Raw genomic sequence first — 110,000 nt, 5'->3', positions numbered from 1 at the left:
TCCCATTCCCTGTTTCACTCAACTTGATCCTCTCCCTCATCTCTCTCTCCCTCATCACTCTCTCTCATCACTCTCTCCTCTCTCTCATCACTCTGTCTCTCTCATCACTCTCTCCCTCTCTCTCATCACTCTGTCTCTCTCATCACTCTCTCCCTCTCTCTCATCACTCTGTCTCTCTCATCACTCTCTCCCTCTCTCTCATCACTCTGTCCCTCTCATCACTCTGTCTCTCTCTCTCATCACTCTGTCTCTCTCATCACTCTCTCCCTCTCTCTCATCACTCTCTCCCTCTCTCTCATCACTCTCTCCCTCTCTCTCATCACTCTCTCCCTCTCTCTCATCACTCTCTCCCTCTCTCTCATCACTCTCTCCCTCTCTCTCATCACTGTCTCTCTCTCTCTCTCATTCTCTCTCATCACTTTGTCTCTTGCTTTCTCATTCTCTCTCTCCCTCCCTCCTCAATCCATTTACTGTCTCCTTCTCTCTCTCTCTCATTTTTAAGAATCAATGAATCCCCACAGTGCAGGAGGAGGCAATTCAGCCCATCGAGTCTGCACTGACCACAATCCCACCCAGGCTTTATCCCCATAACCCTGTATATTTACCCTGCTAACACTAAGGGGCAATTTAGCACGGCCAATCCACCTAACCCACACATCTTTGGACACTAAGGGCAATTTAGCATGGCCAATCCACCCTAACCTGCACAACTTTGGACACTAAGGGACAATTTAGCATGGCCAATCCACCTAACCTGCACAACTTTGGACACTAAGGGACAATTTAGCATGGCCAATCCACCTAACCTGCACAACTTTGGACACTAAGGGACAATTTAGCATGGCCAATCCACCTAACCGGCACATCTTTGGACACTAAGGGACAATTTAGCATGGCCAGTCCACCTAACCCTGCACATCTTTGGACACTAAGGGACAATTTAGCATGGTCAATCCACCTAACCTGCACATCTTTGGACACTAAGGGGCAATTTAGCATGGCCAATCCACCTAACCTGCACATCTTTGGACACTAAGGGGCAATTTAGCATGGCCAATCCACCTAACCTGCACATCTTTGGACACTAAGGGGCAATTTAGCATGGCCAATCCACCTAACCTGCACATCTTTGGACACTAAGGGGCAATTTAGCATGGCCAATCCACTTAATGTTCACATATTGGGACACTTAGGGGGAATTTAGCATGGCCAATCCACCTAACCGGCACTGTGGGAGGAAACCGGAGCACTTGGAGGAAACCCACGCAGACACGGGGAGAATGTGCATAGTCTGCAGAGTGACCTGAGGCCGGGAATCGAACCCCGATCCCTGGCGCTGTGAGGCACCAGTGCTAACCATTGTGCCGCCGTGCTGTCCTCTGTATATGGTGTGGCTCCCTCCCTCTCTCCCTCCCTCCCTCGCTGTCTGCCCCTGAAGTCTTGACCTCTCAGTCTCCACTTTTTCTGCTGTTTTCCCTTCCTTATTCCTCTCTCTCTCATCGCCGACGCCATCCACTTTATGGAGTTAAACAGGCTGCAGAGGCCCCCCTTCCTTGGGGGGGGAGGGTGGGGGGGAACGGAACCCAGGACAGATCCGGGTTGTGAGTCTCGGGAAGGGGAAGGGACAGGTTCGACAGCCCCCAGTAAAATCAGTGAGAATCTCTTCTGCTCTGTAGTTTATAGAGAGAGAGAGACGGGGAAACCCAGTCCCCACTTCCGTCCTCCGTCCAAAGACCAGCCACTGGCTTGTGTCAAACTGAGCTGTGATGCCTCTCCGGGCCAAATAGCCAGCCCATTTTCCACTGTGCAGAGAGCAGACAAAAACCAGCCAAGTGCAGGCCATGAATCCAGAGCTGCAGCTCACACACAACACAAGCTGCAAAAGGCTGATATTACTGACTGTATCTGTACTGATGTTAATCCAGCTCCCTCACACTGTCACTCAGTAACCCCTCTCCCCCCCCAGCACCCTGTGTTACTGACTGTATCTGTACTGATGTTAATCCAGCTCCCTCACACTGTCACTCAGTAACCCCTCTCCCCCCCCAGCACCCTGTGTTACTGTCTGTATCTGTACTGATGTTAATCCAGCTCCCTCACACTGTCACTCAGTAACCCCTCTCCCCCACAGCACCCTGTGTTACTGACTGTATCTGTACTGATGTTAATCCAGCTCCCTCACTCCGTAACCCTTCTCTCCCTCCTGTGCCGTGTTACTGACTGTCAGAGGGTCAGTGCTGTGGGAGTGCCACACTGTCAGAGGGTCAGTGCTGTGGGAGTGCCGCACTGTCAGAGGGTCAGTGCTGTGGGAGTGCCGCACTGTCAGAGGGTCAGTGCTGAGGGAGTGCCGCACTGTCAGAGGGTCAGTGCTGAGGGAGTGCCGCACTGTCAGAGGGTCAGTGCTGAGGGAGCGCCGCACTGTCAGAGGGTCAGTGCTGAGGGAGCGCCGCACTGCCAGAGGGTCAGTGCCGAGGGAGCGCCGCACTGTCAGAGGGTCAGTGCTGAGGGAGCGCCGCACTGTCAGAGGGTCAGTGCCGAGGGAGCGCCGCACTGTCAGAGGGTCAGTGCCGAGGGAGTGCCGCACTGTCAGAGGGTCAGTGCTGAGGGAGCGCCGCGCTTGTGGGAGCTGCGCTTATGGGATCTTTCTGTGCACACGAGGCCCTGCGATTTTGCTGCGTTGCTAAGCCGACCGCAGTGATGGGAAAACTCTGTGGCGACTGCAAAGTATCTCGGGGAGTCCTGCGCTTGAGGCAGGGACCCAGTGGTGTTTCCATTCTGGTTTGGTGTGTGGGGGCGGGGGTGAGGATGAGAGAGAGCTCAGCACTGACCCAAGGCATACACCTCTCTCTCTCTCTCAGCCTGACCACAGCAGAGTGCAGAGGAAACCCCGCTGACTAGTCTCAGCAGCCGCCCCAGTCAGAGTTTCCACTGCGGTCGCACTGACAAACTCTCTGCGTCAGACTGTGACAAGGCTGTCCATTGTCTGTGTGTGTGTGTGTGTGTGTGTGTCTGCCTCAGGCCAAACTCCCTGGTTAACCCCTGGCTGACTCCAACATCACTAAACACAGCCCAGTTCATCACTCACTCAGACCTGCCCTCTCTCTCTCTCTCTGTGTCTCTCTCTCGATCTTTGTCTCTCTAGTTCTCTCTCTCTTTCTGAGTCTCTTCCTCTCTCTCTCCCTGTGTCTCTCTATCTTTTTCTGTGAGTGTCTCTCTCGCTGTTTTTCTCTCTCTCTCTGTGTCTCCCTGTCTCTGTCCCTCTCTCTCTCTGTGTCCCTCTCTCTCACTGTATCTCTCGTTCTCTCTGTGTGTCTCTCTCTGTGTCTCTCTATCTTTTTCTGTGTGTCTGTCTCTCTCGCTGTTTTTCTCTCATTCTGTTTTTTTTCTCTCTCTCTGTCTCTCTACTTCTCTGTCTCTCTCTCTGTCTCTCTCTCTCTACTTCTCTGTCTCTCTCTCTCTCTGTCTCTCTCTCTCTCTGTCCCTCTCTCTCTCTGTCTCTCTCTCTCTCTGTCTCTCTCTCTCTCTCTGTCCCTCTCTCTCTCTCTCTGTCCCTCTCTCTCTCTCTGTCTCTCTCTCCCTCTCTCTCTCTGTCTCTCTCTCCCTCTCTCTGTCTCTCTCTCTCTCTCTCTCTGTCTCTCTCTCTTTCTCTCTGTCCCTCTCTGTGTCCCTCTCTCTGTCTCTCTTCCTGTGTGTGTCTCTCTCTCTCTTTCTCTGTCCCTCTCTCTCTGTGTCCCTCTCTCTCTCTCTCTCTGTCTCTCTCTCTCTGTCCGTGTGTGTCTCTCTCTCTCTTTCTCTGTCCCTCTCTCTCTGTGTCCCTCTCTCTCTCTCTCTCTGTCTCTCTCTCTCTGTCCGTGTGTGTCTCTCTCTCTTAGTCTCCCTCCCTCTCTCTCTCTCTCTCCTGCTCTGTGTGTGTGTGTCTCTCTCTCTGTCTCCCTCCCTATCTCTCTCTCTCTCAGATACTAAGTCCAGAGGTGGATCTACAAAGGCGGTAGTCCCCACCTCCCCTCCACCCCCACCTTACCACATGACGAACGGGCCTACTATTTTAGGCTTGTGTGGCCTAAGCCCATGGAAATCCCCTCTACGCCACAACCTCAATGTCCTCAAAGTTCCGACACCTCACTTCATTTGGATTTTGGTAAAGCACATCAAGCCCCCTTCCCCTCGTACCCCCCTCCCCACCCACAACCACATACTTGGTCTGCAAAGGGTTCTGGGTAAGGTGGCCATGTCTGAGGGAAGCCAGGGGTGGGGGTAGCTTCTTTTCTCGACCGGAACAAAGGCCCGGGAAGGGGAGGGGAAGGGAAGGTGGGGGCGGCTGGAACCTAACGAGAGATGGTAAAAGGTGTCCAAGCGTCTGACGGCGTTCTTCCCCCAACCCCGCCACCCCGTGAACAGCCACTGATGGGATCTTGCTGTGCACAATGGCCTAGCGGTTTTATCACCAGATTATTAATCCAGAAACTCGGCTAACGTTCTGGGGGACCCGGGTTCGAATCCCACCCGCGGCAGATGGTGGAATTTGAGTTCAAATTTTTAAAAAAAATCTATAATTAAGAATCTACTGATAACCCATTCTCGGAAAAACCCATCCGGTTCCCTTTAGGGAAGGAAATCTGTCGTCCTTACCCCGGTCTGGCCTACATGTGACTCCAGAGCCACAGCAATGTGGTTGACTCTCAACTTCCCTCTAAATAGGGAATTTAGCATGGCCAATCCACCCAACCTACACATCTTTGGACACTAAGGGGCAATTTAGCATGGCCAATCCACCCAACCTACACATCTTTGGACACTAAGGGACAATTTAGCATGGCCAATCCACCTAACCTACACATCTTTGGACACTAAGGGGCAATTTAGCATGGCCAATCCACCTAACCTGCACATCTTTGGACACTAAGGGGCAATTTAGCATGGCCAATCCACCTAACCTGCACATCTTTGGACACTAAGGGCCAATTTAGCATGGCCAATCCACCTAACCTACACATCTTTGGACACTAAGGGGCAATTTAGCATGGCCAATCCACCTAACCTACACATCTTTGGACACTAAGGGCCAATTTAGCATGGCCAATCCACCTAACCTACACATCTTTGGACACTAAGGGGCAATTTAGCATGGCCAATCCACCTAACCTACACATCTTTTGACACTAAGGGGCAATTTAGCATGGCCAATCCACCTAACCTGCACATCTTTGGACACTAAGGGACAATTTAGCATGGCAATCCACCTAACCTGCACATCTGCATGGGTTTCCTCCAGTTTCCTCCCACAGTCCAAAGAATGTGCAGGTTAGGGGAATTGGCCATGCTAAATTGTCCCTTAGTGTCCAAAGATGTGCGGGTTAGGGTGGATTGGCCATGCTAAATTGTCCCTTAGTGTCCAAAGATGTGCGGGTTAGGGTGGATTGGCCGTGCTAAATTGCCCCTTAGTGTCCAAAGATGTGCAGGTTAGGTGGATTGGCCATGCTAAATTGCCCCTTAGTGTCCAAAGATGTGCAGGTTAGGTGGATTGGCCGTGCTAAATTGCCCCTTAGTGTCCAAAGATGTGCAGGTTAGGTGGATTGGCCATGCTAAATTGTTCCTGTCCACACTTGGAATACTGTGTACAGTTCTGGTCACCCTATTACAGAAAGGATATTATTAAACTAGAAAGAGTGCAGAAAAGATTTACTAGGATGCTACCGGGACTTTGAGTTATAAGGAGAGGCTGGATAGACTGGGACTTTTTTCTCTGGAGGGGTGATCTTATAGAGGTCTATAAAATAATGAGGGGCACAGATCAGCGAGATAGTCAATATCTTTTCCCCAAAGGGAGGGGAGTCTAAAACTAGAGGGTTTAAGGTGAGAGGGGAGAGATACAGAAGGGTCCAGAGGGGCAATTTTTTTCACACAGAGGGTGGTGAGTGTCTGGAACGAGCTGCCAGAGGCAGTAGTAGAGGCGGGTACAATTTTGTCTTTTAAAAAGCGTTTAGACAGTAACATGGGTACGATGGGTATAGAGGGATATGAGCCAAATGCGGGCAATTGGAACTGGTTTAGTGGTTAAAAAAGGGGTGGCATGGACAAGTTGGGCTGAAGGGCCTGTTTCTATTCTGTAAACCTCGATGACTTTATGACTCAGCCTTGCAAAGGCTGGCTGGGAAGGCGGGAGGGGGTGGGGGTTGCAGAGAGAATTCTTTGGAAAATACCCTGTGTTATTTCCTCATTGTCTCGGGGACGGTTTGTTCATCTATCTGGGCTCCCGGCCAGGTCCAGCAACAGTTTCATATTCTGATGCTGGTTCTCCAATTTCAACACCGCCTCCAGCTCCCCTCCCCCCACTCCCGCTCTCCATATCCTCCTCCAGTCCCCCTCCCCCCGTCTCTGCACTCTCCTCCAGCCTCCTTCCCCCTTTTCCCTATCTCTGTAACCTCCTCCAGCCCCCTACACCCCCTCCCTATCTCTGTAACCTCCTCCAGCCCCTACACCCCCCTCCCTATCTCTGTAACCTCCTCCAGCCCCCTACACCCCCCTCCCTATCTCTGTAACCTCCTCCAGCCCCCTACACCCCCCTCCCTATCTCTGTAACCTCCTCCACCCCCTACACCCCCTCCCTATCTCTGTAACCTCCTCCAGCCCCCCACACCCCCTCCCTATCTCTGTAACCTCCTCCAGCCTCCTACACTCCTTCCCTATCTCTGTAACCCCCTCCAGCCCCTACACCCCCTCCCTATCTCTGTAACCTCCTCCACCCCCTACACCCCTCCCTATCTCTGTAACCTCCTCCAGCCCCCTTCCCCCCTCCCTATCTCTGTAACCTCCTCCAGCCCCCTACACCCCCTCCCTATCTCTGTAACCTCCTCCAGCCCCCTACACCCCCCTCCCTATCTCTGTAACCTCCTCCAGCCCCTACATCCCCTCCCTATCTCTGTAACCTCCTCCAGCCCCCTTCCCCCCTCCCTATCTCTGTAACCTCCTCCAGCCCCCTACACCCCCTCCCTATCTCTGTAACCTCCTCCAGCCCCCTACACCCCCCTCCCTATCTCTGTAACCTCCTCCAGCCCCTACATCCCCTCCCTATCTCTGTAACCTCCTCCAGTCCCTACACCCCCTCCCTATCTCTGTAACCTCCTCCAGTCCCTACACTCCCTCCCTATCTCTGTAACCTCCTCCAGCCCCCTACACCCCCTCCCTATCTCTGTAACCTCCTCCAGTCCCTACACCCCCTCCCTATCTCTGTAACCTCCTCCAGTCCCTACACCCCCTCCCTATCTCTGTAACCTCCTCCAGCCCCTACACCCCCTCCCTATCTCTGTAACCTCCTCCAGTCCCTACACCCCCTCCCTATCTCTGTAACCTCCTCCAGTCCCTACACCCCCTCCCTATCTCTGTAACCTCCTCCAGTCCCTACACCCCCTCCCTATCTCTGTAACCTCCTCCAGCCCCCTTCCCCCCTCCGGGATCTCTGCGTTCCTCCAGTTCCGCCCTCTCGAGCATCCCCCAATGCCCATCACTCCGCCATTGGCAGCTGTGACTTCAGCTACCTGGGGAGGGGTGGGGGGGGGCTTTTGGAGGGGGCAGTGCCGTCTTGGGGTGGGGGGGGGGCGCGGAGGGGGCATGCTATATTGGGGGTAGGGGCAGTGCTGTGTTGGGGGGGGTCAGTGCTGTATTTGGGGGGGGAGATCGGAGGATGCAGTGCCGTGTTGGGGGGGGTCAGTGCTGTATTTGGGGGGGAGATCGGAGGATGCAGTGCTGTGTTGGGGGGGGTCAGTGCTGTATTTGGGGGGGGTCAGTACTGTATTTGGAGGGGAGATCGGAGGATGCAGTGCTGTGTTGGGAGGGGGTCAGTGCTGTATTTGGGGGGGGAGATCGGAGGATGCAGTGCTGTGTTGGGAGGGGGTCAGTGCTGTGTTGGGGGGGGGTCAGTGCTGTATTTGGGGGGGGTCAGTACTGTATTTGGAGGGGAGATCGGAGGATGTAGTGCTGTGTTGGGAGGGGGTCAGTGCTGTATTTGGGGGGGGGTCAGTGCTGTATTTGTGGGGGGGGGTCAGTGCTGTATTTGTGGGGGGGAGATCGGAGGATGCAGTGCTGTATTTGGGGGGGGGGGTCAGTGCTGTATTTGGGGGGGGGGTCAGTACTGTATTTGGGGGGGAGATCGGGGGATGCAGTGCTGTGTTGTGGGGGGGGGGTCAGTGCTGTATTTGGGGGGGAGATCGGGGGATGCAGTGCTGTGTTGTGGAGGGGGGGGGTCAGTGCTGTATTTGTTGGGGGGGGTCAGTGCTGTATTTGGGGGGGGGGTCAGTGCTGTGTTGGGGGGGGGTCAGTGCTGTATTTGTGGGGGGGGGGTCAGTGCTGTATTTGTGGGGGGGAGATCGGGGGATGCAGTGCTGTGTTGTGGGGGAGGTTGAGCGAGAAGCTGTCCTGCAGGGCTGGGAGGTGTTCGGACAGACACATTTCCTGCTCTAAGTTCTGCCCTGCTGCTTGGAATGGTGCCAGGCTCTCGAGAGCTACGTCAGGAGACTCCGCAGTAACAGAAATAGCAACGGAGAGTTCTGGAGCTTCCTGTTTGGCAGCTCTGTTTGCAACTCAGATAACATCAGCACCCAGAGCGCGCACACACTGCACGCTGCATCACATTCATGGCAAAACGCCCAGAGACAGTATCAACAACAGCTTTGTTTCTGAGGCAGGTGACCCAGGCCACAGCACTGCAATTAAAACAGGCTAGCCAGATTACACAGTAATTACTCAGCTACAGACTCTGTACACAAACTGTTCCCCTATCAAACACTCCCAGGACAGGTACAGCACGGGGTTAGATACAGAGTAAAGCTCCCTCTACACCGTCCCCCCATCAAACACTCCCAGGACAGGGACAGCACGGGGTTAGATACAGAGTAAAGCTCCCTCTACACTGTCCCCCCCATCAAACACTCCCAGGACAGGTACAGCACGGGGTTAGATACAGAGTAAAGCTCCCTCTACACTGTCCCCCCATCAAACACTCCCAGGACAGGCACAGCACGGGGTTAGATACAGAGTAAAGCTCCCTCTACACTGTCCCCCATCAAACACTCCCAGGACAGGTACAGCACGGGGTTAGATACAGAGTAAAGCTCCCTCTACACTGTCCCCCATCAAACACTCCCAGGACAGGTACAGCACGGGGTTAGATACAGAGTAAAGCTCCCTCTACACTGTCCCCCCATCAAACACTCCCAGGACAGGGACAGCACGGGGTTAGATACAGAGTAAAGCTCCCTCTACACTGTCCCCCCATCAAACACTCCCAGGACAGGGACAGCACGGGGTTAGATACAGAGTAAAGCTCCCTCTACACTGTCCCCCCCATCAAACACTCCCAGGACAGGTACAGCACGGGGTTAGATACAGAGTAAAGCTCCCTCTACACTGTCCCCCCATCAAACACTCCCAGGACAGGGACAGCACGGGGTTAGATACAGAGTAAAGCTCCCTCTACACTGTCCCCCCATCAAACACTCCCAGGACAGGGACAGCACGGGGTTAGATACAGAGTAAAGCTCCCTCTACACTGTCCCCCCCATCAAACACTCCCAGGACAGGTACAGCACGGGGTTAGATACAGAGTAAAGCTCCCTCTACACTGTCCCCCCATCAAACACTCCCAGGACAGGGACAGCACGGGGGTTAGATACAGAGTAAAGCTTCCTCTACACTGTCCCCCCCATCAAACACTCCCAGGACAGGTACAGCACGGGGTTAGATACAGAGTAAAGCTCCCTCTACACTGTCCCCCCATCAAACACTCCCAGGACAGGTACAGCACGGGGTTAGATACAGAGTAAAGCTCCCTCTACACTGTCCCCCCATCAAACACTCCCAGGACAGGTACAGCACGGGGTTAGATACAGAGTAAAGCTCCCTTTACACTGTCCCCCCATCAAACACTCCCAGGACAGGTACAGCACGGGGTTAGATACAGAGTAAAGCTTCCTCTACACTCCCTCACAGCACCAGGGACCCGGGTTCAACTCCCGGTTTGGGTCACTGTCTGGGCAGAGGCTGTATGTTCTCCCAGTGTCTGCGTGGGTTTCTACCAAAGATGTGCAGGTTAGGTGGATTGGCCATGCTAAATTGCCCCTTAGTGTCCAAAGATGTGTAGGTTAGGTGGATTGGCCATGCTAAATTGTCCCTTAGTGTCCAAAGATGTGTAGGTTAGGGTGGATTGGCCATGCTAAATTGTCCCTTAGTGTCCAAAGATGTGTAGGTTAGGGTGGATTGGCTATGCTAAATTGTCCCTTAGTGTCCAAAGATGTGTAGGTTAGGGTGGATTGGCCATGCTAAATTGCCCCTTAGTGTCCAAAGATGTGCAGGTTAGGTGGATTGGCCATGCTAAATTGTCCCTTAGTGTCCAAAGATGTGTAGGTTAGGGTGGATTGGCCATGCTAAATTGCCCCTTAGTGTCCAAAGATGTGCAGGTTAGGTGGATTGGCCATGCTAAATTGTCCCTTAGTGTCCAAAGATGTGTAGGTTAGGGTGGATTGGCCATGCTAAATTGTCCCTTCGTGTCCAATCATTTCTGTACCCTCTCCAAGAAGTGAAACATTTGCAGCATTAATCGAGGGAGCATCTGTTTTCCCCAAGTGAGCTCCTATTTTAAATGTAAATAAGCACTCAAATAAGGCTTGTAGAATTTGCCAGTTAAATGTTCCTGCCTGTAACCAGGTTTGTTCAGGCCCACACTCGAATGTAACCCATGTTTATTCACCGTAGCTTCCACGTTGGCAACAGGGGAGGCCATTCGGCCCATTGAGACCGTGTCAGCCTTTGAAAGAACTGTCCTGTTGACCCCCCCCACTCTCCCTCCCCTAGATCCCTGTCACTTTCCTTCCACCCGCACCCCCCCCCCCCACCTCACCCTTTGAATATTTCTCTCCCCACGACCTCACCGCCAACACTTTTGGAAGTTCCTGCTTGCCGAGGGAACTTGGGGCAGAATTTTACCGTCCCATCCGCCACGGGTGGGACACGGGCCAACGCTCGTTGCCCTTGAATGGTCTTGGGGGAAGCACGGCAGAAAAATCCCACCCGTTGTGTCCGACTTTTGATCTCCTTATTTGGGGGAAGATTACGGAGGCAGTTCGGAGGGGCTTCACCAGATTAATTCCGGGGACGAAAAGGGTGTCATAGGAGAAGAGATTGAACAGTTTGAGGCTTGTACGCGCTGGAGTTTAGAAGGATGAGGTGGGGGGGTAGAATCTGATCGAGGGATATAAAAGGGATTGAGAGAGTAGACCAAACATCTCCCCTCTTGTTGGGTGATCTCGAACGAGAGGTCACAGGATCTCGGACGTGGTGTTATTGCTCGACTATTAACTCAGCTAATGTTCTGGGAGACCCGGGTTCGAATCCCGCCACGTCAGATGGTGGAATTTGAATTTAATTCAAAAAAGTATCTGGAATTAAGAATCTGCTGATGACCCACTGTTGGAAAAACCCATCTGGTTCACTAAAGGCACGGTGGCGCAGTGGGTTAGCACTCACAGCGCCAGGGAACTCGGGTTCGATTCCCGGCTCGGGTCACCGCCTGTGCGGAAGCTGCACATTCTCCCCGTGTCTGCGTGGGTTTCCTCCGGTGTCCTCCCCACAGCCCGAAAGACGCGCTGGGTTCGGCCGCTAAATTCTCCCTCGGTGTTACCCAAAACAGGAGTGTGGCCACGGAGGAGGGGGGGGGGGGGGGGGGGGAGTATTTTCACAGTAACTTCATTGCAGTGTTAACGTAAGCCTCACTTTTGTGACACTAACAAATAAACCTTAACACGGCGTTGAAGTTACTGTGAAAATCCCCTAAAAGAGGCGATAGGTTGAAAACTGAGATGGAGGAGGAACCACTTCTCGCAGGGGGGGGAGGTAAATTTGGGGAACTCACTGTCCCACAGCGCGGCGGACTCCGAATCGTTCAACGGTTTCGAGAAGGAGGCGGATATATTTCTGATAGGAAAGGGAGGAGGTGGGTTTGAGACCAGGGAGAGATCAGCAATGTTCTGACGGAATGGCAGGGCAGGGCTCGGCTCGACGGGCTGAGTGGCCTACTTCTGCTGCTAATTCCTGCGATCCGAAGCCCTTTCAGCTCACAATAACTCGCTGGGTATATAAAAAAAAAGATCCTCTATTATTTGCGAAAGGATATATTTATTTGCAGAAGGATATATTGGCCTTGGAGGGAGTGCAGAGGAGGTTCACTGGGCTGATACCGGAGATGAGGGGGTTGGACTATGAAGAGAGACTAAATAGACTGGGTCTGTACTCGTTGGAGTTTAGAAGGATGAGGGGGCATCTTATAGAGACGTATAAGATAATGAAGGGGATGGATAGGGTAGAGGTAGAGAGATTCTTCCTGCTTAGAAAGGACAGCAGGACTAGAGGGCACAGCCTCAAGATAAGGGGGGGGGTGCAGTTTAAATCAGAGTTGAGGAGGAACTTCTTCACTCAAAGGGTGGTGAATCTCTGGAATTCTCTGCCCGTTGAAGTGGTGGAGGCTACCTCGCTAAATATATTTAAGTCACGGGTAGATAGGTTTCTGATAGACAGGGGAGAACATAAGAACATAAGAACATAAGAAATAGGAGCAGGAGTCGGCCATCTAGCCCTTCGAGCCTGCCCCGCCATTCAATAAGATCATGGCTGATCTGTCGTGGCTCAGTTCCACTTTCCCGCCCTCTCCCCATAACCCTTAATCCCCTCTCCTATCAAAAACCCATCAACCCGCGTCTTAAAAATATTTAGCGAGGCAGCCTCCACCACTTCAACGGGCAGAGAATTCCAGAGATTCACCACCCTTTGAGTGAAGAAGTTCCTCCTCAACTCCGTTCTAAACCGCACCCCCTTTATCTTGAGACTGTGCCCCCTAGTCCTACTGTCCTTTCTGAGCGGGAAGAGTCTCTCCACCTCTATCCTATCCATCCCATTCATCATCTTATACGTCTCAATGAGATCTCCCCTCATTCTTCTAAACTCTAACGAGTACAAGCCTAGTTTATTCAGCCTCTCCTCATAGCTCAACCCCCTCAACTCCGGTATCAGCCTAGTAAACCTCCTCTGCACTCCCTCCAAGGCCAAAATATCCTTGCGTAAGTACGGCGCCCAAAACTGCACACAAAGCGGGAAAGTGGAACTGATCCACTTCAGATCAGCCATGATCTTATTGAATGGTGGGGCAGGCTCGAGGGGCTAGATGGTCTACTCCTGCTCCTATTTCTTATGTTCTTACCCCCTCCCCAGCTCTGCTACTTTCCTGATTCTCTTTAAAGTTACTCTGGTTATTGCACCCCCCCTCTCCTGTCACTGCGGGGGGAGATACTTTCTCCTCATTTCCTCCATCCACCCCCCCCACAGCTTTGTGATCTTGAACACCTCGATTCAATCTCCCCCTTAACGGGGGGAGGCGACGGCCGAGCGGTATTAGACTATTAACTCAGCTAATGTTCTGGGGGACCCGGGTTCGAATCCCGCCCACGGCAGATGGCGGAATTTGAATTCAACCAAAAAAAAATTCTGGAAATAAGCACTCAAATGAGGCTTGTAGAATTTGCCAGTTAAATGTTCCTAGAACAAAGAACAAATTCAGCCCGGGAAACAGGCCCAAGAGCCCACGCCGCCATCTCAACACCACCAGTCCCCCTCTCCCCCCACGACCCCTGTCTAATGTTTTATGGCCATCCAGATTGAGGGAAAACTGATTTAGGGACAATTTATTCCTGCCGATCAGCCTAACAGCACATCTTTGGGGTGTGGGAGGAAACCGGAGCCCCCGGAGAAAACCCACGCAAGCACGGGGAGAATGCGCAAACTCCCGCACAGACACCGGCCCAAATCCATGTGTCTGCACAGCAATCAGCGATAGTCACCGAGCTGTTGTCTTGCCCAGTATCTTGTCCAGTTTAGGCGCACACTAACCACATGAAGCACTAGGCCAATCTCGAACAACCAAGAGCAGCCCCAGTATGACCCATCGCGTGTATGCCCCTCGTTGGACACGAGGTGGACCGACTTAAAACCTGTGAATGAAAAGAGAAAAAACATTATTGTCATACTATACCCATTTACATTACCAGCGACGCCCCAGTGCTAATGACCCTTATTTAAAAGGATCTCCTATATCTACCCATTTCCAACCCACTCATGTGCCTGTCTAAGTTACTCTTCAACAACTCCAGCATGTTTACCTCCACCACCTTACTTGGCAGAGCATTCCATACCCCCACTACCCTCTGTGTGAAAAACCTCCCTCTAATATCCGTGTTGTACCTCTCCCCCCTCACCTTAAGTCCATGGCCCCTTGTCCTACGTGTCTCTATTACAGGAAATAGCTTACCTCTGTTTACTCTATCTATAGAGTAAAGTTATCCTTAGTTTAAAGTTTTTTGGCGTCACAAGTAAGGCTTACATTAACACTGCAATGAAGTTACTGTGAAATTCCCCTAGCAGCCACACCCAGGTGCCTGTTCAGGTACACCAAGGGAGAATTTAGCACGGCCAATGCAGCTAACCTACACATCTTTCGGACTGTGGGAGGAAACCGGAGCACCCAGAGGAAACCCACGCAGACACGGGGAGAATGTGCAGACTCTGCGCAGATGGTGACCCCGAGCCGGGGATCGAACCCGGGGTCCCTGGCACTGTGAAGCAGCAGCGCCAACCCGCTGTGCCGCCGTGACCCGGGTGGGTTTCTCCCACAATGGGGTCATCAGTAGATTCTTAATCCCAGATATTTTTTTATTGAATTCAAATTCCGCCGTGTGCGGGATTCGAACCCGGGTTCCCCAGGACGTTAGCTGAGTTTCTGGATTAGTAGTCTAGCGAAAACACCACTGGGCCATCGCCTCCCCCCGTCAAGTTGAAGGGGCGATTGGGGACAAATGCCAGGGTGGTGTTGCTGACATCCACCAGTGCCGACCCCTCGGGCTATGGGGTGGGTGGTGGGATGAACATCGTCCTTGGCAAACAGTCAGTGCCAGCTGGCTTTCCCCTCCCTCCCCCCCTGCTCCCCCCCCCCACCACTGCCCAACATCTCCGACTGACCCCCCCCACAACCCCCGCCGACACTCAGATCGGTGAGATTCAATGTAATTTGCTGTCTTTATTTTCTCTCCCCCCCCGCACCCCACCACCCTCCACCCCCACTCCCTCTCCCCGCCCCGCTCCCTGCCACAGACTAAATCGTGGAAGACTTTCTTCACTGTTGTTCACTGGACTTACCGGAGATCCAACTCATGGGTCCAGCTCGCAGGCCACGAAGGTGAGAGCAGCGAGGTCTCATGCGTGTTCTACGTGTGTGGGTGGCGTGTCGGCATGTTGCATATGTGTGTGTTGTACGTGAGTGCCATGTGTGGGTGATGTGTCTGCATGTTATACATATTAGTGTTGCGTGTAAGTGTGATGTATGGGTGATGCATATGCATGTTATACATATGTGTGTTGCGTGTGAGTGTCATGTGTGGTGATGTGTCTGCATTTATACATAGGTGTGTTGTGTGTGTCATGTGCGGGTGAGTGGTCTGCATGTTGTATGTGTGTTGCATGTGAGTGTCATGTGTGGGTAATGCGTATGCATGTTATATATGTGTGTGCTGTGTGTGTCAAGTGTGGGTGATGTGTGTGCATATTGTACATGTGTGTTGCATGTTGGTGTCATGTGTGGGTGACGTGTGTGTGCATCTCATATGCACGTATTGCATGTTTGTGTGTGTGCGTGAAATGTGAATGTGTCTGCATGGTTTTTGCATGTGCGTATCCCAAGCATGGATGTTGTGTGTGCATGTGTTGTATGCGTCAGCATCATGTGTGGGTATTGTTTGCACATGTGTTTTCTGTATGTGCCATATGTGTGGGGGCTGCATGTATATGTTGCATGTGTTTGTTTCATGTGCACATGCGCTATGCACACATTACATGTACAAGTTAATGTGTTACATGCCTTTTGTATGTAAGTGTTTTGTGTTACATGTTATATGTATGTATTGTATGTGTTGTGTATAGGCTGCATGTATTTGTGTGCAGATATATGTGCTTTGTATCTATGTTATGTCATGTGTTTCACATTTGAGGTTGTGTAAACGTTGTATGTTGTGTACATATAGAACATACATGTTGCGTGTTGACTGTGCGTGCGTGTGCCTGTTGCAAGTGCGTGTTATGCACTGCGTACATTCATCATCAGTTAGCACAGAACTGGAGTCCCTTGGGTGAGGTAACTGACGGCAGACCCCACACCCTCCCCTCCACCACCAACACTTGGCCCCCCCCCACCCCCAGGGGGCAGAAGGCATTGTGGAAATGTTAAAGGTTCCCTGAATCGACTGGCAGCATGGTAAGATCCCAAACCAGCTCCGCGGGAAAACACAGTGGGTTAGCACTGCGGCCTCACAGCGCCAGGGACCCGGGTTCCATTCCCGGCTCGGGGTCACTGTCTGTGTGGAGTCTGCACATTCTCCCCGTGTCTGCGTGGGTTTCCTCCGGGTGCTCCGGTTTCCTCCCACACTCCAAAAGATGTGTAGGTTAGGGTGGATTGGCCATGCTAAATTGCCCCTTAGTGTCCAAAGATGTGTAGGTTAGGTGGATTGGCCATGCTAAATTGCCCCTTAGTGTCCAAAGATGTGTAGGTTAGGTGGATTGGCCATGCTAAATTGCCCCTTAGTGTCCAAAGATGTGTAGGTTAGGTGGATTGGCCATGCTAAATTGCCCCTTAGTGTCCAAAGATGTGTAGGTTAGGTGGATTGGCCATGCTAAATTGCCCCTTAGTGTCCAAAGATGTGTAGGTTAGGTGGATTGGTCATGCTAAATTGCCCCTTAGTGTCCAAAGATGTGTAGGTTAGGTGGATTGGCCATGCTAAATTGCCCCTTAGTGTCCAAAGATGTGTAGGTTAGGTGGATTGGCCATGCTAAATTGCCCCTTAGTGTCCAAAGATGTGTAGGTTAGGTGGATTGGCCATGCTAAATTGCCCCTTAGTGTCCAAAGATGTGTAGGTTAGGTGGATTGGCCATGCTAAATTGTCCCTTAGTGTCCAAAGATGCGCAGGTTAGGTGGATTGGCCATGCTAAATTGCCCCTTGGTGTCCAAAGATGCGCAGGTTAGGTGGATTGGCCATGCTAAATTGCCCCTTAGTGTCCAAAGATACGTAGGTTAGGGTGGATTGGCCATGCTAAATTGCCCCTTAGTGTCCAAAGATGTGCAGGTTAGGGTGGATTGGTCATGCTAAATTGCCCCTTAGTGTCCAAAGATGTGCAGGTTAGGTGGATTGGCCATGCTAAATTGCCCCTTAGTGTCCAAAGATGTGCAGGTTAGGGTGGATTGGCTGTGCTAAATTGCCCCTTAGTGTCCAAAGATGTGCAGGTTAGGGTGGATTGGCCATGCTAAATTGTCCCTTAGTGTCCAAAGATGTGCAGGTTAGGGTGGATTGGCCATGCTAAATTGTCCCTTAGTGTCCAAAGATGTGCAGGTTAGGGTGGATTGGCTGTGCTAAATTGCCCCTTAGTGTCCAAAGATGTACAGGTTAGGTGCTGAATTCTCGCTCAGTGTTACCCGAACAGGCACCAGACTGTGACGACTAGGAGATTTTCCCATGAACCTCACTGCGGTCTTAACGTCAGCCAAAATTTGACACTAATACACTTTAACCTTCCCGGGATTTGTCTGTCTTTCCCTCTCCGGCGCACACAGGGAATTTCCGGCAGAGCGAGGCTGGTCACATCCTGAAGAAGTTCAGTGTGAATGAGAGCCGGTGTCTGCAGCGACTGATGGAGGACGTGCTGAGACCCTTTGTGCCGGCTTACTACGGGGTGGTGGAGAAGGACAGCGAGCAGTTCATCCAGATGGAGGACCTGCTAACGGGGCTCCGCTCCCCCTGTATCATGGACTGTAAGATGGGCACACGGTGAGGGCACGAGGAGGGGAGTGGGTGTGGGGGGGGCACGAGGGGGGAGTGGGTGTGGGGGTGCGAGGGGGGGAGTGTGTGAGGGCGCGAGGGGGGAGTGTGTGAGGGTGCGAGGGGGGAGTGTGTGAGGGCGCGAGGGGGGGAGTGTGTGAGGGCGCAAGGGGGGAGTGTGTGAGGGGGGGCGAGGGGGGAGTGGGTGAGGGCGCGAGGGGGGGAGTGTGTGAGGGCGCAAGGGGGGAGTGTGTGGGGGGGCGAGGGGGGAGTGTGTGAGGGTGCGAGGGGGGAGTGTGTGAGGGTGCGAGGGGGGAGTGTGTGAGGGCGCGAGGGGGGGAGTGTGTGAGGGCGTGAGGGGGGAGTGTGTGAGGGTGCGAGGGGGGAGTGTGTGAGGGCGCGAGGGGGGAGTGTGTGAGGGGCGAGGGGGGAGTGGGTGTGGGGGGGGCGAGGGGGGAGTGTGTGTGGGGGGCGAGGGGGAGTGGGTGTGGGGGGGTGAGGGGGGGAGTGGGTGTGGGGGGCGAGGGGGGAGTGGGTGTGGGGGGGGTGAGGGGGGCGGGGGGAGTGGGTGTGGGGGGCGAGGGGGGAGTGGGTGTGGGGGGCGAGGGGGGAGTGTGTGGGGGTGCGAGGGGGGAGTGGGTGTGGGGGGGCGAGGGGGGAGTGGGTGTGGGGGGTAAGGGGGGAGTGTGTGAGGGCATGAGGGGGGAGTGTGTGAGGGTGCGAGGGGGGAGTGTGTGAGGGTGCGAGGGGGGAGTGTGTGAGGGTGCGAGGGGGGAGTGGGTGGGGGTGCGAGGGAGGGAGTGGGTGAGGGTGCGAGGGGGGAGTGGGTGAGGGTGCGAGGGGGGAGTGGGTGAGGGTGCGAGGGGGGAGTGTGTGAGGGCACGAGGGGGGAGTGTGTGAGGGCGCGAGGGGGGAGTGTGTGGGGGTGCGAGGGGGGAGTGTGTGGGGGCGCGAGGGGGGGAGTGTGTGAGGGTGCGAGGGGGGAGTGTGTGGGGGTGCGAGGGGGGAGTGTGTGGGGGTGCGAGGGGGGAGTGTGTGAGGGCGCGAGGGGGGAGTGTGTGGGGGCGCGAGGGGGGGAGTGTGTGAGGGCGCGAGGGGGGAGTGTGTGGGGGCGCGAGGGGGGGAGTGTGTGAGGGTGCGAGGGGGGAGTGTGTGGGGGTGCGAGGGGGGAGTGTGTGGGGGTGCGAGGGGGGAGTGTGTGAGGGCGCGAGGGGGGAGTGTGTGGGGGTGCGAGGGGGGGAGTGTGTGGGGGCGCGAGGGGGGAGTGTGTGGGGGCGCGAGGGGGGGAGTGTGTGAGGGCGCGAGGGGGGGAGTGTGTGAGGGCGCGAGGGGGGGAGTGTGTGAGGGCGCGAGGGGGGAGTGTGTGGGGGTGCGAGGGGGGAGTGTGTGGGGGCGCGAGGGGGGAGTGTGTGGGGGCGCGAGGGGGGGAGTGTGTGAGGGCGCGAGGGGGGGAGTGTGTGAGGGCGCGAGGGGGGGAGTGTGTGAGGGCGCGAGGGGGGAGTGTGTGAGGGCGCGAGGGGGGAGTGTGTGGGGGCGCAAGGGGGGAGTGTGTGGGGGTGCGAGGGGGGAGTGGGTGTGGGGGTGCGAGGGGGGAGTGGGTGTGGGGGTGCGAGGGGGGAGTGGGTGTGGGGGGGCGAGGGGGGAGTGGGTGTGGGGGGGCGAGGGGGGAGTGGGTGAGGGCGCGAGGGGGGAGTGGGTGAGGGCGCGAGGGGGGAGTGTGTGGGGGCGCGAGGGGGAGGTGTGTGAGGGCACGAGGGGGGAGTGTGTGGGGGTGCGAGGGTCTTAGTATAAGGCCTCAAGAGGGGGTGTGAGTGTTCCCTGAGGGTTCGTGTCTTTGGGGACAAGGGGACAGTGGTAGAAGAAGTGAAACCAAGAGGCCATTCAGCCCCTCTCCATTGGGTTACACACAGACAGGAGGCCATTCAGCCCCTCGAGCCAGTTATATAGGGACAGAAGATTCGGGTAGTCCACCTGAGGCCAATTATTCTCCTGCACAGAGTCACAGACTCCTGACTGTGTAGGAGGAGGCCATTCGGCCCATCGGATCTGTGCTGACAACAAGCCCATCCAGGCTGTATTCCCTAAGGGGCAATTTAGCATGGCTAATCCACCATACTAAATTGCCCCTTAGTGTCCAAAGATGTGTAGGTTAGGTGGATTGGCCATGCTAAATTGTCCCTTAGTGTCCAAAGATGTGCAGGTTAGGTGGATTGGCCATGCTAAATTGCCCCTTAGTGTCCAAAGATGTGTAGGTTAGGGGGATTGGCCATGCTAAATTGCCCCTTAGTGTCCAAAGATGTGCAGGTTAGGGGGATTGGCCATGCTAAATTGTCCCTTAGTGTCCAAAGATGTGTAGGTTAGGTGGATTGGCCATGCTAAATTGCCCCTTAGTGTCCAAAGATGTGTAGGTTAGGGGGATTGGCCATGCTAAATTGCCCCTTAGTGTCCAAAGATGTGTAGGTTAGGGGGATTGGCCATGCTAAATTGCCCCTTAGTGTCCAAAGATGTGTAGGTTAGGGGGGATTGGCCATGCTAAATTGCCCCTTAGTGTATCCAAACAGGTGCCGGAGTGTGGCAACCAGGGGATTTTCGCAGTAACTTCATTGCAGTGTTAATGTAAGCCGACTTGTGATACGAATCAAAGCTAAACATGGGTTCTCTGTCTCTCTCTCTCTCTCTCTCTCGCACCGACACTTGTCCAGGACCTATCTGGAGGAAGAGTTGGCCAAATCCAGACTGAAACTCAACACCCGCAAGGACCTGTACCTGAAGATGAACAAGGTGGACCCCAATGCCCCCACGGAGGCCGAGCACCGCCAGGGCGGCGTCACCAAGCTACGCTACATGCAGTGGAGGGAGACCATGAGCTCCACGGCCACCCTGGGCTTCCGCATCGAGGGCATCACGGTTCGTCAATCCGCATTTCACCCCCCCTCCCCACCCTCGCCGTCCCTTACCCTGTCCCCTGGGGGGTGGGGGGGATGGTACCAGGAACACAAGGCAACCCTGCACCCTCTCCCTCTCTGCAGGGGAAGTCCAGACTGGGACACCCCTTAACTCAGGGTAACTCGCGTGGCAGGGGGAGTGTGGGGAGGGGGAGGTGGCGACAAGGGGAGTGAGGGAGGGTTGAGGGTGAGGGCGCGAGGGGGGGTGAGTGTGAGGGCGCGAGGGGGGGGTGAGTGTGAGGGCGCGAGGGGGGGTGAGTGTGAGGGCGCGAGGGGGGAGTGAGTGTGAGGGCGCGAGGGGGGTTGAGTGTGAGGGCGCGAGGGGGGAGTGAGTGTGAGGGCGCGAGGGGGGAGTGAGAGTGAGGGTGAGGGGGAGTGAGTGTGAGGGCGTGAGGGGGAAGTGAGTGTGAGGGTGAGGGGGTTGAGTGTGAGGGCGCGAGGGGGAGTGAGTGTGAGGGCGCGAGGGGGGAGTGAGTGTGAGGGCATGAGGGGGGAGTGAGAGTGAGGGTGAGGGGGAGTGAGTGTGAGGGCACGAGTGGGGAGTAAGCGTGAGGGTGAGGGGGAGTGAGTGTGAGGGCGTGAGGGGGAAGTGAGTGTGAGGGTGAGGGGGGTTGAGTGTGAGGGCGCGAGGGGGGGTTGAGTGTGAGGGCGCGAGGGGGGTTGAGTGTGAGGGCGCGAGGGGGGTTGAGTGTGAGGGCGCGAGGGGGGGTTGAGTGTGAGGGCGCGAGGGGGAGTGAGTGTGAGGGCGCGAGGGGGAGTGAGTGTGAGGGCGCGAGGGGGAGTGAGTGTGAGGGCGCGAGGGGGGTTGAGTGTGAGGGCGCGAGGGGGGTTGAGTGTGAGGGCGCGAGGGGGAGTGAGTGTGAGGGCGCGAGGGGGAGTGAGTGTGAGGGCGCGAGGGGGGGTTGAGTGTGAGGGCGCGAGGGGGGTTGAGTGTGAGGGCGAGAGGGGGAGTGAGTGAGGGCGCGAGGGGGAGTGAGTGTGAGGGCGCGAGGGGGAGTGAGTGTGAGGGCGCGAGGGGGGTTGAGTGTGAGGGCGCGAGGGGGGTTGAGTGTGAGGGCGCGAGGGGGGTTGAGTGTGAGGGCGCGAGGGGGGTTGAGTGTGAGGGCGCGAGGGGGAGTGAGTGTGAGGGCGCGAGGGGGGTTGAGTGTGAGGGCGCGAGGGGGGGTTGAGTGTGAGGGCGCGAGGGGGGGTTGAGTGTGAGGGCGCGAGGGGAGTTGAGTGTGAGGGCGCGAGGGGGGGTTGAGTGTGAGGGCGCGATGGGGGGTTGAGTGTGAGGGCGAGGGGGAGTGAGTGTGAGGGCGCGAGGGGGGGTTGAGTGTGAGGGCGCGAGGGGGGGTTGAGTGTGAGGGTGCGAGGGGGTGAGTGTGAGGGCGCGAGGGGGAGTGAGTGTGAGGGCGCGAGGGGGAGTGAGTGTGAGGGCGCGAGGGGGGTTGAGTGTGAGGGCGCGAGGGGGGTTGAGTGTGAGGGCGCGAGGGGGGGTTGAGTGTGAGGGCGCGAGGGGGGGTTGAGTGTGAGGGCGCGAGGGGGGGTTGAGTGTGAGGGCGCGAGGGGGGGTTGAGTGTGAGGGCGCGAGGGGGGTTGAGTGTGAGGGCACGAGGGGGGGTTGAGTGTGAGGGCGCGAGGGGGGGTTGAGTGTGAGGGTGCGAGGGGGTGAGTGTGAGGGCGCGAGGGGGAGTGAGTGTGAGGGCGCGAGGGGGGTTGAGTGTGAGGGCGCGAGGGGGGGTTGAGTGTGAGGGCGCGAGGGGAGTTGAGTGTGAGGGCGCGAGGGGGGGTTGAGTGTGAGGGCGCGAGGGGAGTTGAGTGTGAGGGCGCGAGGGGGGTTGAGTGTGAGGGCGCGAGGGGGGGTGAGTGTGAGGGCGCGAGGGGGGGTTGAGTGTGAGGGCGCGAGGGGGGGTTGAGTGTGAGGGCGAGAGGGGGAGTGAGTGAGGGCGCGAGGGGGAGTGAGTGTGAGGGCGCGAGGGGGAGTGAGTGTGAGGGCTCGAGGGGGGTTGAGTGTGAGGGCGTGAGGGGGGTTGAGTGTGAGGGCGCGAGGGGGGTTGAGTGTGAGGGCGCGAGGGGGGTTGAGTGTGAGGGCGCGAGGGGGAGTGAGTGTGAGGGCGCGAGGGGGGTTGAGTGTGAGGGCGCGAGGGGGGGTTGAGTGTGAGGGCGCGAGGGGGGGTTGAGTGTGAGGGCGCGAGGGGAGTTGAGTGTGAGGGCGCGAGGGGGGGTTGAGTGTGAGGGCGCGAGGGGGGGTTGAGTGTGAGGGCGAGGGGGAGTGAGTGTGAGGGCGCGAGGGGGGGTTGAGTGTGAGGGCACGAGGGGGGGTTGAGTGTGAGGGTGCGAGGGTGTGAGTGTGAGGGCGCGAGGGGGAGTGAGTGAGGGCGCGAGGGGGGGTTGAGTGTGAGGGTGCGAGGGGGTGAGTGTGAGGGCGCGAGGGGGAGTGAGTGTGAGGGCGCGAGGGGGGTTGAGTGTGAGGGCGCGAGGGGGGGTTGAGTGTGAGGGCGCGAGGGGGGGTTGAGTGTGAGGGCGCGAGGGGGGGTTGAGTGTGAGGGCGCGAGGGGGGGTTGAGTGTGAGGGCGCGAGGGGGGTTGAGTGTGAGGGCGCGAGGGGGGGTTGAGTGTGAGGGCGCGAGGGGGGGTTGAGTGTGAGGGTGCGAGGGGGTGAGTGTGAGGGCGCGAGGGGGAGTGAGTGTGAGGGCGCGAGGGGGGTTGAGTGTGAGGGCGCGAGGGGGGGTTGAGTGTGAGGGCGCGAGGGGAGTTGAGTGTGAGGGCGCGAGGGGGGGTTGAGTGTGAGGGCGCGAGGGGAGTTGAGTGTGAGGGCGCGAGGGGGAGTGAGTGTGAGGGCGCGAGGGGGGTTGAGTGTGAGGGCGCGAGGGGGGGTTGAGTGTGAGGGCGCGAGGGGAGTTGAGTGTGAGGGCGCGAGGGGGGGTTGAGTGTGAGGGCGCGAGGGGGGGTTGAGTGTGAGGGCGAGGGGGAGTGAGTGTGAGGGCGCGAGGGGGGGTTGAGTGTGAGGGTGCGAGGGGGGGTTGAGTGTGAGGGCGAGGGGGAGTGAGTGTGAGGGCGCGAGGGGGGGTTGAGTGTGAGGGTGCGAGGGGGTGAGTGTGAGGGCGCGAGGGGGGGTTGAGTGTGAGGGTGAGGGGGAGTGAGTGTGAGGGCGAGAGGGGGAGTGAGTGAGGGCGCGAGGGGGAGTGAGTGAGGGCGCGAGGGGGAGTGAGTGAGGGCGCGAGGGGGGGTGAGTGAGGGCGCGAGGGGGGGTGAGTGAGGGCGTGAGGGGGGGTGAGTGTGAGGGTGCGAGGGGGGTGAGTGTGAGGGTGCGAGGGGGGTGAGTGTGAGGGCGCGAGGGGGAGTGAGTGTGAGGGTGCGAGGGGGGTGAGTGAGGGCGTGAGGGGGGGTGAGTGTGAGGGTGCAAGGGGGGTGAGTGAGGGCGTGAGGGGGAGTGAGTGTGAGGGTGCAAAGGGGGTGAGTGTGAGGGTGCAAGGGGGGTGAGTGTGAGGGCACGAGGGGAGTGAGTGTGAGGGTGCGAGGGGGGTGAGTGTGAGGGCACGAGGGGGGCAGGTGAGGGGGATGTTGAGGGCACTTGAGGGTTCCTGGCTTTGGGAGGGAAGGGAACGCTGGTAGACCAGGTGAGAAAACGAGGCCATTCAGCCCCTCCTCATTGGGTTACACAGAGATAGGAGGCCATTCAGCCCCTCTCCATTGGGTTACACAGAGACAGGAGGCCATTCAGCCCCTCTCCATTGGGTTACACAGAGACAGGAGGCCATTCAGCCCCTCTCCATTGGGTTAGAAGAGTGAGCGGCAACTTGATCGCGATTTCTCAGACCCTGAGGGATCTGGACAGGGTGGACGTGAGAGGACGTTTCCCCTTGTGGGAGAACCTAGAACCGGGGTGAAGGAGGAGGGGAGAGGGTCAGTGTTTGAAAATAAGGGGTGCCCCATTTCAGATGGAGATGGGGAGGAAGGTCTTTTCCCAAAGGGTGCGGAGTCTCGGGAACTTCCTTCCACAAAAGTGAAGAACATTAGCGTTTATTAACAGGGGGTTTGAGTTTAAGAGCCGTGGGGTTCTGCTGCATCTATACCGGACCTTGGTGAGACCACATTTGGAATATTGTGTTCAGTTCTGGTCACCTCACTATAAGAAGGATGGAGAGAGTGCGGAGGAGATTTACCAGGATGCTGCCTGGTTTGGAGGGTAGGTCTTTATGAGGAAAGGTTGAGGGAGCTGGGGCTTTTCTCTTTAGAACGGAGGAGGATGAGAGGCGACTTAATAGAGGTTTATAAGATGATGGGGGGGGGGATAGATAGAGTGGACGTGCAGAGACTATTCCCTCGGGTGGATGTAGCTGTGATTAGGGGGCGTAACTATAAGGTGGGAGATATAGGAGGGATGTCCGAGGTAGATTCTTCACTCAGAGAGTGGTCGGGGTGTGGAATGCACTGCCTGCTGTGATAGTGGAGTCGGACACTTTAGGAACTTTCAAGCGACTATTGGATAGCTTCATGGAGCACTGCAGAATGATAGGGAGTGGGGATAGCTTGATCTTGGGTTTGGGCATAGCTCAGCACAACACTGAGAGCCAAAGGGCCTGTACTGTGCTGTAATGTTCGATGTTTCTATTATCTCCGATTGCAATGGGATCTTGATCAGTTGGGCCAGTGGGCTGACCAACGGCAGATATGGTTTAATTTAGAGAAATGCGAGGTGATGCATTTTGGTCGCTCGAACCAGGGCAGGACTCACTCAGTTAATGGTTGGGGAGAGTTACAGAACAGAGAGATCTAGGGGGACAGGTTCATAGCTCCTTGAAAGTGGAGGACAGAGTGGTGAAGAAGGCACTCGGCATGCTTGGTTTCATCGCTCAGAATACAGGAGTTGGGACGTCTTGTTGAAGTTGTACAAGACATTGGTAAGGCCACACTTGGAATACTGTGTACAGTTCTGGTCACCCTATTATAGAAAGGATATTATTAAACTAGAAAGAGTGCAGAAAAGATTTACTAGGATGCTACTGGGGACTTTGAGTTATAAGGAGAGGCTGGATAGACTGGGACTTTTTTCTCTGAGGGGTGATCTTATAGAGGTCTATAAAATAATGAGGGGCACAGATCAGCTAGATAGTCAATATCTTTTCCCCAAAGGGAGGGGAGTCTAAAACTAGAGGGTTTAAGGGGAGAGGGGAGAGATACAGAAGGGTCCAGAGGGGCAATTTTTTCACCCAGAGGGTGGTGAGGGTCTGGAACGAGCTGCCAGAGGCAGTAGTAGAGGCGGGTACAATTTTATCTTTTCAAAAGCATTTAGACAGTTACATGGGTACGATGGGTATAGAGGGATAGGGGCCAAATGTGGGCAATTGGGACTGGCTTAGGGGTTAGACAAAAGGGCAGCATGGACAAGTTGGGCCGAATGGCCTGTAAATCTCTTAAAAAAAGGCGGTGGGAGTGGAAACTTGGAGTATTTTTTCAGGGGAAGGTGGTAGACTCTTGGTGAAGGGTTATCGGGGGGGGATTAGGCGGAGAACGTGGGCTTTGAGGTTACGATGAGTTTGGCCTCGAATGGGAGAGCAGGTGGGATGGGCCGAACAGCCTCACTCCTGCTCTTAGTTCATAATGGACCCGACGTCAGCACTGATAACCACCTCCTCTTGGGCTGTCCTGTAAACCTTGCGCCTTCCAGCCAACGCCACAGGAGGCAGTTCATTGGCAGGGGCGGTTTCGATGGGATATCACAGACTGCCCCCCCGACGGGCCGAAGGGCGGCATTGTGGCGTGCTACTAAAGGGGCTTTCTTGGTCTTTGCAGATGGACAACGGGGTGGTCCACAAGGATTTCAAGCAGACCAAGAGCAGGGAACAGATCTTGGAGACCCTGGTGCGGTTCACCGATGGCGAGACGGGCATTCTGGTAAGTCCGAGACTCTCTCCCAGCAGCCAGGCCAGGAGCCGGGGAGTGGGGGGGTGCGGGGGGAGTCTTCCCGAGCTCAGAACCACCCGATGGGATAGCAAAAATCATTTGGCCCATCAGGGATCGGAACAGAATGAGGCCATTCAGCCCATCGCATCCCCTCCACCATCGCTGATAAGCTTCTCAACCACATTCCCCTGCCTCTTCCCCGTAACCTTTGATCCCCTCACCAATCAAGAACCGATCTACCTCTGTCTAGATAGATAGATAGGCTTACATTAACACTGCAATGAAGTCGCCACAATCCATCGTCAGTTCGGGTACACTGAGGTAGGATTTAGCACGGCAAATCCACCCTAACCTGCACATCTTTGGACACTAAGGGGCAATTTAGCATGGCCAATCCACCTAACCTGCACATCTTTAGACTTTGGGAGGAAACCAGAGCACCTGGAGGAAACCCACACAGATATGGGGAGAACATACAGACTCCACACAGACTGTGACCCAAGCCAGGAATCAAACACCAGTCCCTGGTGCTGTGAGGCAGCAGTGCTAACCACTGTGCCACCGTGCCATCCGTGCTAAATTGTCCCTTAGTATCCAAAGATCAGTACAATAGGTGGATTGGCCATGCTAAATTGCCCCTTAGTGTCCAAAGATGTGTAGGTTAGGAGGATTGGCCATGCTAAATTGCCCCTTAGTGTCCAAAGATGTGTAGGTTAGGAGGATTGGCCATGCTAAATTGCCCCTTAGTGCCCAAAGATGTGTAGGTTAGGGGGATTGGCCATGCTAAATTGCCCCTTAGTGCCCAAAGATGTGTAGGTTAGGGGGATTGGCCATGCTAAATTGTCCCTTAGTGCCCAAAGATGTGTAGGTTAGGTGGATTGGCCATGCTAAATTGCCCCTTAGTGTCCAAAGATGTGTAGGTTAGGAGGATTGGCCATGCTAAATTGCCCCTTAGTGTCCAAAGATGTGTAGGTTAGGAGGATTGGCCATGCTAAATTGTCCCTTGGTGCCCCAGGATGAGTAGATCAGAGGGATTAGCGAGGTAAATATGTGGGGTTATGGGGATAGGGCCTGGGTGGGATTGTGGTCGGTGCAGACTCGATGGGCCGAATGGCCTCCTTCTGCACTGCAGGGATTCGATGATTGCTATTCGAAATGTGGTCAGACCAGAACCTGACGACACCTGAGCAGCAGATCCGCATTCCCCGTGTTCGGTCTGGCTTGTCGATCAGGATGTCCTCGCCAGGAATGGCGTTAGGGATGTGTACTCTTTCATCTGAAGCCGACACGGGGAGTCGCCAGGAATAGATTAGTCTATTTATTATGAGTCACAAGTAAGGCTTATGTTAACACTGCAATGAAAATCCCCTCGTCGCCACACTCCGGGGCCTGTTCGGGTCACACGGAGGGAGAATTTAGCACGGCCGATGCACCTAATCTCTCGGACTGTTGGAGAAACTCGGACGAGGAGGATTTGTTTCTGTGACGCGGGACAAGTTGTTCTGAGCTGGAAGGCGCTTCCTGAGAGGGAGTTGGGAGGGGGAGGAACGCTTGAAGGAGGAAAAGCCTTCCGGGGATCCTTGGGGGGGGGGGGAGAAGAGCGTCAAGCGAGAAAGGGACTTGCTAGATAGCTCGTTCCCGGGGCTAGCACCGAGCCGATGGGCTGAGTGGCCTTGTGTGCGCTCACATTCTCCGATTGGGTGATGGAGTTGGGGCTGGTGATGTCACACAGAGTGAGGCGTTGGACATTCCAGAGGGTGAGGCCTAACCCCGCCCCCGGGTCAGGGCCTAGACTCGCCAGGTCAGCCTGCACCAGGTCAGTGAGGGTCAAATAGTCTCGAGTGGCATCTTGTCTTTGTTTTAAAGCCAGTTGGGTGATCTTTACCTCACTGAACATTCGATTATATAGAATCATCAAATCCCGACAGTGCAGAAGGAGGCCATTCGGCCCATCGAGTCTGCGCCGACCACAATCCCACCCAGGCCCTATTCCCATCACCCTTTGCCTTTACCTGAGCTAGTCCCCCTAACACTCAGGGGCAATTTAGCATGGCCAATCCCCCTAACCTGCACATCTTTGGACGCTAAGGGACATTTAACTAACTCACACATCTTTGGACACTAAGGGGCAATTTAGCATGGCCAATCCCCCTAACCTGAACATCTTTGGACATTAAGGGACAATTTAGCATGGCCAATCCCCCTAACCTGAACATCTTTGGACATTAAGGGACAATTTAGCATGGCCAACCCACCTAACCTGCACATCTTTGGACACTAAGGGACAATTTAGCATGGCCAATCCATCTAACGTACACATCTTTGGACACTAAGGGGCAATTTAGCACGGCCAATCCACCTAATCTGCACATCTTTGGAAACTAAGGGGCAATTTAGCATGGCCAATCCACCTAATCCGCACATCTTTGGATACCAAGGGACAATTTAGCTTGGCCAATCCACCTAATCTACACATCTTTGGACACTGAGGGGCAATTTAGCATGGCCAATCCACCTAACCTACACATCTTTGGACACTAAGGGACAATTTAGCATGGCCAATCCACCTAACCTGCACATCTTTGGATACCAAGGGACAATTTAGCATGGCCAATCCACCTAACCTACACATCTTTAGACACTAAGGGGTAATTTAGCATGGCCAATCCACCTAACCTACACACCTTTGGACACTAAGGGGTAATTTAGCATGGCCAATCCACCTAACCTACACACCTTTGGACACTAAGGGGTAATTTAGCATGGCTAATCCACCTAACCCGCACATCTTTGGACACTAAGGGACAATTTAGCATGGCTAATCCACCTAACCTGCACATCTTTGGACACTAAGGGGCAATTTAGCATGGCCAATCCACCTAACCTACACATCTTTCAGAGTGTGGGAGGAAACCGGAGCAGCCGGAGGGAAGCCCACGCAGACACGGGGAGAACATGCAAACTCCACGCAGGCGGGCTGGGAATCGAACCCGGATCCCTGGCGCTGAGAGGCAGCAGTGGTAACCCACTGTGCCGCCACCGTTAAGATTCCAGGTTGTTCCTTTTGCGTGTCCACTTGTCAAAGCCCCACAACAGAACGTCACGCCCTCGTATTATTTTCCAGAATGATATCTGAGATTCTAGGAACTGGCCTGCACGAACTTGTTTGGCTGATTGTGTGATGGAACATGTTTGGGTAACCCTGGACTCCCGAAGTAATCAGATAATTACTGTTCCATCCGTGTTAGCTTTGGCAAGGAGCCTACAATGTACAGCATTCCATCCCCATAGCCAGTGATTACACAAAAGCTTAGACTTGGGCTCAGTCCAGACACATTTCTCTCCGTCGCTTCCTGACGTGACAAAGCAGGAATCTTCACACGTTAACACGTTCATACCTCCACACTGTCCCCCATCAAACACTCCCAGGATAGGTACAGCATGGGGTTAGATACAGAGTAAAGCTCCCTCTACACTGTCCCCCCATCAAACACTCCCAGGACAGGTACAGCACGGGGTTAGATACAGAGTAAAGCTCCCTCTACACTGTCCCCCATCAAACACTCCCAGGATAGGTACAGCATGGGGTTAGATACAGAGTAAAGCTCCCTCTACACTGTCCCCCCATCAAACACTCCCAGGACAGGTACAGCACGGGGTTAGATACAGAGTAAAGCTCCCTCTACACTGTCCCCCATCAAACACTCCCAGGATAGGTACAGCATGGGGTTAGATACAGAGTAAAGCTCCCTCTACACTGTCCCCCCATCAAACACTCCCAGGACAGGTACAGCACGGGGTTAGATACAGAGTAAAGCTCCCTCTACACTGTCCCCCCATCAAACACTCCCAGGACAGGTACAGCACGGGGTTAGATACAGAGTAAAGCTCCCTCTACACTGTCCCCCCATCAAACACTCCCAGGACAGGTACAGCACGGGGTTAGATACAGAGTAAAGCTCCCTCTACACTGTCCCCCCATCAAACACTCAAACATCAGAAGCCACAGAGAGGATTTTGCTAACCAATAAACCTATTAGACGTTAACCTGGTTCTGTGAGACTTCTTACCCCACCAAACACATCCAGGGCAGCTGCCCTGAGCTCACTCCCCAGTCCTTTTTTAAGACTTTTCACATACCAGCAGTCTATATTAGAATCAAAAAGTCCCCACTGAGCAGGAGGGGGCCATTCGGCCCATTGAGGCAGCACTGACCAGAATCCCACCCAGGCCCTATTCTCGTAATCCCACAGAGTTACCCTGACACTACAGTATAATTTAGCATGACCAATCCACCTACCTGCACGTCTTTGGACACTGAGGGGCAATTTAGCATGGCCAATTCACCTAACCTGCACATCTTTGGACACTAAGGGGCAATTTAGCATGGCCAATCTACATAACCTACACATCTTTGGACACTAAGGGGCAATTTAGCATGGCCAATCCACCTAACCTACACATCTTTGGACACTAAGGGGCAATTTAGCATGGCCAATCTACATAACCTACACATCTTTGGACACTAAGGGGCAATTTAGCATGGCCAATCCACCTAACCTACACATCTTTGGACACTAAGGGGCAATTTAGCATGGCCAATCCACCTAACCTACACACCTTTGGATACCAAGGGACAATTTAGCACAGCCAATCCACCTAACCTGCATATCTTTCGGACTGTGGGAGGAAACCGGAGGCCCCAGAGGAAACCCACGCAGACATGGGGAGAACACGCAAACTCGGCACAGACACAGTTACCTGAGCCGCAAATCAAAACCGGGTCCCTGCCGCTTTGAAGCAGCAGTGCTAACCCACTCTGCCTCTGACAGGGTGGGTCAGTTGCTTCTATTTTTGGGGCCTGCCTAGGCAAACACTCTGAGGAGAGATGGCAGGTCTTATTCATCAATTATCCTCTTGTTTTCCAGGAAAGTTATTTGCAGCGTCTGAGAGCTATCAAGGAGGCATTACTGCAATCTCCATTCTTCCAATCTCACGAGGTACGCAAAGACGCATTACGTTTGGGGCTTTCCTGTTTAGTATTGCGGAGGGAAGGCTTTGCGAGCACAAGAATTTTCCCAGGCTTTCTCCCATAGCGCTCACGGATACCAGAGCCCACTCACAGGGAGTGATCACATCCAGTTTCGGTGTTGGAAAAGAGCCTCGTACAAAGAATACAGACAATAATGGGACACAGGGGAAGGATTTAGTCATTTTCCTCAGTGCTGAGGGAGTGCCACACTGTCAGAGGGTCAGTGCTGAGGGAGTGCCGCACTGTCAGAGGGTCAGTGCTGAGGGAGTGCCGCACTGTCAGAGGGTCAGTGCTGAGGGAGTGCCGCACTGTCAGAGGGTCAGTGCTGAGGGAGCGCCGCACTGTCGGAGGGTCAGCGCTGAGGGAGCGCCGCACTGTCAGAGGGTCAGTGCTGAGGGAGTGAGGCACTGTCGGAGGGTCAGTGCTGAGGGAGTGCCGCACTGTCAGAGGGTCAGTGCTGAGGGAGTGAGGCACTGTCGGAGGGTCAGTGCTGAGGGAGTGCCGCACTGTCAGAGGGTCAGTGCTGAGGGAGTGCCGCACTGTCAGAGGGTCAGTGCTGAGGGAGTGAGGCACTGTCGGAGGGTCAGTGCTGAGGGAGTGCCGCACTGTCAGAGGGTCAGTGCTGAGGGAGTGCCGCACTGTCAGAGGGTCAGTGCTGAGGGAGTGCCGCACTGTCAGAGGGTCAGTGCTGAGGGAGCGCCGCACTGTCAGAGGGTCAGTGCTGAGGGAGTGCCGCACTGTCAGAGGGTCAGTGCTGAGGGAGTGCCGCACTGTCAGAGGGTCAGTGCTGAGGGAGTGCCGCACTGTCAGAGGGTCAGTGCTGAGGAAGTGATCCAAATACCTAGGAACAGTGTGTACCATCTACAAGATGCACTGCAGCGACTCACCAAGGCTCCTTCCACAGCACCTTCCAAACCCACCACCTCTACCACCTAGAAGGACAAGGGGGGGGTGCAGCAGACACATGGGGGACACCACCCCCTGCAAGTTCTCCCCCTCCGAGCCACTCACCATCCCGACTTGGAAATATATCGGCCGTTCCCTCACTGTGGCTGGGGTCAAAATCCTGGAACTCCCTCCCTAACAGCACTGTGGGTGTACCTACACCACACAGGGACTGAAGCAGGTTCAAGATGGTGACTCACCTGCCACTTCTCGAGGGGGCAATTAGAGATGGGTAATAAATGCAGGGCAGACCCAGAGACCCTCCATTTCCTCTAAGTGAACAAAAACACCCACATCTCTCTGTTAAACAGTACCTGCTATTGAGGACACATTCTCCCCATGACTGTGTGGGTTTCTTCTGGGTGCTCCGGTTGCCTACCACAGTCCAAAATGTGTACGTTACAGGGATTGGTCATGCTAAATTGTCCCTTAGTGTCCAAGGATGTGCAGGTTAGGTGGATTGGCCATGCTAAATTGCCCTTTAGTGTCCAAAGATGTGTAGGTTAGGTGGATTGGCCATGCTAAATTGCCCCTTAGTGTCCAAGGATGTGCAGGTTAGGTGGATTGGCCATGCTAAATTGCCCCTTAGTGTCCAAGGATGTGCGGGTTAGGTGGATTGGCCATGCTAAATTGCCCCTTAGTGTCCAAGGATGTGCGGGTTAGGTGGATTGGCCATGCTAAATTGTCCCTTAGTGTCCAAAGATGTGTAGGTTAGGTGGATTGGCCATGCTAAATTGTCCCTTAGTGTCCAAAGATGTGTAGATTAGGTGGATTGGCCATGCTAAATTGCCCCTTAGTGTCCAAAGATGTGTAGGTTAGGTGGATTGGCCATGCTAAATTGCCCCTTAGTGTCCAAAGATGTGTAGATTAGGTGGATTGGCCATGCTAAATTGCCCTTTAGTGTCCAAAGATGTGTAGGTTAGGTGGATTGGCCATGCTAAATTGCCCCTTCGTGTCAGGGAGGGTAAATATGTGGGCTTATTTACCATATATGAATATGTATGGTAAATACATAGTTACTATGTATATGGTATGCTTGATGGGCCGAATGGCCGCCTCCTGCACTGTCAGGATTCTATGAGGTCCTCGATGAGGGCACTGCCACTAACCTCTTGCCTTCTCTTGGCCCCCGCAGCTCATCGGCAGCTCGCTGCTGTTCATCCACCAGCGGCAGGGACCCGTCAACATCTGGATGATCGACTTTGGCAAGACCACGGGCCTACCCGAGGGCCAGAGCCTGCGGCACGACCTGGCCTGGGAGGAGGGCAACCGGGAGGACGGCTACCTGCTGGGCCTCGAGAACCTCCTCGGCCTGTTCTCCGAGGCCCTGAGCCGGCAGGCCGCCCAGAGCGCGCCACCGACTGGCCAGGACTTGGGGGGGGCAGAGGGAGGGTGCGAGCAGGGGGGGGAGAGGGGGTGAGCTCAGGGAGGGGGCGGTGGAGGGAAGGGATGGGATGGGTGGAGAAGTCAGGGAGTAGTGGGGGGGGCACGGAGAAGTGGTGAGGGGTGGGCTTCAGCCTGGGAAGGTACCAGGTGAACCATTTCTGGAACTCACCTCGAATGCTCGGGAGCGGAGGGGGGGGGGGTGACCCCGTCAGTGAGGAGGGAGGGGGTTAAGGGGCTGTAACCTGGGCTGGAGTGTCTCCCCACCCCTCTCCCCATTTCTATCAGAGCTCGCAGTGTCTCAACCCCTCCAGTTCGCAGATACTTGGAAATATATCGGCCGTTCCTTCACTGTGGCTGGGGTCAAAATCCTGGAACTCCCTCCCTAACAGCACTGTGGGTGTACCTACACCACACACACGAGGGACTGACTGATGTCCAATCACAATCCTGGAACTCCCTCCCTAACGGCACTGTGGGTGTACCTACACCACACACGGGGGGGGTCTGACTGATGTCCAATCACAATCCTGGAACTCCCTCCCTAACAGCACTGTGGGTGTACCTACACCACACACACGGGGACTAACTGATGTCCAATCACAATCCTGGAACTCCCTCCCTAACAGCACGGTGGGTGTACCTACACCACACACACGGTGGGACTGACTGATGTCCAATCACAATCCTGGAACTCCCTCCCTAACAGCACGGTGGGTGTACCTACACCACACACACGGTGGGACTGACTGATGTCCAATCACAATCCTGGAACTCCCTCCCTAACAGCACTGTGGGTGTACCTACACCACACACACGGGGACTGACTGATGTCCAATCACAATCCTGGAACTCTCTCCCTAACAGGACGGTGGGTGTACCTACACTACATGGGGACTGCACTGGGTTCAAGATGGCAAGTACAGCACAGGGTTAGATACAGAGTAAAGCTTCCTCTACACTGTCCCCCCTATCAAACACTCCCAGGAGAGGTACAGCACAGGGTTAGATACAGAGTAAAGCTCCTTCTACACTGTCCCCCCCATCAAACACTCCCAGGACAGGTACAGCACGGGGTTAGATACAGAGTAAAGCTCCCTCTACACTGTCCCCCATCCCAGGACAGGTACAGCACGGGGTTAGATACAGAGTAAAGCTCCTTCTACACTGTCCCCCCCATCAAACACTCCCAGGACAGGTACAGCACGGGGTTAGATACAGAGTAAAGCTCCCTCTACACTGTCCCCCCATCAAACACTCCCAGGACAGGTACAGCACAGGGTTAGATACAGAGTAAAGCTCCCTCTACACTGTCCCCCATCCCAGGACAGGTACAGCACGGGGTTAGATACAGAGTAAAGCTCCCTCTACACTGTCCCCCATCAAACACTCCCAGGACAGGTACAGCACGGGGTTAGATACAGAGTAAAGCTCCCTCTACACTGTCCCCCCCATCAAACACTCCCAGGACAGGGACAGCACGGGGTTAGATACAGAGTAAAGCTCCCTCTACACTGTCCCCCCCATCAAACACTCCCAGGACAGGGACAGCACGGGGTTAGATACAGAGTAAAGCTCCCTCTACACTGTCCCCCCATCAAACACTCCCAGGACAGGTACAGCACGGGGTTAGATACAGAGTTTCTTGTCGATCAGAATCAAACCAGTTCACAGGGGAGGGAGTCCCTGGGCTGTTTTGTGGAGTCCCCGAGGTCGAGCTCTCCCCCAAGCGACGATTCTCCTCGTGACGCACTACACCCTACGCTGAAACACCCGACACTACTGCAGCAAGCTGGGGACTAATCGGTGTTTCAGCTGCAGCGCAATGTAAATTTTTGCTTGAAGATTTCTAAGCTTTTGGGTAATCACCAAACCTTTGAGTCTTGCGTTCGGGGGAAAGCTGACTCCAAATCCGGGGCGGAGTGTACATCTTTTGGCGGAGAGGGGGTGGGGGGTTGTGGGGGTGGGGTGGGGGTGGAACTTTGTTTGGTGTTGATCAGATTTTGAGACAACAGCATGCAGGTGCAGGATGGTGTGGGAACGCTGGGGTCTCCGGGACATCAGGTCTGTGGATGTGTCAACAGACGCCACCTTCCTGACTGATGGGATCCTCGTGTTGGCAAATCAAAGAGATTGTAGAATCCCTGCAGTGCCGTTCGGCCCATCGAATCTGAACCAACCACAATCCCACCCAGGTCCTATCACTATAGCCCCGTGTATTTACCCGAGCTAGACCTCCTGACATTAAGGGGCAATTTAGCATGGCCAATCCACCTAACCTGTACATCTTTAATAATAAGGGAGAATTTAGCATGGCCAATCCACCTAACCTGCACATCTTTGGACACCAAGGGACAATTTAGCATGGCCAATCCACCTAACCTGTACATCTTTGGACACTAAGGGACAATTTAGTATGGCCAATCCACCTAATCTGCACATCTTTGGACACCAAGGGACAATTTAGCATGGCCAATCCACCTAACCTGTACATCTTTGGACACTAAGGGACAATTTAGTATGGCCAATCCACCTAATCTGCACATCTTTAATAATAAGGGACAATTTAGCATGGCCAATCCACCAAACCCACACATTTTGGACATTAAGAGGCAATTTAGCATGGCCAATCCCCCTAACCCATACATCTTTGGACAATAAGGGACAATTTAGCATGGCCAATCCACCTAACCTGTACATCTTTGGACAATAAGGGACAATTTAGCATGGCCAATCCACCTAACCTGCATATCTTTAATAATAAGGGACAATTTAGCATGGCCAATCCACCAAACCCACACATTTTGGACTGTAAGAGGAAACCAGAGCACCCGGAGGAAACCCACGCAGACACGGGGAGAATGTGCAAACTCCGCACAGACAGTGACCTGAGCCGGGAATCGAACCCGGGTCCCTGGCGTTGCGAGGCAGCAGTGCTAACCCGCTGTTCTTTATTTCAGCTGGGGAGCCAGGAATGATGGATGAAGGGCAATGGCCCAGGATTACACACCCACCAGTTTCTAATTTCCTCCGCTGAACTGGAGGACTGTGTCTGACTCTGGGCCCCCGCGTTTTAGGGAGGCAGCTGAGGACCCAGGGAGGGTGCGGCAGGGGATTTAAAGTTTAGTGATCAGTGTCACAAAGTACGCTTACATTAACACTGCAATGAAGTTACTGTGACAATCCCCTAGCAGCCGCACTCCGGCCCCGGTTCGGGTTACACTGAGGGAGAATTTAGCCCCTAACCAGCACGTCTTTCGGAGGACTGTGGGAGGAAACCGGGGGGGGGGGGGGGGGGGGAACCCACGCAGACACGGGGAGAACATGCAGACACTGCGCAGACAGTGACCCAAGCTGGGAATCGAACGCGGGTCCCTGGCGCCGTGAGGCAGCAGCGCTAACCCACCGTGCTGCCGGGAATGGGAACAGGACAGAGGGATGTAGAACATAGAAAAACTACAGCACAAACAGGCCCTTCGACCCACAAGTTGCGCTGATCCTATCCCTCCCTACTAGACCTACCTATAACCCTCCATCCTATTAAGTCCCGTGTACTCATACAGAAGTCTTTAAAAGACCAGATCAAATTTACCTCCACCACCACTGACGGCAGCCGATTCCACTCACTCGCCACCCTCTGAGTGAAAAACTTACCCCTGACATCTCCTCTGTACCTGCTCCCCAGCACCTTAAACCTGTGTCCCTCTCGTAGCGACCATTCCAGCCCTGGGAAATAGCCTCTGAGAATCCACCCTATCTATACCTCTCAACGTCTTATAAACCTCCATCAGGTCCCCTCTCATTCTTCATCTCTCCAGGGAGAAAAGGCCAAGCTCCCTCAACCTATCCTCATAAGGCATGCCTCCCAATCCAGGCAACATCCTTGTCAATCTCCTCTGCACCCTCTCAATAGCTTCCGCATCCCTCTTGTAATGAGGCGACCAGAACTGCGCACAGTGCTCCAAGTGGGATCTGACTATGTGGGGACTTCAAAGTTCAACGTAGCACGGGAACAAGCTCTTTGATCCACCAAGCGACACGTATAAAGCCTTTCTAAAGACCCTTTGCCCCCCACGTGACTTTGGAGCCCTACAGTGCAGAAGGTGGCCAACTTGACCCATTGAGTCTGCGTTGACCACAATCCCACCCTCTTCCCACAACCCCACCCTTGTTAATCCCCCCCGACACCAAGGGGCAATTAGCATGGCCAATCAGCCTCAACGGCACGACTTCTGGACCCATGGGAGGAAACCCACGCGGAGAACGTGTTGACGCCACACAGGCAGTGACCCGGAACTGACACCGTGACGATACAGTGTATTGGAGACAGAGGTAGATAGGGTCCCGATGGGCGAGGGGACCAAAGGCCATGGGGGAGAGGGCTGGAGAATGGGTGGGGTTGAGAAACCTATCAGCCAGACTCGATGGGCCGAATGGTCTAACCCTGCTCCTATCCCTGGCCTATTCACATATCTGTCGCGACGCCTCTTAAGAGTCACTATTGTATCCGCTTCTACCAGCTCCTCCGGCAGCGCATTCCGGCCTTTGGGTTATTAGAACAAACTCACCTCCTTTCCCCCTTGAGTCTACGTCCCCTAGTTGACTTGGCTACATGTGGAGTGAGTGGGAGGAGCTGGGGTTCTTCTCCTGGGAGCAGAGAAGGCTCAGGGTGGAGATTTAATCGCGGCGTCCAAGATTGCAAGAGGGGTTTGGGTGAAATAAATGAGGAGAAAGCATCCGTTTCCCCCCCCACCCCCACCAATAACAGGAGGAGGGGTAACCAGAGGGGGGACACGGATTGAAGAGAATTGGGATAGGAACTGGGGGGGGAACGCAAAATTTTTGTGAAATAAAATAGCCCTGGAGGGGGCCCGGAGGAGGTGCATTCAGAACCACCCCAGGAATGAAAGGCTTGATGTATGAGGAGTGTTTCAGGGCTGTGGGTCTGTACTCGATAGAGTTTAGAAGGATGAGGGGGAATCTTATTGAAACTTACTGAAAGGCCCTGGATAGAGTAGACATGGGAATCCGAGGGCACGCCCTCAGAGTGAAGGGACAGCATGGCGACAAAGTGGTTAGCGATGCTTGCCCCCACAGCACCAGGGACCCGGGTTCCATTCCGGCCTGAGGTCACTGTCTACCGTGTCTACGTGGGTTTCCTCCGGGTGCTCCAGTGTCCTCCTACAGGTCAAAGATGTGCAAGTTAGGTGGATTGATCACGATAAATTGCCCCTTAGTATCCAAAGATGTGCAGGTTATGTGGATTGGCCATGCTAAATTGCCCCTTAGTGTCCAACGATGCGCAGGTTAAGGTGGATTCGCCATGCTAAGTTGCCCCTTAGTGTCCAAAGATGTGCGGGTTAGGTGGATTGGCTATGCTAAATTGTCCCTAGTGTCCAAAGATGTGCAGGTTAGGTGGATTGGCCATGCTAAATTGCCCCTTAGTGTCCAAAGATGTGCAGGTTAGGTGGATTGGCCATGCTAAATTGTCCCTTAGTGTCCAAAGATGTGCAGGTTAGGTGGATTGGCCATGCTAAATTGGCCCTCAGTGTCCAAAGATGTGCAGGTTAGGTGGATTGGCTATGCTAAATTGTCCCTTAGTGTCCAAAGATGTGCAGGTTAGGTGGATTGGCCATGCTAAATTGGCCCTCAGTGTCCAAAGATGTGCAGGTTAGGTGGATTGGCCATGATAAATTGCCTCTTAGTGTCAGGGAGATCAGCAGAATAAATACGTGGCATTACGGGGATGGGGCGTGAGTGGGATTGTTGTCGGTGTAGCCTTGATGGGCTGAATGGCCTCGTTCTACACTGTATGTATCGTATGGGACGATCCTTTGGAACCGAGATGGGGAGGGATTTCTTCAGCTAGGGGTTGGGGGGTGCGGTGAATCTGTGGAACTCGTTGCCACAGAGGAGGCCGGGTCACTGAGTGTATCGGAGACAGAGATAGATAGGGTCCCGATTGGTGAGGGGAGGGGGGTCAAAGGTCACGGGGGAAAAGGGCGGGAGAATGGGGGGATTGAGAAACCTATCAGCCAGACTCGATGGGCCAAATGGCCAAACGCTGCTTCTGTATCTTAAGTAGCGAGTATGGCTTCTCTTCCTGACTGGGGTGGGTGGTCGGAGAGACAGTCTGAAGTCAACCCTGCCCGTCTGTTGAGGGAAAGGCAGGTGGTGTAAGGTGCCAGAGGGGTTTAGATAAGTCAGAGTCCTCTCCAATCCCTCCCTCTGGCACAAGGACAAAAGCCAGCGCACAGCGGGAGAGGCTAGCCTTGGGGGCGACAGAGTGGACACACTGGGGCTTCCGGTCCACTCGATGGGCCAGTCTGGAAATAAATACTTGTTCCTTACAAAAGAATCACTAAAACACTCTTTGCATGTGGCACTTTCAAGTTCTAGAGTATTATATCGAGTTATTAAGACGGAAGGGGCTCTGGGAATACCAATCCAGTTGAATTGGGGGGGGGGGGGGGGGGGGGGAAGCCTTAAGACCAAAAAAAAAGATTTGAAGGCCAACTGGTCTACTGGAAGGGCTAGCACTGAACAAGAGGGGCCAAAGAGCCACACAGAATGTCGATTTTGATGGTTTTGTGGACACAGTTCAAAGACGAACACAACAATCTTGATTCTCACGAACGTTAACTGTTGTTTAAAATCAGATATTCATGTGTTGTGGGATTCCCCATGCTGGTTGGTAACACAATGAATGTAAATTTAGGTTTAAATGCGCAGCCTGAACTTGTGGTGTACACATCTTGTGTAAATATATTTTTTCTCTCTCTGGCTTCAGAATTAAATGGGAATTGAGAATGCAGTGCCTGATTTTTTTTTTGCATTATCTCCTCATTACTGAGTGACAGTGTGAGGGAGCTGGATTAACATCAGTACAGATACAGTCAGTAACACAGGGTGCTGTGGGGAGAGGGGTTACTGAGTGACAGTGTGAGGGAGCTGGATTAACATCAGTACAGATACAGTCAGTAACACAGGGTGCTGGGGGGGGAGAGAGGGGTTACTGAGTGACAGTGTGAGGGAGCTGGATTAACATCAGTACAGATACAGTCAGTAACACAGGGTGCTGGGGTGGGGAGAGAGGGGTTACTGAGTGACAGTGTGAGGGAGCTGGATTAACATCAGTACAGATACAGTCAGTAACACAGGGTGCTGGGGGGGGGAAGAGAGGGGTTACTGAGTGACAGTGTGAGGGAGCTGGATTAACATCAGTACAGATACAGTCAGTAACATAAGGTGCTGGGGGACAGGGGGGTTACTGAGTGAGTGTGTGACAGAGTTGGATTAACATCAGTGCAGATAGTCAGTAACACAGGGTGCTGGGGTGAGATGGGTTACTGAGTGAGTGTGAGAGAGTTGGATTAACATCAGTAGAGATACAATCAGTAACACAGGATGCTGAGGAAGAGGGGTTACTGAGTGACAGTGAGAGGGAGCTGGATTAACATCAGTACAGATAAACACAGTAACACAGGATGTTGGGGGTGAGGGTTGTTACTTATATGACAGTGTGAGGGAGCTGGATTAACATCAGTACAGATACAGTCAGTAACACAGGGTGCTGGGGGGACAGGGGGGTTACTGAGTGACAGTGTGAGGGAGCTGGATTAACATCAGTACAGATACAGACAGTAACACAGGGTGCTGGTGGGTGAAGGGTTACTGAGTGAGGGAGCTGGATTAAGATCAGTAATCCACCCAATCTACGCATCTTTGGACGCTAAAGGGCAATTTAGCAGGGCCAATCCAACTAACCTGCACATCTTTGGACTGTGGGAGGAAACCCACGCATACACGGGGAGAACGTGCAAACTCCACACAGACAGTGACCCGAGCCGGGAATCCAACCCCGGTGTCCCTGGCGCCATGAGGCAGCCACTGTGCCGTGGGGGTCTTAATGAATCCTGAACAATGTGGTAACGGGTGGAAGTGGGATCTGGGCAGAGGGAGGTACGTGCTGTCTCTCCTGGGTACGATGGGGCGTTCTCCCCGTGTCCGCGTAGATTTCCTCCCACACTGGACTGTGCAGGTTAGGTGGATTGGCCCTGCTAAATTGCCCTATAGTGTCCAAAGATGCGTAGATTGGGTGGATTACTGATCTGAATCCAGCTCCCTCACTCAGTAACCCTTCACCCACGCCACAGGGAAAGAACCGTGGAGAGATCCACCCATGGGAATGGGAATCCGGAATAAATGACGGATTCCAGAATATCCGGTTTGCCTGTGCTCGCTTCCTGCGAGAGCTTTCACAGTTCTAGATCGGAAACCCTGCAATTAGAACCACTGCTCGCTCTCTCTGTAGCGGGTGAGGAATATTAAGTGCCCCACACCTCCCCAACAAATACACCCTGTGTGGGTTACCATTTCTTATATTACTGCATTTGTGAAACTATAGATCTCAATCCCAGCTCCCAATCTCTTTATTGAACACTCTGACATCCTTGTGCAGGTCAGTACAAAGTGCCAGAATATGCAACAATGACTTCATCACACACATATTGCAGATATTATAGAACCCTACAGTGCAAAATGAGGCCATTCAGCCCATCGAGACTGCACCAACCACAATCCCACCCAAGCCCCCATCCCCATATATTTACCCACCCGACATTAAGGGACAATTTAGCATGGCCGATCCAACTAACCTGCACATCTTTGGGCACTAAGGGGCAATTTAGCATGGCCAATCCACCTAACCTGCACATCTTTGGGCACTAAGGGGCAATTTAGCATGGCCAATCCACCTCACCCGCACATCTTTGGCCACTAAGGGACAATTTAGCATGGCCAATCCCCATCACCTGCACATCTTTGAACACTAAGGGGCAATTCAGCACGGCCAATCCACCTAACCTACACATTTTTGCATACTAAGGGGCAATTCAGCACGGCCAATCCACCTAACCTACACATTTTTGGACACTAAGGGACAATTTAGCATGGCCAATCCCCCTAACCCACACATCTTTGGACACTAAGGGACAATTTAGCATGGCCAATCCACCTAACCTGCACATCTTTGGACAGTAAGGGGCAATTTAGCATGGCCAATCCAACTAACCTGCACGTCTTTGGGCACTAAGGGGCAATTTAGCACGGCCAATGCACCTAACCTACACATTTTTGGACACTAAGGGGCAATTTAGCACGGTCAATCCCCCTCACCTACACATCTTTGGACACCAAGGGGCAATTTAGCATGGCCAATCCACCTAACCCGCACATCTTTAGAGGATACAAATGGTGGTATGAAAAATGCAGATGTGGCTTTGCTTTTGGAAAACAAGTCATCACCTGTCAATTTTGGTTGTGGGTTGAGTGTGATCCACCCTTCACCGTGGTTCTACGTCACAGAGTAAGCAACAATCGCCACATCGTGAGAGGTTTCAAGGCGATACTTATAAAATTCTAACAGGGTTAGACAGGGTAAGATTCAGAAAGAGTGTTCCCCATGGTGGGGGGAGTCCAGAACTAGAGGGGTCACAGTTTGAGGATAAGGGGTAAACCTTTTAGGACTGAGGTGAGGAGAAATTTCTTCCCCCAGAGAGCGGTGGGATTCACTCCCATAGAAAGTAGTTGAGGCCAAAACGTTGTGTGATTTCAGGAAGAAATTAGGTATCGTTGTTGGGGCTAATGGGATATTGGTGGGGGGTGGAATCAGAATATTGAATCGACGATCAGCCATGATCGAATTTACAGAGGTGATGGTCTAGTGGTATGATCTCTAGACTATTAATCCAGAAACTCCACTAATGTTCTGGGGGACCCGGGTTTGAATCCCGCCACGGCAGAAGATGGAATTTGAATTCAATAAAAAATATCCGGGATTAAGAATCTACTGATGACCCATCGTGGGAAAAACCCATCCGGTTCCCTTTAGGGAAGGAAATCTGCCGTCCTTACCCCGGTCTGGCCCTACATGTGACTCCCAGAGCCACACAGCCAACGTGGTTGACTCCCAACTGCCCCTCCAAGGGGCAACTAGGGATGGGCAATAAATGCTGGCCCAGCCAGCGACACCCGCGTCCCACAAATAAATTTCGGAGCGGGCCAGGAAGGGCCGAACGGCCTGCTCCTGCTTCTAGTTTCTGCGAAGGGCCAGCAGGGCGATGAGGAGACAGCTCAGACAGAGCGTCCTCCGGACTGCGGGTCCGGTCCCCTCTCCGCACATCCGCTGAGGGGTTCTCCCCAGCTCGAGGCCAAAAGCAGGAAACGCGCCGGCAAGAGTCGGGGACGTAGCCGTCCGCACCCTCAGGGCCGCCGCCGGCCTGACGGGCTGAATGGCCAGCTCTCACGCTGCCCCATCCCAGGAAACAATCGAACAGGAAGGAGATTGGAGCTGGCAAGGGTGGGGTGGGTGGTGGGAAACAAAGCAAGGAAATTGTACATGCCAGCGAAAACCACGGAACTATCCTGTTGTTAAATAATTGCACTGGGACGCCTTTCATTATTACATAAGTCATGTATTTTTTTTTTAATATAACTTTTGTTTTTACACAATTGTTTGAGCACGGATTAACACGTATATTAGACAGGTGGATTGGGAAGGTAAGGTGGGGGGTGGGGGGGGTGGTGGCATTCACACACACGCGCGCATGCGCTCACACTTTACACACACACACACACACACATGGCCTATCGATGGCGAACGAGGGAATAGCGCAGACATCTCCCACACGCTCACGCCGGCATCTACTGTACAGCCGAGCCCGGTACAGGCCTTTAGTCTTCGCACTCCTCCTCCTCCTCCTCCCGACCCCTTCCCCTCGCTTCTCTGAAGGCACCAAACTCTTCACCGGATTCCACCCCGGTTAAGACCAAATTGGTAAGCAAGCGCAGGATGTCGGGGGGAATGATGTGGCTTTTTTGGGCGGGGAGGGGGAGGGGGAGTGGGGGGGGGGGGGGGAGCGGTCAGTTTACGGAGCCTGGTCGCCACCGTCGCTCCTGGTCGCCAACGACAAGACGGCTCTGGAGAAAGGCTGAAGGGAGGCGCCCGCTCCGGCTGAGGCCCCAGCAACGTTCGGGAGCCGTCACTTTGTCAGCGACGCACAGATTTCACCGAAATTTCTCCCCCCCCCCCCCTCCCCCCCCACCACCTCCCCGCAACTGCGTCGCTCCGAGCGGGACTGGAAACGGGCTCGGTCGGACGGATTTCACCGCACAGAAGGTTGACCCAGTGGACGCGCCGTTTCACTTGAAGGCACGCGACCAACTTGCTCCGCAACACGGCCCTCCTGCCTGCCTCCGCAGGGGGACAGAACTGGGACTATTCAGGAACCCCCCCCCCCCCGCCAACTCTCCTTCCTTCCTCAGGCTGTTTGAGCGTCAGCAACCACCCCCCCCCACGCCCAATTCTGCCCCAAACCCCCTGTCGCTGTGGCTCACCCCCACCCCCCCCACCCCACAAAGGGGGGAACGGCTCAAAGGACTGCCCTCCCGGGGAGAGGGGGATATATCGTGACACTCCCCCCCCCTCCCCTGACCCACCCATGTAACGTACAGCTGTATATTAACAAGCATCACCTCCAACTCCCGATATTTTCTCCTCCTCGTTTAACTTACTGGCGTCGCAAGTCGGCTGACCTTAACGCTGCGATGAAGCCGCTGCGAAAATCCCCAAGTCCCCGCTGCGGCGCCTATTCGGACTGCGGGCGGGAGGGGCCGGAGTAAACCCCTCGCAAACACGGGCCTGGGGGGGGGGGGGGGGGGGGGGGGAACGTGCAGGCTTCGCACAGACCCGAGCCGGGAACCGAATCCGGGTCCCTGGCGGCGAGAAGCAGCAGTGCTAACCACCGTGCGGCAACTGCAGCAGCGCCACCTCTGCGCGGGAGGATGCAACTACACCCTCACCCCGTGACACGTTTACATAGGAAATGTCCATTTCGAACGTAGACGATGGGGAAAGCGGGGTGGGTGGGCCCTGATCGAGCCTAACTACAATCGCTTAAACCTCCTCAACCACTGAATCACCAGGCCTGGTGATAAGGTGAGGCATCCATGCATCGATAGGTACCTTTAGCAAAAGTTAATCTTAAAAGTTCTCTCATATATTATATATATATATATATATACATACATAGTTCTTTTCGATTAGAAATCTCAAAATACTTTCCATACATGCATTAATTCCAAGAAAACATGGGGGGGCCAGCTAGTCTAATTCATTCTGCCTTCCCCCCACACCAGGAAAGGGTGCTCTGGCGCATTAATGTAGAAATTACTTAAACAATCCAAAATTTTGGGGTACTAACTTACAGGACATTCAAAAATATAACCCCTTGTTAACATTGCATAGCGCGTCACTATCTCGATTCTAAGCCTTTTCCTCAACCAAACCCCCCCCCACCACACCAAACCCCTCACCGTTCTAGTTCAGGATTATCCTCTCTGTCTGTCTGAAAGACAGCGGGCTGCAAATTCCCGTCGGAAATCACCGGAGATTTCTCCCCAGTCCACCACCCCCTCCCCCACTCCCCACCGCTCTGAGAGATTAGGGACAGGAGACCAAAAGAGGGGAGGGGAAGGGAGATGGAGATGGAGGGGGAGGGGGAGGGGGATGGGGACGAGAGAGGGGGGGGGGTGGGGGGAGAAGGGTGGCAGGGGAGGGAGGGAGGGAGGGAGGAGGGAGGGATCGAGGGGAGGGAATGGGAAGGGGGAGGAGGGGGGAGGAGCGGGGTGGGGGGGGGAGAGGGCGGTAGGGGGGGAGTGGGGAGGGCGGTAGTGGGGGAGTGGGGGGGGGGGGCGGTAGTGGGGGAGAGGGGGGGGGCAGTAGTGGGGGAGTGGGGGGGGCGGCAGTGGGGGAGTGGGGAGGGCGGGTAGTTGAGCAGAGCAAACAATTTTCTCCCCCCTTCTATCACTGCCCCGCCACGTTCTCACACACACACACACACACACACACACATACACACACGCGCGCACCCCCCCCCCGACTCCCCCCACACCCCGGTAGACAAGAATCTGTGCAGTTCAGAGGTCACACACACGGAGGGTCAGTGGGCGGCCGTTACTCCCCAGGTTCTCACTGTGTCCGTCCCTCTGACTAGTTCCTCTCCACAGGGGAGGGCGCGTCTGTTCCGCCACCAAACCCACCCCCCCCCCCACTTCATTGCCAATAATAAACGCAGTTCGCTCGCACTCAGACCTTAGAAGCAGGATGGCACTTTCCTCAATTATTGTTTGTCCTGTTTTTTTTTCCTTCCCCCCTCCTCCTGTGAGGAGTTTCGGAGAGGTCGGGGTGTCCGGAGCTGCGCGCGCGACGCCTACTCCTGGCCCTCGTCCGTCCGCCACTTCAGGCTGTCCTCCTTGCGGGCGTCGGGTTTGATCTGATTGCGCATCCCCCCCAGCAGGTTGGAGGTGGCCTCCGTCGCCACGATGAGGGGCTTGACCACGGTGGGCGGGATCTGCCTCAGGACGCCGCCCACCGCCCCCGTGATGCCCTTCTGCTCGTGCCCCCGCGCCGCCACGTCGCAGATGGTCTGAGCCGTGTCGATGACCCCCTGGAACAGAGAACGGGGCGGTGGGGGGAGGGAGGGGATGAAACGCAGAGGTCAGCGATCAGCTCGGCACGGCACGGGGATAAGAGACTCAAAGCCCCTCGAGCCTTCGTAGAATCCCTACAGTGCAGAAAGAGGCCATTCAGCCCATCGAGTCTACACTGACCACAATCCCACCTAGGCCCTGTCTCCATATCCCCATGTAGATAGTGTGCTAATTCATGTGATACAAAGGGGCAATTTAGCATGGCCAATCCACCTAACCTGCACATCTTTGGACACTAAGGGGCAATTTAGCATGGCCAATCCACCTAACCTACACATCTTTGGACACTAAGGGGCAATTTAGCATGGCCAATCCACCTGACCCGCACATCTTTGGACACTAAGGGGCAATTCAGCACGGCCAATCCACCTAACCTGCACATCTTTGGACACTAAGAGGCAATTTAGCATGGCCAATCCACCTAACCTACACATCTTTGGACACTAAGGGGCAATTTAGCATGGCCAATCCACCTAACCCGCACATCTTTGGACACTAAGGGGCAATTCAGCATGGCCAATCCACCTAACCCGCACATCTTTGGACACTAAGAGGCAATTCAGCATGGCCAATCCACCTAACCTGCACATCTTTGGACACTAAGGGGCAATTTAGCATGGCCAATCCACCTATGCCGCACATCTTTGGACACTAAGGGACAATTCAGCATGGCCAATCCATCTAACCTGCACATCTTTGGACACTAAGGGGCAATTTAGCATGGCCAATCCATCTAACCTACACATCTTTGGACACTAAGGGGCAATTCAGCATGGCCAATCCATCTAACCTGCACATCTTTGGACACTAAGGGGCAATTCAGCATGGCCAATCCATCTAACCTGCACATCTTTGGACACTAAGGGGCAATTTAGCATGGCCAATCCACCTAACCTGCACATCTTTTGGCGTTTGGGAGGAAACCGGAGAACCAGGAGGAAACCTAGGCAGACACGGGGGGGAGAACGTGCAGACTCCGCACAGACAGTGATCCAAGCCAGGAATCGAACCCAGGTCCCTGGGACCGTGAGGCAGCAGCACTCAGCACTGTGCCACTGCCTTCTTATCAAATGGATGAGCAGGCCTGAGAGGCTGAGTGGCCTTACTCCTGCCCCTGTTCCTACATCTGCATGATAGATACTGAGTGACATTGTGAGTCACACACGGGCTTATGGGAGGAGAGAGAGTTCTCAGGCTTTTTGGGAGAGTGTCTCACCCCGTGAACAGACTGACCCTCATTTTAAGGTTCTGCACCCCCCCCACCCCCTTTTGTTCTAGAATCTTTCCCTGAGATCAGACGAGCTAGTATCTCTCCATCAACCCTATCAATTCCTTTAATCATCTCCAACCTCTCGATTAGATCCCCCACCCTAATTCTCCACACTTGAGGGGGTGCCAGCCTAGTCTGTGTGGTCTGCCCTCGCCATTTAGCCCACTTATTCCTGGTATCTCAGTGGTGAATCGCAGCAGGAACTGCCCCCACCACCCCCCCACTCCCGCGTGCGTACATGCATGTGGGCAGGCATACAGAAACACACATGCATGTGGGTATACACACACACATACATGCACAACTGCATGCAGAAATACATATACACAAATCTGCACACACATACATGCATGTTCACCCAGAAGCAAGCACGTGCACCCACAGGCATGTATGCATACACAGACTTACAGGCACGCGTATACACACACACTCACAGGCATGTATGCACACACAGACTTACAGGCATGCGTATATACACACACACACACGCATGCACACACCCACAGGCATGTATGCACACACAGACTTACAGGCATGTGTATACACACACACACACACAGGCATGTATGCACACACAGACTTACAGGCATGCATACACACACACACACACACACACACACACACCCCTTCCACAGGCATGTATGCACACACAGATTTACAGGCATGTGTATACACACACACACAGGCATGTATGCACACACAGACTTACAGGCATGCATATACACACACACCCCTTCCACAGGCATGTATGCACACACAGATTTACAGGCATGTGTATACACACACACACACACACACACACACCCACAGGCATGTATGCACATACAGTCTTACAGGCACGCATATACACACACACAAGCATGCTCACACCCACAGGATGTATGCACAGACTTACAGGCATGCGTATACACACACCCCCACAAATGTGTATGTGCACACAGACTTACAGGCATGCATGCATGCATACACACACACACCCCCCCACAGGCATGTATGCGCACACACACTTACTCGCATGCATATACACACACACACCCACACAGGGATGCACATGCACATATTCATAAACATACATGTGCACACACAGTCAAGCTCGCACATACACACACACAAACACACACAGTCTAGCACATGGACACACCCACAGGCATGCGTGCACGCGCACACATACACACTGCCCACCATGCGTGCGAGTGTTACCCAGTATACACTTGTGCACACACAATTGTATAGACATACATATATGAACACAGCTGTATACATGCGCGCGTGCGCACACACACACAGCCCCTCCTTTGCTGCACGTTACCTCTCTGACGGTGTCGTACGCTTTGGCGACACCCTCGCGCAGGTCCGCGGGCTGCTGAACCCTCCTGTATTTCTTCATGTACCTCTTGTCCATGACGGCCTTGGTGACCGGCGGCGTGGGAGACAGGATGTCGTAAACGGTCTCCGCTGTGGCCTGTGGAGAGACAGCAGAGGTGGGGGTCACCTCGTTACAGGAAGGATGTAAATAAGGTCGAAAGAGAAGGTTCACGAGGATGTTGCCGGGACTTGAGAAGCTGAGAGAGAGATCGAATGGGTTAGGACTTTATTCCCTGGAAGAATGAGGGGGGAGATTGATAGAGGTGCATAAGGTGAGATGGGTTTAGGTAGAGTGAACGCAAGCAGGCTTTTTCCACTGAGGCTAAGGGGAGAATAAAAAACCAGAGGGCATGGGTTAAGGGGAAAAGTTTAAAGGGAATATTGGGGGGGGGGGGGGGGCTTCTTCACGCAGAGAGAGGGGTGGGAGTGTGGAATGAGCTGGCGGATAAATGCGGGGTCACTTTTAAGAAAAACTTGGACGGGTTCATGGATGAGAGGGAGGGATATGGTCCAAGTGCAGGTCAGTGGGACTAGGCAGAAAAATGGTTCAGCACAGACAAGGGGGGCCAAAAGGGCCTGTTTCCGAGCTGTAATGTTCTACGGTTCTATAGTGAGCACTAAGCAGAGGCGGGGGGAACCGGACCCTTCCCACCTGCACTACCTAACACCACAGCGAGCCGGATGTCACACCACAGACTGGCGGATATGGGTTAGAACCAGCCCGGTTATTGAGAAACAGAACTCAAGGAGGCCATTCAGCCCATCTTCCTTGGGCTCCCAGACTGATAAAGCCCCATGAGTCTCAGCCGATTGCCCCTTTCATTTTAAACTGTAGCTCTGTATAAACATCCAAGGGGATATGGGATAGGTGCACAGGGCGTTACCTGAATGGCCTGCACCAGTCGGTTACTCAGTTCCAGAGCTGCGGAGGCTGTGGAGGTCCCGAAGGATGCGGCCCCCCGCTGCAGCCCCCGGATAATCCGTCCATCCTTCCGGTACTGTTCGATTGGCAGCCAGAAGAGATCCCTGAGGCCATGAACTGGGAGGGAGAGAGCAGAGATCACAGTTAGATACAGAGTAAAGCTCCCTCTACACTGTCCCCCATCAAACACTCCCAGGACAGGTACAGCACAGGGTTAGATACAGAGTAAAGCTCCCTCTACACTGTCCCCATCAAACACTCCCAGGACAGGTACAGCACGGGGTTAGATACAGAGTAAAGCTCCCTCTACACTGTCCCCATCAAACACTCCCAGGACAGGTACAGCACGGGGTTAGATACAGAGTACGGCCCCCTCTACACTATCCCCCCATCGAACACTCCCAGGACAGGTACAGCACAGGGTTAGATACAGAGTAAAGCTCCCTCTACACTGTCCCCCATCAAACACTCCCAGGACAGGGACAGCACGGGGTTAGATACAGAGTAAAGCTCCCTCTACACTGTCCCCCATCAAACACTCCCAGGACAGGTACAGCACGGGGTTAGATACAGAGTAAAGCTCCCTCTACACTGTCCCCCCCATCAAACACTCCCAGGACAGGTACAGCACAGGGTTAGATACAGAGTAAAGCTCCCTCTACACTGTCCCCATCAAACACTCCCAGGACAGGTACAGCATGGGGTTAGATACAGAGTAAAGCTCCCTCTACACTGTCCCCATCAAACACTCCCAGGACAGGTACAGCACGGGGTTAGATACAGAGTACGGCCCCCTCTACACTATCCCCCCATCGAACACTCCCAGGACAGGTACAGCACGGGGTTAGATACAGAGTAAAGCTCCCTCTACACTGTCCCCCATCAAACACTCCCAGGACAGGTACAGCACGGGGTTAGATACAGAGTAAAGCTCCCTCTACACTGTCCCCCCATCAAACACTCCCAGGACAGGTACAGCACAGGGTTAGATACAGAGTAAAGCTCCCTCTACACTGTCCCCCATCAAACACTCCCAGGACAGGTACAGCACGGGGTTAGATACAGAGTAAAGCTCCCTCTACACTGTCCCCCCATCAAGGTGATTCAGTGATGTGCTGTGAACAGTGCAATCGGTGTTTTTGCAATCAGCCCTACCCGATCCTGAGCGAGACAGACAGGTATCAGGGACAACTCGTAGGACTGGTTTCCCTGATGTGAGCTCACACCCCTCGGAGTCAAACGTGTGCACAATTAGGCAGTCAATTAACCGTGAAATGAAGTTTAAGCAAATTCCCATGCTTGGAGATGATCACCCGATCAAACTTTCTGGATAACAAGGATACCTATGTCAGACTCCTATTTATTGACTACAGCTCAGCCTTCAACACCATTATTCCCACGAAACTCATCTCCAAACTCTGTGGCCTGGGCCTAGACACCACCCTCTGCGACCGGATCCTGAACTTCCTAACCCACAGACCACAATCAGTAAGGATAGACAACACCTCCTCCACGATCATCCTCAACACCAGTGCCCCACAGGGCTGTGTTCTCTGCCCCCTACTATACTCCTTATACACCGACGACTGTGCGGCCAAACTCCCCTCCAACTCGATTTTCACGTATGCCGATGACACCACTGTGTTGGTTCGGATCTCAAACAACGACGAGGTATACAGGAATGAGATAGAGAATCTGGGGAACTGGGGCGGTGACAATAATCTCTCCCTCAATGTCAACAAACCAAAAGAGATAGTCATTGACGTCAGGAAGCGTAGTAGAGGCCATGCCCCTGTCTGCAAGTCTGTGTAGCGTGCAAGAAACAATACTTCACTGCATACTAATACAGGTGAAAATAATAAATCAGATCAAAAATCAGAAGTGAGGGTCGAGAGCTTCAAATTTCTAGGTGTCCAGATCACCAACAACCTGTCCTGGTCCCCCCCACGCCGACACTATAGTTAAGAAAGCCCCACCAACGCCTCTACTTTCTCAGGAGACTAAGGAAATTTGGCATGTCCGCTACGATTCTCACCAAGTTTTACAGATGCCCCATAGAAAGCATCCTTTCTGGTTGTATCACAGCTCGGTCTGGGCTCCTGCTCTGCCCAAGATCGCAAGGAACTACAAAAGGGTGGTGAATGTAGCCCAGTCCCATCACACAAACCAGCCTCCAATCCACTGACTCTGTCTACACTTCCCGCTGCCTCGGGGTAAAAGCAGCCGGGATAATCAAGGACCCCCCCCCACACACCCCGGACATTCTCTCTTCCACCTTCTTCCATCAGGAAAAGTTACAAAAGTCTGAGGTCCCGTACCGACCGACTCAAGAACAGCTTCTTCCCTGCTGCTGTCAGACTTTTGAATGGGCCTACCTCGCATTAAGCTGATCTTTCTCTACACCCTCACTGTGACTGTAACACTACATTCTGCACTCTCTCCTTTCCTTCTCCTCATGTACTCTATGAATGGTATGCTTTGTATAGCAAGCAAGGAATAGTACTTTTCACTGTATCCCAATACATGTGACAATAATAAATCAAATTGAAAAGAAATCAATGTTGTTAAAAGTTTATTTATTAGCGTCACAAGTAAGCGAACACTGCAATGAAGTTACTGTGAAAATCCTGATTGTTAGTTTATTCCTCACAAGTAGATTTACATTAACTCTGCAATGAAGTTACTATGAAAATCCCCTAGTCGCCACACTCTGGCACCTGTTTGGGTACACAGAGAGAATTTAGCATGGCCAATCCACCTAACCTGCACATCTTTGGACACTCAGGGGCAATTTAGCATGGCCAATCCACCCTAACCTGCACATCTTTAGACACTAAGGGGCAATTTAGCATGGCCAATCCACCTAACCTGCACATCTTTGGACACTAAGGGGCAATTTAGCATGGCCAATCCACCTAACCTGCACATCTTTAGACACTAAGGGGCAATTTAGCATGGCCAATCCACCTAACATGCACATCTTTGGACACTAGGGGACAATTTAGCATGGCCAATCCCCCTAACCTGCACATCTTTGGACACTCAGGGACAATTTAGCATGGCCAATCCACCCTAACCTGCACATCTTTGGACACTCAGGGGCAATTTAGCATGGCCAATCCACCTAACCTGCACATCTTTGGACATTAAGGGGCAATTTAGCATGGCCAATCCACCTCGCACATCTTTCCGACTGTGGGAGGAAACTAGAGGAAACCCACACAGACACGGGGAGAATGTGCAAACTCCGCACAGACAGTGACCCGAGCTGGGAATTGAACCCGGGTCTCTGGCGCTGTGAGGCAGCAGTGCTAACCCACTGTGCCACCGTGCTGATTCAGTTTCAGTGAAACATCTGGGACTTTCCAACAGTTCCTCTGAAGCATAAGCTTACGGTCATTTTATTCAGCTTGCAATGGTTTCCCCTCCTGACCCTCAGTTAGACTGACTGAGATAGATCAGATACAAACCTCTCTCATCATCCTCGGTATCATTCTCCCCCACCATCCTACAGCGAGCAGGTCTCACAGCTCTCAGGACAGCAGAGCTGGTAGCACCCTACCGCCCCATGGCCCATCTCCCATGGGTGTAGTTGATGCAGGGGGTGGGGGGGAGGATGGCATGGGGTTGAGTGGTGCTGTGCTATTCGACTGCAGGAAGTGTCGCCAGTCTCAAGCTGGTGAGGGTGGCTGCTCAAGTGTATGGATCGAGGAGCCCGAGGGTTGCTGCCCTCCAGGGCAGCACAGTGGGTTAGCGCTGCTGCCTCTCAGCGCCAGGGAACCGGGTCCAATTCTGACCTCGGGTCATCGTCTGTGTAGAACTTGCACGTTCTCCCTGTGTCTGCGTGGGTTTCCTCCGGGTGCTCCAGTTTCCTCCCACTGTCCAAAGATATGCAGGTTAGGTGGATTGGCCATGTTAAATTGCCCCTTAGTGTCCAAAGATATGCAGGTTAGGTGGATTGGCCATGTTAAATTGCCCCTTAGTATCCAAAGATGTGCGGGTTAGGTGGGACTGGCCATGCTAAATTGCCCCTTAGTGTCCAAAGATGTGCAGGTTAGGGTATTGGCCATGCTAAATTGTCCTTAGTGTCCAAAGATGTGCAGGTTAGGGGTATGGCCCATACTAAATTGTCCTTGTGTCCAAGTTATGCTGGTTAGGTGGATTGGCCATGTTAAATTGCCCCTTAGTATCCCAAAGATGTGGGGTTAGGTGGACTGGCCATGCTAAATTGCCCCTTAGTGTCCAAAGATGTGCAGGTTAGGGGTATTGCCCATGCTAAATTGTCCCTTAGTGTCCAAAAGATGTGCAGGTTAGGGGTATGGGCCATACTAAATTGTCCCTTAGTGTCCAAAGATGTGCAGGTTAGGTGGATTGGCCATACTAAATTGTCCCTTAGTGTCCAAAGATGTGTAGGTTATGTGGATTGGCCATGCTAAATTGCCCCTTAGTGTCCAAAGATGTGTAGGTTAGGTGGATTGGCCTGCTAAATTGCCCCTTAGTGTCCAAAGATGTGCAGGTTAGGTGGATTGGCCATGCTAAATTGCCCCTTAGTGTCCAAAGATGTGTAGGTTAGGGTGGATTGCCATGCTAAATTGTCCCTTAGTGTCCAAAGATGTGCGGGTTAGGTGGATTGGCCATGCTAATTGCCCCTTAGTGTCCAAAGATGTGTAGGTTAGGAGGATTGGCCATGCTAAATTGCCCTTAGTGTCCAAAGATGTGTAGGTTAGGGTGGATGGCCATGCTAAATTGTCCCTTAGTGTCCAAAGATGTGCAGGTTAGGTGGATTGGCCATGCTAAATTGTCCCTTAGTGTCCAAAGATGTGTAGGTTAGGAGGATTGGCCATGCTAAATTGCCCCTTAGTGTCCAAAGATGTGTAGGTTAGGAGGATTGGCCATGCTAAATTGCCCCTTAGTGTCCAAAGACGTGTAGGTTAGGTGGATTGGCCATGCTAAATTGCACCTTAGTGTCAGGGGAATTTGCAGAGTAAATACGTGGGGTGACAGGAATCAGGTCTGGGTGGGATTGTCGTCGGTGCAGACTCGATGGGCCGAATGGCTTCTTTCATGCTTGGAGGGATTGTGGAGAGGAGGAGGGGGAGGAGGGAGGGGGAATTTGTCAACCAAACCCAGTCCGCCGGGCGCCCGCTACTTACACAGCTGTACCACAGAATGCATGGGCCCCACGCCTCCGAGAATGCCCGGCAGCTGGTTCTTCCGGATGTCGTTGAGCCACTCGTTCAGGGCGTAGTTGATCACCTTGTCCACTCCCAGCAGCCTGCGGAGCGGACAGTAACGGGAGACGGTTAGTGCCTGATTCCCGACACCGGCCCAATGACCGCGCTGGAGGGACGGCGCGGCTAAGAGGTCCCTCATTTCACAGAGCATCCCCGGGAGCCGCCAATACCAGGGCCGCAGGCCAAAACCGCAGCAAAGGCTCCCGATAATAACACGATTATCTTATCGGAATACAGTCAGTGACGGATAACTTCTTAATCTCAATGTTTTTTTTTTAACTGATAAGCAGTCCCTGGTTGGAGTAAATACATTTTGTTTTCCCACTTGTTTGCAGGAAGGATCAGCATTTATTGCCCATCCCTAGTTGCCCCTTGGAGGGGCAGTTGAGAGTCAACCCCATTGCTGTGGCTCCAGAGTCACATGTAGGCCAGACCGGGGTAAGGACGGCAGATTTCCTTCCCTAAAGGGAACCGGATGGGTTTCTATGACAATGGTTGTATCATTAGGCTTTGAATTTCACCATCTGCAGTGGTGGGATTCGAACCTGGGTGCGCGGATCTGAAAAGTCATACAATCTCAACAGCACACGAGGAGGCCACTCGGCCCATCGAGCCTGCACCAACAATCCAAAAATAATCACCGCGGCCCCCCCCCCCTCCCCCGCCAGGCCCTATTCCCGTAACCCCACATTTGACCTGCTAATCATCCTGACACTAGGGGGCAATTTAGCATGGCCAATCCACCCTAACCTGCACATCATTGGACACTAAGGGGCAATTTAACATGGCCATTCCACCTTACCCGCACATCTTTGGGCTGTGGGAGGAAACCAGAGCACCCGGAGGAAACCCATGCAGACACAGGGAAGAACGTGCAAAGCCCACACAGTCACCGAGGCCAGAAATGAACCCAGGTCCCTGGCACTGAGAGTCAGCATGTCTAATCTAAATGGAGAGAGGTTGGGTCCATTGAGATTGTGCACAATGGGAGTGAATGGGAAGGGGTTTGATCCATTGGGATTGTGTACAATGGGAGTGCATGGGAAGGGGTTTGATCCATTGGGATTGTGTACAATGGGAGTGAATGGGAAGGGGTTTGGGTCCATTGGGATTGTGTACAATGGGAATGAATGGGAAGGGGTTTGGGTCCATTGAGATTGTGTACAATGGGAATGAATGGGAAGGGGTTTGGGTCCATTGGGATTGTGTTCAATGGGAATGAATGGGAAGGGGTTTGGGTCCATTGGGATTGTGTACAATGGGAGTGAATGGGAAGAGGTTTGGGTCCATTGGGATTGTGTACAATGGGAATGGGTTTGGATTCATTGGGATTGTGTATAGTGGGAGAGAATGGGAAGGGGTTTGATCCATTGGGATTGTGTACAATGGGGGTGAATGGGAAGGGGTTTGATTCATTGGGATTGTGTACAATGGGAATGAATGGGAAGGGGTTTGATCCATTGGGATTGTGTACAATGGGAGTGAATGGGAAGGGGTTTGATCCATTGGGATTGTGTACAATGGGAGTGAATGGGAAGAGGTTTGGGTCCATTGGGATTGTGTACAATGGGAGTGAATGGGAAGGGGTTTGATCCATTGGGATTGTGTACAATGGGAGTGAATGGGAAGGGGTTTGATCCATTGGGATTGTGTCCAATGGGAGGTGATGGCCTTCTGGTATTATTGCCAGGCTATTAATCCAGAAACTCAGCTAATGTTCTGGGGGACCCGGGTTTGAATCCCATCACGGCAGAAGGCGGAATTTGAATTCAATAAAAAATATCTGGGATTAAGAATCTACTGATGACCCATTGTGGGAAAAACCCATCCGGTTCCCTTTAGGAAGGAAATCTGCCGTCCTTACCCCGGTCTGGCCTACATGTGACTCCAGAGCCACAGCAATGGGGTTGACTCTCAACTGCCCTCCAAGGGGCAACTAGGGATGGGCAATAAATGCTGACCCAGCCAGCGACACCCGTGTCCCAAGAATTAATTGAAAATAAATAATCACTGTGCCACCACGCTTGCCCTGGGTCTCCAGATTACTAGTCCAGTGACAATGCCACCTGAAGGGCAGCTACACTGTCAGGGAGGTCGGAAGAGAACTAGTGTTCCAAAGAATGATGGGATGGATCATTCCAGTACAGGATCAATGGGAGGAACGATCTCCCTCACCGCTGCATTATTCTGTGGCCGTAACAATGCAGCAGTTGACTATCGGACGCCCACAGTCTCTGGAATGAGAGGCTCACTGTCCAAGGAACAGTGGGGCTTTGTTACTGTTCGCGTGTCAGTGCAGCTCCAGTACAATGACCGCACTGTAACCGTCTTCCCCAGCAGGGAACAGTGAGAGTTTAAACACCAACAAAGCTGTCCTTCTAGCAGACGCTGGCTTAGACACAGAGACGGAACGGGAGGGGAGGGGAGGCGGGGGGGGGGGAAACATTTCTCGGATGGTCAGGCCTGACATTTCATCAACAATGTAATCATTTTATTTTGGGAGAAGCAAAGGAAATGAAGTCCCTGGTGCTCACTGCCACAGACACACAACTTCGACACTCAGCCATCTCCCACTTCCACACAGTCTGCATCTCCCAGCACTGTACACTCACACTTCGGATTCACTCACAACTCGCTGAGTGCCAGAGTCAAACACTCCCAGGACAGGTACAGCACGGGGTTAGATACACAGTAAAGCTCCCTCTACACTGTCCCCCCATCAAACACTCCCAGGACAGGTACAGCACGGGGTTAGATACAGAGTAAAGCTCCCTCTACACTGTCCCCCCATCAAACACTCCCAGGACAGGTACAGCACGGGGTTAGATACAGAGTAAATCTCCCTCGACAATAGAGGGGTTTGATCCATTGGGATTGTGTACAATGGGAGTGAATGGGAAGGGGTTTGATCCATTGGGATTGTGTACAACTGGAGTGAATGGGAAGGGGTTTGATCCATTGGGATTGTGTACAATGGGAATGAATGGGAAGGGGTTTGATCCATTGGGATTGTGTACAATGGGAGTGAATGGGAAGGGGTTTGATCCATTGGGATTGTGTACAGTGGGAGTGAATGGGAAGGGTTTGATCCATTGGGATTGTGTACAATGGGAGTGAATGGGAAGGGGTTTGGGTCCATTGGGAGTTATTGGGAAGGGGTTTGATCCGGTATTATTTTGTGTGCTTTCTTGCTGGAACTTGCCTCCGTTGAATCTGAGGTCGGTACACGCACTCCAGTCTGGACGGCTGGATAATGGACTGTGTACAAGTGACGAACAATACTGGCCTTGTCCATGTTGGCCATGACACTGTACTCAGTACAATAGAAGGTCAGGCATCGCCAGAGGTAAGAGGCACAGCTTGGACTGATCCCAGGCTACCCCGCCTGTCCCCTGACTGTCACTTACCCGTGTCGGCAGCACAGTCGCTTCAGTTTCAGTTCGGAGCAGTTGAGCTGGGCGAGTCCTATGAGTATACCAGCAAACGTACCCTGTGGGGAGGGGAATCACAGGGCAGAGCCGGTTAGAAAGGAGATGCACTGACTGCTTAGCAACAACATCAACTGGGCCACGCCAGCACAAGCACGGCAACAAGAGGCTGTTTAAATAGACTCTGTAGACTGTTTGCTGCAGTGCGCTGTTTAAATAGACTCTGTAGACTGTTTGCTGCAGTGCGCTGTTTAAATAGACTCTGTAGACTGTTTGCTGCAGTGCGCTGTTTAAATAGACTCTGTAGACTGTTTGCTGCAGTGTGCTGTTTAAATAGACTCTGTAGACTGTTTGCTGCAGTGCGCTGTTTAAATAGACTCTGTAGACTGTTTGCTGCAGTGTGCTGTTTAAATAGACTCTGTAGACTGTTTGCTGCAGTGTGCTGTTTAAATAGACTCTGTAGACTGTTTGCTGCAGTGTGCTGTTTAAATAGACTCTGTAGACTGTTTGCTGCAGTGCGCTGTTTAAATAGACTCTGTAGACTGTTTGCTGCAGTGCGCTGTTTAAATAGACTCTGTAGACTGTTTGCTGCAGTGCGCTGTTTAAATAGACTCTGTAGACTGTTTGCTGCAGTGCGCTGTTTAAATAGACTCTGTAGACTGTTTGCTGCAGTGTGCTGTTTAAATAGACTCTGTAGACTGTTTGCTGCAGTGTGCTGTTTAAATAGACTCTGTAGACTGTTTGCTGCAGTGTGCTGTTTAAATAGACTCTGTACTTAAATAGCTCAATACAGCAAACTCTACACTCAGTAGACTGCGCATTGGGGTATTAGCAGGGTAAATATGTGGGGTTACAGGGATAGGGCTTGGGTGGGATTGTTGTTAGTGCAGGCTCAATGGGCTGAATGGCCTCGTTCTGCACTGTAGGGTTTTTATTCTATGTAGAGACGTGCGTTGCTAAATACATTCAGACAGGGTGAGCGGGGGAAATCTGCGTATGGACCAAACAAACCCCCTCCCTTAGCCAACAAGTAGTCACTCACTTGATCCATAGTTACATGCTTGCCGTGGTAGTCCAACCAGATTGGGACTTCTGAGGTAAATCGAAATTCCCTGTCAGAGAGAGAGAGAGAGAGATGGTCCATTTTCACACATCGTATCTGATCTACCCACTGCCTAACACACGCGAGATTTCTTCATCATCTGATTAAGAGTGACACTGTGGTTGACGCCGTGCCGTCACAGCGCCAGGGAGCCAGATTATATTCTCATCTCTTATGTGCGGACTTTGCACATTAGCCCCATGTCTGCGTGGGTTTCCTCCAGGTGCTCCAGTTTCCTACCACGCTCCGAAGAAGTACGGGTTAGGTGGATTGTCCATGGTAAATGCACGGGGTTACAGGGACCGGGTCCAGGGGAGGGCCTGGGTGGGATGCTCTTTCAGCGCAGACTCGATGGGCCGAGTGGCCTCTTTCTGCACCGTAGGGATTCTATGGGATGGCTCTGGGAGGGAATTCCAGAAGTCAGCCCCCTCCTCCCAGGCAGCTAGAGGCATGGCCACCAGCGGTGGGAACCTGGCGGGTGGGGGGGGGAATGGAGATCTTGGTGGGTTGTAGGAGGTTACAGAGATAAGGAGGGGGTGTAGGGGCTGGAGGGGGGTTACAGAGATAGGGAGGGGGTGTAGGGGCTGGAGGGGGGGTGCAGAGATAGGGAGGGGGTGTAGGGGCTGGAGGAGGTTACAGAGATAGGGAGGGGGTGTAGGGGGCTGGAGGAGGTTACAGAGATAGGGAGGGGGGTGTAGGGGCTGGAGGGGTTACAGAGATAGGGAGGGGGTGTAGGGGCTGGAGGAGGTTACAGAGATAGGGAGGGGGTGTAGGGGCTGGAGGAGGTTACAGAGATAGGGAGGGGGTGTAGGGGCTGGAGGAGGTTACAGAGATAGGGAAGGGGTATCGGGGCTGGAGGAGGTTACAGAGATAGGGAGGGGGTGTAGGGGCTGGAGGAGGTTACACAGAAAGGGAGGGGGTTGTGTAGGGGCTGGAGGAGGTTACAGAGATAGGGAGGGGGTGTAGGGGCTGGAGGAGGTTACAGAGATAGGGAGGGGGTGTGGGGACTGGAGGAGGTTACAGAGATAGGGAGGGGGTGTAGGGGCTGGAGGAGGTTACAGAGATAGGGAGGGGGTGTAGGGGCTGGAGGAGGTTACAGAGATAGGGAAGGGGTGTAGGGGCTGGAGGAGGTTACAGAGATAGGGAGGGGGGTGTAGGGGGCTGGAGGAGGTTACAGAGATAGGGAGGGTGAGGGGGGCTGGAGGAGGTTACAGAGAGGGAGGGGTGCTGTGTGGTGGTGTAGGGGCTGGAGGAGGTTACAGAGATAGGGAGGGGGTGTAGGGGCCTGGAGGAGGTTACGGATGAGGGAGGGTGTGGGGACTGGAGGAGGTTACAGAGATAGGGAGGGGGTGTAGGGGCTGGAGGAGGTTACAGAGATAGGGAGGGGATAGGGAGGGGTGTAGGGGCTGGAGGAGGTTACAGATAAGAGGGCAGAGATAGGGAGGGGGTGTGGGGACTGGAGGAGGTTACAGAGATAGGGAGGGGGTGTGGGGCTGGACGGAGGTTACAGAGATAGGGAGGGGGTGTAGGGGGCTGGAGGAGGTTACAAAGATAGGGAGGGGGTGTAGGGGGCTGGAGGAGGTTACAGAGATAGGGAGGGGGTGTGGGGGACTGGAGGAGGTACAGAGATAGGGAGGGGTGTAGGGGCTGGAGGAGGTTACAGAGATAGGGAGGGGGTGTAGGGGCTGGAGGAGGTTACAAGAGTAGGAAGGGGTATCGGGGCTGGAGGAAGGTTACAGATTTAGGGAGGGGTGTATAGGGGCTGGAGGAGGTTACACAGAAAGGGAGGGGTGTAGGGGCTGGAAGAGGTTACAGAGATAGGGAGGGGGTGTAGGGGCTGGAGGAGGTTACAGATTTAGGGATGGGGTGTAGGGGCTGGAGGAGGTTACAGAGATAGGAAGGGGGTGTAGGGGCTGGAGGAGGTTACAGAGATAGGGAGGGGGTGTGGGGACTGGAGGAGGTTACAGAGATAGGGAGGGGGTGTAGGGGCTGGAGGAGGTTACAGAGATAGGGAGGGGGTGTAGGGGCTGGAGGAGGTTACAGAGATAGGGAAGGGGTATCGGGGCTGGAGGAGGTTACAGATTTAGGGAGGGGGTGTAGGGGCTGGAGGAGGTTACACAGAAAGGGAGGGGTGTAGGGGGCTGGAAGAGGTTACAGAGATAGAGAGGGGGTGTAGGGGGCTGGAGGGGGTTACAGAGATAGGGAGGGGTGAAGGGGCTGAAGGAGGTTACAGAGATAGGGAGGGGGTGTAGGGGCTGGAGGAGGTTACAGAGATCGGGAGGGGTGAAGGGGCTGAAGGAGGTTACAGAGATAAGGAGGGGGTGTAGGGGCTGGAGGAGGTTACAGAGATAGGGAGGGGTGAAGGGGCTGAAGGAGGTTACAGAGATAGGGAGGGGGTGTGGGGGCTGGAGGAGGTTACAGAGATAAGGGACGGTGTAGGGTGGAGGAGGTTACAGAGGTAGGGAGGGTGTAGGGACTGGAGGAGGTTACAGAGATGGGGAGGGTGTAGCGTTTGAGGAGCATACAGCGACAGGAGCAATTTAGTGGGGCCAATGCACCCTAACGCACACAACTTTGGACTGCGGGAGGAAACCGGAGCACCCTGAGGCAACCCGCAGAGACACGGGGAGAACATGCAGACTCTGCACAGACGGCGACCCGAGGCCGGAATCGAACCCAGGTCCTGATACTGAGAGACATTCGCCGGAGCTGAGGTTTGGGGGAGAGTTTGGAGGCATCTGAAATTCTGAAGGGTTTTGTTGAACAGGCGAGGAGAAATTCTCCTTAATGTGGATAACCAGGGCGTGGTCAGATAGTCAGCAGAAACAAATGGGAGGTAGAAGCTGACTGGAATTATTATTGCCACATGTATTGGGACACAGTGAAAAGTATTGTTTCTTGTGCACTATACAGACAAAGCATACCATTCATAGAGAAGGAAAGAGAGGGTGCAGAATGTAGTGTTACAGTCACAGCGAGGGTGTAGAGAAAGATCAACTTAATGCGAGGTAGGTCCATTCAAAAGTCTGACAGCAGCAGGGAAGAAGCTGTTCTTGAGTCGGTCGGTATGGGACCTCAGACTTTTGTATCTTTTTCCCGACGGAAGAAGGTGGAAGAGAGAATGTCCGGGGTGTGTGGGGGGGTCCTCGATTATGCCGGCTGCTTTTCCCCGAGGCATCGGGAAGTGTAGACAGAGTCAATGGATGGGAGGCTGGTTTGTGTGATGGGACCGGGCTACGTTCACGACCCTTTTGTAGTTAGTTGTGGGATACCCTCAAAGGAGGGGTTTTTAATTATAGAATCCCAATAGTGCAGGAGGCCATTTGGCCCATCGAGTCTGCACCGACCACAATCTCACCCAGGCTCTGTGTGGGGTTTGCTCATTCTCCCCTGCGTGGGTTTCCTCTGGTTTCCTCCCACAGTCTGAGAGACACATTGACCCGAACAGGGTGCCAGAGTATGGGCGACTAGGGGGAATTTCACAGCAACTTCATTGCAGTGTGAATGTGAGCCTTACTTGTGACACTAAAAGGGTGCAGAGGAGATTTACAAGGATGTTGCCTGGACTGGGAGGCATGCCTTATGAAGTTAGGTTGAGGGAGCTGGGACTCTTTTCCCTGGAGAGACGAAGGTTGAGAGGCGACCTGATAGAAGTTTACAAAATGTTGAGAGGAATAGATAGGGTGGACTCTCAGAGGCTATTTCCCCGGTTTGAAATGGTCGCTACGAGAGGACACAGATTTAAGGTGCGGGGAGGGAGGTTCAGAAGTGATGTTAGGGGTAAGTTTTTCACTCAGAGGGTGGTGAGTAAATGGAATCGGCTGCCGTCAGTGGTGGTGGAGGCGAACTCGCTGGGGTCTTTTAAAAGACTTCTGGATGAGTATATGGGGTTTAATGAGATTGAGGGTTATAGATAGGTCTGTAGGTTGGTAGGTGATGTGATCGGCGCAACTTGTGGGCCGAAGGGCCTGTTTGTGCTGTAGTGTTCTATGTTCTATGTTCTAATAGATAAATTTTGACTATTCCTTTAGACTACATTCCATCGCTTTCTTTATCATCGGCAGGCTAGTTTTCCGTGACTCACTCAGGATGGGGCGGAGTGATGGAGGGACCCGGGAAGTGGTCAGCGCCTCCGTACCTGAAATAGATCGGTTGCTCGGAGGACGAGGAGGCCGTGGACGAGGAACTCTGCTCGCTGAAGGTGGTCTCCATCGAGGCGGTCATCTCGGGCAGGCTCTGAGCGGGCTCCGGGTCCCTGCCCAAGGATTCGGAGTCGGAAGCTCGCTGACCAGTGTCGGGTTTGGCTGCGGAGGTGAAAGCAAGAGGTCAATCGATGGGCGAGCAGGGGGTCACGTCGCCAAGAGGGGGAGGCACCAAGCCAGCCCCGCGTTGCCACGACGCCTGCCACACCCTCAGGACCCCAGCAGGCCGTGGTCTCGGGAGTAAAAGGGACGGCCACGTCAGCCTGAGATGAGAAGCTGTTTCTTCCGTCTCTGGAACATCTCGCACACAGAGTCTCAGGCACAAGAATATTCTCGACTCCCCCCCAGTAAGTTAACTGATTTTGGACACTTAAGAAATCACAGAATCTTTACTGTGCAGAAGGAGGCCACTCAGTCCATCCAGCCTCTACCAACAACAATCCCATCCATGCCCTACCCCCACAACCCCATGCAATTACCCCCTAATCCCCCTAACACTAAAGGGCAATTTAGCATGGTGAATCCACCTAACCTACACATCTTTGGACACTAAGGGGCAATTTAGCATGGCCAATCCACCTAACCTGCACATCTTTAGACACTAAGGGGCAATTTGGCATGGCCAATCCACCCTAACCTGCACATCTTTAGACACTAAGGGGCAATTTGGCATGGCCAATCCACCTAACCTACACATCTTTGGACACTAAGGGGCAATTTAGCATGGCCAATCCACCTAACCTGCACATCTTTAGACACTAAGGGGCAATTTAGCATGGCCAATCCACCTAACCCACAAATCTTTGGACACTAAGGGGCAATTTAGCATGGCCAATCCACCTAACCCACACATCTTTGGACATTAAGGGGCAATTTAGCATGGCTAATCCACCTAACCCACACATCTTTAGACACTAAGGGGCAATTTAGCATGGCCAATCCACCTAACCCACAAATCTTTGGACACTAAGGGGCAATTTAGCATGGCCAATCCACCTAACCCACAAATCTTTGGACACTAAGGGGCAATTTAGCATGGCCAATCCACCTAACCCACACATCTTTAGACACTAAGGGGCAATTTAGCATGGCCAATCCACCTAACCTGCACATCTTTAGACATTAAGGGGCAATTTAGCATGGCCAATCCACCTAACCCACACATCTTTGGACACTAAGGGGCAATTTGGCATGGCCAATCCACCTAACCTACACACCTTGGGACACTAAGGGACAACAAGTGGCACAGTGGTTAGCACTGCTGCCTCACAGCGCCAGGGACCCGGGTTCCATTCCGGCCTTGGGTCACTGTCTGTGTGGAGTTTGCACGTTCTCCCCGTGTCTGCGTGGGTTTCCTCCCACAGTCTGAAAGACAGGTGCTGGAGTGTGGGGAGTTTCACAGTAACTTCACTGCACCGTTAATGTAAGCCTTACTTGTGACTAATAAATAAACTTTATTTAGCGTGGCTAATCCCCCTAACCGGCACATCTTTGGACTGTGGGAGGAAACCCACACAGACACGGGGCAAACGTGCAAACTCCGCACAGACAAGTGACCCGAGCCACGAACTGGACCCAGGTACCTGGCGCTGTGAGGCAGCAGCGCCATCCCACCGTGGGAGCTGAGGCCAAGGTGAGGTCTTACTGAAGGGAAGAGCAGTCTAGCGGGGACACACAAATTCTGACCTCGAGGCACGGCTTCACAAAGGGCCGTGCTGCTGGGTTAGCAAGCGCGAGAGCACAGCAAGATCCCATAAAGAGAAAGCAATACAACTGGTCACCTATAGACCAGGGCACCAGGGAGAAAATTCCCACCCACCCTCCCCTCGCCCCTATTTCTCCCAAGCCTTTGGACCTAAACCTCCATCTCGGGGAGGGGGGGGGGGGGCGGTGGGTCCCAGTTTCAGCATCTCACCCCAGCACGCGGCACCTCCGACAGCGCAGCGCTCCCGCGGTGGGGAATCCACTGCGGGACTTTCTGGTCTCCCTGCCCCGGGATCCTGGGTTCACGTCGCACTGTCAGCCCCGTGGACCTGCCTGAGCTTGTAAGATCTCTCTTACTGTCCTGTCTGGAGACAATAGTCATCTGTTTAGCCGGTGCCTGATGCTATCTCCGCTCACACTGTCTGCATTTTTAAGACTGGAACAGCAGGTTAGCTGTAAAGACTCGCATTCTCCTCGGTAATCTGTAAACTGTCTGTGACCTGTACATGCCCTGTTTGAGACCAGAACTCTCCACTCGCCTGACGAAGTGGCAAAGCTTTGTGTGTTTACCATCAAATAAACTGGTTGGACTTTAACCTGGCGTTGAGAGATTTCTTACTGTGTTTACCCCAACGCCTCCCCCCCCACAGTCACCGACAGCCCCCACCTGCCCGGCCGTCTTACCTTCTGTCGCCGTTTCCACAGGGACAACAGGATTGATTCCGGTCGCAAAGCTCGTGAAGAAATCCTTCAGGAAGAATAAGGCATCCTACGGAGCGACAGACGAGAAGCGAAGAATATTTAGTGGTCACGCGTAAGGCTGACATTAACACTGCAATGAAGTTACTGTGAAAATCCCCGAGTCGCCACACTCCTGTTCGGGTTACACTGAGGGAGAACTTAGCACGGCCAATGCACCCTAAACCAGCACATCTTTCGGACCGTGGGGGGAAACCGGAGCACCCAGAGGAAACCCACGCAGACACGGGGAGAACATGCAGACTCCACACAGACAGTGACCCGAGCCAGGAATCGAGCCCAGGTCCCCAGTGATGTGAGGCAGCAGTGCTAACCCACTGTGCCAATGGTATAAGGCAAAAACAGCATATATTTCCTCCCACAGTCCAAAGATGTGCAGGTTAGGTGGATTGGCCATGCTAAATTGGGCTCTAAGGGGCAATTTAGCATGGCCAATCCACCTAACCTGCACATCTTTGGACACTAAGGGGAAATTAAGCATGGCCAATCCACCCTAACCTACACATCTTTTGGACTGTGGGAGCACCCGGAGGAAACCCAGACAGGCATGGGAGAATGTGCAGACTCCACACAGACAGTGACCCAAGCCGGGAATTGAACTCGCGGCGCAGAGGGTGGTGGGCGCAGAGAGGGAGAGACAGAGGAACAGACAGAGAGGGAGAGACAGACAGACAGGCAGAGAGAGAGAGAGACAGAGGAACAGACAGAGGGAGAGAGACAGAGGAACAGACAGAGGGAGAGAGACAGAGGAACAGACAGAGAGGGAGAGAGACAGAGGAACAGACAGAGAGGGAGAGAGACAGAGGAACAGACAGAGAGGGAGAGAGACAGAGGAACAGACAGAGAGGGAGAGAGACAGAGGAACAGACAGAGGGAGAGAGACAGAGGAACAGACAGAGAGGGAGAGAGAGGAACAGACACAGGGGGAGAGAGAGACAGAAGACAGACAGACAGAGAGACCGAGACCGAGAGAGAGAGAGAGACCGACCGAGAGAGAGAGAGAGACCGACCTAGAGAGAGAGAGAGAGACCGACCAAGAGAGAGAGAGAGAGACCGACCGAGAGAGAGAGAGAGACCGACCGAGAGAGACCGACCGAGAGAGAGAGAGAGACCGACCGAGAGACAGACCGAGAGAGAGACAGACCGAGAGAGAGACAGACCGAGAGAGAGACAGACCGAGAGAGAGACAGACCGAGAGAGAGACAGACCGAGAGAGAGACAGACCGAGAGAGAGACAGACCGAGAGAGAGACAGACAGAGAGAGAGACAGACAGAGAGAGAGACAGACAGACAGACAGAGAGACAGACAGACAGAGAGACAGACAGACAGAGAGACAGACAGAGATATTTTCAGTATGGTTGAAATACTGACCTGGTCAATGTTGAGGCGAAGCGGCATGAGGGAGACTCGCAGGCAGCATTCAGGGCCACCCAGACCAGATTCCGGCCTCACATGGAGGGCCTTAATCGTCAGCTAAACAGCAAGCATAGGGAGGGGATCATTTCATAATACAGCGAGGAAATCCCTCCCCTCAGCTCACACACTGCCTACAGCACAGAACAGGCCATTTCACCCATCCAGTCCAAACCGACCCTTCCACAGAGTGTATCCTACCCAGACCCTCAACCCACCCTATCTCTATAACCACACACACATTTCCCATGCTCAATCCCCCTACCTGCACACCTTTGGACACTAAGGGGCAATTTAGCATGGCCAATCCACCTAACCCGCACATCTTTGGACACTAAGGAGCAATTTAGCATGGCCAATCCACCTAACCTGCATATCTTTGGATACTAAGGGACAATTTAGCATGGCCAATCCACCTAACCTACACATCTATGGACACTAATGGGCAATTTAATATGGCCAATCCACCTAACCTGCACATCTTTGGACACTAAGGGACAATTTAGCATGGCCAATCCACCTAACCTACACATCTTTGGACTGTGGGAGGGAACAGGAGCAGCCGGGAGAAACCCACTCAGAGACAGAGGGGAGAACGTGCAGACTTCACACAGACAGTGACCCGAGCCGGGAACTGAACCAGGCTCCGTGTCACTACGAGACAGCAGCGCTAACCCACTGTGCCACCTGGGTCATCTTGTTTAAGAATAAAGCTCGCCGACTGGGTTATTTTTAAAGTCACAACCACTCACAAATCAGAAAAGGGGGCTACGTAAGCACAAAGACATTTTTAACTTGTCGGCCACTTTTAAGGAAACACCTTTATTGTGGTTGTGACATCTGTTTCAGTAAGACAGCTTCTCCTTCTGAACTCCAAATGGGTTACAGGCCTCTCCGACCTTCCCTCGGAAGAGAAACACTCACTGCCTTCACCCCAGGAATCAGCCCAGTCTCTGGACTGCCTCCCATGCGAGCCTATCCTTCTGTAAGGGACATGTCACATAATTCCATCTTCACAGTCTAAGAAAATACTAAATCTGGGTCTGCTGTCAATCTTGCCCCAGATGTACAAATTAGTCAGACAGTCAGAGGAGGTCTACAGCACAGCACATTGAGTCTGTGCTAGTCAAAGGCAAACCACCCAAGTAATCTAATCCAGCACTTGACCCATCGTCTTACTCACCTTGGCATCAGCTGAAGTTTATTAGCGTCACAAGTAAACTAACGCGAACATTGCAAATGTAAGGTCACTTGTGAACATTAAACAAACTTTACTTTGCCTTTACATCACCCGCAGGAGGATCTGAGTATCGGAATAGGGATGTTTGGCTGCTGTGTAATTCCAGCTATGCCAAATATTTAGTTTATTTATTAGTGTCATAAGAACATAAGAAGTAGGAGCAGGAGTAGGCCATCTAGCCCTTCGAGCCTGCCCCGCCATTCAATAAGATCATGGCTGATCTGTCGTGGCTCAGTTCCACATTCCCGCCCTCTCCCCATAACCCTTAATCCCCTCTCTTATCAAAAACCCATCAACCCGCGTCTCAAAAATATTTAGCGAGGCAGCCTCCACCACTTCAACGGGCAGAGAATTCCAGAGATTCACCACCCTTTGAGTGAAGAAGTTCCTCCTCAACTCCGTTCTAAACCGCACCCCCCTTTATCTTGAGGCTGTGCCCCCTAGTCCTACTGTCCTTTCTGAGTGGGAAGAGTCTCTCCACCTCTATCCTATCCATCGACAGACTGGAGGGGCTGATTGTGGACAAGTCCCCAGGACCGGATGGAATGCATCCGAGGGTTCTGAAAGAAATGGCGGAGGTGATAGTGGATGCCTTGGTGGTTATTTTCCAGACGTCGCTGGATTCCGGGGAAGTGCCGGAAGATTGGAAAACGGCTAATGTTACGCCGTTGTTTAAGAAGGGTGCCAGGCAAAAGGCGGGGAATTATAGGCCGGTTAGTTTAACGTCTGTGGTAGGTAAAATGTTAGAATCTGTCATTAAGGAGGAAATAGCGAGGCATCTTGAAGGGAATTGCTTGATAGAGCGGACGCAACACGGTTTCATTAAAGGGAAGTCGTGTCTGACAAATTTACTGGAGTTCTACGAGGATGTGTCTAGGGCGGTGGATAGAGGAGAGCCGGTGGATGTGGTCTTTCTAGATTTTCAGAAGGCGTTTGACAAAGTACCTCACAAGAGGTTATTGCAGAAGGTCGAGGGACATGGAGTTGGGGGTAGGGTGTTAGCGTGGATAGAGGATTGGTTGTCAAATAGGAGGCAGAGAATGGGGGTCAACGGGTGCTATTCGGATTGGCGGATGGTGACTAGTGGAGTGCCCCAGGGGTCGGTGCTGGGGCCTCAGCTTTTTACCATTTATATAGATGATCTGGAGGAGGGAACCGAGTGTAGGGTGTCGAAATTTGCTGATGACACCAAGATTGGGGGAATGGCAAATTGTGCGGAGGGTGTGGAGAGTCTGCAGAAGGATCTAGATAGGCTGGGCGAATGGGCCAGGAAATGGCAAATGGAATTTAATGTTGGCAAGTGTGAGGTGGTCCACTTTGGTAGGAAGAATGGTAGGAAGGACTATTACTTACATGGCGAAAAACTGCAGCAGGCGACGGTGCAGAGGGAACTCGGGGTCCTTGTGCATGATTCGCAAAAACCCAGCTTGCAGGTGCAGCAGGTGGTCAGGAAGGCGAATGGGATGCTGGCCTTCATAGCGAAGGGGATTGAATAAAGAAGTAGGGAGGTCTTGCTGCAGCTGTATAGGGCATTGGTGAGGCCGCAGCTGGAGTACTGTGTGCAGTTTTGGGCGCCGCACCTGCGCAAAGATATTTTGGCCTTGGAGGGAGTGCAGAGGAGGTTTACTAGGCTGATACCGGAGTTGAGGGGGTTGAGCTATGAGGAGAGGCTGAATAAACTAGGCTTGTACTCGTTAGAGTTTAGAAGAATGAGGGGAGATCTCATTGAGACGTATAAGATGATGAATGGGATGGATAGGATAGAGGTGGAGAGACTCTTCCCGCTCAAAAAAGACAGTAGGACTAGGGGGCTCAGCCTCAAGATAAAGGGGGGGCGTTTTAGAACAGAGTTGAGGAGGAACTTCTTCACTCAAAGGGTGGTGAATCTCTGGAATTCTCTACCGTTGAAGTGGTGGAGGCTGCCTCGCTAAATATTTTCAAGAAGCAGGTTGATGGGTTTTTGATAAGAGAGGGGATTAAGGGTTATGGGGAGAGGGCCGGAAAGTGGAACTGAGCCACGACAGATCAGCCATGATCTTATTGAATGGCGGGGCAGGCTCGAAGGGCCAGATGGCCTACTCCTGCTCCTATTTCTTATGTTCTTATGAGAATTTGGTACCCTAACCCGCATGTCTTTCCGACTGTGGGAGGAAACCAGAGCACCCAGAGGAAACCCACGCAGATACGGGGGGGGTGGGGAGGTGCAGACTCTACACGGACAGTGACCCGAGCCAGGAATCGAACCAGGGTCCCGAGGCTGTGAGGCAGCAGTGCTAATCACTGGGCCACCTTATACTTCTTACAGGGGTCTCTGCCTCCACCGCTCTGAGCTCCAGGCTTCCACCACCCTCACATCCCCTCAATCCCCTGCCCCCTTGCTTTAAATCTCTGCCCCCCCGAGATTCATTTCCCCCAAGGGGAAATGTTTCTTCCTGTCTACTCTATCTATGCCCCTCATAATCTAATACAGTCTCCCCTCAGCCTCCCCTTGTTCCAAGGGAAAAACCTCAGCAATGAGGTGCAGGAACAGGCCATTCAGCCAGATCATGGCTCATCCACCCCCTCGCTCCGCCTCCTAACCCCATATCCTGAATCCTTTCTTTGTGAAGCATCTATTGAGCGTGGTCTTGAAGGTATTCGATGATGCAGCCTCCATTACTCTCCAGGTCAGAGAGTTCCACAGAATCAAGACTCTCAGAGAGAGAAACAAAACATCTCCCCCTCTCCATCTCCAATGGGAGACACCACTGTTTTAAACTGTGTCCCCCATAGCTGGTTTCAGCCAAGGTTCTGGATCCAAGTCACTGTGAGTGTGACTGTGCCAAGTGTGTGTGTGTGTGCGCGCGCACGTGAGTCCCTGTGTGTGTGTGGGTGTGTGTCCCTGTGTGCGTGCGGGTGCATGTGTCATGCGTGCGCAAATGTGTGCGCATGTGTGTCCCCCTGTGTGTCTGTGCCCTTGTGTGTGTGTGCGTGTGTGTCCCTGTGCGTGTGTGTCCCTGTGCGTGTGTGTGTGTTTGTCCCTGTGCGTGCATGTGTCCCTGTGTGATTGCGTGCACGCGCTTGCGGATATGGGGGGGGTGTGTGCGCACGTGCGTGCAGGTTGCGCACGTGTGCGTCCGTGCGTCCCTGTGTGCGCGCGCGCGCGTGTCCCTGTTTGAGACTGTGTGTTCCCATGTGAGTCTGTGTGTCCCCCTGTGTGAGTGTGTGTCCCCCTCTGAGCATGTGTCTGTGACAGCGTGTGCGCGCGAGTGCGAGTGTGTGCGAGCCAATGCACGTGTACATGCGTGTACGCAGGTTGCTGTTGGGCCTACCATGTTGGAGTGAGCCCTCCTGGGCATCTTCTCGCTGGTGTACAGATAGAGGAACTTGTTGATCTGGGAGGCGGCCAGGCGATCGCGGATCTCCAGCTCCTGCACGATGAAGACTTGCCGAGCGATGGGCAGCTCTTCCAACTCGGGAAGCCCCAGCTCACCCGGACCTTTCTCAAGCGTGACGCTGGGAGCCGGGTAGGTCTCGTGCTGGAAACTCACCTGGGGAGGGGATCACAGAGACGGGTTCAATAATTATAAAGGAGCACACTCCCACCCTACCTCCCTTCCCGGTTCCCCCAGCACTGACCCTCCGACAGTGCGGCACTCCCTCAGCACTGACCCTCTGACAGTGCGGCGCTCCCTCAGCACTGACCCTCTGACAGTGCGGCACTCCCTCAGCACTGACCCTCCGACAGTGCGGCACTCCCTCAGCACTGACCCTCTGACAGTGCGGCCCTCCCTCAGCACTGACCCTCTGACAGTGCGGCGCTCCCTCAGCACTGACCCTCTGACAGTGCGGCGCTCCCTCAGCACTGACCCTCCGACAGTGCGGCACTCCCTCAGCACTGACCCTCCGACAGTGCGGCACTCCCTCAGCACTGACCCTCCGACAGTGCGGCGCTCCCTCAGCACTGACCCTCCGACAGTGCGGCGCTCCCTCAGCACTGACCCTCCGACAGTGCGGCGCTCCCTCAGCACTGACCCTCCGACAGTGCGGCACTCCCTCAGCACTGACTCTCCGACAGTGCGGCACTCCCTCAGCACTGACCCTCTGACAGTGCGGCACTCCCTCAGCACTGACCCTCCGACAGTGCGGCGCTCCCTCAGCACTGACCCTCTGACAGTGCAGCACTCCCTCAGCACTGACCCTCTGACAGTGCGGCGCTCCCTCAGCACTGACCCTCTGACAGTGCGGCGCTCCCTCAGCACTGACCCTCCGACAGTGCGGCGCTCCCTCAGCACTGACCCTCCGACAGTGCGGCACTCCCTCAGCACTGACCCTCCGACAGTGCGGCGCTCCCTCAGCACTGACCCTCTGACAGTGCGGCACTCCCTCAGCACTGACCCTCTGACAGTGCGGCGCTCCCTCAGCACTGACCCTCTGACAGTGCGGCGCTCCCTCAGCACTGACCCTCCGACAGTGCGGCACTCCCTCAGCACTGACCCTCCGACAGTGCGGCACTCCCTCAGCACTGACCCTCTGACAGTGCGGCGCTCCCTCAGCACTGACCCTCCGACAGTGCGGCACTCCCTCAGCACTGACCCTCCGACAGTGCGGCGCTCCCTCAGCACTGACCCTCTGACAGTGCGGCGCTCCCTCAGCACTGACCCTCCGACAGTGCGGCGCTCCCTCAGCACTGACCCTCTGACAGTGCGGCACTCCCTCAGCACTGACCCTGATCCCGGGAATGGCGGGACTGATTACGAGGAGAGATTGATGAGGTTAGGAGTATTTTCGCTGGAGTTCAGGGGGGGTGGGAATCTCATAGAGACTTATAAAATTCTAACAGGACTGGACAGGATAGATGCAGGGAGGGTGTCCCCGATGGTGGGGGGAATCCAGAACCGGGGGTCTGAGGATTGGGGCTAGACCATTTCGGACGGAGGTGAGGAGACATTTTTTCACCCGGTGAGCCTGTGGAGTTCATTCCCACGGAAAGTAGTTGATGCCAAAACATTGAATGTATTCAAGAGATCGCTGGATATAGCAGTTGGGGTGAACGGGATCAAAGGTTACGGGGAGAAAGCAGGATTAGGCTATTGAGTTGGATGATCAGCCATGATGGTGAGAGCAGGCTCGAAGGGCTGAATGGCCTCCTTCTGCTCCTATCTTCTATGTTCCTGTGGATTACGGGCTCAAAGCTCTGAAGTGGTGGCTCCAGCCTACACCTACCAACCCATCTGCGACCCGTAAGGACATTCTACAAAGGGAGAGCATCGGGGCCTGCTCCGAAGGATTTGGAGTTGTACAGACAGGGTTGTGTTGGGGGGGGGGGGTGCTGATATACAGAGTTGGGAGGAGGGGAGTGGTGAGGGCAATCAGCGAGGACCCGCAGCTGTGGACAGCATGGACAAGTTGGGCCGAAGGGCCCATTAACCTCTACGAGTCAATGAAAGCAGCCCTCCAGCCAAGAAGTGGGCACGCCTCCCCCAGTTGAATAGCTGACCACCTGTCCAGGCAGGAGGATGGACAGTGGTCACGAGGTGGGGGGGGGGGGGGGGGGGGGGGGCTTCAGAGCCCAGGGGGAAAGGGGAAGGGGACTCTGACAGGTGCAGGACTGCCTCCCCCACTGTGGTGGACCTACCTTGGTGAGCTGTATCTCCATGAGGATCTCGTGGTTCCTGCCGTAGCCACCCTGTGTCCTCCACGTGTTCTGCGGCCGGTTGGGAAGGCAGAGCGGGACGGCGAGCTCCGGGCACTCACCGCAGCTGGTTTCATTCTGCAGAGGTCAAAAAATTAGCATCAAAGGACAGGACAAATGCGTCTGCGCCTGGCATCCATGAACAGGGAGGCTGAATGGCCTCCTCCTGTTCCTGCAGAAAAATATATCAGTGGGGCTGAATGGCCGCCTCCTGTTCCTGCAGAAAAATATATCAGTGGGGCTGAATGGCCTCCTCCTGTTCCTGTACCAGACTATTCCAGTGGGGCTGAATGGCCTCCTCCTGTTCCTGTATCAGACTATTCCAGTGGGGCTGAATGGCCTCCTCCTGTTCCTGTATCAGACTATTCCAGTGGGGCTCAATGGCCTCCTCCTTTTCCTGTGCCAGACTATTCCAGTGGGGCTGAATGGCCTCCTCCTGTTCCTGTGCCAGACTATTCCAGTGGGGCTCAATGGCCTCCTCCTGTTCCTGTGCCAGACTATTCCAGTGGGGCTGAATGGCCTCCTCCTGTTCCTGTGCCAGACTATTCCAGTGGGGCTGAATGGCCTCCTCCTGTTCCTGTGCCAGACTATTCCAGTGGGGCTCAATGGCCTCCTCCTGTTCCTGTGCCAGACTATTCCAGTGGGGCTGAATGGCCTCCTCCTGTTCCTGTGCCAGACTATTCCAGTGGGGCTGAATGGCCTCCTCCTTTTCCTGTGCCAGACTATTCCAGTGGGGCTGAATGGCCTCCTCCTGTTCCTGGACCAACCTATTCCAGTGGGGCTGAATGGCCTCCTCCTGTTCCTGTACCAGACTATTCCAGTGGGGCTGAATGGCCTCCTCCTTTTCCTGTACAAGATCGTTTCACTGGGGCTTTGTGCACATTTGCAAACCTGAATATCTCCCCCTTCACAGACAATTAATATTCTCCAGGTCTTAATCAATAGATGTTTTCCTGAAGTAAGGATAACAGAGATATGGGTCACTGGAGCTGGAGCTGGTCATTCAGCCCATCATGCCTATTTCCTGCCATTCTATCAGATCATGTTCCATCAAACTCTCAGTTCCATTAATTTGCCATGGCGAGATATTCCCTTACAGTCCCCAGGGACAATTTAGCATGGCCAATCCACCTAACATGCACATCTTTGGACACTAAGGGACAATTTAGCATGGCCAATCCACCTAACCTGCACATCTTTGGACACTAAGGGGCAATTTAGCATGGCCAATCCACCTAACCTGCACATCTTTGGACACTAAGGGGCAATTTAGCATTGCCAATCCACCTAACCTGCACATCTTTGGACACTAAGGGCAATTTAGCATGGCCAGTCCACCTAACCTGCACATCTTTGGACACTAAGGGGCAATTTAGCATGGCCAGTCCACCTAACCTGCACATCTTTGGACACTAAGGGGCAATTTAGCATGGCCAATCCACCTAACCTGCACATCTTTGGACTGGTGGGAGGAAACAGGAGCACCCGGAGGAAACCCACGCCGACACAGGGAGAATGTGCAAACTCCGCAGACAGTGATGGATTGCTAGAATCCCTACACTGCAGAAGGAGGCCGTTCAGCCCATCGAATCTGAAGGGGGAGGGATAAGGCCACGAAACGAAAGCATGCACCTCCGAGGGCCGAACGCGCTCCGGGACCCTGACCGCCTTCCCGCTGTAGACCTACCTGGGAGAGTGTGCATGCGCGGAGGACGGGCGATGCGGCCCGAAGTCCCTGCCCCCATACAGGTGCCAGACTATGGAGATCTCCCGCAGCATGATGCGGGTGTCGGGGACGGGGAACCTGGCTGGGGCCTTCAGCAGGTCCGTGCTGCCGATGGGCCGGGAGAAGTAGCCATCCTTGATGGAGATGACGCCGCCCGTCAGCCTGGAGACCACCGGCTCACCGTCTTTGGGCTGTGTGTGGGGAGGGGGTGGGTAGAGGGAAGAAAAGACATCAGTAACTTTCTCTCCTGCATGCACAAACCAAGCAGGAAACGCCACAGCAAGACAGCAACACCAGATCCATCCGAGACTCAAATCCTCAATCCGTAGCTCTGACACACAATGTGGGTGGCACAGCGGGTTAGCACCGCTGCCTCACAGCGCCAGGGACCCACGTTCGATTCCTGGCCTCGGATCACTGTCTGTGCAGAGTCCGCACATTCTCCCCGTGTCTGCGTGGGTTTCCTCCGGGTGCTCCGGTTTCCTCCCACAGTCCGAAAGGAGTGCTGATCAGAGTCACAGAGGTTTACAGCATGGAATCAGGCCCTTCGGCCCAACTTGTCCATGCCGCCCTTTCTTTTTAAAACCCCTCAGCTAATCCCAATTGCCGCATTTGGCTCATATCCCTCTATACCCATCGTACCCATGTAACTATCTAAACGGTTTTTAAAAGATAAAATTGTACCCGCCTCTACTACTACCTCTGGCAGCTCGTTCCAGACACTCACCACCCTCTGTGTGAAAAAAATTGCTTCTCTAGACCCTTTTTGTATCTCTCCCCTCTCACCTTAAAACCTATGCCCTCTAGTTCCCCTGACTTTGGGAAAAGATCTTGACTATCTCGCTGATCTGTGCCCCTTGTTATTTTATAGACCTCTATAACGTCACCCCTCTACGCTCCAGAGAAAAAAGTCCCAGTCTATCCAGCCTCCCCTCATAATTCAATCCATCAAGTCCCCGGTAACATCCCAGTAAATCTTTTCTGCACTCTTTCTAGTTTAAGAATATCCTTTCTATAATAGGGTGACCAGAACTGTACACAGTATTCCAAGTGTGGCCTTACCAATGTCTTGTACAACTTCAACAAGACGTCCCAACTCCTGTATTCAATGTTCTGACCGATGAAACCAAGCATGCCAAATGCCTTCTTCACCACTCTGTCCACCTGTGACTCCACTTTCAAGGAGCTATGAACCTGTACCACTCAACCTTTTGGTTCTGTAACTCTCCCCAGTGCCCTACCATTAGCTGAATAAGTCCTGCCCTGGTTCAATCTACCAAAATGCATCACATAAGAAATAGGAGCAGGAGTCGGCCATCTAGCCCTTCGAGCCTGCCCCGCCATTCAATAAGATCATGGCTGATCTGAAGTGGATCAGTTCCACTTTCCCGTTTTCTCCCCATAACCCTTAATTCCCCTGTCTATGTGAAACCTATCTACCCGTGACTTAAATATATTCAGCGAGGTAGCCTCCACCACTTCAACGGGCAGAGAATTCCAGAGATTCACCACCCTTTGAGTGAAGAAGTTCCTCCTCAACTCCGTTCTAAACTGCCCCCCCTTATCTTGAGGCTGTGTCCTCTAGTCCTGCTATCCTTTCTAAGTGGGAAGAATCTCTCTACCTCTACCCTATTCATCCCCTTCATTATCTTATACGTCTCTATAAGATCCCCCCTCAGCCTTCTGAACTCCAACGAGTACAGACCCAGTCTATTTAGTCTCTCTTCATAGGCCAACCCCCTCATCTCCGCTATCAGCCTAGTGAACCTCCTCTGCACTCCCTCCAAGGCCAAAATATCCTTCCGCAAGTGCAGCGACCAAAACTGCACACAGTACTCCAGCTGCAGCCTCACCAGTACCCTGTACAGTTGCAGCAAGACCTCCCTACTTTTATATTCTATCCCCCTCGCTATAAAGGCCAACATCCCATTCGCCTTCCTGACCACCTGCTGACTGGGTTTTTGCGATTCGTGCACAAGGACCCCCAGGTCCCTCTGCACCGTAGCATGCTGCAGCTTTTCGCCTTTTAAATAGTAATCCCTCCTACTATTATTTCTGCCAAAGTGGATAACCTCACACTTGCTAACATTATACTCCATCTGCCAGGTCCTCGCCCACTCGCTCAGCCTATCCAGATCTCTCTGCAGACTTTCCACACCCTCCACGCAATTTACTTTTCCACTCATCGTCATGTCATCAGCAAATTTCGTCACCCTACAGTCAGCCCCCTCCTCCAGATCATCTATTTGTCTAAATTAATCTGCCATTCGTCAGCCCACTGGCCCAATTGATCAAGATCCCGTTGCAATCGGAGATAATCTTCTTCACTGCCCACTATGCCACCAATCTTGGTGTCATCTGCAAACGTACTAACCATGCTTCCTATATTCTCATCCAAATCATTAATACAAATGACAAATAGCAGTGGCCCAGTGATCCCTGAAGCACACCGCTGGTCACAGGCCTCCAGTTTGAAAAACAACCCTCTACAACCACCCTCTGGCTTCTGTGAAGAAGCCAATTTTGTATCCATCAAGGAGTCAATTTTATATCCAAAGTTAGGTGGATTGGCCTTGCTAAACTAAGGGGAAAGCTGGATAACACATGAGGGGGAAAGAAATAGAAGGATATGGGGATGGGGTGTGAGATGAAGAAGGGGGAGAGGGGATGGAGAGGAGGCTCGTGTGGAGCAGATGGGCCGAATGGCCACTTTTTGTGCTGCTGGCTGTGATGCGTTTGGGAGGTTATTGAGATGAATTGGGTTTATCACCATTGACAGGGGAGGGTCTAACAGAGACAAGCCAATTCCACTGCTCCAGTAGTCAGGTCAAGCACTATAGCCCCCTTGGGGGGGGGGGGGTGTCATTTTGTTGACTGTTGCCCTTGTGGAGGCTTGCCACACGTCGGCTGACATTAACACCGCAATGAAGTTACTGTGAAAATACCCTCGTCGCCACACTCTGGCGCCTGCTCGGGTTACACCAAGGGAGAATTTAGCACGGCCAATCTACGGAGTGTGGGAGGAAACCGGAGCACCCGGAGGAAACCCATGCAGACAGGAGGAGAACGTGCAGACTCCACACAGTCAGTGACCCGAGCCGGGAATCGAACCCAGGTCCCTGGCGCTGTGAGGCAGCAGTGCTAAACCACTGTGCCACCATGCCACCCCCTTAGTGTCCAAAGATGCGCAGGTTAGGGTGGATTGTCCATGCTAAATTGCCCCTTAGTGTCCAAAGATGTGCAGGTTAGGTGGATTGGCCATGCTAAATTGCCCCTTAGTGTCCAAAGATGCGCAGGTTAGGGTGGATTGGCCATGCTAAATTGCCCCTTAGTGTCCAAAGATGTGTAGGTTAGGGTGGATTGGCCATGCTAAATTGCCCCTTAGTGTCCAAAGATGTGTAGGTTAGGTGGATTGGCCATGCTAAATTGCCCCTTAGTGTCAAAGATGTACAGGTTAGGTGGATTGGCCATGCTAAATTGCCCCTTAGTGTCCAAAGATGTGTAGGTTAGGGTGGATTGGCCATGCTAAATTGCCCCTTAGTGTCCAAAGATGTGTAGGTTAGGGTGGATTGGCCATGCTAAATTGCCCCTTAGTGTCCAAAAATGTGTAAGTTAGGTGGATTGGCCATGCTAAATTGCCCCTTAGTGTCCAAAGATGTGCAGGTTAGGTGGATTGGCCATGCTAAATTGCCCCTTAGTGTCCAAAGATGTGTAGGTTAGGGTGGATTGGCCATGCTAAATTGCCCCTTAGTGTCAAAGATGTGCAGGTTAGGTGGATTGGCCATGCTAAATTGCCCCTTAGTGTCAAAGATGTGCAGGTTAGGTGGATTGGCCATGCTAAATTGCCCCTTAGTGTCAAAGATGTGCAGGTTAGGTGGATTGGCCATGCTAAATGTGTGGGATTATGGGGATTGGGCGGCGGTGGGGAGGTGGGGGATGGGGATGCGCTTTCAAAGAGTTGGTGCAGACGCAATGGGCCGAATGGCCTCTTTCCGCCCAGGGGATATTCTTATTGAAGTTTTAAGTTACAGAAAAGGCTTAATGGTTTATATCTTAATAGAATTCTCATCAAATGGTAAAAGGAAAAGGAATATTGACGCTTTGACACATAGAGGGAGCGCCCGGCTCTCACACTCAACGTTGTGAGCAGTCAGCACGCGCTTCACTTCACTCGCCCTTGCTTCACGGGCAAATCGCTTCAGCCAAACAGGCAGGAAAAATAAACTACGTGGACAGAGATCAGCAGGGTGGCACGGGGGTTAGCACTGCTGCCTCACAGCGCCAGGGACCCCGGTTCGATTCCCAGCTCGGGTCACTGTCTGTGTGGAGTCTGCATGTTCGCCCTCCGGGTGATCCAGTTTCCTCCCACATTCTGAAAGATGTGCGGGTTGGTTGCATTGGCCATGCTAAATTCTCCCTTGGTGTACCTGAACAGGTGCTGTAGTGTGGTGATTAGGAGTTTTTCACAGTAACTTCATTCTAGTGTTAATGCAAGCCTACTTGTGACACAAATAAACTGAAAACTTGAAATTAAGGGGCAATTTAGCATGGCCAATCCACCCAACCCGCACATCTTTGGACACTAAGGGGCAATTTAGCATGGCCAATTCACCCTAACCTGCACATCTTTGGACATTAAGGGGTAATTTAGCATGGCCAATCCACCCAACCCGCACATCTTTGGACACTAAGGGGCAATTTAGCATGGCCAATCCACCTAACCTGCACATCTTTGGACACTAAGGGGCAATTTAGCATGGCCAATCCACCTAACCTACACATCTTTGGGCTCTAAGGGGCAATTTAGCATGGCCAATCCACCTAACCTGCACATCTTTGGACATTAAGGGGTAATTTAGCATGGCCAATCCACCTAACCTGCACATCTTTGGACACTAAGGGGCAATTTAGCATGGCCAATCCACCCTAACCTGCACATCTTTGGACACTAAGGGGCAATTTAGCATGGCCAATCCACCTAACCTACACATCTTTGGGCTCTAAGGGGCAATTTAGCATGGCCAATCCACCTAACCTACACATCTTTGGGCTCTAAGGGGCAATTTAGCATGGCCAATCCACCTAACCTAACAATGTCTGTTGTGGGAAAAATGCTCGAATCCGTCATCAAAGAAGAAATAGCGAGGCACCTTGAGAAGAATTGCTCGATAGAGCAGACGCAGCACGGATTCGTTAAGGGGAGGTCGTGTCTGATGAATTTATTGGAATTCTACGAGGATGTGTCTAGTGCGGTGGATAGAGGGGAACCGGTGGATGTGGTGTTTCCCGATTTTCAGAAGGCCTTTGATAAGGTGCCGCACAAAAGGTTGCTTCAGAAGGTTAGGGTACTCGGAGTTGGCGGTAAGGTGTTAGCGTAGATAGAGGATTGGTTGTCTAATAGGAGGCAGAGAGTTGGTATCAATGGGTGCTATTCTGATTGGCAGTTGGTGACTAGTGGAGTGCCGCAGGGATCAGTGCTGGGGACTCAGCTATTTACCATTTATATAGATAATCTGGAGGAGGGGGCTGAGTGTAGAGTGTCAAAATTTGCTGATGACACAAAGATGAGTGGAAAAGCAAATTGTGCGGTGGGTGTGGAAAGTCTGCAGAAGGATCTAGATAGGCTGAGCGAGTGGGCGAGGACCTGGCAGATGGAGTACAATGTTAGCAAGTGTGAGGTTATCCACTTTGACAGGAATAATAGTAGGAGGAATTACTATTTAAAGGGCGAAAAACTGCAGCAGGCGATGGTGCAGAGGGACCTGGGGGTCCTTGTGCATGAGTCGCAAAAACCCAGTCTGCAGACGCAGCAGGTGGTCAGGAAGGCGAATGGGATGCTGGCCTTTATAGCGAGGGGGATTGAATATAAAAGCAGGGAGGTCTTGCTGCAACTGTACAGGGCACCGGTGAGGCCGCAGCTGGAGTAGTGTGCGCAGTTTTGGTCACCACACTTGCGCAAAGATATTTTGGCCTTGGAGGGAGTGCAGAGGAGGTTCACTAGGCTGATACCGGAGATGAGGGGGTTAGACTACGAAGAGAGGCTGAATAGACTGGGTTTGTACTCGTTGGAGTTTAGAAGGATGAAGGGGGATCTTACAGAGACGTGTAAGATAATGAAGGGGTTGGACAAGATAGAGGTAGAGAGATTCTTCCCGCTCAGAAAGGACAGCAGGACTAGAGGGCACAGCCTCGAGATAAGTGGGGGGGGACAGTTTAGAACAGAGTTGAGGAGGAACTTCACTCAAAGGGTGGTGAATCTCTGGAATTCTCTGCCTGTTGAGGCTACCTCGCTAAATAGATTTAAGACACAGGTAGATAGGTTTTTGGTAGGCAAGGGAATTAAGGGTTATGGGAAGAAAGCGGGAAAGTGGAACTGAGCCACTTCAGATCAGCCATGATCTTATTGAATGGCAGGACAGGCTCAAAGGGCGAGATGGCCTACTCCTGCTCCTATTTCTTATGTTCTTATGTTCTAACCTACACATCTTTGGACGTTGAGGGACAATTTAGCATGGCCAATCTACCTAACCTGTACATCTCTGGGCACTAAGGGGCAATTTAGCATGGCCAGTCCACCTAATCTGCACATCTTTGGACACTAACGGGCAATTTAGCATGGCCAATCCACTTAATCTGCACCACTTTTGGACAGTGGGAGGAAACCCACGCAGACACAGAGAGAATGTGCAGACTCCGCACAGACAGTGACCCAAGCAGGGAATCGAACCCGGGTCCCTGGGGCTGAGAGGCAGCAGTGCCACCTTGCCTCCTGTTGGACATGAACCTGGGGTTGTGAGACGACTTACTATGCCCACCACAGTCCAATGCCGGCATCTCCACCTCAATGTGTTACTCAGAGTAATCCCATATGTGGCTGGCAGCCTTACCGGAATGCCCATGCCGGGAGCATCCAGGATACAGAAGTCATCGTTATCGGTGGAGTCACTCCCCGCCTCGCTGCCCTCGGAGGGAAACACGTCCAGCCTCTCCAGCGCCGACGGGGGTTGGGAGGGTGCCTTCTCCTGGTTATTCTCGCCTGGGAATAGGTAGACAGACACGGGGGAGTCCTGACGGAGCAAGGGCAGCCCTGCTTCGGAGAAGGGATCAAAATTAGCAGAGGAACAGAGGGGAAAATATTACAAATACTAAAACAGGAGCAGGGAATCCTGGGTTGGTTCTTTGAAAGAGACACCTGCACGCAAACTGCCTTGCTTGCGTGTGTTCGTACGCAAACCACCCCACTTGTGTGCCTTCGTACCCAAATTGGCTCGGTCGTGAAAGTTCGTACGCAAACTGGCAGGCGCGCGCGCGCACGTACAACCTGGCGCGCGCGCGCACGTACAACCTGGCGCGCGCGCGCACGTACAACCTGGCGCACACGTACAAACTGGCGCGCGCGCGCACGTACAAACTGGCGCGCGCGCGCACGTACAAACTGGCGCGCGCGCACACGTACAAACTGGCGCGCGCGCACACGTACAAACTGGCGCGCGCGCACACGTACAAACTGGCACGCGCGCACACGTACAAACTGGCACGCGCGCACACGTACAAACTGGCACGCGCGCACACGTACAAACTGGCACGCGCGCACACGTACAAACTGGCACGCGCGCACACGTACAAACTGGCACGCGCGCACACGTACAAACTGGCACGCGCGCACACGTACAAACTGGCACGCGCGCACAAGTACAAACTGGCACGCACGCACAAGTACAAACTGGCGCACACACACAGTACAAACTGGCGCACACACAGTACAAACTGGCGCGCACACAGTACAAACTGGCACACACACAAAGTACAAACTGGCACACACACAAAGTACAAACTGGCACACACACAAAGTACAAACTGGCACACACACAAAGTACAAACTGGCACACACACACACGTACAAACTGGCACACACACGTACAAACTGGCACACACACACGTACAAACTGGCACACACACACGTACAAACTGGCACACACACACGTACAAACTGGCACACACACGTACAAACTGGCACACACACACGTACAAACTGGCACACACACGTACAAACTGGCACACACACGTACAAACTGGCACACGTACAAACTGGCACACACACGTACAAACTGGCACACACACGTACAAACTGGCACACACACGTACAAACTGGCACACACACGTACAAACTGGCACGCGCGCACAAGTACAATCTGGCACGCGCGCACAAGTACAATCTGGCACGCGCGCACAAGTACAAACTGGCGCGCACACACAGTACAAACTGGCGCACACACACAGTACAAACTGGCGCACACACACAGTACAAACTGGCGCACACACAAAGTACAAACTGGCACACACACAGTACAAACTGGCACACACACAAAGTACAAACTGGCACACACACACACGTACAAACTGGCACACACACACGTACAAACTGGCACACACACACACGTACAAACTGGTACACACACACACGTACAAACTGGCACACACACACGTACAAACTGGCACACACACACACACGTACAAACTGGCACACACACACACACGTACAAACTGGCACACACACACACACGTACAAACTGGCACACACACACACACGTACAAACTGGCACACACACACACACGTACAAACTGGCACACACACACACGTACAAACTGGCACACACACACACGTACAAACTGGCACACACACACACACGTACAAACTGGCACACACACGTACAAACTGGCACACACACGTACAAACTGGCACACACACGTACAAACTGGCACACACACGTACAAACTGGCACACACACATACAAACTGGCACACACACATACAAACTGGCACACACACATACAAACTGGCACACACACATACAAACTGGCACACACACATACAAACTGGCACACACACATACAAACTGGCACACACACATACAAACTGGCACACACACATACAAACTGGCACACACACATACAAACTGGCACACACACATACAAACTGGCACACACACACACGTACAAACTGGCAGGCGCACAGCCCATGCCCTCCCCTTACACACTGTCGTGCCTACAGCCTGTCTACAATCACCTGCTCCGTCCGTCGAGTCCCGCCGGTTGCGCTCAGTGTCGATGAGAGCGTCGGTCAGATCGCCCTGGTTTATCTCGGCCGTCTCGGCGGGGAGACGAGGCGGGACGGGGGGCGCGGTCTCCGGCAGCTGTGGGTGGGAGCCAGAAGGAAGAGGAGTTAGTCTGGGTCCCGAGGCGATTACCCCTCCTCTGCCTGGGCTGGGGGGGAAAGACCTTCTACTGTCCGTTCCCTAACCGCACGTCCGCATTGATCCACTTCAGACGGGGACGGGGGAAACGTTCTCTCTCTCAGACGGTGGAGAGTCTCTGGGCCTTTCTTTCTCAGGGGGAGGCACGAGCAGAGACTTTGAATATTTCTAAGGCGGAGGTGAAGAGGTTCTTGATTAAGTGGGGGGGGGGGGGGAGGTGAAAGGTTATCAGGGGTTAGGCGGGGAATGTGGGCTTGAGGTTCCAATCAGATTAGCCACTGAATGAGGAGGGGGCAGGCCTGGAGGGGCCGAGTGGCCTTCGGTTCAGAAGAGATCAAAAATCGGACGGCACAAGGAGACGCCACGAGCTTGGTCGAAGAGGCAGGTTTTGTGAGGAGCGCCTGAAGGGAGAGGGCGGAGAGGTGGAGACAGGAAAATTCCAAACCCATCTGGTTCCCTTTAGGGAAAGGAATCTGCTGTCCTCACCCCGGTCTGGCCTACATGTGACTCCAGAGCCACGGCAACATGGTTCACTCTCCAAGGGGCAGCTAGGGATGGGCAATAAATGCTGGTCCAGCCAGCCACGCCCGTGTCCCAGGAATGGATAAAACAAACGTTAAGTGGACTGGCCGTGCAAAATTGTCCAAAGATGCAGAGGTTCGAGGGATTAGCGGGTAAACATGTAGGGGTACAGCCTGGGTGGGATTATGGTCGGTGAAGACTCGATGGGGCAAATTCCCTCTTTCTGCACATTGGGGCTTCTATGATTCTATGAAGATGTGTAGGTTAGGGTGGATTGGCCATGCTAAATTGCCCCTTAGTGTCCAAAGATGTCCGGGTTAGGTGGATTGGCCATGCTAAATTGCCCCTTAGTGTCCAAAGATGTGTAGGTTAGGTGGATTGGCCATGCTAAATTGCCCCTTAGTGTCCAAAGATGTGTAGGTTAGGTGGATTGGCCATGCTAAATTGCCCCTTTATGTCCAAAGATGTGCGGGTTAGGTGGATTGGCCATGCTAAATTGCCCCTTAGTGTCCAAAGATGTGCAGGTTAGGGTGGATTGGCCATGCTAAATTGTCCCTTAGTGTCCAAAGATGTGTAGGTTAGGTGGATTGGCCATGCTAAATGGCCCCTTTATGTCCAAAGATGTACAGGTTAGGTGGATTGGCCATGCTAAATTGACCCTTGGTGTCCAAAGATGTCAATTGAAATCGTCCGAGTGCCGGGGCGGGACTAGCTAGGGTAAATACGTGAGGTGACGAGGATCGGGGCTGGGTGGGATTGTGGTGGGTGCTGACTCGATGGGCTGAACGGCCTCCCTTCTGCACTGCTGGCATTGTGTGAGAGGAGCCTCACCTTTGCTCACTTGTTCTATGGAGGCCCCTGTTGACACAGCTTGTGGGCTTTGCGGCATTCTGCAGGCGTGTGCAGCGTGGAAGCAACAGAAAGGAAAGCTGCGAGTCACGGGGTTATTTTTGCTGCAAGTGAGGTGCTGATGAAAGACTCCCCCACCCCACCCCACACCGAGCAGAGCCCACATCCTGGTACCACACAGGTAGCGGGCTCTTCTGAGAAGCGGACAGCATGATCATGCAAGATAGAAAGGTAGATAAACAGGCTGGAGCTCGCCTGCTGGAACATTAGTGGAACCAATCTGCAGCAGCACCACCACAAACCCAGAATTCTTGCATCGAACTCAGCAACTCGTGGGTTCAAACTACCACCCCCTGCAGAGATTTCAGCTTCTCCTTCAGCGCCTCCCTCAGCACTGACCCTCTGACAGTGCGGCACTCCCTCAGCACTGACCCTCTGACAGTGCGGCGCTCCCTCAGCACGGACCCTCTGACAGTGCGGCACTCCCTCAGCACCGACCCTCTGACAGTGCGGCACTCCCTCAGCACTGACCCTCTGACAGTGCGGCACTCCCTCAGCACTGACCCTCTGACAGTGCGGCGCTCCCTCAGCACTGACCCTCTGACAGTGCGGCACTCCCTCAGCACTGACCCTCTGACAGTGCGGCACTCCCTCAGCACTGACCCTCTGACAGTGCGGCGCTCCCTCAGCACTGACCCTCTGACAGTGCGGCACTCCCTCAGCACTGACCCTCCGACAGTGCGGCACTCCCTCAGCACCGACCCTCTGACAGTGCGGCGCTCCCTCAGCACTGACCCTCTGACAGTGCGGCACTCCCTCAGCACTGACCCTCTGACAGTGCGGCGCTCCCTCAGCACTGACCCTCTGACAGTGCGGCACTCCCTCAGCACTGACCCTCTGACAGTGCGGCGCTCCCTCAGCACTGACCCTCTGACAGTGCGGCACTCCCTCAGCACTGACCCTCTGACAGTGCGGCACTCCCTCAGCACTGACCCTCCGACAGTGCGGCACTCCCTCAGCACCGACCCTCTGACAGTGCGGCGCTCCCTCAGCACTGACCCTCTGACAGTGCGGCACTCCCTCAGCACTGACCCTCTGACAGTGCGGCACTCCCTCAGCACTGACCCTCTGACAGTGCGGCGCTCCCTCAGCACTGACCCTCTGACAGTGCGGCACTCCCTCAGCACTGACCCTCTGACAGTGCGGCGCTCCCTCAGCACTGACCCTCTGACAGTGCGGCACTCCCTCAGCACTGACCCTCTGACAGTGCGGCACTCCCTCAGCACTGACCCTCTGACAGTGCGGCACTCCCTCAGCACTGACCCTCTGACAGTGCAGCACTCCCTCAGCGAGAGTGTTAGAGGCCCCAGTCTCTGGTATGAGTCTCAAATACAGAACTTTCCAACACAGAGGCTCGTAAAGGACAGTTGTACCCACGCACAGGACAAAGGCCGGTATTTTGAGAATATAACATTCCTTTCATTGGCGAGGCGGTGATTTTCCCGTCTCCTCGAGCGTGGCTGACAATGGCTCCATTCTTCCCATTGTGTGTCTGGTATGGCCTCGCATCGCAGGCGGAGGAGCGAGCAACGTGACGATCACGTGTTGGAAATGGCCAACTATGGCTGGTCACATGATGGAAAAGGCCAGAGATGCTCTCCTACGGTGCCGCTCTGGTTAACAGGAGGGGGGAGTGGTCGGTAAACTGTGAACCGGACTATCTGGAGTTACTAGGTTCAGTTCTGGGCCCCTCGGGGGAGGAGAGACAGGGCCCCAGCCCCTCAGGGGAGGAGAGACCGGGCCCCAGCCCCTCAGGGGAGGATAAACTTGTCCTCTTGGAGCAGGTTGGATGAGGAGATGCAGCCTGGAACCACGAGACCAACCTTGGGGACTAAAGGGTTACATACAAAATGGAAACTAGAAGTAGGAGGAGGCCATTTGGCCCTTCCAGCCCTGCTCCCCCATTCACTTTGATCATCGCTGATCATTAAATTCACATTCCTGATCCCCCGCCACTTCCCCCAATATCCGGAGAAGTGCGGAGAAGTGTGAGGTAATCCATTTCGGTAGGAATAACAGATGTGTTGAGTATAGGGCTAACGGGAGGACTTTGAATAGAGTGGAGGAGCAGAGGGATCTAGGTGTATGTGTACATAGATCCCTGAAAGTTGGGAATCAAGTAGATAAGGTTGTTAAGAAGGCATACGGTGTCTTGGCGTTTATTGGTAGGGGGATTGAATTTAGGAGTCGCAGCGTCATGTTGCAACTGTACACAACTCTGGTGCGGCCGCACTTGGAGTACTGTGTGCAGTTCTGGTCCCCACATTACAGGAAGGATGTGGAGGCTTTGGAGAGGGTGCAGAGGAGGTTTACCAGGATGTTGCCTGGTATGCAGGGGAGATCCTATGAGGAGAGACTGAGGGATTTGGGGTTGTTTTCACTGGAAAGAAGGCGGCTAAGAGGGGATCTTATAGAAACATATAAGATGATTAGAGGTTTAGATAGGGTGGATGGTGATAGCCTGTTTCCTCGGATGGAGAAATCTAGCACGAGGGGGCATGGCTTTAAATTAAGGGGGGGTAGTTATAGGACGGATGTCAGGGGCAGGTTCTTTACCCAGAGGGTGGTGAGGGACTGGAATGCCCTGCCTGCTGCAGTTGTAAATGCGCCTAGTTTGGGGGCGTTTAAGAGATTGGTGGATAGGTTTATGGACGAAAAAGGAGTGGTTTAGATTAGTGGGTCAATGTTTTTTTTTAGAAATAAGACTGGTCGGCGCAACATTGTGGGCCGAAGGGCCTGTTCCGCGCTGTAATGTTCTATGTTCTATGTTCTATCCCTCGATCCCTTTAGCCCCCAGAGCGATATCTAATTCCTTCCTGAAATCACACAACGTTTTGACCTCAACTACTTTCTGTGGGAGTGAATCCCACCGCTCTCTGGGTGACGGAATCTCTCCTCACCTCAGTCCTAAAAGGTTCACCCCTTATCCTCAAACTATGACCTCCCCCCTCCACCCCTCTCCACAGTTACGAGGCAGATCACATGGACCCGAGTTGGAGAAGACTAAGTTGGGGGGAAAGGGATGATAGACTCGGGGGTGCGGGGGGGGGGGGGGGGGGGGGTTTAAGATTCGAGAGATGAGGAGAATGTGCTGTTGACACACACACACAGGGAGTTGTGATCTGGAAGGAACTGCCTGAAAGGATGGTGGAAGCTGGGATGTTCAAAAGAGGGGAGCAGTTGAAAGTCACAAGTAAGGCTTGCATTGACGCTGCAATGAAGTTGCTGTCAAAGTCCCCTGTCTTCACTGCGGTGCCTGTTCGGGTTACGCTGAGGGAGAGTTTTAGCACGGCCAATGCCCCTAACCAGCACCTCTTTCGGACTGTGGGAGGAAACCCCACGCAGACACGGGGAGAATGTGCAGACTCCACACTGACAGTGACCCTGAGCCGGGATTCGAACCCCAGGGTCCCTGGCGGCGTGAGGCAGCAGCGCTAACCCACTGTGCCACCCCAGAGAAACAGGGGTAAAAGGTTGCAGCACTTTGCGGGGATGGGGGAGCGTCTTGAATTGGGTCGTTCTTTGAAGGAGGATGGAGAGGATTGGCGGGGGAGGGCCGAATGGCCTCACTCTGCGCCGTGTGACTCTCTCAGGTACAGTCAGCGGCAGAGATGAGAAGTTGGGTGATGGTTGATTGAAACTGAAACGTACATTTACAAAGATGTAATACACCGATAACCACACAATGTTCCATAGCGAACCAGCCAATGAAGTACCTTTGCGCAGTCACTGTGCGGTAATGTAGAAACTCAAACTGTACACAGCAGGATCCCACACACAGTTCTGCGATCGAGGCTCAGTTATCAGTCTCCACTTAATGGAGGGACGGATGTTTGGCCAAAGGACACTGGGAAGATACCCCACGCCACTGCTCCCCATAGTGGCCAGGAGATCATTCACACCCAACCCCAAAGGGTATGACAACCGTCTCAACGGAAATACTTCCAGAAGTGCAGCCCTCCCTCAGCACTGACCCTCTGACAGTGCGGCACTCCCTCAGCACTGACCCTCTGACAGTGCGGCGCTCCCTCAGCACTGACCCTCTGACAGTGCGGCACTCCCTCAGCACTGACCCTCTGACAGTGCGGCACTCCCTCAGCACTGACCCTCTGACAGTGCGGCACTCCCTCAGCACTGACCCTCTGACAGTGCGGCACTCCCTCAGCACTGGCACCAGGGGGTGTCAGCCTGGATTGTGAGCCAGTAGGTGAGGAACCCACAACCCTTCGATTCAGAATCCGCGCCAAGGGCAACCAACTGGGCCAGCTGTGACGGACAGCCCAGGGAGAATCCCGGGAGAGGTACTGCCTGGCTAGCCCGCAGTGCAGGAGGACACTTTCACCTACTGTAACTTCTGGCCTGCGATCTCCGTTGGGCTGTCCTGCTTGGGTGGGGGGTGGAGGTCTCCGCTGTTCACTATGTACTGGACAAGGTTGACCAGGGTGGCGCACGAATCAGAACATGTGTGAACGTGCACCACATTGTTGGAGCACCGCAGCTCAAACAGCGGCTGGGCCTGGCCAGGGGAGAGAATGATCCCACGTGAGTGAGCGTCTGCTGCAACAAAATCCCAGCATCTCACCCACCCTGCCGCGACCCCAAAACACCCACCGCCACGCTGGAACACACACATACAAAACACAGATAGACACAAACAACCACATTCACAAACATGTACAGATAAACACACATATACACACTAATACAGGGACACACAGACGCGCCCCACACACACACACACAGGCGCGCCCCACACACACAGGCGCGCCCCACACACACACACAAACACAGACAAGCACACACATACACCTATAGATACAATACACACACAGACACAAACACAGACATGCATACACAATCACACACACACAGACACACATATATACACACAGACATACATGCACATGTAGGCACACTCAGTCAAACACACACACGCAAAGTAGGGGGAGCAAACGTAAACAGAATATCTGAGGGGCTGAATCAGGGCGAGTGTGCAGACAGAGGGAGGGAGAGGGGGACAGGGGTGTTTATTTACTCAGGTTCAGCGTCTCACCAGCTTTCCCCCCGCCTCTCCTTTCCAGGTGGTGATGACCAGTTCCAGCAGATCCACGTCGAGCACACAGACATATAGTGGATCTGGACAGCGGGGGGGGGAGAGGAGACAGGCTGTTAGACAGGGAGTCGGCACGGAGCCACGGGACAGGGAGGGAGGGAGACAGGGAGGGAGGGAGACAGGGTGGGAGGGAGACAGGCAGGGAGGGAGACAGGGAGAGAGGGAGGACAGGGAGAGAGGGAGGGAGACAGGGAGCGAGGGAGGGAGACAGGGAGCGAGGGAGGGAGACAGGGAGGGAGGGAGGGAGACAGGGAGGGAGGGAGGGAGACAGGGAGGGAGGGAGACAGGGAGGGAGGGGTGGGGGGAGAGAGGGGCACCAGGGAGGGAGGGAGAGAGGAGGGGGAGGGAGGGAGAGAGAGAAAAGAGGGACCAGAGAGGGAGGAGGAGAGAGAGGGGTGGGTGGAAGGCCAGCGAGGGAGGGTGGGAGGCGGCGAGGGGGCAAGGCTGACAAGGGAGGGGGTGAGGTGGGGCCAATAAGTGGGCGGGGGGAAGGTTGCTGGTGAGGGAGGGGTCGTGATGGGGTGGGGTCAGGGCCAGGTGAGGAAGGGAAGGGGGGGAGCAGCAAGGGAGGGGCTGGCGAGGGAGGGGTGTCGGCCGGGGGTGGGGTCAGCGAGGGAGGGACAGGTATGGGTCCAGGACAGCAGCGGAGGCAGAGGGTTAGGAGATAGGGAGGGAGTAAGGGTGGAGGGAACATGAGTACAAACCGGCGAGGGAGAGCGAGTGGGGTGAAGTGACAGTCGGTGACCACATCGCGGACAGTAATCACAGTTCAGAGTTAGCATTACCATGGAAAAGGACAGAGATAAAGCAGGAATACACGTTTCCATACAATCCCTACCCCCCGAGAGCCCACGCATTCAACTCCTTTCGACACTAAGGGGCAATTCAGCACGGCCAAGCCAACTTAATCTTAGGGCTGTGGGAGGAAACCGGAGCACCCGGAGGAAACCCACGCAGACACGGGGAGAATGTGCAGACTCCACACAGCCGGTGACCCGAGCCGGGAATCGAACCCGGGTCCCCTGGCGCTGTGAGGCAGCAGTGCTAACCCGCTGTGCCAGCCCAGAGAGGGGGTTCACAAGAACGTGAGCAGGGTGAGAAAAGTGAGAAGTTGGGGTTATTTTCCTGGGAATAAAAAAAGAACATAACATAAGAAATAGGAGCAGGAGTAGGCCATCTAGCCCTTCGAGCCTGCCCCGCCATTCAATAAGATCATGGCTGATCTGTCGTGGCTCAGTTCCACTTTCCCGCCCTCTCCCCATAACCCTTAATCCCCTCTCTCATCAAGAACCCATCAACCCGCTTCTTAAAAATATTTAGCGAGGCAGCCTCCACCACTTCAACGGGCAGAGAATTCCAGAGATTCACCACCCTTTGAGTGAAGAAGTTCCTCCTCAACTCCGTTCTAAACCGCCTCCCCTTTATCTTGAGGCTGTGCCCCCTAGTCCTACTGTCCTTTCTGAGCGGGAAGAGTCTCTCCACCTCTATCCTATCCATCCCATTCATCATCTTATACGTCTCAATGAGATCTCCCCTCATTCTTCTAAACTCTAACGAGTACAAGCCTAGTTTATTCAGCCTCTCCTCATAGCTCAATCCCCTCAACTCCGGTATCAGCCTAGTAAACCTCCTCTGCACTCCCTCCAAGGCCAAAATATCCTTGCGCAGGTGCGGCGCCCAAAACTGCACACAGTACTCCAGCTGCGGCCTAGGCTGGGGGGGGGGCTCGATAGAGGTGTACAGCGGAAGAGAGAGAGAGTGGACAGGGTAACATCGTTCTGTTGGCGGGGAACACAGATTCAAGATAAGGTGAAGAGACGATATGAGGAAGAACATTTTTACGCAGAGGTTGAGGGGTGTCTGGAATTTGACGTCCAAGTTGGTGGGGGGAGCAGAGACTCGAAACTCTTTTTTAAACCATCTGGATCTGCACCTCAAGCTGCAGGGCCAGGTACAGGAAGGTGGGATTAGAAAGGGCATCTGGACTTCCTTGGGCTGGCACGGACAGGGTGGGCCGAATGGCCTCCTTCTGCGCTGTAATATTTCTACGGAGGGGAGAGGGAGCTGAGAGGGGTCACTTTGAGTCGGGCAGGAGGATGTGAGGGGGAAGGAATGAGAGATTCCTTCCGCAGTCAGTCAGACCGGGGGACCCAGTCACGCTGCCTGGGGCTCTACACCGGACACCTGCCTATGAGATGTCTGCGGCCTCGAGTGGACTGGGGGCGAGGTGGGGAGGAAGGAACGTTACCTTTCTTCAAGTCGACAGTTTCCACGTTGCACCTATCGCACAAATAGATTGCAGAGTCGTCCAAAATAAACCTGCGGGGAGATCAGAGTGAAGTCACGGTGTGAGTGAGCTGGAACCTGCAGACCACAGACACTCTGCACTAATCCAGCCAGCAGGTCTCTGAGCAGAACCTGTACCTGACCCACTCTGTACAACACTGACACAGTGCGGCACTCCCTCAGCACTGACCCTCTGACAGTGCGGCACTCCCTCAGCACTGACCCTCTGACAGTGCGGCACTCCCTCGGCACTGACCCTCTGACAGTGCGGCGCTCCCTCGGCACTGACCCTCTGACAGTGCGGCGCTCCCTCGGCACTGACCCTCTGACAGTGCGGCGCTCCCTCGGCACTGACCCTCTGACAGTGCGGCACTCCCTCAGCACTGACCCTCTGACAGTGCGGCACTCCCTCAGCACTGACCCTCGACAGTGCGGCGCCCCCTCAGCACTGACCCTCTGACAGTGCGGCGCTCCCTCAGCACTGACCCTCTGACAGTGCGGCACTCCCTCAGCACTGACCCTCTGACAGTGCGGCACTCCCTCAGCACTGACCCTCTGACAGCGCGGCACTCCCTCAGCACTGACCCTCTGACAGTGCGGCACTCCCTCAGCACTGACCCTCTGACAGTGCGGCACTCCCTCAGCACTGACCCTCTGACAGTGCGGCACTCCCTCAGCACTGACCCTCGACAGTGCGGCGCCCCCTCAGCACTGACCCTCTGACAGTGCGGCGCTCCCTCAGCACTGACCCTCTGACAGTGCGGCACTCCCTCAGCACTGACCCTCTGACAGTGCGGCGCTCCCTCAGCACTGACCCTCTGACAGTGCGGCACTCCCTCAGCACTGACCCTCTGACAGTGCGGCGCCCCCTCAGCACTGACCCTCTGACAGTGCGGCACTCCCTCAGCACTGACCCTCCGACAGTGCGGCGCTCCCTCAGCACTGACCCTCTGACAGTGCGGCGCCCCCTCAGCACTGACCCTCTGACAGTGCGGCACTCCCTCAGCACTGACCCTCTGACAGTGCGGCGCCCCCTCAGCACTGACCCTCTGACAGTGCGGCACTCCCTCAGCACTGACCCTCCGACAGTGCGGCGCTCCCTCAGCACTGACCCTCTGACAGTGCGGCACTCCCTCAGCACTGACCCTCTGACAGTGCGGCGCCCCCTCAGCACTGACCCTCCGACAGCGCGGCACTCCCTCGGCACTAAAGATGGAAACACGCGTGCCGAAACGCAAACGCAGGTGTGTGCCTTCCCTCGCGGCACGAGGCCGGCGCGCGAGCGGCAGGTGCGGAGTCTCGAGGGGCTGCCTTATTTTTAAAAGGCTCTTCTGCCCCTCCACCACCATCCTCTCCCCACCATCCAGCTCTCAGCGTCCAGGCAGCCCTCCTGCCCCATCTGCTGGCGGGAGTGCTGCACGACAGGCGGGAAAACACCACCCCCCCCAATGTCGGGAGTTACGGAAGAGGAACTGAGCCCTCGGCCGTCAACAGTGAAAGTGGCTGCGTGCGTGGGGGGGGTTGGGGGAGGAAGGAGGGTGCCGCTCGCTGACGGATGAGACTAACGGGGCAGCCACAGATGGCACTCTCTCACTCTCCCTCAACAGGAAACAGCGCCTGTCAGCGTCGGAAAGCCACAACACTCGCTGGGGTTCCTCTCCTCACCCTCGAGGCGCTGGTCTCGGGTAATAACACTCGCCGCCCCCCCACCCCACCCCCCCACCCCACCAAACACACGTCCCTCTCTGTGCTGCCCCCCTCCCCTTCCCTTCAACCGTCTGCTGCGTCCGAATTTGCATCTGAAACACCGACTGCGTTTTGTGAAGGCCAATCACCTCAGTGGCTCGCCAGCGGGACGAGGTGCTATCTGAATGCAAGGCCGGGCTTGCTGCATCGTGCAGAGTTTGGGCGGATGTCACACGCCAAGGAGTTGGTGGTGGTGGTGGGGGGGGGGGCACCTCCTGTCACGGTCAACTGGGCCATTCCTGGCGGAGTCCCAGCCCCTACACCCCCCCCTCCCTATCTCTGTAACCCCCTCCAGCCCCCTACACCCCCTCCCTATCTCTGTAACCTCCTCCAGCCCCCTACACCCCACTCCCCCTCTCTGTAACCTCCTCCAGCCCCCTACACCCCCTCCCTATCTCTGTAACCTCCTCCAGCCCCTACACCCCCCCTCCCTATCTCTGTAACCTCCTCCAGCCCCCTACACCCCCTCCCTATCTCTGTAACCCCCTCCAGCCCCCTACACCCCACTCCCCCTCTCTGTAACCTCCTCCAGCTCCCTACACCCCCTCCCCTATCTCTGTAACCTCCTCCAGCCCCCTACACCCCCTCCCTATCTCTGTAACCCCCTCCAGCCCCCTACACCCCACTCCCCCTCTCTGTAACCTCCTCCAGCTCCCTACACCCCCCCTCCCTATCTCTGTAACCTCCTCCAGGTCCCTACACCCCCTCCCTATCTCTGTAACCCCCTCCAGTCCCCTACACCCCCTCCCATCCCCTACACCCCCTCCCTATCTCTGTAACCTCCTCCAGCCCCTACACCCCCCTCCTTATCTCTGTAACCTCCTCCAGTTCCCTACACCCCCTCCCATCCCCTTCACCCCCTCCCTATCTCTGTAACCTCCTCCCGCCCCCCCCACACCCCCTCCCTATCTCTGTAACCTCCTCCAGCCCCTACACCCCTTCCCTATCTCTGTAACCTCCTCCAGCCCCCCCACACCCCCTCCCTATCTCTGTAACCTCCTCCAGCCCCTACATCCCCTCCCTATCTCTGTAACCCCCTCCCGCCCCTACACCCCCTCCCTATCTCTGTAACCCCCTCCAGTTCCCAACACCCCCCTCCCTATCTCTGTAACCTCCTCCAGTTCCCAACACCCCCCTCCCTATCTCTGTAGCCTCCTCCAGTCCCTACACCCCCCTCCCTATCTCTGTAACCTCCTCCAGCCCCCTACACCTCCCCTCCCTATCTCTGTAACCCCCTCCAGCCCCCTACACCCCCTCCCTATCTCTGTAACCTCCTCCAGCCCCCTACACCCCCTCCCTATCTCTGTAACCTCCTCCAGCCCCCTACACCTCCCCTCCCTATCTCTGTAACCCCCTCCAGCCCCCTACACCCCCTCCCTATCTCTGTAACCTCCTCCAGCCCCCTACACCCCCTCCCTATCTCTGTAACCTCCTCCAGGTCCCTACAACCCCACCAAAAATGGGCAGGTTAGGTGGATTGAATGTGGGGGAGTGGGGGGGCGTTATCGGAGTCAGGGGGAGCTGGGTAAGATGTTTTATCAGAGAGTCGTTGCAGACTCAATGGGCCGAATGGCCTCCTTCTGCACTGTAGGGTTCTATGATTCTCACACGGGCTGGTGTGGGTCAGGGGTCCGGCTCTGTCCGACCATCGCGCCTGCGCGAGGCTGAGTGGCCCTTTCACCGCGGGCGTCGTACCTGAGGTGGAACGTGGCCGTGTCCACGATGATATTGCTGGAAAGCGTGAAGGTTTCTGCGGTGATGAGGACGCGCACGGGGAGGTACAGGGGTCTGCAACAGAAACCAACAAAGAGAGAAGTCAGTCAGCTCAGCCCTACTGCAATACGGAGAGACAGCAAGAGAGAGAGAGAGCTCCATCATCGGGTATCAGACGGGGCGATCGCACATCCACTGGGGAACGTTACGCAGCAATAGATACGGAAAGCACCGGGAAAACTCAGCAGGTCTGCCAGGACAGAGAATCATAGAATTCTCGACAGGAGGCCATTCAGCCCATCGAGTCGGCACCGACAACAATCCCACCTAGGCCCTATCTCCATAACCCCATGTCTTTACCCTAGCTAGTCCCCCAATACTAAGGGGCAATTTAGCATGGCCAATCCACCTAACCTGCACCTCTTTGGACACTAAGGGGCAATTTAGCATGGCCAATCCACCTAACCTGCACTTCTTTGGACACTAAGGGGCAATTTAGCATGGCCAATCCACCTAACATACACATCTTTGGACACTAAGGGACAATTTAGCATGGGCAATCCACCTAACCTGCACCTCTTTGGACACTAAAGGACAATTTAGCATGGGCAATCCACCTAACCTGCACCTCTTTGGACACTAAAGGACAATTTAGCATGGCCAATCCACCTAACATACACATCTTTAGACACTAAGGGACAATTTAGCATGGCCAATCCACCTAACATACACCTCTTTGGACACTAAAGGACAATTTAGCATGGCCAATCCACCTAACATACACATCTTTGGACACTAAGGGACAATTTAGCATGGCCAATCCACCTAACCTACACATCTTTGGACTGCGGGAGGAAACTGGAGCACCAGAAGGAAACCCACGCAGACAAGTGGAGAACATGCAGCCTCCACACGGACAGCTGGGAATCGAACCCAGGTCCCTGGCGCTGCGAGGCAGCAGTGCTAACCCGCTGTGCCACCGTGCCACTCTCAGAGTTTACGAGTTTTGAGTCTAACCTGACCTTCCGTTTGCAACTGAGGGGCCACGCCGGACTCTGGAAAGGTTAACTGTGTTCCGGCTGCAGGGATTGAGGGGGTATGGAGAGAAAGCGGGAGTGGGATACTGAAAATGTAGGATTGGCCATGATCATACTGAATGGTCGTGCAGGTTGCAAGGGCCAACCTGTACCTCTTTTCTACGTTTTTCTCTCTCTCTCTCTCTCCACTGATGCTGCCAGACCTGCGGGCTTTTCCAGCACTTATTGCTTCAGATTTCCAGCACCTGCACTGATTGGCGTTTCGATCACACACAGCACTCTGTACCAAGCAGGAATCAGCGCCACAATCCCAAGCCCACCCACCTCGACAGAATTCACTCGTGGAGAACTCCGGGCCCAGCGGAGAGGGTCGGGGAAGGCAGGAAGCAAGAGGGAAAAACTGGCATTTGGTGGGAATGGGGAGAGGGAGAAGAGGGAGACGGGGAGAGAGAGAGAGCAGCGAGAGATATGACCAGAGGCAGGAATGGTGAGAAATCGAGTGAGGTGGTGGGAAAGAAAGATGGAGCGGGAGGGGAGAGATAGAGGGACGGGGCACAGGGGGGGAGGGACAGGGTGCGGGGGGGGGGGGGGGGGGGGGGGGGCTCGGGGCGCGGGGGGGGGGAGGGACGGGGCGCGGGGGGGGGAGGGACGGGGCGCGGGGGGGGGAGGGACGGGGCGCGGGGGGGGAGGGACGGGGCGCGGGGGGGGGGAGGGACGGGGCGCGGGGGGGGAGGGACGGGGCGCGGGGGGGGAGGGACGGGGCGCGGGGGGGAGGGACGGGGCGCGGGGGGGGAGGGACGGGGCGCGGGGGGGGAGGGACGGGGCGCGGGGGGGGGAGGGACGGGGCGCGGGGGGGGGGAGGGACGGGGCGCGGGGGGGGGGAGGGACGGGGCGCGGGGGGGAGGGACGGGGCGCGGTGGGGGGAGGGACAGGGCGCGGTGGGGAGAGGGACGGGGCGCGGTGGGGGGAGGGACGGGGCGCGGGGGGGGAGGGACGGGGCGCGGTGGGGGGAGGGACGGGGCGCGGGGGGGGGGAGGGACGGGGCGCGGGGGGGGGGGAGGGACGGGGCGCGGTGGGGGGAGGGACGGGGCGCGGTGGGGGGAGGGACGGGGCGCGGTGGGGGGAGGGACGGGGCGCGGTGGGGGGAGGGACGGGGCGCGGTGGGGGGAGGGACGGGGCGCGGTGGGGGGAGGGACGGGGCGCGGTGGGGGGAGGGACGGGGCGCGGTGGGGGGAGGGACGGGGCGCGGTGGGGGGAGGGACGGGGCGCGGTGGGGGGAGGGACGGGGCGCGGTGGGGGGAGGGACGGGGCGCGGTGGGGGGAGGGACGGGGCGCGGTGGGGGGAGGGACGGGGCGCGGTGGGGGGAGGGACGGGGCGCGGTGGGGGGAGGGACGGGGCGCGGTGGGGGGAGGGACGGGGCGCGGTGGGGGGAGGGACGGGGCGCGGTGGGGGAGGGACGGGGCGCGGTGGGGGGAGGGACGGGGCGCGGTGGGGGGAGGGACGGGGCGCGGTGGGGGGAGGGACGGGGCGCGGTGGGGGGAGGGACGGGGCGCGGTGGGGGGAGGGACGGGGGCGCGGTGGGGGGAGGGACGGGGCGCGGTGGGGGGAGGGACGGGGCGCGGTGGGGGGAGGGACGGGGCGCGGTGGGGGGAGGGACGGGGCGCGGTGGGGGGAGGGACGGGGCGCGGTGGGGGGAGGGACGGGGCGCGGTGGGGGGAGGGACGGGGCGCGGTGGGGGGAGGGACGGGGCGCGGTGGGGGGAGGGACGGGGCGCGGTGGGGGGAGGGACGGGGCGCGGTGGGGGGAGGGACGGGGCGCGGTGGGGGGAGGGACGGGGCGCGGTGGGGGGAGGGACGGGGCGCGGTGGGGGGAGGGACGGGGCGCGGTGGGGGGAGGGACGGGGCGCGGTGGGGGGAGGGACGGGGCGCGGTGGGGGGAGGGACGGGGCGCGGTGGGGGAGGGACGGGGCGCGGTGGGGGGAGGGACGGGGCGCGGTGGGGGAGGACGGGGCGCGGTGGGGGGAGGGACGGGGCGCGGTGGGGGGAGGGACGGGGCGCGGTGGGGGGAGGGACGGGGCGCGGTGGGGGGAGGGACGGGGCGCGGTGGGGGAGGGACGGGGCGCGGTGGGGGGAGGGACGGGGCGCGGTGGGGGGAGGGACGGGGCGCGGTGGGGGGAGGGACGGGGCGCGGTGGGGGGAGGGACGGGGCGCGGTGGGGGGGAGGGACGGGGCGCGGTGGGGGGAGGACGGGGCGCCAGGGCAGCAGATGATTTCTGGGGAATATTGTAACAGTGCACCATCCTCTGAAGGGACACAGCCCTCAGCTGTTCAGCTCGGAATGGAGCACAGTGAGGGAGGGACCCTGTGAACAGAGTCCCGGGAGAGAGCCAGAGCCCCTGTCCCATTCTCCCCACTGCCGGAGCGCAGTGCCCGGTTCGGCACGGTTTGCCCAGCGGGGCCGAGCGGCCGGGCTCAGACAGTACGTTTCCCGGCGCACGTACCTGTAATCGACAGCACAGCTGACCAGATGGGTGTGCAGGATCGTGATCACCGTGGGGGGGCTGTAACCCAGAATCGGCTCATCGATCACATCAAAGAAATCCATCAACTGCGAGGGAACAGACACAGGTTCAATAAGGGGGGGGCAGAGAGGGTGTGCGTGAGGGGAGGGGGTGGCTTAAAATGGACCATTCAGTCACAAGAAACTGATTCCACACAGGGTATTAAAACCCCCACCCTGCCATTCCCCACTGACCCCCCTTCCCAGTTGAAGCTGGGGGCCATCTGACCAAACATGCGCAGAAATGATAGAATCCCTACAGTGCAGGAGGCCATTCAGCCCATTAAGTCTGCATCGACCACAGTCGCACCCACCCCCCAACCCCACATATTGATCCTGCTTATCTCCTAACACTAGGAGCGATTCAGCATGGCCAATCCACCTAACCCGCACATCTTTGGACACTAAGGGGCAATTTAGCACGGCCAATCCACCTAACCCGCACATCTTTGGACACTAAGGGGCAATTTAGCATGGCCAATCCACCTAACCTACACATCTTTGGAAACTAAGGGGCAATTTAGCACAGCCAATCCACCTAACCTAGACATCTTTGGACACTAAGGGACAATTTAGCATGGCCAATCCACCTAACTTGCATACCTTTGGAGTGTGGGAGGAAACCAGAGCACCCGGAGGAAACCCACACAGGCAAGGGGAGGATGTGCAGACTCCACACAGACACTGACCCGAGGCTGAAATCGAACTGGAAAGGCAACAGCCTCGTGGTACTATCACTAGACCAATAATCCAGAAACTCAGCTAATGTTCTGGGGGACCCGGGTTCGAATCCCACCACGGCAAATGGTGGAATTTGAATTCAATAAAAAATATCTGGGATTAAGAATCTACTGATGACCCATTGTGAGAAAAACCCATCCAGTTCCCTTTAGGGAAGGAAATCTGCCGTCCTTACCCCGGTCTGGCCTACATGTGACTCCTAGAGCCACAGCAGTGTGGTTGACTCTCAACTGCCCCTCCAAGGGGCAACTAGGGATGGGCAATAAATGCTGGCCCAGCCAGCAACACCCATGATCCACGGATGAATTTTTGAAGAAATTGAATACCTCCCCCCCTCCCCGACCCCACAGGTACATGGGGGGGGCCAAACATCCAAGTCATCCCACGGTATTTTTCACACATTCAATAGGTTTCCAAAGCCTTTCGTTTCCCAGTCGGCAACCGAGGAACGTTACTGTCTATCATACAGTCACTGCTGTAACGTAGCGACAGCAAACTCCCACACACAGCCGTGTGAAAATCAGATGGTCATCCATGTATAGTGACGTTCGTTAACAGGGCAGATACTGGCCCCAGGAAGCATGAGACACCACCACCCACCCCCCCCACCCGCTTCTTCCAAAGGTGCCCGTTGGGTCTCTTACACCCAATAAATAGAGGAGACAGAGGGGCCTCGAGTTAACATATCAGTTGAAAGATGGCGCTTCTGACAGTGCGGCACTCCCTCAGCACTGACCCTCTGACAGTGCCTCACTCCCTCAGCACTGACCCTCTGACAGTGCCTCACTCCCTCAGCACTGACCCTCTGACAGTGCGGCGCTCCCTCAGCACTGACCCTCTGACAGTGCGGCACTCCCTCAGCACTGACCTCTGACAGTGCGGCACTCCCTCAGCACTGACCCCTCTGACAGTGCGGCACTCCCTCAGCACTGACCCTCTGACAGTGCGGCGCTCCCTCAGCACTGACCCTCTGACAGCGCGGCACTCCCTCAGCACTGACCCTCTGACAGTGCGGCGCTCCCTCAGCACTGACCCTCTGACAGCGCGGCGCTCCCTCAGCACTGACCCTCTGACAGCGCGGCACTCCCTCAGCACTGACCTCTGACAGTGTGGCGCTCCCTCAGCACTGACCCTCTGACAGCGCGGCACTCCCTCAGCACTGGCCCTCTGACAGTGCGGCGCTCCCTCAGCACTGACCCTCTGACAGTGCGGCGCTCCCTCAGCACTGACCCTCTGACAGCGCGGCGCTCCCTCAGCACTGACCCCCTGACAGTGCGGCGCTCCCTCAGCACTGACCCTCTGACAGTGCGGCGCTCCCTCAGCACTGACCCTCTGACAGTGCGGCACTCCCTCAGCACTGACCCTCTGACAGTGCGGCACTCCCTCAGCACTGACCCACCGACAGTGCGGCACTCCCTCAGCACTGACCCTCCGACAGTGCGGCACTCCCTCAGCACTGACCCACCGACAGTGCGGCACTCCCTCAGCACTGACCCTCCGACAGTGCGGCACTCCCTCAGCACTGACCCTCCGACAGTGCGGCACTCCCTCAGCACTGACCCTCTGACAGTGCGGCACTCCCTCAGCACTGACCCTCTGACAGTGCGGTACTCCTTCGGCACTGACCCTCCGACAGCGAGGCTCAGGGTCACTGAACTGTGACCCGACCCCGTGGCCTCCTGACCCGTCAGTCACCATTGGGCCAGAGTGACACTTTTAGTTCACTGGGCAGCCGGCCAACTGCCACATGTTTCTTTAATACCCTCACATCTCGTCAGGAGCAGCCAGTAAGTCTGAACACCCTGGAAATTAGTCCACAACCAATTTAGAAAATGACTGCAATCGAGGAACGAGGTGAAAAGGTCATGGCCTGTGGTACAACGCCACGTTTCAGGCAAGACAGCAGTAAAACTCTGAGAGGGAGCCACATTCTGACAGCCTTGCTGGACCGAGGAGGGATGGGGAGGGGCAGAACGTCCTCAGGTTCACCAGCAAGACAGTTTCTCTGCCTGAGGGAGTTTTTTCAGTGACTTAGTGGGAAGGTATCAGCCCACTCGAGGATGCCATAGTGGGGGACAGGCCCGAGGGGAGGCCGGAGTGGGGGGACAGGCCCGGGGGAGGCCGGAGTGGGGGGACAGGCCCGGGGGGAGGCCGGAGTGGGGGGACAGGCCCGGGGGGAGGCCGGAGGGCGGGGACAGGCCCGGGGGAGGCCGGAGGGCGGGGACAGGCCCGGGGGGAGGCTGGAGGGCGGGGACAGGCCCGGGGGGAGGCCGGAGGGCGGGGACAGGCCCGGGGGAGGCCGGGAGGGCGGGACAGGCCCGGGGGGAGGCCGGGAGGGCGGGACAGGCCCGGGGGGAGGCCGGGAGGGCGGGACAGGCCCGGGGGGGAGGCCGGGAGGGGGGGACAGGCCCGGGGGGAGGCCGGAGTTGGGGGACAGGCCCGGGGGGAGGCCGGAGTGGGGAGACAGGCCCGGGGGGAGGCCGGAGTGGGGGGACAGGCCCGGGGGGAGGCCGGAGTGGGGGGACAGGCCCGGGGGGAGGCTGGGAGGGTGGGACAGGCCCGGGGGGAGGCTGGGAGGGTGGGACAGGCCCGGGGGGAGGCCGGAGTGGGGGGGGACAGGCCCGGGGGGAGGCCGGAGTCGGGGGACAGGCCCGGGGGGAGGGAGACAGGCCCGGGGGGGGAAGCCAGAGTGGGGGGACAGGCCCGGGGGGAGGCTGGGAGGGCGGGACAGGCCCGGGGGGAGGCCGGAGTGGGGGGACAGGCCCGGGGGGTAAGCCGGAGTGGGGGGACAGGCCCGGGGGGAGGCCGGAGTGGGGGACAGGCCCGGGGGGAGGCCGGAGTTGGGGGGACAGGCCCGGGGGGAGGACAGGCCTGGGGGAGGCCGGGACAGGCCCGGGGGGAGGCGGAGTGGGGGGACAGGCCCGGGGGAGGCCGGAGTGGGGGGACAGGCCCAGGGGGAGGCCGGAGTGGGGGGGACAGGCCCGGGGGGAAGCCGGAGTGGGGGACAGGCCCGGGGGAGGCCGGAGTGGGGGGACAGGCCCGGGGGGAGGCCAGAGTGGGGAGGACAGGCCCGGGGGGAGGCGGGAGGGCGGGACAGGCCCGGGGGAGGCCGGGAGGGCGGACAGGCCCGGGGGGAGGCCGGAGTGGGGGGACAGGCCCGGGGGGAGGCCGGAGGGGGGGAACAGGCCCGGGGGGAGGCCGGAGTTGGGGGGACAGGCCCGGGGGGGAGGCCGGAGGAGTCCGAAGGGGGCCAAGGGAGGCCCAGCGGAGTGACATACAGTTTCAGAGTTCCCACCTAACAAACAGGGAGTTGAGTGTGAGAAATTCAGGTGGCTGCTGGTTCCTCTTACCTGCTCGTACCAGCTCTGGTTGGTTCGGGTCATCCGGTGGCACAAGGTGGCACCTTCCAGTCTCAGGGCAACCAGGAACTCCTGAAAGGAGAAAGTGAAAAAGGTCAGGCAAAGAGATAGAGAGTGAGAGGAAGACAGATTAACAGGGTGAGAGAGAGATAGAGCGTGTCGGAGTGAATGAGAGAGCGAGAGAGAGACAGAGATAGAGAGAGATGACAAAGACAGACAGAAAGAGAGGGGAGAGTGGGACAGACACACACGCGCACGCACACACAAATACAGTGAAACAGAGAGAAAGAGAGAGTGAGATAGCGAGACAAAGATTAGCAGAGAGAGAGAAACAGAAAGAGAGTGACGGCGAGCAAGAGGGAAACAGAGAGAGGGAGGGAAAATGACAGAGAGACAGAGAGAGATGTACAGTAAGAGAGAGTCAGAATGGGAGGCATGGGTGGAGTTAAGAGAGAGCAAGAGAGAGCACAGATCGAGCGAGACAGAGAGCGAGCGAGGGAGAGGGACAGAGAGCGAATGGGGGTGGGGGGGGAGGCAGGGGCAGGGACTCAGGGATTTTCCACAGTAACTTCCTCGCAGTGTTAACGTAAGACTACTTGTGACACTGAGAAATAAACCAATAAATAAATAAACTAATGAAATACCCCAGTGCAGCGCACAGAGTAATTTGAAAATGGAAATACCTTGATGGCCTTCTTGGTGTCCAGTGTGATCTTGATGGCCGTCGAGAGCATGGGGGGGTTCCTCTCCCTCCGTCCAGCCACTGCTGAAGGCTTTGTGAGCAGCCCCTCGTCCGAGTTCACGATGGTCAGCTCCAGGCCGGGCGGGGCGGTGAAATCCGGCACGTCCAGGCGCTCCGGCAGGAAGTAGTCCTCGACATCGGCTGCTCAGAGTCAGGGGAGTGGTGGGGGGGAGAGAGCAGAAAAGGTCAGCACCCCTGCGGCAGGGAGACACGATGAACGAGGCGGAACGGTGATGCCGTTCAGAGGAGCACAGAGCTCCCCCCCCGCCCCGCCAATCACCTTGCAATGAAACATTCACGGTGGGAAACCCACTGATCCATCCGGCCTCTCTCTCTCAATCCAGATAGGTTCTTGTATTCTCATTAACGCCGGGAGCACAATTCTCAGTAACGGGGGGAGCGTAATTCTCAGTAACGGGGGGAGCGTAATTCTCAGTAACGGGGGGAGCGTAATTCTCAGTAACGGGGGGAGCGTAATTCTCAGTAACGGGGGGAGCGTAATTCTCAGTAACGGGGGGAGCGTAATTCTCAGTAACGGGGGAGCGTAATTCTCAGTAACGGGGGGAGCGTAATTCTCAGTAACGGGGGAGCGTAATTCTCAGTAACGGGGGGAGCGTAATTCTCAGCAACGGGGGGAGCGTAATTCTCAGTAACGGGGGGAGCGTAATTCTCAGTAACGGGGGGAGCGTAATTCTCAGTAACGGGGGAGCGTAATTCTCAGTAACGGGGGGAGCGTAATTCTCAGTAACGGGGGAGCGTAATTCTCAGTAACGGGGGAGCGTAATTCTCAGTAACGGGGAGCGTAATTCTCAGTAACGGGGGGAGCGTAATTCTCAGTAACGGGGGAGCGTAATTCTCAGTAACGGGGGAGCGTAATTCTCAGTAACGGGGGGAGCGTAATTCTCAGTAATGAGGGCACACTGTCTGAGAGAGTAGGTGAAAGAATGTGTGCTCTCCTGCCTATTTGTACTAATCTGTCGTGTGTTTTGGACTCGGGTGTTGGCAGGGAGGTAATTAGACAAGGACTGACCAACTCGCGGAGTTAACCAGGGGTTAGTCGGCAATGGGGGCCAGAGACAGTAATTCTGGATAAATTTCACACCCTCCCGCTAGCCCAGAATTAAGTCAACTGAGCATCCGTCCCCCAACCCAGGACAGGCTGGGACCTGTTGGCGTGTTGGCCTAACAAGGTGGCCTGCCTTGGAGAGCTGCTATGAGGGGAGGGTCCCACTGCCCACACTGATTTTAAGGCTTGTTCACACAGCACCACCTCCCCCCCTCCCCAGTTGGCCACAGAGTATACCCTACCTTTCTGGTACAACGCCACTTTGCTGGACTCAATGCACAGGTAGCTGAGGTCAGGCTGCCCCTTGTACTGCGACACACTGAAAATGGTGCCGTTTTCTACATCGAGGACCAGTTCTCCGTGCAGCCCGCAGGCTGCCTTCTCCGCCTCGCCCTGCAGAAGGGAAAGATCAGACCAGTGTCAGGTGGAGAAGCAGCTATCTGGGAGGCCATTCAGCCCCTTGGCTGGGGCATTGGTTCTTCTGTCCCTTAACTCCACCTCGATTCCACAACTCTTCAAACTCTTGTCTAACACCGAATGATGGAACAAAAACAGTACAGCACAGGAGGTGTCCATTCAGCCATCGTGCCTGTGCTGTCTCTTTGACAGAGCGACCCAATTAGTCCCACTCTGTCCTGCTTAGACTCCACAAATTCTCAACCTTCAACTCTCCAACTCTGAGCTCGAAGGTTTCACCGCCCTTTCAGACAGCGCCTTCCAGATCGCAGCCATTCGCTGCGTGAAATAATTCCCACCCGCATAATCCCACACTGCGGCACAGTGGGTTAGCACTGCTGCCTCACAGCGCCAGCGACCCGGGTTCAATTCCCAGCTTGGGTGACTGTCTGTGCGGAGTTTGCACGTTCTCCCTCGTGTCTGTGTGGGTTTCCTCTGGGTGCTCCAGTTTCCTCCCACAGTCTGAAAGATGTGCAGGTTGGGTGGATTGGCCATGCTAAATTGCCCCTTAGTGTCCAAAGATGTGCAGGTTAGGTGGATTGGCCATGCTAAATTGTCCCTTAGTGTCCAAAGATGCGCAGGTTAGATGGATGGGCCATGCTAAATTGCCCCTTAGTGTGCAAAGATGTGCAGGTTAGGTGATTGGCCATGCTAAATTGCCCCTTAGTATCCAAAGATGTAGTTTTAAAGTTTAAGTGTACTTATTATTGTCACAAGTACGCTTAACACTGCAATGAAGTTACAGTGAAAATCCCCCAGTCACCACAACCCTGTTCGGGTACAATTTAGCATGGCCAATCCACCTAACCTACACAT

General features: G+C 54.9%; 2 protein-coding genes across 2 annotated transcripts; one reads left to right on the top strand and one right to left on the bottom strand.

The window, feature by feature from the left end:
* Positions 1-15,190: 15,190 nt before the first annotated feature.
* Positions 15,191-34,127, top strand: LOC145339625 (inositol-trisphosphate 3-kinase B-like). Its single transcript, XM_080184134.1, has 6 exons — positions 15,191-15,271; positions 17,693-17,906; positions 20,600-20,804; positions 26,620-26,721; positions 31,659-31,730; positions 33,843-34,127. Exons 2-6 carry the CDS (start codon positions 17,770-17,772, stop codon positions 34,125-34,127), a joined length of 801 nt encoding a protein of 266 aa, XP_080040260.1. The 5' UTR covers positions 15,191-15,271; positions 17,693-17,769.
* A 12,912-nt stretch (positions 34,128-47,039) lies between these two features.
* Positions 47,040-109,121, bottom strand: LOC145339626 (autophagy-related protein 2 homolog A-like; the record flags this gene model as incomplete). The annotated part of the gene is given in 23 exon segments (XM_080184135.1): positions 47,040-47,598; positions 50,221-50,373; positions 51,161-51,315; positions 56,352-56,473; positions 59,840-59,922; positions 60,903-60,972; positions 65,101-65,266; positions 67,553-67,637; positions 69,000-69,101; positions 73,593-73,811; positions 75,899-75,984; positions 75,987-76,033; positions 77,643-77,872; positions 84,569-84,768; positions 86,748-86,874; positions 92,708-92,881; positions 93,419-93,501; positions 95,727-95,797; positions 99,206-99,298; positions 102,762-102,868; positions 106,912-106,992; positions 107,604-107,803; positions 108,971-109,121. Coding segments are annotated over 23 exon segments (3,042 nt in total), but the record flags the coding sequence as incomplete, so codon positions are not given.
* Between the last annotated feature and the right edge of the window lie 879 nt (positions 109,122-110,000).

The sequence above is a fragment of the Carcharhinus amblyrhynchos genome, unplaced genomic scaffold (assembly GCF_965287045.1).
Source record: "Carcharhinus amblyrhynchos unplaced genomic scaffold, sCarAmb.v2.hapA chromosome_575, whole genome shotgun sequence".
Taxonomy (NCBI): Eukaryota; Metazoa; Chordata; class Chondrichthyes; order Carcharhiniformes; family Carcharhinidae; genus Carcharhinus; species Carcharhinus amblyrhynchos.
The sequence above is the reverse complement of the archived record's forward strand: the minus strand, read 5'-3'. Positions and strand labels throughout refer to the sequence as shown.

What these genes read in the sequence shown, in the direction of transcription:
- LOC145339625 (XM_080184134.1), top strand. Translation starts at nt 17,770, where the DNA reads ATGGAGGACGTGCTGAGACCCTTTGTGCCGGCTTACTACGGGGTGGTG. An exon ending in ATGGCGAGACGGGCATTCTG is followed by an intron (nt 26,722 to 31,658) that starts GTAAGTCCGAGA and finishes CTTGTTTTCCAG; the next exon opens with GAAAGTTATTTGCAGCGTCT. An exon ending in CATTCTTCCAATCTCACGAG is followed by an intron (nt 31,731 to 33,842) that starts GTACGCAAAGAC and finishes TGGCCCCCGCAG; the next exon opens with CTCATCGGCAGCTCGCTGCT.